Source organism: Oncorhynchus tshawytscha, linkage group LG26 (assembly GCF_018296145.1).
Source record: "Oncorhynchus tshawytscha isolate Ot180627B linkage group LG26, Otsh_v2.0, whole genome shotgun sequence".
Classification (NCBI taxonomy): Eukaryota; Metazoa; Chordata; class Actinopteri; order Salmoniformes; family Salmonidae; genus Oncorhynchus; species Oncorhynchus tshawytscha.
In genome coordinates, this window is record NC_056454.1 from 53,419,967 (window position 1) to 53,544,966 (window position 125,000).

Here is a 125,000-nt window from a genome sequence, read left to right on the forward strand (position 1 = left end):
CGGTAGCACTAAAGGTCCGGGGGTCCCTCATGAAAAAATACTACTGAATTACTACCCAAAACCTATTTGTACAGACTATGTAGAGACTTGTAGTGAATGTGTAGTTTACACACTACTCAGGTAGAGTTTTATAGTGTTCAGTCGGAAAACAGTAGTGTTTCCTGTAGTAATCTGGTAGAGTTTTATAGTGTTCAGTATGAAAACAGTAGTGTTTCCAGTAGTAATCTGGTAGAGTTTTATAGTGTTCAGTCAGAAAACAGTAGTGTTTCCTGTAGTAATCTGGTAGAGTTTTATAGTGTTCAGTCGGAAAACAGTAGTGTTTCCTGTAGTAATCTGGTAGAGTTTTATAGTGTTCAGTCGGAAAACAGTAGTGTTTCCTGTAGTAATCTGGTAGAGTTTTATAGTGTTCAGTATGAAAACAGTAGTGTTTCCAGTAGTAATCTGGTAGAGTTTTATAGTGTTCAGTCAGAAAACAGTAGTGTTTCCTGTAGTAATCTGGTAGAGTTTTATAGTGTTCAGTCGGAAAACAGTAGTGTTTCCTGTAGTAATCAAGTAGAGTTTTATAGTGTTCAGTCGGAAAACAGTAGTGTTTCCTGTAGTAATCCTGTAGAGATTTTATGACTTGATGTTGGTAGTAAATAAGTAGTCACAACACTATAGCCAGACTACACTGGCTTTTCAAGACCGCAGAAGAAGACACGACAGGAAGGAGTTGGATTTGTTAGCTAGCTACTGTGGACAATCCTGAATGTAACCATCTTCCATCCTTGGTCATCCTGGTGCTTACGCTGGCACCATTTAGAAGTTTCACTTTCCTTACGCTGGCACCATCTAGAAGTTTCACTTTCCTTACGCTGGCACCATCTAGAAGTTTCACTTTCCTTACGCTGGCACCATCTAGAAGTTTCACTTTCCTTACGCTGGCACCATCTAGAAGTTTCACTTTCCTTACGCTGGCACCATCTAGAAGTTTCACTTTCCTTACGCTGGCACCATCTAGAAGTTTCACTTGCCTTACGCTGGCACCATCTAGAAGTTTCACTTTCCTTACGCTGGCACCATCTAGAAGTTTCACTTGCCTTATGCTGGCACCATCTAGAAGTTTCACTTTCCTTACGCTGGCACCATCTACATAGCTTTCTATTACATCTAAAAGATTGCTGTTCATATTGTTTTATTGTTATACTTAGCCATTCTACTTGCGAGGAGGAGGGAGACCCTCGGCATAAGAAGACTGGAGGCCATCTGCTCATGTAAAAGGATTTTATAAATCCATTTGATTGATGATTGTTGGTAAGATTAACATTGTTTTTCAAATGTTTTTCTGTGTTGTCTTATGTGACATCTGTCAGCTGTCGTCATATGGAGGAGACCAAGGGCAAGCCTGGTAAGGAGGAGACCAAGGGCAAGCCTGGTAAGGAGGAGACCAAGGGCAAGCCTGGTAAGGAGGAGACCAAGGGCAAACGTGGTAAGGAGGAGACCAAGGGCAGGGTGGTAAGGAAGAGACCAAGGGCAGGGTGGTAAGGAAGAGACCAAGGGCAGCGTGGTAAGGAGGAGACCAAGGTTAGCGTGGTAAGGAGGAGACCAAGGTTAGCGTGGTAAGGAGGAGACCAAGGGCAGGGTGGTAAGGAGGAGACCAAGGGCAGCGTGGTAAGGAGGAGACCAAGGGCAGCGTGGTAAGGAGGAGACCAAGGGCAGCGTGGTAAGGAGGAGACCAAGGGCAGCGTGGTAAGGAGGAGACCAAGGGCAGCGTGGTAAGGAGGAGACCAAGGGCAGGGTGGTAAGGAGGAGACCAAGGGCAGGGTGGTAAGGAGGAGACCAAGGGCAACGTGGTAAGGAGGAGACCAAGGGCAGGGTGGTAAGGAGGAGACCAAGGGCAGCGTGGTAAGGAGGAGACCAAGGGCAGCGTGGTAAGGAGGAGACCAAGGGCAGCGTGGTAAGGAGGAGACCAAGGGCAGGGTGGTAAGGAGGAGACCAAGGGCAGGGTGGTAAGGAGGAGACCAAGGGCAGGGTGGTAAGGAAGAGACCAAGGGCAGGGTGGTAAGGAGGAGACCAAGGGCAGGGTGGTAAGGAAGAGACCAAGGGCAGGGTGGTAAGGAGGAGACCAAGGGCAGGGTGGTAAGGAGGAGACCAAGGGCAGGGTGGTAAGGAGGAGACCAAGGGCAAGGTGGTATGGAGGAGACCAAGGGCAGCGTACATACTTCTTTATTGAAGGACCAAACACCTATCAAAACTAACCGTGAAGCTAATATGGCTAGTGCAGACAGGCAACTAAACATAGAATAAGAACCCACAAACTACCCAAGGAATATGGCTGCCTAAATATGCTCCCCAATCAGAGACAACGATAAACAGCTGCCTCTGATTGAGAATCAATCAGATTGACTTATAACTGGTTGTCTCTTGTGCTTGACTTTATTTCCTAAAAGGTTATGCTTGAAAATATGAAGAGTGGTACTCAGTAATGTGTTGTCTTGGAGAGTGGTACTCAGTAATGTGTTGTATTGGAGAGTGGGACTCAGTAATGTATTGTCTTGGAGAGTGGTACTATGTAATGTGTTGTATTGGAGAGTGGTACTCAGTAATGTGTTGTATTGGAGAGTGGTACTCAGTAATGTGTTGTATTGGAGAGTGGGACTCAGTAATGTGTTGTCTTGGAGAGTGGTACTCAGTAATGTGTTGTATTGGAGAGTGGTACTCAGTAATGTGTTGTATTGGAGAGTGGGACTCAGTAATGTGTTGTCTTGGAGAGTGGTACTCAGTAATGTGTTGGATTGGAGAGTGGTACTCAGTAATGTGTTGTGTTGGAGAGTGGTACTCAGTAATGTGTTTTGTTGGAGAGTGGTACTCAGTAATGTGTTGTGTTGGAGAGTGGTACTCAGTAATGTGTTGTGTTGGAGAGTGGTACTCAGTAATGTGTTGTGTTGGAGAGTGGTACTCAGTAATGTGTTGTATTGGAGAGTGGTACTCAGTAATGTGTTGGATTGGAGAGTGGTACTCAGTAATGTGTTGTGTTGGAGAGTGGTACTCAGTAATGTGTTGTGTTGGAAAGTGGTACTCAGTAATGTGTTTTGTTGGAGAGTGGTACTCATTAATGTGTTGTATTGGAGAGTGGTACTCACTAATGTGTTTTGTTGGAGAGTGGTACTCAGTAATGTGTTGCGTTGGAGAGTGGTACTCAGTAATGTGTTGTATTGGAGAGTGGGACTCAGTAATGTGTTGTATTGGAGAGTGGTACTCAGTAATGTGTTGTGTTGGAGAGTGGTACTCAGTAATGTGTTGTATTGGAGAGTGGTACTCAGTAATGTGTTGTGTTGGAGAGTGGTACTCAGTAATGTGTTGTGTTGGAGAGTGGTACTCAGTAATGTGTTGTGTTGGAGAGTGGTACTCAGTAATGTGTTGTATTGGAGAGTGGTACTCAGTAATGTGTTGTGTTGGAGAGTGGGACTCAGTAATGTGTTGTGTTGGAGAGTGGTACTCAGTAATGTGTTGTGTTGGAGAGTGGTACTCAGTAATGTGTTGTGTTGGAGAGTGGTACTCAGTAATGTGTTGTGTTGGAGAGTGGTACTCAGTAATGTGTTGTGTTGGAGAGTGGTACTCAGTAATGTGTTGTGTTGGAGAGTGGTACTCAGTAATGTGTTGTGTTGGAGAGTGGTACTCAGTAATGTGTTTGTTGTGAGTGGTACTCAGTAATGTGTTGTGTTGGAGAGTGGTACTCAGTAATGTGTTGTGTTGGAGAGTGGTACACTGGATTTGCCTCAAACATACCACTTTGTATTCAGGAGAAAAAGTTAATTACTTTGCCACATTGTTTGCAGTGCCTTTGGTGCCTTGTTGCAGGAGGCATGTTTTGGAATATTATTGATTCTGTACAGGCTTCCTTCTTTTCACTCTGTCAATTAGTTTGGTATTGTGGAGTAACTACCATGTTGTTGATCCATCCTGTTTCCTCCCATCACAGCCATTAAACTCTGTAACTGTTTTAAATTCACCATTGGCCTCAAGGTGAAATCCCTGAGCGGTTTCCTTCCTCTCCGGCAACTGAGTTAGGAAGGACGCCTGTATCTTTGTAGTGACTGGGTGTAGATATACACCATCTGAAATGTAATTAAAGCTGCACCATGCTCAAAGGGATATTCAAGGTCTGCCTTTCATTTTTTACCCATCTACCAATAGGTGCCCTTCTTTGTGAGTCATTGGAAAACCTCCCTGGTCTTTGTGGTTGAATCTGTGTTTGAAATTCACTGCTGGACTGAGGGACCTTCCAGATAATTGTATGTGTGGGGTACAGAGATGAGGTAGTCATTCCGAAATCATGTTAAACACTATTATTACACACACAGTGAGTCCATGACAGTGACAGTTGGTCAATATGTTTGGAGTGACAGTTGGTCAATATGTTTGGAGTGACAGTTGGTCAATATGTTTGGAGTGACAGTTGGTCAATATGTTTGGAGTGACAGTTGGTCAATATGTTTGGAGTGACAGTTGGTCAATATGTTTGGAGTGACTGTTGGTCAATATGTTTGGAGTGACAGTTGGTCAATATGTTTGGAGTCTGTACTGGTACCCCCTGTATATAGCCTCCACATTGACTCTGTACCAGTACCCCCTGTATATAGCCTCCACATTGACTCTGTACCAGTACCCCCTGTATATAGCCTCCACATTGACTCTGTACCGGTACTCCCTGTATATAGCCTCCACATTGACTCTGTACCGGTACCCCCTGTATATAGTCTCCACATAGACTCTGTACAGGTACCCCCTGTATATAGCCTCCACATTGACTCTGTACCGATACCCCCTATATATAACCTCCACATTGACTCTGTACTGGTACCCCCTGTATATAACCTCCACATTGACTCTGTACTGGTACCCCTGTATATAACCTCCACATTGACTCTGTACCGGTACCCCCTGTATATAGCCTCCACATTGACTCTGTACCGGTACCCCCCTGTATATAGCCTCCACATTGACTCTGTACCGTAATACCCTGTATATAGCCTCCACATTGACTCTGTACCGTAATACCCTGTATATAGCCTCCACATTGACTCTGTACCGTAATACCCTGTATATAGCCTCCATATTGACTCTGTACCGTAATACCCTGTATAAAGCCTCCACATTGACACTGTACCGTAATACCCTGTATATAGCCTCCACATTGACTCTGTACCGTAATACCCTGTATATAGCCTCCATATTGACTCTGTACCGTAATACCCTGTATAAAGCCTCCACATTGACACTGTACCGTAATACCCTGTATATAGCCTCCACATTGACACTGTACCGTAATACCCTGTATATAGCCTCCACATTGACACTGTACCGTAATACCCTGTATATAGCCTCGCTATTGATATTTCAGTGGTACAACTGAATGTATTCAACTGAAATCCGCCTCTGAATCAGAGAGGTGCGGGGGGCTGCCATAATCAACATCCACAGCACCTGGGGAACACATTTTCTATTGGATTGAGGTCAGGGCTTTGTGCTGGCCACTCCAATACCTTGACTTTGCTGGCCTTAAGCCATTTTGTACCCATGTGCAGTTGCACACTGTAGTCTGGCTTTTTCATGGCGGTTTTGGACCAGTGGCTTCTTCCTTGCTGAGCAGCCTTTCAGGTTATGTCGATATAGGACTCGTTTTACTGTGGATATAGATACTTTTGTACCGGTTTCCTCCAGCATCTTCACAAAGTCCTTTGCTGTTGTTCTGGGATTGATTTGCACTTTTCGCACCAAAGTACATTCATCTCTAGGAGACAGAACGCGTCTCCTTCTTGAGAGGTATGATGGCTGCGTGGTCCCATGGTGTTTATACTTGGTCTAAAGTAGTGCACTACATAGGGAATAGGGCTCTGGTCTAAAGTAATGCACTACATAGGGAATAGGGCCCTGGTCTAAAGTAGTGCACTACATAGGGAATAGGGCTCTGGTCTAAAGTAGTGCACTACATAGGGAATAGGGCCCTGGTCTAAAGTAGTGCACTACATAGGGAATAGGGCTCTGGTCTAAAGTAATGCACTACATAGGGAATAGGGCCCTGGTCTAAAGTAGTGCACTACATAGGGAATAGGGCCCTGGTCTAAAGTAGTGCACTACATAGGAATAGGGCCCTGGTCTAAAGTAATGCACTACATAGGGAATAGGGCCCTGGTCTAAAGTAGTGCACTACATAGGGAATAGGGCTCTGGTCTAAAGTAGTGCACTACATAGGGAATAGGGCCCTGGTCTAAAGTAGTGCACTACATAGGGAATAGGGCCCTGGTCTAAAGTAGTGCACTACATAGGGAATAGGCTGCCATTTGGGACATAACCTCATATACAGCTGTGAGATGATAATGAAGTCAGGGTTTAGGGAGGGGAACAGTTGGGGAGCATGTGTGAGCGTGTGTGACTACTGGTGAGCTACAGACACAATGCCCATTACCCCTGCTTTCACTAATGAACAAACTCAGTTTGAGAGAGCCTTGAAATCAGCAACTCTCAGCAGGTGCTACCCATGCATTTAGCTGTCAGGTTAACCCTTTACTGGCTACTCCCATGAGATAACATCTCCACCAATCAGAGAATGTACATTAATGTTTATACATAATGTTTTCCTCCATAATTTCCTATGACTGAAAAGAGCTTCTGGACATTAAACAGTGATCACTAGCGGCTTAAGAGAGGTGGGCGGCCGGACGAAACTACGTTGGCGAGTACATAAACCGATTATACCCATGGTTCTACTGCCGGACGTACAATCACTGGAGAACAAACTACATGAGCTCCGTTCGAGACTATCCTATCAACGGGACCTGAAGAACTGATAAGCTGTAGACCATACTGTTACCAAGAGAGTTGTCATCTATATTTTTCGTAGCTGTCTATTTACAAACACAGATGCCGACACAAAGACCGCACTCAACGAGCTGTATAAGCAAACAAGAACATGCTCATTCAGAGGCGCCACTCTTAGTGGCCAGTGATTATAATGCAGGAAAACTGAAATCCTTCTCACCTAATTTCTACCAGCATATCGGGTGTGTAACTAGAGGCAAAAAAACTTGAGATCACCTTTACACCACTCGCTAGACATGTCCTCTTCTCGCTTGACCATCTTCTTCTCTCTCGACTCAGTGTTTGCTCGCGCAATGATGTTTAATCTTGCTCGTGGGCCATCTAGTGCTCGTTCGACTTTTGGATCAGATTTTAACACCATAATATTCTCACCTTCACTGAGGTACTGTATGGCAGAAGGATAGAGTAGTCATGGTGACAGCATGAGGGACAGGCTCAGTACTCCATCTTTACTGCATACAGTCAGTGTGTAATATATTGGGGTTGTCACGGTGACAGTATGAGGGACAGGCTGAGTACTCCATCTTTACTCCATACAGCCAGTGTGTAATATATTGGGGTTGTCACGGTGACTGTATGAGGGCCAGGCTGAGTACTCCATCTTTACTCCATACAGTCAGTGTGTAATATATTGGGTTGTCATGGTGACAGTATGAGGGACAGGTTCAGTACTCCATCTTTACTCCATACAGTCAGTGTGTAATATATTGGTTTGTCATGGTGACAGTATGAGGGACAGGCTGAGTACTCCATCTTTACTCCATACAGTCAGTGAGTAATATATTTGGTTGTCATGGTGACAGTATGAGGGACAGGCTGAGTACTCCAGCTTTACTCCATACAGTCAGTGAGTAATATATTGGGTTGTCATGGTGACAGTATGAGGGGCAGGCTGAGTACTCCATCTTTACTCCATACAGTCAGTGTGTAATATATTGGGGTTGTCACGGTGACAGTATGAGGGACAGGCTGAGTACTCCATCTTTACTCCATACAGTCAGTGTGTAATATATTGGGTTGTCATGGTGACAGTATGAGGGACAGGCTCAGTACTCCATCTTTACTCCATACAGTCAGTGTGTAATATATTTGGTTGTCATGGTGACAGTATGAGGGACAGGCTGAGTACTCCATCTTTACTCCATACAGTCAGTGAGTAATATATTGGGTTGTCATGGTGACAGTATGAGGGACAGGCTCAGTACTCCATCTTTATTCCATACAGTCAGTGTGTAATATATTGGGTTGTCATGGTGACAGTATGAGGGACAGGCTGAGTACTCCATCTTTACTCCATACAGTCAGTGTGTAATATATTGGGTTGTCATGGTGACAGTATGAGGGACAGGCTGAGTACTCCATCTTTACTCCATACAGTCAGTGTGTAATATATTGGGGTTGTCACGGTGACTGTATGAGGGCCAGGCTGAGTACTCCATCTTTACTCCATACAGTCAGTGTGTAATATATTGGGTTGTCATGGTGACAGTATGAGGGACAGGTTCAGTACTCCATCTTTACTCCATACAGTCAGTGTGTAATATATTGGTTTGTCATGGTGACAGTATGAGGGACAGGCTGAGTACTCCATCTTTACTCCATACAGTCAGTGAGTAATATATTTGGTTGTCATGGTGACAGTATGAGGGACAGGCTGAGTACTCCAGCTTTACTCCATACAGTCAGTGAGTAATATATTGGGTTGTCATGGTGACAGTATGAGGGGCAGGCTGAGTACTCCATCTTTACTCCATACAGTCAGTGTGTAATATATTGGGGTTGTCACGGTGACAGTATGAGGGACAGGCTGAGTACTCCATCTTTACTCCATACAGTCAGTGTGTAATATATTGGGTTGTCATGGTGACAGTATGAGGGACAGGCTCAGTACTCCATCTTTACTCCATACAGTCAGTGTGTAATATATTTGGTTGTCATGGTGACAGTATGAGGGACAGGCTGAGTACTCCATCTTTACTCCATACAGTCAGTGAGTAATATATTGGGTTGTCATGGTGACAGTATGAGGGACAGGCTCAGTACTCCATCTTTATTCCATACAGTCAGTGTGTAATATATTGGGTTGTCATGGTGACAGTATGAGGGACAGGCTGAGTACTCCATCTTTACTCCATACAGTCAGTGTGTAATATATTGGGTTGTCATGGTGACAGTATGAGGGACAGGCTGAGTACTCCATCTTTACTCCATACAGTCAGTGTGTAATATATTGGTTTGTCATGGTGACAGTATGAGGGACAGGCTGAGTACTCCATCTTTACTCCATACAGTCAGTGAGTAATATATTGGGTTGTCATGGTGACAGTATGAGGGACAGGCTCAGTACTCCATCTTTATTCCATACAGTCAGTGTGTAATATATTGGGTTGTCATGGTGACAGTATGAGGGACAGGCTGAGTACTCCATCTTTACTCCATACGGTCAGTGAGTAATATATTGGGTTGTCATGGTGACAGTATGAGGGACAGGCTGAGTACTCCATCTTTACTCCATACGGTCAGTGTGTAATATATTGGGTTGTCATGGTGACAGTATGAGGGACAGGCTGAGTACTCCATCTTTACTCCATACGGTCAGTGAGTAATATATTGGGTTGTCATGGTGACAGTATGAGGGACAGGCTGAGTACTCCATCTTTACTCCATACGGTCAGTGAGTAATATATTGGGAAAGCCCCACGAAGCAGCACAGACCTGCAGTAACCAAACAGTCATGAAATATATCTCCTCACAGCCAGACTGCAGGCAATCAGGCCCCAAGTCACCAACCAATTAAAACAACATTCATCATAAGTCAGAGCAGCTGGGCCAATAGTAATGAAGCAGGGAGGAACACGGAACACTCTAAATGTTTCATCAACACACTACCCTAGAACCCCTGTTGGGGAATACTCTACTCAACTTGGTCTCAGAGCATTTCGTTTTATACTGTACGTAAATCTGAGACACTCCATTTAGTATATGTTATGTTTGGTATGGTTACATAAAACAGATGGTTACTTAAAGAAAAAACCCGAAAGGTTGATGATTGCGAGTTTGAATCTCCTTAATTTAGCATTGTAGCTATTAGCAACTTTTTACTACTTTTTAGCTACATTAGCATGTTCCATCTGGAAATGTTCCATCAACACACTACTCTAGAACCCCTGTTGCATTCATCAATTCAATTTTATTTTGTTGTGTACAGACATTGTTTTAAATTAGATTAATTGAATTAGATGACGAATTACATCAAATCTGTTGATCCTTTCATTCTGTTCATCTGAAATCGGATTGTGACCATTGATATCTATAAACAAAATGACAACAAATCATAATCTGGAAGAGCTGCGATCCCACATGTGTGTTTCAACAGCCTCACTCATACACTCGCGGTCACATCTATTATGGTTGAGATTTCCTGTAAACTGCAGAGACAGAGAAAGAGAGAGAGACAGACAGAGAGAGACAGAGAGAGACAGAGAGAGACAGAGATAGACAGAGAGAGACAGAGAGACAGAGAGAGAGAGAGAGAGAAAGAGAGAGAGACAGACAGAGAGAGACAGAGAGAGACAGAGAGACAGAGAGACAGAGAAAGAGAGAGAGACAGACAGAGAGAGACAGAGAGAGACAGAGAGAGACAGAGAGACAGAGAGACAGAGATAGACAGAGAGAGACAGAGAGAGACAGAGATAGACAGAGAGAGACAGAGATAGACAGAGAGAGACAGAGAGACAGAGAGAGAGACAGAGATAGACAGAGAGACAGAGAGACAGAGAGAGAGGGAGAGAGAGAGAGAGAGAGAGAGACAGTATCAGCAGGAAACAGCCTGGTCTGAGCTGGTGGCCAAACCAACAGCAGGGTTTGGTGCCTGCAGAAGTGCAGATGTTGCTTCCCCAGAACTGTGTGGTGCAGATGCACGGGAAACTCAGGGTCATGTTCAGAGGTCAATAAGAGTAAGATTGTTGTTTTAAGCAGACATCATCTTCAGGATGTTCTGGGAGAAGTGGGGGAGGCTTGGTCAAGTTGCTGTGGGGGGTGCAGAGCTGTTGGCTGGGGTAGGGGTAGCCAGGTGGAAAGCATGGCCAGCCGTAGAAAAATGCTTATTGAAATTCTCGATTATCTTAGATTTATCAGTGGTGACAGTGTTTCCTAGCCTCAGTGCAGTGGGCAGCTGGGAGGAGGTGCTCTTATTCTCCATGGACTTTACAGTGTCCCAGAACTTTTTGGAGTTTGTGCTACAGGATGCAAATTTCTGCTTGAAAAAGCTAGCCTTTGCTTTCCTAACTGCCTGTGTATATTGATTCCTAACTTCCCTGAAAAGTTGCATATCACGGGGGCTATTCGATGCTAATGCAGAACACCATAGGATGTCTTTGTGCTGGTCAAGTGCAGTCAAGTCTGGAGTGAACCAAGGGCTATCTGTTCCTGGTTCTACATTTTGTGAATGGGGCATGCTTATTTAAGATGGTGAGGAAAGCACTTTTAAAGAATAACCAGGCATCCTCTACTGACGGAATGAGGTCAATATCCTTCCAGGATAGCCGGGCCAGGTCGATTAGAAAGGCCTGCTCGCTGAACTGTTTTAGGGAGCGTTTGACTGTGATGAGGGCTGGTCATTTGACCGCGGACCCATTACGGATGCAGGCATTGAGGCAGTGATCGCTGAGATCTTGATTGAAAACAGCAGAGGTGTATTTGGAGGGCATGTTGGTTAGGATGATATCTATGAGGGTGCCCGAGTTTACGGATTTGGGGTTGTACCTGGTGGTTTCATTGATAATTTGTGTGAGATTGAGGGCATCAAGCTTAGATTGTAGAATGGCTTAGATGGTAGGATAAGGGTACCGGCTAAAGGCTAAAAGAACTGGTCGCCTAGTATGTTCGGAACAGAGAATAAAAGGAGCAGATTTCAGGGCACGGTAGAATAGTTTCAAGGCATAATGTACAGACAAAGGTATGGTAGGATGTGAATACAGTGGGGGTAAACCTGTGCATAGAGTGACGATGAAAGAGATATCATCTCTAGGAATATCATTTAAACCAGGTGATGTCATCGTTTGTGTGGTAGGTGGAACTAAAGTGTTAAATAAGGCATATTGAGCAGGGCTAGAGGCTCTACAGTGAAATAAGGCAATAAATACTAACCAAAACAGCAATGGACAAGGCATATTGACGTTAGTGAGAGGCATGCGTAGCCGAGTGAATCAAAGGAGTCCAGTGAGTGGCTTCAGGCAACTAGCGGGCCAGGGGTAGCAAGTTAGCAGAAAGGCCTTGGAGGGACGTCGTGATGGACGAAAGTATTTTGTGGCCCCCTCGTGCTATTACGTCGGCAGACGGATCACAGGGCTCAGTGTGGTAGGAATCCGGAGATATGGAGAAAAATAAGTCTGATTTGCTCTGGTTTGAGTCGCACTGTGCAGACTGGCGAGAGTTGTCCGGGCTAGAGGTAGCTGATGACCGCTAGCAGTGGCTAGCTGACTATTAGCTAGTAGCTAGTTAGCTGGCTCGCTTCTGTTGGGGTTCCGGTTCAGAAGACGGTTCCGCAGGGCTCCGTGTGGTTAACCAGACCAATTGGCAAATTAGGTATAGTGGACAAAGAATTTGTCCGATGGGCCTCTTAAGCTAACAGTCTGATGTGCTCTAGACAGCTAGCGGGCCGTGGTTAGCTAGTAGCCAGTTAGCTGGCTAGCTTTTGATGGGAGTTCTGGTTCTTAAGTATTAAAATAGCAGAGCCGTACCACATTGGGTGAGGCGGGTTGCATGAGAGTATATTCAGTCCGTAGATGGAAAGGGATAGATAAATATATATGAAAGAAACAAACAAACAAAAAACAAGGAAAAAACGATGTTTCCACGGGACAGGAAGGGACAAGACAAAAACCCACATCCGACTGCTACGCCATCTTGGAATCCAAGCTCTGTGCAGACCAGTCTAGTTCTTCTACACTAACTAAACCATTTCTGTATGGAACTCACTTTATGCACGGGGGCATTATAATGCTGAAAAAGCAAACGACCTTCCCCAAAACGTTGCCACAAAGTTAAAAGCACAAATTAGTCCAGAATGTAATTGTATGCTGTAGTGTTACGATTTCCTTTCAATGGAACTAAGGGGCCTAGCCCGAACCATGAAAAACAGCCCAGACACCAGACATTTGATGAGCTGAGTTGTTGAGTTGTTGGAAATGTGATATCATATGATGCTGCCACGTTGAACCTCACTCACCTCTTCAGCAAGGCCATTCTACTGCTAATGTTTGTCTATGGAGATTGCATGGCTGTGTGCTTGATTTTATACACCTGTCAGCAATGGGTGTGGCTGAAATAGCCGCATCTACTCATTTGAAGGCGTGTCCACATACTTTTGTATATATAGTGTATTTATAGATAATCTATAGAAAGTGTCTATAGATAATCTATATCAAGATATCATGTTATTTTATTTAGTGTAGGGTTTATGAGAGGATCTACGGTAGTGTGATTTATGCTGCTGGATACAAAATCATAGAATAAGACTAAATGTAAAATGGGGGAAAACAGAGAAGTAATTAATGTGTAGGCTAGACAATGAAGCCTGTTAAAACATATAGTAAGAGGACCCATATAATATAATAGGATTATTAAACCTCATCATTCACAACAGTTTCTCCTAAGCATATAACAACATTTGACTCTATATGACTAAATACTGATGTTCCCTCTCAGCCTAGATGACTCTATATGACTAAATACTGACGTTCCCTCTCAGCCTAGATGACTCTATATGACTAAATACTGATGTTACCTCTCAGCCTAGATGACTCTATATGACTAAATACTGATGTTACCTCTCAGCCTAGATGACTCTATATGACTAAACACTGATGTTCCCTCTCAGCCTAGATGACTCTATATGACTAAACACTGATGTTACCTCTCAGCCTAGATGACTAAATACTAATGTTACCTCTCAGCCTAGATGACTCTATATGACTAAATACTGATGTTACCTCTCAGCCTAGATGACTCTATATGACTAAATACTGATGTTACCTCTCAGCCTAGATGACTCTATATGACTAAACACTGATGTTACCTCTCAGCCTAGATGACTCTATATGACTAAACACTGATGTTCCCTCTCAGCCTAGATGACTCTATATGACTAAATACTGATGTTCCCTCTCAGCCTAGATGACTCTATATGACTAAACACTGATGTTCCCTCTCAGCCTAGATGACTCTATATGACTAAACACTGATGTTCCCTCTCAGCCTAGATGACTCTGCCACCTTCCACCATGTGTGGATGTGGTGGATTGAGATGCAGCCCATGCAAGATAAAAAACATCTCTTTAGCTTAAACTGACAGATGTATTTTTTATGCTAATTCCCTGAGAAAACAGATGGATGGAGGGTCTGTTCCTATAGCAACACTGTGATTAATATGGTAACTACAGTTTCACATAATGAACCGTGGCTAACAGCAAGACATATTATCTCTCTGTGTTTGGGATAAGCTATGATAAACTATGATTAATATTATGGAGATGTGAGCTCTGTAGGAGAGGCAGTATATGCTGCTAGAACACGGGGCTGTTCATGCTCCTCAGCATGGGAGAGGGGATCTATTGTAAGGCTTGTTACAGTCACACTAGCGTAGTGGACAGTAACATTTGGTATGTGTACATAGAATCTATTACACATACAGTTGAAGTCAGAAGTTCACCTAGGTTGGAGTCATCAAAACTCATTTTTCAACCGCTCCACAAATTTCTTGTTAACAAACTATAGTTTTGGCAAGTCGGTTAGGACATATACTTTGTGCATGACACAAGTCATTTATCCAACACTTGTTTACAAACAGATTATTTCAATTATAATTCACTGTATCACAATTCCAGTGGGTCAGAAGTTTACATACACTAAGTTGACTGTTCCTTTAAACAGCTTGGAAAATTAAAGAAAATGATGTCATGGCTTTAGAAGCTTCTGATAGGCTAATTGACATCATTTGAGTCAATTGGAGGTGTACCTGTGGATGTATTTCAAGGCCTACCTTCCAACTCAGTGACTCTTTGCTTGACATCATGAGAAAATCAAAAGAAATCAGCCAAGATCTCAGAAAAATTGGTAGACCTCCACAAGTCTGGTTCATCCTTGGGAGCAATTTCCAAACGCCCAAAGTTAACATGTTCATCTGTACAAACAATAGTACACAAGTATAAACACCATGGGACCAAGCAGCCGTCATACTGCTCAGGAAGGAGACGTGTTCTGTCTCCTAGACATGAACGTACTTTGGTGCAAAAGTGCAAATCAATCCCAGAACAACAGCAAAGGACCTTGTGAAGATGCTGGCAGAAACAGGTACAAAAGTATATATCTCCACAGTAAAACGGCCCTATATCGACATAACCTGAAAGGCTGCTCAGCAAGGAAGAAGCCACTGCTCCAAAACCACCATAAAAAAGGCAGAATACGGTTTCTAACTGCACATGGGGACAGAGATCGTACTTTTGGAGAAATGTCCTCTGATCTGATGAAACAAAAATAGAACTGTTTGGCCATAATGACCATTGTTATGTTCCTCTGAGGAAAAGGGGAGGCTTGCAAGCCGAAGAACACCATCCCAACCTTGAAGCACGGGGTGGCAGCATCATGTTGTGGGGTGCTTTGCTGCAGGAGGGACTGGTGCCCTTCACAAAATAGATGGCTTCATGAGGATGGAAAATTATGTGGATATATTGAAGCAACATCTCAAGACATCAGTCAGGTTAGTTAAAGTTGGTCCAAATGGGCCTCCAAAGTTGGTTCTGTTACTCTGACAGTGGTCCAGTTCTCCATGGTCCTGTTACTCTGACAGTGGTCCAGTGTCCTCCATGGTTCTGTTACTCTGACAGTAGTCCAGTCCTCCATGGTTCTGTTACTCTGACAGTGGTCCAGTCCTCCATGGTTCTGTTACTCTGACAGTAGTCCAGTCCTCCATGGTTCTGTTACTCTGACAGTGGTCCAGTGTCCTCCATGGTTCTGTTACTCTGACAGTAGTCCAGTCCTCCATGGTTCTGTTACTCTGACAGTGGTCCAGTCCTCCATGGTTCTGTTACTCTGACAGTAGTCCAGTCCTCCATGGTTCTGTTACTCTGACAGTAGTCCAGTCCTCCACGGTTCTGTTACTCTGACAGTGGTCCAGTGTCCTCCATGGTTCTGTTACTCTGACAGTGGTCCAGTGTCCTCCATGGTTCTGTTACTCTGACAGTAGTCCAGTCCTCCATGGTTCTGTTACTCTGACAGTGGTCCAGTGTCCTCCATGGTTCTGTTACTCTGACAGTAGTCCAGTCCTCCATGGTTCTGTTACTCTAACAGTGGTCCAGTCCTCCATGGTTCTGTTACTCTGACAGTAGTCCAGTCCTCCATGGTTCTGTTACTCTGACAGTGGTCCAGTGTCCTCCATGGTTCTGTTACTCTGACAGTAGTCCAGTCCTCCATGGTTCTGTTACTCTGACAGTGGTCCAGTCCTCCATGGTTCTGTTACTCTGACAGTAGTCCAGTCCTCCATGGTTCTGTTACTCTGACAGTGGTCCAGTGTCCTCCATGGTTCTGTTACTCTGACAGTAGTCCAGTCCTCCATGGTTCTGTTACTAAATCAAATCAAATCAAATTTTATTTGTCACATACACATGGTTAGCAGATGTTAATGCGAGTGTAGCGAAATGCTTGTGCTTCTAGTTCCGACAATGCAGTAATAACCAACAAGTAATCTAACTAACAATTCCAAAACTATTGTCTTATACACAGTGTAAGGGGATGAAGAATATGTACATAAGGATATATGAATGACTTCGTCGATACTCTGACAGTGGTCCAGTGTCCTCCATGCTTCTGTTACTCTGACAGTAGTCCAGTCCTCCATGGTTCTGTTACTCTGACAGTGGTCCAGTCCTCCATGGTTCTGTTACTCTGACAGTGGTCCAGTCCTCCATGGTTTTGTTACTCTGACAGTGGTCCAGTCCTCCATGGTTCTGTTACACTGACAGTAGTCCAGTCCTCCATGGTTCTGTTACTCTGACAGTGGTCCAGTCCTCCATGGTTCTGTTACTCTGACAGTGGTCCAGTCCTCCATGGTTCTGTTACTCTGACAGTAGTCCAGTCCTCCATGGTTCTGTTACTCTGACAGTGGTCCAGTCCTCCATGGTTCTGTTACTCTGACAGTGGTCCAGTCCTCCATGGTTCTGTTACTCTGACAGTAGTCCAGTCCTCCATGGTTCTGTTACTCTGACAGTGGTCCAGTCCTCCATGGTTCTGTTACTCTGACAGTAGTCCAGTCCTCCATGGTTCTGTTACTCTGACAGTGGTCCAGTCCTCCATGGTTCTGTTACTCTGACAGTGGTCCAGTGTCCTCCATGGTTCTGTTACTCTGACAGTGGTCCAGTGTCCTCCATGGTTCTGTTACTCTGACAGTGGTCCAGTCCTCCATGGCTCTGTTACTCTGACAGTGGTCCAGTGTCCTCCATGGTTCTGTTACTCTGACAGTAGTCCAGTCCTCCATGGCTCTGTTACTCTGACAGTGGTCCAGTCCTCCATGGTTCTGTTACTCTGACAGTAGTCCAGTCCTCCATGGTTCTGTTACTCTGAAAGTAGTCCAGTCCTCCATGGTTCTGTTACTCTGACAGTGGTCCAGTCCTCCATGGTTCTGTTACTCTGACAGTGGTCCAGTCCTCCATGGCTCTGTTACTCTGACAGTGGTCCAGTGTCCTCCATGGTTCTGTTACTCTGACAGTGGTCCAGTCCTCCATGGTTCTGTTACTCTGACAGTGGTCCAGTCCTCCATGGCTCTGTTACTCTGACAGTAGTCCAGTCCTCCATGGTTCTGTTACTCTGACAGTGGTCCAGTCCTCCATGGTTCTGTTACTCTGACAGTGGTCCAGTCCTCCATGGCTCTGTTACTCTGACAGTGGTCCAGTGTCCTCCATGGTTCTGTTACTCTGACAGTAGTCCAGTCCTCCATGGTTCTGTTACTCTGACAGTAGTCCAGTCCTCCATGGTTCTGTTACTCTGACAGTGGTCCAGTCCTCCATGGTTCTGTTACTCTGACAGTGGTCCAGTGTCCTCCATGGCTCTGTTACTCTGACAGTAGTCCAGTCCTCCATGGTTCTGTTACTCTGACAGTGGTGATGCTGATGGGTGAATAAAATCTTCTCATTGAGTGAGTTTCCACTTCCGCGTGGTCTCCGTACTGCTGTGCTGTTTGTTGCTACTTGGCTTCCTGCCAAACATTTAATTTCTTACTTTGAATAACCATCTAATTAAAACTCTGCATTTAGCACATTTACCAACGTCTTAGTTTTTTCCCTCACTCAACTTTTTTCATTCAACTTTTTCACTCCGGACGCTTTATCTGGACATGGTTCGTCAGGACCTCCAACAGCCGAAGCTAAGTAGTAACATTAACATGATGCCTTCTAACTGCAGTCGCTGTACTCATAATATACAGGAGAACTATCGCCTTATGGTGAGGATAGCCGAGTTGCAAGCCCAGCTTTACCTCTAGGGATAGAAACCCAGCTCTCTCTCTAGGGGCCAGGAGACTGGTGTGGAATATAGTGTCAGGGTTACACTCACACTCTCTCTCTCTCTAGGGGTCAGGAGACTGGTGTGGAATATAGTGTCAGGGTTACACTCTCTCTCTCTCGCTCTCTCTCTCTCTCTAGGGGTCAGGAGACTGGTGTGGAATATAGTGTCAGGGTTACACTCACACTCTCTCTCTCTCTAGGGGTCAGGAGACTGGTGTGGAATATAGTGTCAGGGTTACACTCTCTCGCTCTCTCTCTCTCTCTAGGGGTCAGGAGACTGGTGTGGAATATAGTGTCAGGGTTACACTCTCTCGCTCTCTCTCTCTCTCTCTAGGGGCTAGGAGACTGGTGTGGAATATAGTGTCAGGGTTACACTCACACTCTCTCTCTCTCTCGATCATTCAGGGAAATAAAAGTGCTGAAAACACGTTGTCTCGCTATTTAAAAATAAGATGGAGAACAAGCTATGAAGGAAAAATACTGGAGTTTTGGTGCAGATACAGCCAACCAGTTCAGCCAACCAGTTCAGCTAACCAGTTCAGCTAACCAGTTCAGCCAACCAGTTCAGCTAACCAGTTCAGCTAACCAGTTCAGCTAACCAGTACAGCTAACCAGTACAGCTAACCAGTTCAGCTAACCAGTACAGCTAACCAGTACAGCTAACCAGTTCCAGTTCAGCTAACCAGTTCAGCTAACCAGTACAGCCAGCCAGTTCTGCTAACCAGTTCAGCTAACCAGTACAGCCAGCCAGTTCAAAACTAATATTATTCTCAAACAATACGATACCATATATTGTCAGAAATAATATCCTGATACGTAGCCAGCCAGTTCAGCTAACCAGTACAGCCAGCCAGTTCAGCTAACCAGTACAGCTAACCAGTTCAGCTAACCAGTACAGCCAGCCAGTTCAGCTAACCAGTTCAGCTAACCAGTTCAGCTAACCAGTTCAGCTAACCAGTTCAGCTAACCAGTTCAGCTAACCAGTTCAGCTAACCAGTTCAGCTAACCAGTACAGCTAACCAGTTCAGCTAACCAGTTCAGCTAACCAGTACAGCTAACCAGTTCAGCTAACCAGTTCAGCTAACCAGTTCAGCTAACCAGCGCAAAAATTATATTTCCAAAATGATGCGATAAGATATAATTTCAGAAATAATATCCTAATATGTAACGATGGCTCTTCCCTCCATCACTACTTCTGGTTTAAGTATGTTTATTTATCATTATTTCAAATGTTCCTCTCTCTCCAGCCCTTTTCTCTACCATATCTTCGACTCTGTAGTCCTCCACTCTCAGATGAGAGACATAAATGGTTGTGTGCTTCCCTGGTTTTTAGCTGAAGACTTTATAGTCCACCTGATAGAGAAAGACCCAAGGATACGCCACGTGTGACCAGGCTCTTCATTACCCATGGTACAGTGCTGCAGCACCCCCTGAAAAATCTGGATTAAAAAAATAGGAATATAAAAAATATTTTCAGAAAAGTAGTGCATTGGACCTTTACATGTCCTGTATTAGTGGACCAATATTTCCTATCTTTTTATTTAACCACAGGCAAGTCACAAATTCTTATTTACAATGACGACCTACCCCGGCCAAACCCGTTGGAGGTGGCTTACGGTAGAGTAATGAACATTAACTTCTCTGGCAACAACTCTGGTGGACATTCCTGCAGTCAGCATGCCAATTACACACTCCCTCAAAACTTGAGACATCTGTGGCGTTGTGTTGTGTGACCAAACTGCACATTTTAGAGTGGCTTTTCATTGTCGCCAGCAGAAGGAGCACCTGTGTAATGATCATGCTGTTGAATCAGCTTCTTGATATGCCACACCTGTCAGGTGGATGGATTATCTTGGCAACGAAGAAATGCTCACTGACAGGGATGTAAAAAAAAAAAATAGCACAACATTTGAGAGAAATAAGCTTTTTGTGCGTATGGGACATTTCTGAGATCTTTTATTTCAGCTCATGAAACATGGGACCAACACTTTACACGTTGCGGTTATATTTTTGTTCTGTGTACATGCAGGGCCGTAGGTCAGTTAACCCACAGAGGTCTAAGGGTAAACCTTCAGTATTACTCCTTGTGGTTTAAACCACATTCTAACCTGAAAAGGGCTAAATGATCCTGTTGATAAATACTTTATGGGGAGAGTTTCTGCCTTGCTTTGAACTGGTCAAATCTTAACACATTTAAGTTATTCAGACCATGGGAGATGTATTGAGCTCAGCCCTCTTGCTCTAGAGCAGGGAATAGATGTGTGTGTGAATACTAAAGCCAAATGTGGATATGCTTTTCACCGTGTAACATTCCTAACAACCTAACATTCCCTTCTGGATCACCAGTCCATCGGTCTGTTCTTCAGTCATATGGGGGGTTCACCAGTCCATCGGTCTTTTCTTCAGTCATATGGGGGGGTCTTTTCTTCAGTCATATGGGGGGTTCACCAGTCCATCGGTCTTTTCTTCAGTCATATGGGGGGGTTCACCAGTCCATCGGTCTTTTCTTCAGTCATATGGGGGGTCACCCGTCCATCGGTCTTTTCTTCAGCCATAGGGGGTCACCCGTCCATCGGTCTTTTCTTCAGTCATATGGGGGGTTCACCCGTCCATCGGTCTTTTCTTCAGCCATAGGGGGTTCACCAGTCCATCGGTCTTTTCTTCAGTCATATGGGGGTCACCCGTCCATCGGTCTTTTCTTCAGTCATATGGGGGGTTCACCCGTCCATCTGTCTTTTCTTCAGCCATAGGGGGGATTCACCCGTCCATCTGTCTTTTCTTCAGCCATAGGGGGGTTCACCAGTCCATCGGTCTTTTCTTCAGCCATAGGGGGTTCACCAGTCCATCGGTCTTTTCTTCAGCCATAGGGGGGTTCACCAGTCCATCGGTCTTTTCTTCAGCCATAGGGGGGTTCACCAGTCCATCGGTCTTTTCTTCAGCCATAGGGGGTTCACCAGTCCATCGGTCTTTTCTTCAGTCACATGGGGGGGTTCACCAGTCCATCGGTCTTTTCTTCAGTCACATGGGGGGGGGTTCAAGCCATTTTATGTCACGTTATATTGTTGATACTTTTCATAACTTATTGCACATTCAAAAGTGGGATTTAATGTTATTCACTCAAGAATAGTATTTAAATGTTATTCACCACCATATTTTGTTTCATTTAATTTATTTAACCTTTATTTAATGCTGCAAGTCAGTTAAGAACTAATTCTTATTCACAATGACGGCCTACCAGAAGGCCTCCTGCGGGGACGGGGGCTCGGATTTAAAAAGAACAAGTGAATTAAATAAAAATATAGGACACAAAACACATCACGACAAGAGAGACAACACTACATAAAGAGAGACCAAAGACAACAACAGCGTGGTAGCAACACCACATGTCAGTAAGAGTGTCCATGATTGAGTCTTTGAATGAAGAGATGGAGATAAAACTGTCCAGTTTGTGTGTTGGTTGCAGCTCGTTCCAGTCGCTAGCTGCAGAGAGGAGCGACCCAGGGATGTTTCTGCTTTGGGGACCTTTAACAATGTTACTGGCAGAACGGGTGTTGTATGTGGAGGATGAGGGCTGCAGTAGATATCTCCGATAGGGGGGAGTGAGGCCTAAGAGGGTTTTAAATGTCAATTTTAATGTACTGTATGTACGAGGACCAGCTGACTTGGCAAACTCTGGGGTTTAATATGTTGAGATAAGTGTAATTGAAAAGTCAACATGGAATATATACCCTAAACTGTTCGTCGTAACCCATTCGGCTGTTTTCAGCCCTCTAGCAAAATACAATGCATTCAGAAAGTATTCAGACCCCTTGACTTTTATGTTGTTGTCTTAGGTCTTTATGTAGTGTTGTGTTGTCTCTCTTGTCTTAATATGTGTATTGTCCTATATTTTTATTTTTAATCCCAGCCCCCGTCCTTGCTGGAGGCCTTCTGGTAGGCCGTCATTGTGAATAAGAATGTGTTCTTAACTGACTTGCCTTGTTAAATATACATATATAATATAATAATTACAATAAGAAAGAAGTACTTGTGTTTCCTGCTGGAATAGGCTACTGAGTCATCACTTCAATCACTGAATTAAATATGAACAATACGTATATGAACTGAATATGCTTCTCAACAACAGCCAATGTTTATTTTTTTGAATGAGTTTTACCTGCAGTCTAATCTGACTACTGTCAATCTAATGCGTTCATAATAACACAAGACTACATCAACGATACACTGAAGTTACAGGCTATATATTCAATGTGTTTTGACAGCTCCAGGTAAACTACACAAGTGGCACAAATAGATTTGCAAGGACTCCAGTTATATAGTCATTCCAACATATTTATTGTATCAAATGGTAGCCAACAAATGGTAGCCAACAAATGGTAGCCAACAAATGGTAGCCACCCCCCCCCCCAGTCAACATTAGAATTAAGCAATAAGGCACGATGCGGTGTGGTATATGGTCTGTATACCACGGCTAAGGGCTGTTCTTCGCACGGCGCAACACGGAGCACAGCCAGTAGCCGTGGGTTAGCGGTATTTTTCCAATATACCACAACCCCCCGAGGAGCCTTATTGCTATTACTGGTTACCAATGTAACTAGAGCAGTAAAAATATATATTTTTTGTCATATCCATGGTATATGGTCCGATATACCACGGCTGTCAGCCAATCAGCATTCAGTGCTCGAACCACCCAGTTTATAATGCAGTTTAAACCACCTCCAGGTGGATTAATGTAACCGCTGTCAGCCAATCAGCATTCAGTGCTCGAACCACCCAGTTTATAATGCAGTTTAAATCACCTCCAGGTGGATTAATGTAACCGCTGTCAGCCAATCAGCATTCAGTGCTCGAACCACCCAGTTTATAATGCAGTTTAAACCACCTCCAGGTGGATTAATGTAACCGCTGTCAGCCAATCAGCATTCAGTGCTCGAACCACCCAGTTTATAATGCAGTTTAAACCACCTCCAGGTGGATTAATGTAACCGCTGTCAGCCAATCAGCATTCAGTGCTCGAACCACCCAGTTTATAATGCAGTTTAAACCACCTCCAGGTGGATTAATGTAACCGCTGTCAGCCAATCAGCATTCAGTGCTCGAACCACCCAGTTTATAATGCAGTTTAAACCACCTCCAGGTGGATTAATGTAACCGTTTTCCAGTCCTTCGTCTGTATTATTTCTTGATGTGCATCAGTTCTAGTGTTTATTATGGAAAAAGGTTTGGAAATCTCCATAATGACAATCTAAATAGCCTAGCTACAACTGGTGAAAAGTTGTCACAACGTGCACAGGTGCTGCTCTAGCGACTCAGCCAATAACAATAGTGCTCTCAACACACACACACACACACACACACACACACACACACACACACACACACACACACACACACACACACACACACACACACACACACACACACACACACACACACACACACACACCACTCACACCACTCACTCAGCCACAGCCTGTTCACTGCCTGACAGTCAGCAGCAGGTCACAGTGATATATATATATATATATATTGTAAGAAACAACATTGAAAGAGCCTCAAAATTTGCAACCAGTACATTTTCCCCAGCGACATCCGTTTTCAAAGTATCCCAATTTGTATGTAAAACCTAGAACATGGCAACACTGCCCTATGTCTTGAGATGCAATGCAATTACGTTGCAGGCAATTTGTTGGTGGTGACACACGTAGCAACCCAGATGCAATATAAATTGGTCCAGATTGTTTCGTACGGCATCGGTTTAAGGCTGCCATTATACGACGCAACTTGTGTGCACGTTTAGTTGCTTCGTGAAACACACACACACACACACACACACACACACACACACACACACACACACACACACATACACACCTCCCCACGTTTAGTTGCTTCGTGAAACACACACACACACACACACACACACACACACACACACACACACACACCTCCCCACCTTTAGATGCTTCGTGAAACACCCACACACCCACACACCTCCCCATGTTTAGTTGCTTCGTGAAACACACACACACACACATACACACCTCCCCACGTTTAGATGCTTCGTGAAACACCCACACACACACCACACACACACCTCCCCATGTTTAGTTGCTTCGTGAAACACCCACACACACACACCACGTTTAGTTGCTTCGTGAAACACCCACACACCCACACACACCCCCACGTTTAGTTGCTTCGTGAAACACCCACACACACACACACACCTCCCCACGTTTAGATGCTTCGTGATACACCCACCACACACACACACACACACACCTCCCCACGTTTAGTTGCTTTGAAACACACACACACCTCCCCACGTTTAGTTGCTTCGTGAAACACACACACACCTCCCCACGTTTAGTTGCTTCGTGAAACACACACACACACACATACACACCTCCCCACGTTTAGATGCTTCGTGAAACACCCACACACACACACACACACACACCTCCCCACGTTTAGTCAAACACCCACACACACACACACACCTCCCCACGTTTAGTCACTTCATGAAACACACACTTGCAACTCGCTTGCATCCAGTTGACACGTTTCAACTTCATGTAATCAGAGCTGCAAGCAACAAAACAAACACCTGTGTTACATGATCTATTCTAAAATGTAATCTTGATATATACTCTGTCTGTTAGGTTTATGTACTCTTCTACATATTTGTATTTGTTGTGTTCATTATAAAAAGAAAAAAATATATTAAATACAATTTTAAAAATATCCAGGTTCAGAGTTCAACCCAGCTGTCAGGTCAACCCAGCTGTCAGGTCAACCCAGCTGTCAGGTCAACCCAGCTGTCAGGTCAACACAGCTGTCAGGTCAACCCAGCTGTCAGGTCAACCCAGCTGTCAGGTCAACCCAGCTGTCAGGTCAACCCAGCTGTCAGGTCAACCCAGCTGTCAGGTCAACACAGCTGTCAGGTCAACCCAGCAGTCAGGTCAACCCAGCTGTCAGGTCAACACAGCTGTCAGGTCAACCCAGCTGTCAGGTCAACCCAGCTGTCAGGTCAACCAGCTGTCAGGTCAACCCAGTTGTCAGGTCAACCCAGCTGTCAGGTCAACCCAGCTGTCAGGTCAACCCAGCTGTCAGGTCAACCCAGCTGTCAGGTCAACACAGCTGTCAGGTCAACCCAGCAGTCAGGTCAACCCAGCTGTCAGGTCAACCCAGCTGTCAGGTCAACCCAGCTGTCAGGTCAACCCAGCTGTCAGGTCAACACAGCTGTCAGGTCAACCCAGCTGTCAGGTCAACCCAGCTGTCAGGTCAACCCAGCTGTCAGGTCAACCCAGCTGTCAGGTCAACCCAGTTGTCAGGTCAACACAGCTGTCAGGTCAACCCAGTTGTCAGGTCAACCCAGCTGTCAGGTCAACCCAGCTGTCAGGTCAACCCAGCTGTCAGGTCAACCCAGCTGTCAGGTCAACCCAGCTGTCAGGTCAACACAGCTGTCAGGTCAACCCAGCTGTCAGGTCAACCCAGCTGTCAGGTCAACCCAGCTGTCAGGTCAACCCAGCTGTCAGGTCAACCCAGTTGTCAGGTCAACCCAGTTGTCAGGTTAACACAGCTGTCAGGTCAACACAGTTGTCAGGTCAACCCAGTTGTCAGGTCAACCCAGCTGTCAGGTCAACCCAGCTGTCAGGTCAACCCAGTTGTCAGGTCAACACAGCTGTCAGGTCAACCCAGCTGTCAGGTCAACCCAGTTGTCAGGTCAACCCAGCTGTCAGGTCAACCCAGCTGTCAGGTCAACCCAGTTGTCAGGTCAACCCAGCTGTCAGGTCAACACAGCTGTCAGGTCAACCCAGTTGTCAGGTCAACCCAGTTGTCAGGTTAACACAGCTGTCAGGTCAACACAGCTGTCAGGTCAACCCAGCTGTCAGGTCAACCCAGCTGTCAGGTCAATCCAGCTGTCAGGTCAACCCAGCTGTCAGGTCAACACAGCTGTCAGGTCAACCCAGCTGTCAGGTCAACCCAGTTGTCAGGTCAACACAGCTGTCAGGTCAACCCAGTTGTCAGGTCAACACAGCTGTCAGGTCAACCCAGCTGTCAGGTCAACCCAGTTGTCAGGTCAACACAGCTGTCAGGTCAAGCCAGCTGTCAGGTCAACCCAGCTGTCAGGTCAACCCAGTTGTCAGGTCAACACAGCTGTCAGGTCAACCCAGTTGTCAGGTCAACCCAGCTGTCAGTACTGAGCAGCACAACCCACGTTGACAGAACAGAGACTAGTATAACAGTAGATGTATGGGAAATGACTGCACAAGGTTTAGCAGTCAAGAAATATAATTACGAATAGAACCCAAAGCTCTCCCTGACCAGTTTCCACTGAAATTGTCCACCATGAATAATAAATAAAATTTGACTATAACTAGTGATAACTAGCTAAATTGTATTGGCTGCAGAGACACACAGAGATAATAGCAGGGTTTTTTAAAATAGATTTTTGTATTTATTTTGTATTTTATTTTAATTTTGGTATTTTATTTTTATTATGAACACAACAAATACAAAAAAACAGAAATCTACAAACAAGAGTACATAAACCTAACAGACAGGGATTTTACATATCAAGATTCATTTTCTATTTGTTAAATACTTTTATGGTGAGTATTGCTTTTTAGTTTTTACATTTACTGATCATTTCAAAATAATATTTCAATTCTATCTTAAATAATGTGAAGATGGGTTTGTTCTGCGCCCACTTCATTTTATGGACAAAGAATCTTCCATGAAAGATAAACAAATGAACAATGAAAGTTAAATCAGGGTCCATATCATTTGGTTCAAAATAAAACATAATATCAGAGTCGTTCAAATGAACATTAATAGTTGTTTCTTATAAAATAAAATCTTGTAACTCAAACCAAAATCCTGTGAAAGCAGGTTGTGGCGCCGCTCGGTGGCGAGTCCATAGATGCCTTGAAGAAGAGCGGTGCTCAGCAACGAGAAGGCAAACAAGCTGTGGCACGAGAGCTGGTAGAGTTAACTCGTTCAATAGTCTGGAAAGTTACCCCTCTCAACTCAACTTCCAAAGACTTTTTTTGTTTGTTTTTGCTTGCAAATGACGTTTGGAGATTTATTGTTTTAAAAAGAATTGTGTTCTCAGATGGTACATTAATAAGATGGCTGGCAAAAAGAAAGAAGTCAGCTTGCAGGTCAGTCGGTCAAACATACCTTTTATAGCAGAGATCCAAGTTGGGTGTGAAAGGCAGTGTGATGAGACTGTAACGTTTGCTAACACTGCTGTTCTGGTACTACTTTCTCCAGGCGTCTGTCGCAAACCAAGAGCAATGGGATGAGATGCTTGCAACGAAAGGTTTAACAGGTAAGAATGATGTGTTTTGTTGTATATTACGTTTTCTTACTTACTACGTGTAGCCGTTTCACTCTGGCTGTATGTTGTGACTTGTTTTGTTTCATTATTGCATTGAAAACGTACGTCTTACTCGGTTTATTCATAGAGGAATGTATCATTCACATCCACTGCGTGCTGCTGCCCCCATGTGTTCATGCTGCTTACTGCAGGATGTGCCGACATCGTGTTTACTTCCTGTCCTGTGTCTCTGTCCCCTTCAGTTGTAGATGTGTACCAGCAGTGGTGTGGTCCATGCCGAGCTGTTGTCAGTTTACTGAGGAAGATCAAAAATGAACTGGGAGATGACTTGTTACATTTTGCCACAGTAAATACAACAGACAAATATCCTTCAATCTAGAATTACATTTCTGAAAACATTATATTGAAAAAAAGGCTTTTGTTTAAATGGAACTGTTTTTTCTTGAAGGCAAAAGCTGACAGTATCGATGCTCTAGAAAGGTACAGGGGGAAGTGTGAGCCCACCTTCCTGTTCTATGGGGTAAGTCTTGATCTCTCTCTCTCTCTATTTCTCTCTCTATTTCTCTCTCTACTTCTTTCCCCAAAAGTGTTGATCTGGAATTGTGCAGGTCTGTAGATGTTCTGTGTGTCGGTGGATGCATCTCTGTGTTACTTTCACCATTCATTCATTATTATCAAATCAAGACCTGTTCAGCTACAATCTATACAAATATACAAGTAGTGTTCTGTCTGCAGCAGATTAAGATAAACTCAACCACAGCTTGAAATGTCTCTGGGGGCTGGCTAACGCTCCTCTCCTCTAGAGGATGGTGACCCAAACCTCTGTATCTGGCTCAGGGGGGGGAGATGGTCTCAGTGCTGCGGGGGGCTAACGCTCCTGTCCTCCAGAGGATGGTGTTGGAGGAACTGGCCAGAGAGAAGACTGTCCTGGAGGAGGGAGGGGAACGCAGAGTGGTGAGTCAAAACCGACACACACACACACAAACACACACATGCACTTACAAACAGCAAGGTACACTCAAATATTCATACATGCTGATTGCTTGAGAGTTGAAAAAGGACTGACCTGTAGGATGCACTCTTTGCTATTCTGTGTTGTTCAGGTGAAAGATGAAGGTTTGATAGATGAAGACGAGGAGGAGGAGGATCAAAGTGATGAAGATACACTTGGTACTGTAGCTACTCATTCACCTTACATGTGTCATTTGTTCATTTTCTGTCAACTTTAACCAGTGTTTTACAGCCAAGTGACTCTCTGTCTGTAGTTCCAGACAGTAAATCATACACGGTGGCCATCATCAAACCAAACGCTGTGGCTCATGGCAAAACTAGTGAGATTATCATGAAGATTCAGGATGCCGGGTTTGAGATCCTAGCCCAAGAGGAAAGAACGCTGAGTGACTCTGAAGCACGAGATTTCTACCAGAACAAAGTTGGAGAGGTCAGTAGATTTCTACCAGAACTGAACAGAGAGTATTTTGGGAGCCAAATGCCTCTTTTAGGTGAAAGGAGCTAAAAGATCTGTCTCACTGAAAATACTGGGAATGCCCATCACTATTACCTGTGTGTTCCCAGGCCTGTTTTGAAGACCTGATCCAGTTCATGTCCAGTGGCCCCTCTCACGTCCTGGTGGTCTCTCAGAGGGAGGGGTCAGGTAATGTGGTGCCAGCATGGAGGGAGTTCATTGGTCCAGCAGACATAGAGGAAGCCAGGAGGGATAAACCTGAGAGGTACAGTTAAAAATATGACTTCTAATCCAGAAACACAGTCCTAATCCAGAAACACGGTCCTAATCCAGAAACACAGCCCTAATCCAGAAACACAGTCCTAATCCAGAAACACGGTCCTAATCCAGAAACACATTCCTAATCCAGAAACACATTCCTAATCCAGAAACACATTCCTAATCCAGAAACACAGTCCTAATCCAGAAACACGGTCCTAATCCAGAAACACATTCCTAATCCAGAAACACATTCCTAATCCAGAAACACATTCCTAATCCAGAAACACAGTCCTAATCCAGAAACACAGCCCTAATCCCAGAAACACAGCCCTAATCCCAGAAACACAGTCCTAATCCAGAAACACAGCCCTAATCCCAGAAACACAGTCTTAATCCAGAAACACATTCCTAATCCAGAAACACAGTATTTATACAGGAACAGGACACGGGCACAATAGTCAATGATCATAATATTAAAGTAACATATATTCAGTACAAACATTTGAGGGTTTTTAATTTTAATAGTGGTATGTATCTGTGTACAACACATACATGCTTAGTTTGAGGGCTGTGTGGACATTCACTTCACTGAATGAAGATGGCATGTATCTACACAGATTGTTGCTCCAACAGAACAGACACACCCAAGGCACCGTTCCTCTCCTAACTATCCTCACTGGTCACCAGCAGAGTAACCATCTGTCCTCCTATTTTCCTTCCCTTCCCTTCCTCTACCCTCTCCTCCTCCCTCTTCTCTCCTCCTCCCTTTTCTCTCCCCTCTTTCAACCTCTCTCTTCTCTCCCTTCCTCCATACCTTCCTCTCACCTCCTCTGTCTCCTCTCACTCCTTCCCCTCCTCTCCTCCCTCCCTTCCGCCTCCCTCCTCCCTCCCCTAGCCTACGTGCCCAGTATGGCAGTGAAACCCTGTTCAACTCGCTCCACGGTAGTGACGACAGCCATCAGGCCAGGAGGGAGCTGGCCTTCTTCTTCCCCAGCTTCAGGACTTCTTCCCGGGCAGAGCAGCACGAGGAGGAAGGGCGAGTGGAGAGGACACTGGCTCTCATCCGACCTAACCTCTCCAGGGAGAGCAAAGGTGGGCGCATGCCAATTACTGTACACAACACACGTCTGTTTCTAAAATCAGCTTAACAGCATCACAGGGCTGTATGCAGTGAAGAAGTCATTTGCGTTCTGAGATTTTCACGGTTTCATCCTCACACCGTTAAGTCATTTATTAGCGATTCCTCAAAATGTTTTTCTGACAACTGAAAGAAATATCAGAAATAGTCATTAGTCAAGCATCATTTTGATGACCTTTTCTAAAGTATTCTGTTCTGTTCTGAGGCTGGTTCAGTATGGTTTTCTATTCTAGATCTGGTCTGGTCTCCATGAGGCTGGTTCAGTATGGTTTTCTGTTGCAGATGAGATCTGGTCTCGTATCCATGAGGCTGGCTTCACTGTGTCTCTCCAGAGAGAGGTGATATTAACAGAGGAACAGGCCAGACGGTTCTACAAACGACATGTTGACCAGGACTACTTCCCTGCCCTACTGCACAACATGACCAGGTAACCATCTGACCATTGAAACACAAGAGAACTACAATATCAAAGCAAGATCACAAATCAAAAAACAATTTGGCACTCACACAAAATCAGTGGTCTTTATAAGATCTCATCCCTATTATTCCCCCCTAGTCTATTATTCTCTAGTCTATTATTCCCCCTAGTCTATTATTCCCCCCTAGTCTAATATTCTCTAGTCTATTATTCCCCTAGTCTATTATTCCCCCTAGTCTAATATTCTCTAGTCTATTATTCTCTAGTCTATTATTCCCCCTAGTCTAATATTATCTAGTCTAATATTCTCTAGTCTATTATTCTCTAGTCTATTATTCTCTAGTCTATTATTCTCTAGTCTATTATTCCCCTCTAGTCTATTATTCTCTAGTCTATTATTCTCTAGTCTATTATTCTCTAGTCTATTATTCCCCTCTAGTCTATTATTCTCTAGTCTATTATTCTCTAGTCTATTATTCTCTAGTCTATTATTCCCCTCTAGTCTATTATTCTCTAGTCTAGTATTCTCTAGTTTATTATTCCCCTCTAGTCTATTATTCTCTAGTCTAATATTATCTAGTCTATTATTCCCCCTAGTCTATTATTCCCCTCTAGTCTATTATTCTCTAGTCTATTATTCTCTAGTCTAGTATTCTCTAGTCTATTATTCCCCTCTAGTCTATTATTCCCTCTAGTCTATTATTCCCCTCTAGTCTATTATTCCCTCTAGTCTATTATTCTCTAGTCTATTATTCTCTAGTCTATTATTCTCTAGTCTATTATTCTCTAGTCTATTATTCTCTAGTCTATTATTCTCTAGTCTAATATTCTCTAGTCTATTATTCTCTAGTCTATTATTCCCCCTAGTCTAATATTATCTAGTCTATTATTCCCCTAGTCTATTATTCCCCCTAGTCTATTATTCCCCTAGTCTAATATTATCTAGTCTATTATTCCCCTCTAGTCTATTATTCTCTAGTCTATTATTCTCTAGTCTATTATTCTCTAGTCTAGTATTCCCCTAGTCTATTATTCCCCCTAGTCTATTATTCCCCCTAGTCTAATATTATCTAGTCTATTATTCCCCCTAGTCTATTATTCTCTAGTCTATTATTCCCCCTAGTCTAATATTATCTAGTCTATTATTCCCCCTAGTCTATTATTCTCTAGTCTATTATTCCCCCTAGTCTAATATTATCTAGTCTATTATTCCCCCTAGTCTAATATTCTCTAGTCTATTATTCTCTAGTCTATTATTCCCCTCTAGTCTATTATTCCCCCTAGTCTAATATTATCTAGTCTATTATTCCCCTAGTCTATTATTCTCTAGTCTATTATTCTCTAGTCTAGTATTCTCTAGTCTATTATTCTCTAGTCTATTATTCCCCCTAGTCTAATATTATCTAGTCTATTATTCCCCCTAGTCTAATATTCTCTAGTCTATTATTCTCTAGTCTATTATTCCCCTCTAGTCTATTATTCCCCCTAGTCTAGTATTCTCTAGTCTATTATTCCCCCTAGTCTATTATTCCCCCTAGTCTAATATTATCTAGTCTATTATTCCCCCTAGTCTATTATTCTCTCGTCTATTATTCCCCTCTAGTCTATTATTCCCCCTAGTCTAGTATTCTCTAGTCTATTATTCTCTAGTCTAGTATTCTCTAGTCTAGTATTCTCTAGTCTATTATTCCCCCCATGTCTATTATTCTCTAGTCTAGTATTATCTAGTTTATTATTCCCCTCTAGTCTATTATTCCCCCTAGTCTATTATTCCCCCCTGGTCTAATATTATCTAGTCTATTATTCCCCTCTAGTCTAGTATTCTCTAGTCTATTATTCCCCCCTAGTCTATTATTCTCTAGTCTAGTATTCTCTAGTCTATTATTCCCCCCTAGTCTATTATTCTCTAGTCTAGTATTCTCTAGTCTATTATTCCCCCCATGTCTATTATTCTCTAGTCTAGTATTCTCTAGTCTATTATTCCCCCCTAGTCTATTATTCCCCCTAGTCTAATATTATCTAGTCTATTATTCCCTCTAGTCTATTATTCCCCTAGTCTATTATTCTCTAGTCTATTATTCCCCCTAGTCTAATATTATCTAGTCTATTATTCCCCCTAGTCTAATATTATCTCGTCTATTATTCCCCTCTAGTCTATTATTCTCTAGTCTATTATTCCCCCTAGTCTATTATTCCCCCTAGTCTATTATTCCCCCTAGTCTATTATTCTCTAGTCTAGTATTCTCTAGTCTATTATTCCCCCTAGTCTATTATTCTCTAGTCTAGTATTCCCCCTAGTCTATTATTCCCCCTAGTCTATTATTCTCTAGTCTAGTATTCCCCTAGTCTATTATTCTCTAGTCTAGTATTCTCTAGTCTATTATTCCCCTAGTCTATTATTCTCTAGTCTAGTATTCCCCTAGTCTATTATTCTCTAGTCTAGTATTCCCCCTAGTCTATTATTCTCTAGTCTAGTATTCTCTAGTCTATTATTCCCCCTAGTCTATTATTCTCTAGTCTAGTATTCCCCCTAGTCTATTATTCTCTAGTCTAGTATTCCCCCTAGTCTATTATTCTCTAGTCTAGTATTCCCCCTAGTCTATTATTCTCTAGTCTAGTATTCCCCTAGTCTATTATTCTCTAGTCTATTATTCTCTAGTCTATTATTCCCCCTGGTCTATTATTCTCTAGTCTAGTATTCCCCCTAGTCTATTATTATCTAGTCTAATATTATCTAGTCTAGTATTCTCTACTCTAGTATTCTCTAGTCTAGTATTCTCTAGTCTAGTATTCTCTAGTCTATTATTCTCTAGTCTAGTATTCTCTAGTCTAGTATTCTCTAGTCTATTATTCTCTAGTCTATTATTCCCCCTAGTCTATTATTCTCTAGTCTATTATTCCCCTCTAGTCTATTATTCTCTAGTCTATTATTCCCCCTAGTCTATTATTCTCTAGTCTAGTATTCTCTAGTCTATTATTCTCTAGTCTAGTATTCCCCCTAGTCTATTATTCCCCTAGTCTATTATTCTCTAGTCTATTATTCCCCCTAGTCTATTATTCTCTAGTCTAGTATTCTCTAGTCTATTATTCCCCCTAGTCTATTATTCCCCCTAGTCTAATATTATCTAGTCTATTATTCCCCCTAGTCTAATATTATCTAGTCTATTATTCTCTAGTCTAGTATTCTCTAGTCTATTATTCCCCCTAGTCTAATATTATCTAGTCTAGTATTCTCTAGTCTAGTATTCTCTAGTCTATTATTCTCTAGTCTATTATTCTCTAGTCTATTATTCTCTAGTCTATTATTCTCTAGTCTAATATTCTCTAGTCTATTATTCCCCTAGTCTAATATTATCTAGTCTAGTATTCTCTAGTCTATTATTCCCCCTAGTCTAATATTATCTAGTCTAGTATTCTCTAGTCTATTATTCCCCCTAGTCTAATATTATCTAGTCTAGTATTCTCTAGTCTATTATTCCCTCTAGTCTATTATTCTCTAGTCTATTATTCCCCCTCGTCTAATATTATCTAGTCTAGTATTCTCTAGTCTATTATTCCCCCTAGTCTAATATTCTCTAGTCTATTATTCTCTAGTCTAATATTCTCTAGTCTAATATTCTCTAGTCTATTATTCCCCTCTAGTCTATTATTCTCTAGTCTATTATTCCCCTAGTCTATTATTCCCCTAGTCTAATATTATCTAGTCTAGTATTCTCTAGTCTATTATTCCCCCTAGTCTAATATTATCTAGTCTAGTATTCCCCCTAGTCTATTATCCCCCTAGTCTAATATTATCTAGTCTATTATTCCCCCTAGTCTATTATTCCCCTCTAGTCTAGTATTCTCTAGTCTATTATTCCCCTAGTCTATTATCCCCCTAGTCTATTATTCTCTAGTCTATTATTCTCTAGTCTATTATTCCCCCTAGTCTATTATTCTCTAGTCTAGTATTCTCTAGTCTATTATTCCCCCTAGTCTAGTATTCTCTAGTCTATTATTCTCTAGTCTAATATTCTCTAGTCTATTATTCCCCTAGTCTATTATTCTCTAGTCTATTATTCCCCTAGTCTATTATTCCCCCTAGTCTATTATTCCCCCTAGTCTAATATTATCTAGTCTATTATTCCCCTAGTCTATTATTCTCTAGTCTATTATTCCCCCTAGTCTAGTATTCTCTAGTCTATTATTCCCCCCATGTCTATTATTCTCTAGTCTAGTATTATCTAGTTTATTATTCCCCTCTAGTCTATTATTCCCCCTAGTCTATTATTCCCCCCTGGTCTAATATTATCTAGTCTATTATTCCCCTAGTCTATTATTCTCTAGTCTATTATTCCCCCTAGTCTAATATTATCTAGTCTATTATTCTCTAGTCTATTATTCCCCCTAGTCTATTATTCCCCCTAGTCTATTATTCTCTAGTCTATTATTCCCCCTAGTCTAATATTATCTAGTCTATTATTCCCTAGTCTATTATTCCCCCTAGTCTATTATTCCCCTAGTCTATTATTCTCTAGTCTATTATTCCCCCTAGTCTAATATTATCTAGTCTATTATTCTCTAGTCTATTATTCTCTAGTCTATTATTCTCTAGTCTATTATTCCCCCTAGTCTATTATTCCCCTAGTCTATTATTCTCTAGTCTATTATTCCCCTAGTCTATTATTCCCCCTAGTCTAATATTATCTAGTCTATTATTCCCTAATATTATCTAGTCTATTATTCTCTAGTCTAGTATTCTCTAGTCTATTATTCCCCCTAGTCTAATATTATCTAGTCTAGTATTCTCTAGTCTAGTATTCTCTAGTCTATTATTCTCTAGTCTATTATTCTCTAGTCTATTATTCTCTAGTCTATTATTCTCTAGTCTAATATTCTCTAGTCTATTATTCCCCCTAGTCTAATATTATCTAGTCTAGTATTCTCTAGTCTATTATTCCCCCTAGTCTAATATTATCTAGTCTAGTATTCTCTAGTCTATTATTCCCCCTAGTCTAATATTATCTAGTCTAGTATTCTCTAGTCTATTATTCCCCTCTAGTCTATTATTCTCTAGTCTATTATTCCCCCTAGTCTAATATTATCTAGTCTAGTATTCTCTAGTCTATTATTCCCCTAGTCTAATATTCTCTAGTCTATTATTCTCTAGTCTAATATTCTCTAGTCTAATATTCTCTAGTCTATTATTCCCTCTAGTCTATTATTCTCTAGTCTATTATTCCCCTAGTCTATTATTCCCCCTAGTCTATTATTCCCCCCTAGTCTAATATTATCTAGTCTAGTATTCTCTAGTCTATTATTCCCCCTAGTCTAATATTATCTAGTCTAGTATTCCCCCTAGTCTATTATCCCCCTAGTCTAATATTATCTAGTCTATTATTCCCCCTAGTCTATTATTCCCTCTAGTCTAGTATTCTCTAGTCTATTATTCCCCTAGTCTATTATCCCCCATAGTCTATTATTCTCTAGTCTATTATTCTCTAGTCTATTATTCCCCCTAGTCTATTATTCTCTAGTCTAGTATTCTCTAGTCTATTATTCCCCCTAGTCTAGTATTCTCTAGTCTATTATTCTCTAGTCTAATATTCTCTAGTCTATTATTCCCCTAGTCTATTATTCTCTAGTCTATTATTCCCCTAGTCTATTATTCCCCCTAGTCTATTATTCCCCTAGTCTAATATTATCTAGTCTATTATTCCCCCTAGTCTATTATTCTCTCGTCTATTATTCCCCCTAGTCTATTATTCTCTAGTCTATTATTCTCTAGTCTATTATTCCCTCTAGTCTATTATTCTCTAGTCTATTATTCCCCCTCGTCTAATATTATCTAGTCTAGTATTCTCTAGTCTATTATTCCCCCTAGTCTAATATTCTCTAGTCTATTATTCTCTAGTCTAATATTCTCTAGTCTAATATTCTCTAGTCTATTATTCCCCTCTAGTCTATTATTCTCTAGTCTATTATTCCCCTAGTCTATTATTCCCCCTAGTCTATTATTCCCCCTAGTCTAATATTATCTAGTCTATTATTCCCCCTAGTCTATTATTCCCCTCTAGTCTAGTATTCTCTAGTCTATTATTCCCCTAGTCTATTATCCCCTAGTCTATTATTCTCTAGTCTATTATTCTCTAGTCTATTATTCCCCCTAGTCTATTATTCTCTAGTCTAGTATTCTCTAGTCTATTATTCCCCCTAGTCTAGTATTCTCTAGTCTATTATTCTCTAGTCTAATATTCTCTAGTCTATTATTCCCCCTAGTCTATTATTCTCTAGTCTATTATTCCCCTAGTCTATTATTCCCCTAGTCTATTATTCCCCCTAGTCTAATATTATCTAGTCTATTATTCCCCCTAGTCTATTATTCTCTAGTCTATTATTCCCCTAGTCTATTATTCTCTAGTCTATTATTCCCCCTAGTCTATTATTCTCTAGTCTAGTTATTCCCCCTAGTCTATTATTCTCTAGTCTATTATTCTCTAGTCTATTATTCCCCTAGTCTATTATTCTCTAGTCTATTATTCCCCTAGTCTAATATTATCTAGTCTATTATTCTCTAGTCTATTATTCCCCCTAGTCTATTATTCTCTAGTCTATTATTCTCTAGTCTATTATTCCCTAGTCTAATATTATCTAGTCTATTATTCTCTAGTCTATTATTCCCCTAGTCTATTATTCCCCCTAGTCTATTATTCTCTAGTCTATTATTCCCCCTAGTCTAATATTATCTAGTCTATTATTCTCTAGTCTATTATTCTCTAGTCTATTATTCTCTAGTCTATCTAGTCTATTCTCTAGTCTATTCTATTATTCTAGTCTATTATTCTATTATTCCCCCTAGTCTAATATTATCTAGTCTATTATTCTCTAGTCTAGTATTCTCTAGTCTATTTCCCCTAGTCTATTATTCTCTAGTCTAGTCTAGTCTATTCTCTAGTCTATTATTCCTAGTCTATTATTCTCTAGTCTATTATTCTCTAGTCTAATATTCTCTAGTCTATTATTCCCCCTAGTCTATTATTATCTAGTCTAGTATTCTCTAGTCTATTATTCCCCCTAGTCTAATATTATCTAGTCTAGTATTCTCTAGTCTATTATTCCCCCTAGTCTAATATTATCTAGTCTAGTATTCTCTAGTCTATTATTCCCCTCTAGTCTATTATTCTCTAGTCTATTATTCCCCCTAGTCTAATATTATCTAGTCTAGTATTCTCTAGTCTATTATTCCCCTAGTCTAATATTCTCTAGTCTATTATTCTCTAGTCTAATATTCTCTAGTCTAATATTCTCTAGTCTATTATTCCCTCTAGTCTATTATTCTCTAGTCTATTATTCCCCTAGTCTATTATTCCCCTAGTCTATTATTCCCCCTAGTCTAATATTATCTAGTCTAGTATTCTCTAGTCTATTATTCCCCTAGTCTAATATTATCTAGTCTAGTATTCCCCTAGTCTATTATCCCCCTAGTCTAATATTATCTAGTCTATTATTCCCCTAGTCTATTATTCCCCTCTAGTCTAGTATTCTCTAGTCTATTATTCCCCTAGTCTATTATCCCCATAGTCTATTATTCTCTAGTCTATTATTCTCTAGTCTATTATTCCCCCTAGTCTATTATTCTCTAGTCTAGTATTCTCTAGTCTATTATTCCCCCTAGTCTAGTATTCTCTAGTCTATTATTCTCTAGTCTAATATTCTCTAGTCTATTATTCCCCCTAGTCTATTATTCTCTAGTCTATTATTCCCCTAGTCTATTATTCCCCCTAGTCTATTATTCCCCTAGTCTAATATTATCTAGTCTATTATTCCCCTAGTCTATTATTCTCTTATTCCCCTAGTCTATTATTCCCCCTAGTCTATTATTCTCTAGTCTATTATTCCCCCTAGTCTATTATTCTCTAGTCTAGTATTCTCTAGTCTATTATTCCCCCTAGTCTATTATTCCCCCTAGTCTAATATTATCTAGTCTATTATTCCCCCTAGTCTATTATTCTCTAGTCTATTATTCCCCCTAGTCTAATATTATCTAGTCTATTATTCTCTAGTCTATTATTCCCCCTAGTCTATTATTCCCCCTAGTCTATTATTCTCTAGTCTATTATTCCCCTAGTCTAATATTATCTAGTCTATTATTCTCTATTCTATTATTCCCCCTAGTCTATTATTCCCCCTAGTCTATTATTCTCTAGTCTATTATTCCCCCTAGTCTAATATTATCTAGTCTATTATTCTCTAGTCTATTATTCTCTAGTCTATTATTCTCTAGTCTATTATTCCCCCTAGTCTATTATTCCCCTAGTCTATTATTCTCTAGTCTATTATTCCCCTAGTCTATTATTCCCCTAGTCTATTATTCTCTAGTCTATTATTCTCTAGTCTATTATTCCCCCTAGTCTATTATTCTCTAGTCTATTATTCCCCCTAGTCTATTATTCTCTAGTCTATTATTCTCTAGTCTATTATTCCCCTAGTCTATTATTCTCTAGTCTAATATTCTCTAGTCTATTATTCCCCCTAGTCTAATATTATCTAGTCTATTATTCTCTAGTCTATTATTCCCCTAGTCTATTATTCCCCTCTAGTCTATTATTCTCTAGTCTATTATTCCCCTAGTCTATTATTCCCCCTAGTCTAGTATTCCCCTCTAGTCTATTATTCTCTAGTCTATTATTCCCCTAGTCTATTATTCCCTCTAGTCTATTATTCTCTAGTCTATTATTCCCCCTAGTCTATTATTCCCCTAGTCTATTATTATCTAGTCTAGTATTCTCTAGTCTATTATTATCTAGTCTATTATTCCCCCTAGTCTAGTATTCTCTAGTCTATTATTCCCCCTAGTCTATTATTATCTAGTCTATTATTCCCCCTAGTCTAGTATTCTCTAGTCTATTATTCCCCTAGTCTATTATTATCTAGTCTATTATTCCCCCTAGTCTAGTATTCTCTAGTCTAGTATTCTCTAGTCTATTATTATCTAGTCTATTATTCCCCTAGTCTAGTATTCTCTAGTCTATTATTCCCCTAGTCTATTATTATCTAGTCTATTATTCCCCCTAGTCTATTATTCTCTAGTCTATTATTCCCCTAGTCTATTATTCCCCCTAGTCTAGTATTCTCTAGTCTATTATTCCCCCCTAGTCTATTATTCCCTCTAGTCTAGTATTCTCTAGTCTATTATTCCCCTCTAGTCTAGTATTCTCTAGTCTAGTATTCTCTAGTCTATTATTCCCCTAGTCTAATATTATCTAGTCTATTATTCCCCTCTAGTCTAATATTATCTAGTCTATTATTCCCCCTAGTCTAATATTATCTAGTCTAGTATTTCTAGTCTATTATTCCCCTCTAGTCTAGTATTCTCTAGTCTAGTATTCTCTAGTCTATTATTCCCTCTAGTCTAGTATTCTCTAGTCTAGTATTCTCTAGTCTATTATTCCCCTAGTCTAATATTATCTAGTCTATTATTCCCCCTAGTCTATTATTATCTAGTCTAGTATTATCTAGTCTATTATTCCCCTCTAGTCTAGTATTCTCTAGTCTAGTATTCTCTAGTCTATTATTCCCCTCTAGTCTAGTATTCTCTAGTCTAGTATTCTCTAGTCTATTATTCCCCTAGTCTAATATTATCTAGTCTATTATTCCCCTAGTCTAATATTATCTAGTCTAGTATTCTCTAGTCTATTATTCCCCTCTAGTCTAGTATTCTCTAGTCTATTATTCCCCCTAGTCTATTATTCCCCCTAGTCTAATATTATCTAGTCTATTATTCCCCTAGTCTAATATTATCTAGTCTAGTATTATCTAGTCTATTATTCCCCTCTAGTCTAGTATTCTCTAGTCTATTATTCCCCTCTAGTCTAGTATTCTCTAGTCTAGTATTCCCCTCTAGTCTATTATTCTCTAGTCTAGTATTCTCCTCTAGTCTCTTATTCTCTAGTCTATTATTCCCCTCTAGTCTATTATTCTCTAGTCTAGTATTCTCTAGTCTATTATTCCCCTCTAGTCTAGTATTCTCTAGTCTAGTATTCTCTAGTCTATTATTCCTCCCTAGTCTATTATTCCCCTAGTCTAGTATTCTCTAGTCTAGTATTCTCTAGTCTATTATTCCCCTCTAGTCTATTATTCTCTAGTCTAGTATTCTCTAGTCTAGTATTCTCTAGTCTAGTATTCTCTAGTCTAGTATTCTCTAGTCTATTATTCCCCCTAGTCTATTATTCTCTAGTCTATTATTCTCTAGTCTAGTATTCTCTAGTCTATTATTCCCCCTAGTCTATTATTCTCTAGTCTATTATTCCCCCTAGTCTATTATTATCTAGTCTATTATTCTCTAGTCTATTATTCTCTAGTCTATTATTCTCTAGTCTATTATTCTCTAGTCTATTATTCCCTCTAGTCTATTATTCCCCCTAGTCTATTATTCTCTAGTCTAGTATTCTCTAGTCTATTATTCTCTAGTCTATTATTCTCTAGTCTATTATTCCCCCTAGTCTAGTATTCTCTAGTCTATTATTCTCTAGTCTAGTATTCTCTAGTCTATTATTCCCCTCTAGTCTAGTATTCTCTAGTCTAGTATTCTCTAGTCTATTATTCCCCTAGTCTAATATTATCTAGTCTATTATTCCCCCTAGTCTATTATTATCTAGTCTAGTATTATCTAGTCTATTATTCCCCTCTAGTCTAGTATTCTCTAGTCTAGTATTCTCTAGTCTATTATTCCCCTCTAGTCTAGTATTCTCTAGTCTAGTATTCTCTAGTCTATTATTCCCCTAGTCTAATATTATCTAGTCTATTATTCCCCTAGTCTAATATTATCTAGTCTAGTATTCTCTAGTCTATTATTCCCCTCTAGTCTAGTATTCTCTAGTCTATTATTCCCCCTAGTCTATTATTCCCCTAGTCTAATATTATCTAGTCTATTATTCCCCTAGTCTAATATTATCTAGTCTAGTATTATCTAGTCTATTATTCCCCTCTAGTCTAGTATTCTCTAGTCTAGTATTCCCCTCTAGTCTAGTATTCTCTAGTCTAGTATTCCCCTCTAGTCTATTATTCTCTAGTCTATTATTCCCCTCTAGTCTATTATTCTCTAGTCTATTATTCCCCTCTAGTCTAGTATTCTCTAGTCTAGTATTCTCTAGTCTATTATTCCCCTAGTCTATTATTCCCCCTAGTCTAGTATTCTCTAGTCTATTATTCCTCCCTAGTCTATTATTCCCCCTCGTCTAGTATTCTCTAGTCTAGTATTCTCTAGTCTATTATTCCCCTCTAGTCTATTATTCTCTAGTCTAGTATTCTCTAGTCTAGTATTCTCTAGTCTAGTATTCTCTAGTCTAGTATTCTCTAGTCTATTATTCCCCTCTAGTCTATTATTCTCTAGTCTATTATTCCCCCTAGTCTATTATTCTCTAGTCTATTATTCTCTAGTCTATTATTCCCCTGGTCTATTATTCTCTAGTCTAGTATTCCCCCTAGTCTATTATTCCCCCTAGTCTATTATTCTCTAGTCTATTATTCCCCCTAGTCTATTATTCTCTAGTCTATTATTCTCTAGTCTAGTATTCTCTAGTCTATTATTCCCCCTAGTCTATTATTCTCTAGTCTATTATTCCCCCTAGTCTATTATTATCTAGTCTATTATTCTCTAGTCTATTATTCTCTAGTCTATTATTCTCTAGTCTATTATTCTCTAGTCTATTATTCTCTAGTCTATTATTCTCTAGTCTATTATTCCCTCTAGTCTATTATTCCCCCTAGTCTATTATTCTCTAGTCTAGTATTCTCTAGTCTATTATTCTCTAGTCTATTATTCTCTAGTCTATTATTCCCCCTAGTCTAGTATTCTCTAGTCTATTATTCTCTAGTCTAGTATTCTCTAGTCTATTATTCTCTAGTCTATTATTCCGTAGTCTAGTATTCTCTAGTCTATTATTCCCCCTAGTCTATTATTCTCTAGTCTATTATTCCCTAGTCTAGTATTCTCTAGTCTATTATTCCCCCTAGTCTATTATTCTCTAGTCTATTATTCTCTAGTCTATTATTCTCTAGTCTATTATTCCCTCTAGTCTATTATTCTCTAGTCTATTATTCCCCCTAGTCTATTATTCTCTAGTCTAGTATTCTCTAGTCTAGTATTCTCTAGTCTATTATTCTCTAGTCTATTATTCCCTAGTCTATTATTCTCTAGTCTATTATTCCCCCTAGTCTATTATTCTCTAGTCTAGTATTCTCTAGTCTATTATTCCCCCTAGTCTATTATTCTCTAGTCTATTATTCCCTAGTCTATTATTCTCTAGTCTATTATTCTCTAGTCTATTATTCCCCCTAGTCTAGTATTCTCTAGTCTAGTATTCTCTAGTCTATTATTCCCTAGTCTATTATTCTCTAGTCTATTATTCTCTAGTCTATTATTCCCCCTAGTCTATTATTCTCTAGTCTATTATTCTCTAGTCTATTATTCTCCCCTAGTCTATTATTCTCTAGTCTATTCTCTATTCCCCTCTAGTCTATTATTCTCTAGTCTATTATTCTCTAGTCTATTATTCTCTAGTCTATTATTCCCCTAGTCTATTATTCCCCTCTAGTCTATTATTCTCTAGTCTAGTATTCTCTAGTCTATTATTCCCCCTAGTCTAATATTATCTAGTCTAGTATTCTCTAGTCTATTATTCCCCCTAGTCTAATATTATCTAGTCTAGTATTATCTAGTCTATTATTCCCTCTAGTCTAGTATTCTCTAGTCTATTATTCCCCTCTAGTCTAGTATTCTCTAGTCTAGTATTCCCCTCTAGTCTAGTATTCTCTAGTCTAGTATTCCCCTCTAGTCTATTATTCTCTAGTCTATTATTCCCCTCTAGTCTATTATTCTCTAGTCTATTATTCCCCTAGTCTAGTATTCTCTAGTCTAGTATTCTCTAGTCTATTATTCCCCTAGTCTATTATTCCCCCTAGTCTAGTATTCTCTAGTCTATTATTCCTCCCTAGTCTATTATTCCCCCTCGTCTAGTATTCTCTAGTCTAGTATTCTCTAGTCTATTATTCCCTCTAGTCTATTATTCTCTAGTCTAGTATTCTCTAGTATAGTATTCTCTAGTCTAGTATTCTCTAGTCTAGTATTCTCTAGTCTAATATTCTCTAGTCTATTATTCTCTAGTCTATTATTCCCCCTAGTCTATTATTCTCTAGTCTATTATTCTCTAGTCTATTATTCCCCCTGGTCTATTATTCTCTAGTCTAGTATTCCCCCTAGTCTATTATTCCCCCTAGTCTATTATTCTCTAGTCTATTATTCCCCCTAGTCTATTATTCTCTAGTCTATTATTCTCTAGTCTATTATTCCCCCTAGTCTAATATTATCTAGTCTAGTATTCTCTAGTCTATTATTCCCCCTAGTCTATTATTATCTAGTCTATTATTCTCTAGTCTAGTATTCCCCCTAGTCTATTATTCCCCTAGTCTATTATTCTCTAGTCTATTATTCCCCTAGTCTAATATTATCTAGTCTAGTATTCTCTAGTCTATTATTCCCCCTAGTCTAATATTATCTAGTCTAGTATTCTCTAGTCTATTATTCCCCCTAGTCTAATATTATCTAGTCTAGTATTCTCTAGTCTATTATTCCCTCTAGTCTATTATTCTCTAGTCTATTATTCCCCCTAGTCTAATATTATCTAGTCTAGTATTCTCTAGTCTATTATTCCCCCTAGTCTAATATTCTCTAGTCTATTATTCTCTAGTCTAATATTCTCTAGTCTAATATTCTCTAGTCTATTATTCCCCTCTAGTCTATTATTCTCTAGTCTATTATTCCCCTAGTCTATTATTCCCCCTAGTCTATTATTCCCCCTAGTCTAATATTATCTAGTCTAGTATTCTCTAGTCTATTATTCCCCCTAGTCTAATATTATCTAGTCTAGTATTCCCCCTAGTCTATTATCCCCCTAGTCTAATATTATCTAGTCTATTATTCCCCTAGTCTATTATTCCCCTCTAGTCTAGTATTCTCTAGTCTATTATTCCCCTAGTCTATTATCCCCCTAGTCTATTATTCTCTAGTCTAGTATTCTCTAGTCTATTATTCCCCCCTAGTCTATTATTCTCTAGTCTAGTATTCTCTAGTCTATTATTCCCCCCATGTCTATTATTCTCTAGTCTAGTATTCTCTAGTCTAGTATTCTCTAGTCTATTATTCCCCCCATGTCTATTATTCTCTAGTCTAGTATTATCTAGTTTATTATTCCCCTCTAGTCTATTATTCCCCCTAGTCTATTATTCCCCCCTGGTCTAATATTATCTAGTCTATTATTCCCCTCTAGTCTAGTATTCTCTCGTCTATTATTCCCCCTAGTCTATTATTCTCTAGTCTATTATTCCCCCTAGTCTATTATTCTCTAGTCTAGTATTCTCTAGTCTATTATTCCCCCTAGTCTATTATTCCCCCTAGTCTAATATTATCTAGTCTATTATTCCCCCTAGTCTATTATTCTCTAGTCTATTATTCCCCCTAGTCTAATATTATCTAGTCTATTATTCTCTAGTCTATTATTCCCCCTAGTCTATTATTCCCCCTAGTCTATTATTCTCTAGTCTATTATTCCCCCTAGTCTAATATTATCTAGTCTATTATTCTCTATTCTATTATTCCCCCTAGTCTATTATTCCCCCTAGTCTATTATTCTCTAGTCTATTATTCCCCCTAGTCTAATATTATCTAGTCTATTATTCTCTAGTCTATTATTCTCTAGTCTATTATTCTCTAGTCTATTATTCCCCCTAGTCTATTATTCCCCCTAGTCTATTATTCTCTAGTCTATTATTCCCCTAGTCTATTATTCCCCCTAGTCTATTATTCTCTAGTCTATTATTCTCTAGTCTATTATTCCCCCTAGTCTATTATTCTCTAGTCTATTATTCCCCCTAGTCTATTATTCTCTAGTCTATTATTCTCTAGTCTATTATTCCCCCTAGTCTATTATTCTCTAGTCTAATATTCTCTAGTCTATTATTCCCCTAGTCTAATATTATCTAGTCTATTATTCTCTAGTCTATTATTCCCCTAGTCTATTATTCCCTCTAGTCTATTATTCTCTAGTCTATTATTCCCCTAGTCTATTATTCCCCCTAGTCTAGTATTCCCTCTAGTCTATTATTCTCTAGTCTATTATTCCCCTAGTCTATTATTCCCCCTAGTCTATTATTCCCCTCTAGTCTATTATTCTCTAGTCTATTATTCCCCTAGTCTATTATTCCCCTCTAGTCTATTATTCTCTAGTCTATTATTCCCCTAGTCTATTATTCCCCTAGTCTATTATTATCTAGTCTAGTATTCTCTAGTCTATTATTATCTAGTCTATTATTCCCCCTAGTCTAGTATTCTCTAGTCTATTATTCCCCTAGTCTATTATTATCTAGTCTATTATTCCCCCTAGTCTAGTATTCTCTAGTCTATTATTCCCCTAGTCTATTATTATCTAGTCTATTATTCCCCCTAGTCTAGTATTCTCTAGTCTAGTATTCTCTAGTCTATTATTATCTAGTCTATTATTCCCCCTAGTCTAGTATTCTCTAGTCTATTATTCCCCCTAGTCTATTATTATCTAGTCTATTATTCCCCCTAGTCTATTATTCTCTAGTCTATTATTCCCCTAGTCTATTATTCCCCCTAGTCTAGTATTCTCTAGTCTATTATTCCCCCTAGTCTATTATTCCCCTCTAGTCTAGTATTCTCTCGTCTATTATTCCCCTCTAGTCTAGTATTCTCTAGTCTAGTATTCTCTAGTCTATTATTCCCCTCTAGTCTAATATTATCTAGTCTATTATTCCCCTAGTCTAATATTATCTAGTCTAGTATTCTCTAGTCTAGTCTAGTCTATTATTCCCCTCTAGTCTAGTATTCTCTAGTCTAGTATTCTCTAGTCTATTATTCCCCTCTAGTCTAGTATTCTCTAGTCTAGTATTCTCTAGTCTATTATTCCCCTAGTCTAATATTATCTAGTCTATTATTCCCCCTAGTCTATTATTATCTAGTCTAGTATTATCTAGTCTATTATTCCCCTCTAGTCTAGTATTCTCTAGTCTAGTATTCTCTAGTCTATTATTCCCCTCTAGTCTAGTATTCTCTAGTCTAGTATTCTCTAGTCTATTATTCCCCTAGTCTAATATTATCTAGTCTATTATTCCCCTAGTCTAATATTATCTAGTCTAGTATTCTCTAGTCTATTATTCCCCTCTAGTCTAGTATTCTCTAGTCTATTATTCCCCCTAGTCTATTATTCCCCTAGTCTAATATTATCTAGTCTATTATTCCCCTAGTCTAATATTATCTAGTCTAGTATTATCTAGTCTATTATTCCCCTCTAGTCTAGTATTCTCTAGTCTATAATTCCCCTCTAGTCTAGTATTCTCTAGTCTAGTATTCCCCTCTAGTCTAGTATTCTCTAGTCTAGTATTCCCCTCTAGTCTATTATTCTCTAGTCTATTATTCCCCTCTAGTCTATTATTCTCTAGTCTAGTATTCTCTAGTCTATTATTCCCCTCTAGTCTAGTATTCTCTAGTCTAGTATTCTCTAGTCTATTATTCCCCTAGTCTATTATTCCCCCTAGTCTAGTATTCTCTAGTCTATTATTCCTCCCTAGTCTATTATTCCCCCTAGTCTAGTATTCTCTAGTCTAGTATTCTCTAGTCTATTATTCCCCTCTAGTCTATTATTCTCTAGTCTAGTATTCTCTAGTCTAGTATTCTCTAGTCTAGTATTCTCTAGTCTAGTATTCTCTAGTCTAATATTCTCTAGTCTATTATTCTCTAGTCTATTATTCCCCCTAGTCTATTATTCTCTAGTCTATTATTCTCTAGTCTATTATTCCCCTGGTCTATTATTCTCTAGTCTAGTATTCCCCCTAGTCTATTATTCCCCCTAGTCTATTATTCTCTAGTCTATTATTCCCCCTAGTCTATTATTCTCTAGTCTATTATTCTCTAGTCTATTATTCCCCCTAGTCTAATATTATCTAGTCTATTATTCTCTAGTCTATTATTCCCCCTAGTCTATTATTCTCTAGTCTATTATTCTCTAGTCTAGTATTCTCTAGTCTATTATTCCCCCTAGTCTATTATTCTCTAGTCTATTATTCCCCCTAGTCTATTATTATCTAGTCTATTATTCTCTAGTCTATTATTCTCTAGTCTATTATTCTCTAGTCTATTATTCTCTAGTCTATTATTCTCTAGTCTATTATTCCCTCTAGTCTATTATTCCCCCTAGTCTATTATTCTCTAGTCTAGTATTCTCTAGTCTATTATTCTCTAGTCTATTATTCTCTAGTCTATTATTCCCCCTAGTCTAGTATTCTCTAGTCTATTATTCTCTAGTCTAGTATTCTCTAGTCTATTATTCCCCTCTAGTCTAGTATTCTCTAGTCTAGTATTCTCTAGTCTATTATTCCCCTAGTCTAATATTATCTAGTCTATTATTCCCCCTAGTCTATTATTATCTAGTCTAGTATTATCTAGTCTATTATTCCCTCTAGTCTAGTATTCTCTAGTCTAGTATTCTCTAGTCTATTATTCCCCTCTAGTCTAGTATTCTCTAGTCTAGTATTCTCTAGTCTATTATTCCCCTAGTCTAATATTATCTAGTCTATTATTCCCCTAGTCTAATATTATCTAGTCTAGTATTCTCTAGTCTATTATTCCCCTCTAGTCTAGTATTCTCTAGTCTATTATTCCCCCTAGTCTATTATTCCCCCTAGTCTAATATTATCTAGTCTATTATTCCCCTAGTCTAATATTATCTAGTCTAGTATTATCTAGTCTATTATTCCCCTCTAGTCTAGTATTCTCTAGTCTAGTATTCCCTCTAGTCTAGTATTCTCTAGTCTAGTATTCCCCTCTAGTCTATTATTCTCTAGTCTATTATTCCCCTCTAGTCTATTATTCTCTAGTCTATTATTCCCCTCTAGTCTAGTATTCTCTAGTCTAGTATTCTCTAGTCTATTATTCCCCTAGTCTATTATTCCCCCTAGTCTAGTATTCCCCTAGTCTATTATTCCCCCTAGTCTAATATTATCCAGTCTATTATTCCCTCTAGTCTAGTATTCCCCTGGTCTATTATTCCCCTAGTCTATTATTCCCCCTAGTCTACTATTCCCCCTAGTCTAACTCGTCTCTATTATGTTATTCCTATTGACTGTATTTCTGTTACAGTGGTCCTGTGTTGGCTCTGTTGACTGTATTTCTGTTACAGTGGTCCTGTGTTGGCTCTGGCCCTGGCCAGGACGGGAGCTGTGGACCACTGGAGGAACCTTCTGGGCCCTAAAGACGTCAACAAGGCCAGGGAGGAGCAGCCCGACTGGTACGACTTGCTCTCATAAAGATCACTACTTATTACTAGGTCCCATAGGACTGTTTATTACCAGGTCCCGTAGGACTGTTTATTACCAGGTCCCATAGGACTGTTTATTACCAGGTCCCATAGGACTGTTTATTACCAGGTCCCATAGGACTGTTTATTACCAGGTCCAGTAGGACTGTTTATTACCAGGTCCAGTAGGACTGTTTATTACCAGGTCCAGTAGGACTGTTTATTACCAGGTCCAGTAGGACTGTTTATTACCAGGTCCAGTAGGACTGTTTATTACCAGGTCCAGTAGGACTGTTTATTACCAGGTCCAGTAGGACTGTTTATTACTAGGTCCCATAGGACTGTTTATTACCAGGTCCCGTAGGACTGTTTATTACCAGGTCCCATAGGACTGTTTATTACCAGGTCCAGTAGGACTGTTTATTACCAGGTCCAGTAGGACTGTTTATTACCAGGTCCAGTAGGACTGTTTATTACCAGGTCCAGTAGGACTGTTTATTACCAGGTCCAGTAGGACTGTTTATTACCAGGTCCCATAGGACTGTTTATTACCAGGTCCAGTAGGATTGTTTATTACCAGGTCCAGTAGGACTGTTTATTACCAGGTCCAGTAGGACTGTTTATTACCAGGTCCAGTAGGACTGTTTATTACCAGGTCCAGTAGGACTGTTTATTACCAGGTCTAGTAGGACTGTTTATTACCAGGTCTAGTAGGACTGTTTATTACCAGGTCCCATAGGACTGTTTATTACCAGGTCCAGTAGGACTGTTTATTACCAGGTCCAGTAGGACTGTTTATTACCAGGTCCAGTAGGACTGTTTATTACCAGGTCCCATAGGACTGTTTATTACCAGGTCCAGTAGGACTGTTTATTACCAGGTCCTGTAGGACTGTTTATTACCAGGTCCAGTAGGACTGTTTATTACCAGGTCCAGTAGGACTGTTTATTACCAGGTCCAGTAGGACTATTTATTACCAGGTCCCGTAGGACTGTTTATTACCAGGTCCAGTAGGACTGTTTATTACCAGGTCCCGTAGGACTATTTATTACCAGGTCCCGTAGGACTGTTTATTACCAGGTCCAGTAGGACTGTTTATTACCAGGTCCAGTAGGACTGTTTATTACCAGGTCCAGTAGGACTGTTTATTACCAGGTCCCGTAGGACTGTTTATTACCAGGTCCAGTAGGACTGTTTATTACCAGGTCCAGTAGGACTGTTTATTACCAGGTCCAGTAGGACTGTTTATTACCAGGTCCAGTAGGACTGTTTATTACCAGGTCCAGTAGGACTGTTTATTACCAGGTCCAGTAGGACTGTTTATTACCAGGTCCCGTAGGACTGTTTATTACCAGGTCCAGTAGGACTGTTTATTACCAGGTCCAGTAGGACTGTTTATTACCAGGTCCCATAGGACTGTTTATTACCAGGTCCCATAGGACTGTTTATTACCAGGTCCAGTAGGACTGTTTATTACCAGGTCCAGTAGGACTGTTTATTACCAGGTCCAGTAGGACTGTTTATTACCAGGTCCAGTAGGACTGTTTATTACCAGGTCCAGTAGGACTGTTTATTACCAGTTCCAGTAGGACTGTTTATTACCAGGTCCAGTAGGACTGTTTATTACCAGGTCCCATAGGACTCTGCTCAAAAGTAATGTGTATATACACTGAGTAGACAAACCATTAAGAACATTGATTGTGTATATGTGCTATTCAGAGGGTGAATGGGCAAGACGACGATTTATTTGCCTTTGAGTATACAGTGGGGTAAAAAAGTATTTAGTCAGCCACCAATTGTGCAAGTTCTCCCACTTAAAAATATGAGAGAGGCCTGTAATTTATCATAGGTAATGGAAGACATACAAGACCACTGATAATCTCCCTCGATCTGGGGCCCCACGCAAGATCTCACCCCGTGGGGTCAAAATGATCATAAGAACGGTGAGCAAAAATCCCAGAACCACACGGGGGGACCTAGTGAATGACCTGCAGAGAGCTGGGACCAAAGTAACAAAGCCTACCATCAGTAACACACTACGCCGCCAGGGACTCAAATCCTTCAGTGCCAGACGTGTCCCACTGCTTAAACCAGTACATGTCCAGGCCTGTCTGAAGTTTGCTAGAGAGAATTTGGATGACCCAGAAGAAGATTGGGAGAATGTCATATGGTCAGATGAAACCAAAATATAACTTTTTGGTAAAAACTCAACTCGTCGTGTTTGGAGGACAAAGAATGCTGAGTTGTATCCAAAGAACACCATACCTACTGTGACGCATGGGGGTGGAAACATCATGCTTTGGGGCTGTTTTTCTGCAAAGGGACCAGGACGACTGATCCGTGTAAAGGAAAGAATGAATGGGGCCATGTATCGTGAGATTTTGAGTGAAAACCTCCTTCCATCAGCAAGGGCATTGAAGATGAAACGTGGCTGGGTCTTTCAGCATGACAATGATCCCAAACACACTGCCCGGGCAACGAAGGAGTGGCTTCGTAAGAAGCATTTCAAGGTCCTGGAGTGGCCTAGCCAGTCTCCAGATCTCAACCCCATAGAAAATCTTTGGAGGGAGTTGAAAGTCCGTATTGCCCAGCAACAGCCCCAAAACATCACTGCTCTAGAGGAGACCTGCATGGAGGAATGAGCCAAAATACCAGCAACAGTGTGTGAAAACCTTGTGAAGACTTACAGAAAACGTTTGACCTCTGTCATTGCCAACAAAGGATATATAACAAAGTATTGAGATAAACTTTTGTTGACTAACTACTTATTTTCCACCATAATTTGCAAATAAATTCATAAAAAATCCTACAATGTGATTTTCTGGATTTTTCTTTCTCATTTTGTCTGTCATAGTTGAAGTGTACCTATGATGAATATTACAGGCGTCTCATCTTTTTAAGTGGGAGAACTTGCACAATTGGTGGCTGACTAAATACTTTTTTGCCCAACTGTATATGTATGTGCCAGGCGCATCCCCATTAGCTACTCTTCCTGGGGTTTATTAGGGATCCCCATTAGCTACTCTTCCTGGGGTTTATTAGGGATCCCCATTAGCTTCTCTTCCTGGGGTTTATTAGGGATCCCCATTAGCTTCTCTTCCTGGGGTTTATTAGGATCCCCATTAGCTACTCTTCCTGGGGTTTATTAGGATCCACATTAGCTTCTCTTCCTGGGGTTTATTAGGATCCCCATTAGCTACTCTTCCTGGGGTTTATTAGGGATCCCCATCAGCTTCTCTTCCTGGGGTTTATTAGGGATCCCCATTAGCTACTCTTCCTGGGGTTTATTAGGATCCCCATCAGCTTCTCTTCCTGGGGTTTATTAGGATCCACATTAGCTTCTCTTCCTGGGGTTTATTAGGATCCCCATTAGCTACTCTTCCTGGGGTTTATTAGGATCCACATTAGCTTCTCTTCCTGGGGTTTATTAGGATCCCCATTAGCTACTCTTCCTGGGGTTTATTAGGGATCCACATTAGCTTCTCTTCCTGGGGTTTATTAGGGATCCACATTAGCTTCTCTTCCTGGGGTTTATTAGGGATCCCCATTAGCTACTCTTCCTGGGGTTTATTAGGGATCCCCATTAGCTTCTCTTCCTGGGGTTTATTAGGGATCCCCATTAGCTACTCTTCCTGGGGTTTATTAGGGATCCCCATTAGCTTCTCTTCCTGGGGTTTATTAGGGATCCCCATTAGCTTCTCTTCCTGGGGTTTATTAGGGATCCTCATTAGCTACTCTTCCTGGGGTTTATTAGGGATCCCCATTAGCTACTCTTCCTGGGGTTTATTAGGGATCCCCATTAGCTATAAAACAACAGATAAAACAGTGAACTGTTTGTACTGAATGAGCTAAAGATAAAACGGTACATCATATAACATCCCTACACCCCCACATATACACAACATGTTCAATACCCCCACATAACCACAACATGTTCAATACCCCCACATATCTACAACATGTTCAATACCACAACATGTTCAATACCCCCACATATCCACTACATGTTCAATACCTCCACATATCCATAACATGTTCAATACCCCCACATATCCACTACATGTTCAATACCTCCACATATCCATAACATGTTCAATATCACCACATAACCACAACACAACATACTCAATACCACCACATATCCACAACATCTTCAATACCCCCACTTATCCACAACACAACATGTTCAATACCACCACATATCCACAACATGTTCAATACCACCACATATCCACAACATGTTCAATACCTCCACATATCTACAACATGTTCAATACCTCCACATATCCACATGTTCAATATCACCACATATCCACATGTTCAATACCACCACATATCCACAACATGTTCAATACCACCACATATCCACAACATGTTCAATACCTCCACATATCCACATGTTCAATATCACCACATATCCACAACATCTTCAATACCCCCACTTATCCACAACACAACATGTTCAATACCACCACATATCCACATGTTCAATACCTCCACATATCCACATGTTCAATACCACCACATATCCACAACATCCTCAATACCACCACATATCCACAACATGTTCAATACCACCACATGTTCAATACCACCACATATCCACAACACAACATGTTCAATACCACCACATATCCACAACACAACATGTTTAATATGTTTTATTTATTTATTTTATTCACCTTTATTTAACCAGGTAGGCTAGTTGAGAACAAGTTCTCATTTGCAACTGCGACCTGGCCAAGATAAAGCATAGCAGTGTGAGCAGACAACACAGAGTTACACATGGAATAAACAATTAACAAGTCAATAACACAGTAGAAAACAAAGGGGGGAGTCTATATACAATGTGTGCAAAAGGCATGAGGAGGTAGGCGAATAATTACAATTTTGCAGATTAACACTGGAGTGATAAATGATCAGATGGTCATGTACAGGTAGAGATATTGGTGTGCAAAAGAGCAGAAAAGTAAATAAATAAAAACAGTATGGGGATGAGGTAGGTGAAAATGGGTGGGCTATTTACCAATAGACTATGTACAGCTGCAGCGATCGGTTAGCTGCTCAGATAGCTGATGTTTGAAGTTGGTGAGGGAGATAAAAGTCTACAACTTCAGCGATTTTTGCAATTCGTTCCAGTCACAGGTAGCAGAGTACTGGAATGAAAGGCGGCCAAATGAGGTGTTGGCTTTAGGGATGATCAGTGAGATACATCTGCTGGAGCGCGTGCTACGGATGGGTGTTGCCATCGTGACCAGTGAACTGAGATAAGGCGGAGCTTTACCTAGCATGGACTTGTAGATGACCTGGAGCCAGTGGGTCTGGCGACGAATATGTAACGAGGGCCAGCCGACTAGAGCATACAAGTCGCAGTGGTGGGTGGTATAAGATGCTTTAGTGACAAAACGGATGACACTGTGATAGACTGCATCCAGTTTGCTGAGTAGAGTGTTGGAAGCCATTTTGTAGATGACATCGCCGAAGTCGAGGATCGGTAGGATAGTCAGTTTTACTAGGGTAAGCTTGGCGGCGTGAGTGAAGGAGGTTTTGTTGTGGAATAGAAAGCCGACTCTTGATTTGATTTTCGATTGGAGATGTTTGATATGAGTCTGGAAGGAGAGTTTGCAGTCTAGCCAGACACCTAGGTACTTATAGATGTCCACATATTCAAGGTCGGAACCATCCAGGGTGGTGATGCTAGTCGGGCATGCGGGTGCAGGCAGCGATCGGTTGAAAAGCATGCATTTGGTTTTACTAGCGTTTAAGAGCAGTTGGAGGCCACGGAAGGAGTGTTGTATGGCATTGAAGCTTGTTTGGAGGTTAGATAGCACAGTGTCCAATGACGGGCCGAAAGTATATAGAATGGTGTCGTCTGCATAGAGGTGGATCAGGGAATCGCCCGCAGCAAGAGCAACATCATTGATATATACAGAGAAAAGAGTCGGCCCGAGAATTGAACCCTGTGGCACCCCCATAGACTGCCAGAGGACCGGACAGCATGCCCTCCGATTTGACACACTGAACTCTGTCTGCAAAGTAATTGGTGAACCAGGCAAGGCAGTCATCCGAAAAACCGAGGCTACTGAGTCTGCCGATAAGAATATGGTGATTGACAGAGTCGAAAGCCTTGGCAAGGTCAATGAAGACGGCTGCACAGTACTGTCTTTTATCGATGGTTATGATATCGTTTAGTACCTTGCGTGTGGCTGAGGTGCACCCGTGACCGGCTCGGAAACCAGATTGCACAGCGGAGAAGGTACGGTGGGATTCGAGATGGTCAGTGACCTGTTTGTTGACTTGGCTTTCGAAGACCTTAGATAGGCAGGGCAGGATGGATATAGGTCTAACAGTTTGGGTCCAGGGTGTCTCCCCCTTTGAAGAGGGGGATGACTGCTGCAGCTTTCCAATCCTTGGGGATCTCAGACGATATGAAAGAGAGGTTGAACAGGCTGGTAATAGGGGTTGCGACAATGGCGGCGGATAGTTTCAGATAAATAAAATAAAAGAGAAATAAAATTTCTCTAAGAATAAGAAATAAAATTTGATTTGATTTGATTTGAAATAGGGGGTCCAGATTGTCAAGCCCAGCTGATTTGTACGGGTCCAGGTTTTGCAGCTCTTTCAGAACATCTGCTATCTGGATTTGGGTAAAGGAGAACCTGGAGAGGCTTGGGCGAGGAGCTGCCGGGGGCGGAGCTGTTGGCCGAGGTTGGAGTAGCCAGGCGGAAGGCATGGCCAGCCGTTGAGAAATGCTTATTGAAGTTTTCGATAATCATGGATTTATCGGTGGTGACCGTGTTACCTAGCCTCAGTGCAGTGGGCAGCTGGGAGGAGGTGCTCTTGTTCTCCATGGACTTCACAGTGTCCCAGAACTTTTTGGAGTTAGAGCTACAGGATGCAAACTTCTGCCTGAAAAAGCTGGCCTTAGCTTTCCTGACTGACTGCGTGTATTGGTTCCGGACTTCCCTGAACAGTTGCATATCACAGGGACTATTCGATGCTATTGCAGTCCGCCACAGGATGTTTTTGTGCTGGTCGAGGGCAGTCAGGTCTGGGGTGAACCAAGGACTGTATCTGTTCTTAGTTCTGCATTTTTTGAACGGAGCATGCTTATCTAAAATGGTGAGGAAGTTACTTTTAAAGAATGACCAGGCATCCTCAACTGACGGGATGAGGGCAATGTCCTTCCAGGATACCTGGGCCAGGTCGATTAGAAAGGCCTGCTCACAGAAGTGTTTTAGGGAGCGTTTGACAGTGATGAGGGGTGGTCGTTTGACTGCGGCTCCGTAGCGGATACAGGCAATGAAGCAATGATCGCTGAGATCCTGGTTGAAGACAGCGGAGGTGTATTTGGAGGGCCAGTTGGTCAGGATGACGTCTATGAGGGTGCCCTTGTTTACAGAGTTAGGGTTGTACCTGGTGGGTTTCTTGATGATTTGTGTGAGATTGAGGGCATCTAGCTTAGATTGTAGGACTGGCGGGGTCTTAAGCATATCCCAGTTTAGGTCACCTAACAGAACAAACTCTGAGGCTAGATGGGGGGCGATCAATTCACAAATGGTGTCCGGGGCACAGCTGGGAGCTGAGGGGGGTCGGTAGCAGGCAGCAACAGTGAGAGACTTATTTCTGGAGAGAGTAATTTTCAAAATTAGTAGTGCGAACTGTTTGGGTATGGACCTGGAAAGTATGACATTACTTTGCAGGCTCTCTGCAGTAGACTGCAACTCCTCCCCCTTTGGCAGTTCTATCTTGACGGAAGATGTTATAGTTGGGTATGGAAATCTCTGAATTTTTGGTGGCCTTCCTGAGCCAGGATTCAGACACAGCAAGGACATCAGGGTTTGCAGAGTGTGCTAGAGCAGTGAGTAAAACAAACTTAGGGAGGAGGCTTCTGATGTTGACATGCGTGAAACCAAGGCTTTTTCGATCACAGAAGTCAACAAATGAGGGTGCCTGGGGACATGCAGGGCCTGGGTTTACCTCCACATCACCCGCGGAACAGAGAAGGAGTAGTATGAGGGTGCGGCTAAAGGCTATCAAAACTGGTCGCCTAGAGCGTTGGGGACAGAGAATAAGAGGAGCAGGTTTCTGGGCATGGTAGAATATATTCAGGGCATAATGCGCAGACAGGGGTATGGTGGGGTGCGGGTACAGCCGAGGTAAGCCCAGGCACTGGGTGGTGATGAGAGAGGTTGTATCTCTGGACATGCTGGTTGTAATGGGTGAGGTCACCTCATGTGTGGGAGGTGGGACAAAGGAGTTATCAGGGTTTGAAGAGTAGAACTAGGGGCTCCATTGTGAACTAGAACAATGATAACTAACCTGAGCAACAGTATACAAGGCATATTGACATTTGAGAGAGACATACAGCGAGGCATACAGTAATCACAGGTGTTGAATTGGGAAAGTTAGCTAAAACAGTAGGTGAGACAACAGCTAATCAGCTAGCACAACAACAGCAGGTAAAATGGCGTTGACTAGGCAACGGGGCCGACAGATAAAACATAAACAAGCAGAATGGAGTACCGTGATTAATGGACAGTCCAAAGTGCATCAGCTATGTAGCCAAGAGATCAGTGTCCAGGGGGCAGCGGTGGATGGGGCAGGGAAGCTGGATTGGCGAGTGTTATCCAGGTTGAAAAAAAGTTAACAATGACTAAATAGCTTGTAGCTAGTTAGCTGGTTAGCTTCTGGAGGTTCTTGAGTGTGTTCTAAAAATTAAAAATAATAGCGATTCCGTATCACATTGGGTGAGGCAGGTTTCCGTAAAGGTATAAACAGATTAAAAATCAAGAAGAGATAGAAAGTAAATATGGGTCCGGTGAGTGTTTTGGACGCGGCGATTCAGACGGTTAGCAGGCCTGTGCTAACAAGCTAACAGTTCGTAGGCCCGGGCTAAACAAGGTAGCAGTTAGCAGGCCGAGTTTAGCAAGCAGGGAGATAGCAAGGGCTAGAGAGTTAGCCTTTGGGGGACGTCGCGATGGGGTGAGTCTGTTTATTCCTCTTCATGCGGTGACATCGATAGACCGGTCGTAGGCCCGGGTATTGTAGCCCAGGAGTATGCTACGGTGGTAATACAGGTGCGCTGGCCGGGCTAGCTTCACGCTAAGTGGGTGGAAATGCTAGCCAGGAGTAATCATCCGGGGTTGCGATTTAGCTAGATAGCTAGTTGTGAAGATCCAGCTGAAAAATGCTCCGTTTGCGGTGGGAATCCGGGGATGAATCCGGGGATGAAAAATAAATAGGTCCGTTATGCTCTGGTTAGAGTCGCGTTGTTCGAACTGGCAAGAGCTTTCCGAGCTAAAGGTTAGCTGATGACCGGTTAGCTGAAGACCTTGACATTGAAAGTCAATATATATAAACATATTTAAATAAATAAAAAGAGATTCCTTTATCATTAACTTTACTTGTGGGAGGAGTAGGGTCCGTCTCAGGGTTACAAAACGTGAAGATTGAATTGAAAAACACTCTGATTCCTGCGTCTTAGTTCGAATACTTAAATATTGTAACTTTTCAGCATGATTGCTGGTGGTTAGCTGGCTAGCTTCAGTTGAGGGGTTCCGGTTCCGAAGTAAATATAAATACTTTAGGAAAAATGGCTACATTGGGTGAGGCGGGTTGCAGGAGAGTATTTGGAAGCTTAGGTTTAGCAAAATGTTTTTAAAGAGATATGCGAAGAAAAATATGTAAAAAACAAAAAAGAAACGATATATACAAGGGACACGACGTGACAGGACGACTTACTGCTACGCCATCTTGGATCAATACCACCACATGTTCAATACCACCACATATCCACAACATGTTCAATACCACCACATATCCACAACATGTTCAATACCACCACATATCCACAACACTAAATAATCGTGTTCCCCTAAGTTTCATACTGTATTGAAAACCACTGTGACTGTCCCCTCTCCTTTGTAGTGCCTATCACTGTGCTCTGTGACTGTCCCCTCTCCTTTGTAGTGCCTATCACTGTGCTCTGTGACTTCCCCCTCTCCTATGTAGTGCCTCTCTCACTGTGCTCTGTGACTTCCCCTCTCCTATGTAGTGCCTCTCTCACTGTGCTCTGTGACTGTCCTCTCTCCTTTGTTGTGCCTCTCTCATTGTGCTCTGTGACTGCCCCCTCTCCTATGTAGTGCCTCTCTCACTGTGCTCTGTGACTGTCCTCTCTCCTTTGTAGTGCCTCTCTCATTGTGCTCTGTGACTGTCCTCTCTCCTTTGTAGTGCCTCTCTCATTGTGCTCTGTGACTGTCCTCTCCTTTGTCGTGCCTCTCACTGTGCTCTGTGACTGTCCCCTCAGCCTCAGGGCCCAGTTCATGGTGGCCAGTGAGGAGGACAGTGAGCCCCAGAACCAGCTGAACCAGCTCCATGGCAGTGCCAGCAGGGAGGAGGCAGAGGAGGAGATTGACTACTTCTTCCCTAAACAGCAGACTCTGGCCATCATTAAGCCTGACTCCATGGACGAACATAGAGGTACATTCACTAAATCAGTCAATACACTAAGTTTATTAACCATGTACCAGTTATCCAAACCAGTCCTTAGTCAGTTGTACAGCAGCGTATAAAGTGACCACATGCACTCTCTACTCAACCTCCTTTCCTCCCCTTCCTCCCCCTTTCAGAGGAGATCCTGGGGGAGATCCGTGCTGGAGGTTTCTCTATATCTCGGCTGAAGGAGACAGTGTTGTCTAGAGACACGGCTGAGGAGTTCTACAGGGAACACAGAGACAAACCGTTCTTCAGCCAGCTGGTTGACTTCATGTGCAGGTTAGTTCTGTGCTACAGAATCCTATATACACTGCTCAAAAAAATAAAGGGAACACTTAAACAACACAATGTAACTCCAAGTCAATCACACTTCTGTGAAATCAAACTGTCCACTTAGAAAGCAACACTGATTGACAAATTTCACATGCTGTTGTGCAAATGGAGTAGACAACAGGTGGAAATTATAGGCAATTAGCAAGACACCCCCAATAAAGGAGTGGTTCTGCAGGTGGTGACCTCAGACCACTTCTCAGTTCCTATGCTTCCTGGCTGATGTTTTGGTCACTTTTGAATGCTGGCGGTGTTTTCACTCTAGTGGTAGCATGATACGGAGTCTACAACCCACACAAGTGGCTCAGGTAGTGCAGCACATCCAGGATGGCACATCAATGCGAGCTGTGGCAAGAAGGTTTGCTGTGTCTGTCAGCGTAGCGTCCAGAGCATGGAGGCGCTACCAGGAGACAGGCCAGTACATCAGGAGACGTGGAGGAGGCCGTAGGAGGGCAACAACCCAGCAGCAGGACCGCTACCTCCGCCTTTGTGCAAGGAGGAGCAGGAGGAGCACTGCCAGAGCCCTGCAAAATTACCTCCAGCAGGCCACAAATGTGCATGTGTCTGCTCAAACGGTCAGAAACAGACTCCATGAGGGTGGTATGAGGGCCCGACGTCCACAGGTGGGGGTTGTGCTTACAGCCCAACACCGTACAGGACGTTTGGCATTTGCCAAAGAACACGAAGATTGGCAAATTCGCCACTGGCACCCTGTGCACTTCACAGATGAAAGCAGGTTCACACTGAGCACGTGACAGATGTGACAGAGTCTGGAGATGCCGTGGAGAACGTTCTGCTGCCTGCAACATCCTCCGGTTTGGCTGTGGGTCAGTCATGGTGTGGGGTGGCATTTTTTTGGGGGGGGGGCCGCACAGCCCTCCATGTGCTCACCAGAGGTAGCCTGACTGCCATTAGGTACCGAGAGGAGATCCTCAGACCGCTTGTGGGACCATATGCTAGTGCGGTTGGCCCTGGGTTCCTCCTAATGCAAGAAAATGCTAGACCTTATGTGGCTGGAGTGTGTCAGCAGTTCCTGCAAGAGGAAGGCATTGATGCTATGGACTGGCCCGCCCATTCCCCAGACCTGAATCCAATTGAGCACATCTGGGACATCATGTCTCGCTCCATCCACCAATGCCACGTTGCACCACAGACTGTCCAGGAGTTGGCGGATGCTTTAGTCCAGGTCTGGGAGGAGATCCCTCAGGAGACCATCCGCCACCTCATCAGGAGCACGCACAGGCGTTGTAGGGAGGTCATACAGGCACGTGGAGGCCACACACACTACTGAGCTTCATTTTGACTTGTTTTAAGGACATTACATCAAAGTTGGATCAGCCTGTAGTGTGGTTTTCCACTTTAATTTTGAGTGTGACTCCAAATCCAGACCTCCATGGGTTGATAAATTTGATATCCATTGATAATTTTTGTGTGATTTTGTTGTCAGCACATTCAACTATGTAAAGAAAAAAGTATTTAATAAGAATATTTCATTCATTCATTCAGATCTAGGATGTGTTATTTTAGTGTTCCCTTTATTTTTTGAGCAGTGTATCTGGCTCTGGGTTGGAGGTCAGCTCTGGGTTAGTGTTGGAGGTCAGCTCTGGGTTAGTGTTGGAGGTCAGCTCTGGGTTAGTGTTGGAGGTCAGCTCTGGGTTAGTGTTGGAGGTCAGCTCTGGGTTAGTGTTGGAGGTCAGCTCTGGGTTAGTGTTGGAGGTCAGCTCTGGGTTAGTGTTGGAGGTCAGCTCTGGGTTAGTGTTGGAGGTCAGCTCTGGGTTAGTGTTGGAGGTCAGCTCTGGGTTAGTGTTGGAGGTCAGCTCCGGGTTAGTGTTGGGAGGTCAGCTCCGGGTTAGTGTTGGGAGGTCAGCTCCGGGTTAGTGTTGGGAGGTCAGCTCCGGGTTAGTGTTGGGAGGTCAGCTCCGGGTTAGTGTTGGGAGGTCAGCTCTGGGTTAGTGTTGGAGGTCAGCTCTGGCTTAGTGTTGGAGGTCAGCTCTGGGTTAGTGTTGGAGACAGTTAATAATGCTCAGGGTAGAAGAGACAGTTAATATTGTTCAGGGTAGAAGAGACAGTTAATAATGTTCACGGTAGAAGAGACAGTTAATACTGCTCAGGGAATAAGAGACAGTTAATATTCAGGGAATAAGAGACAGTTAATAATGCTCAGGATAGAAGAGACAGTTGATAATGCTCAGGGAATAAGAGACAGTTAATAATGTTCACGGTAGAAGAGACAGTTAATACTGCTCAGGGAATAAGAGACAGTTAATATTCAGGGAATAAGAGACAGTTAATAATGCTCAGGATAGAAGAGACAGTTGATAATGCTCAGGGAATAAGAGACAGTTAATAATGCTCAGGGTGGAAGAGACAGTTGATAATGCTCAGGGAATAAGAGACAGTTAATGTTCAGGGAATAAGAGACAGTTAATAATGCTCAGGATAGAAGAGACAGTTAATAATGTTCAGGGAATAAGAGACAGTTAATAATGTTCAGGGTGGACGAGTACATCTGAAACCCTGTCTCTGTAGCGGCCCCTGTATGCTGCTGGTGCTGACCAAGGAAAATGCTGTGGAGGAGTGGCGGTCCATGATGGGCCCCACAGACCCTGGCCTGGCCCAGGTTACGGCCCCGGGGTCCCTGAGGGCCCGCTTCGCCTTAGACATCCTCCACAACTCCCTTCACGGCTCCTCCAATCAGGAGCATGCTAAGGAGAAGATACACTTCCTGTTTGGTGATATCATCACCTCAGACAGAGACCTGACCAGCAATGGGGAACTGGATCCCACATCGCGAGGTAACCAATCACACTTCAGTTACGACACTGAACAAAAAATAGAAATGCAAGGTTCCGTGTTTCATGAGCTGAAATAAAAGATCCCAGAAATGTTCCATATGCACAGAAAACGTATTCCTCTCAAATTTTGTGCACAAATTTGTTGACATTACTGTTAGTGAGCATTTCTCCTTTGCCAGAGGAGCATTTCTGTCTGTAATATAGCTCCTTCTGATTGGCTGGGCCTATGCCCTCCCAGGCCCACCAATGGCAGCGCCCATGCCCAGTCATGTGAAATCCATAGATTAGGGCCTAATTTATTTATTTCAATTGACTGATTTCCTTATGAACTGTAACTCAACTAAATCTTTGAAATTGTTGCATGTTGTGTTTATATTTGTTCAGTATATCCGACTAGACGGACCATGAAAAACAGGGTCACTAGTGGAGAGCAGTTAGGTGCCAGTGCATAGTTGAATCCCCAACAGGTCTATCTGGCTCGATGGACCAAGTCAAGACTGATAAACAAGAAACAGCCTTTTCAACAGTAAAGCTGTCCAATGTTTTCTTTCAGGAAAACAGCAGGACCGTTTTGCAGATCTCATGGCTTCCGACAAATCAGGTTGTACAACTGCAGAAATGACAGAACATGCTGAGCCAGGAAGTCCAGAGAGCCATCAAGAGCATGTTGAGCCAGGAAGTCCAGAGAGCCATCAAGAGCATGTTGAGCCAGGAAGCCCAGAGAGCCATCAAGAGCATGTTGAGCCAGGAAGCCCAGAGAGCCATCAAGAGCATGTTGAGCCAGGAAGCCCAGAGAGCCATCAAGAGCATGTTGAGCGGGCCACATCCACGTCAGACACACCTAGTGTCACAAGCAAAGAAGGGGAAGGTAAGAATGAGACTGTGCATATTGAACACGGGATATAAATCTGTGCTGAAGGTAAAGCACTGCATTCAGTTGAGTTGATCCTTCTACATATTACAGGTGATCAGACACCAGTCTGAAGAAGAAGGATCAACAGATGCCCAGTAGAGATCCCCAGGAGAGATCCCCAAGACAGGTCGCCAGTAGAGATCCCCAGGACAGGTCGCCAGTAGAGATCCCCAGGACAGGTCGCCAGTAGAGATCCCCAGGACAGATCCCCAGACCAGGTCCCCAGGACAGGTCACCAGTAGGGATCCCCAGGACAGGTCGCCAGTAGAGATCCCCAGGACAGATCCCCAGACCAGGTCCCCAGGACAGGTCACCAGTAGAGATCCCCAGGACAGGTCACCAGTAGAGATCCCCAGGACAGGTCACCAGTAGAGATCCCCAGGACAGGTCACCAGTAGAGATCCCCAGGACAGATCCCCAGGACAGATCCCCAGTAGAGGTCACCAGTAGAGATCCCCAGGACAGATCCCCAGTAGAGTTCCCCAGGACAGATCCCAAGTAGAGATCCCCAGGACAGATCCCAAGTAGAGATCCCCAGGACAGATCCCAAGTAGAGTTCCCCAGGACAGATCCCCAGTAGAGTTCCCCAGGACAGATCCCAAGTAGAGATCCCCAGGACAGATCCCAAGTAGAGATCCCCAGGACAGATCCCAAGTAGAGATCCCCAGGACAGATCCCAAGTAGAGATCCCCAGGACAGGTCACCAGTAGAGATCCCCAGGACAGATCCCCAGTAGAGATCCCCAGGACAGGTCACCAGTAGAGATCCCCAGTAGAGATCCCCAGGACAGATCCCCAGTAGAGATCCCCAGGACAGGTCACCAGTAGAGATCCATAGGACAGGTCACCAGTAGAGATCCCCAGGACAGGTCACCAGTAGAGATCACCAGTACAGATCCCCAGGACTCTGATCGTCAAAGTTAAGACTGAATGGCCTTCGTCTTTCAGATACAACAAATCAACAATACCACTTGTAGGGCTACAGTACATTATCATGTTACTTCATTTGAATGTTGCAAAAAATGAAATAAAAATCTTACTGCAGATTTTTACATTTTAGTGTATCAATGTCTACATCCTCATCAACACAATCTAACCGTATTAGTCACATGCACCGAGTACAACAGGTGAAATGCTTACTTACGAGCCCCTAACCAACAGTACAGTTTCAAAAAATATGGAAAAGAATTAGAGATAAAAGTAACAAGTAATTAAAGAGCAGCAGTAAAATAACAATTATATACAGGGGAGTGCCGGTACAGAGTCAATGTGTGGGGGTACCGGTTAGTTGAGGTAGTATGTACATGTAGGTAGTTATTAAAGTTCTGCATAGGTGACAACAGAGTAACAGTGATGTGGAGAGGGGGAGGGGGGGTGGGCAATGCAAATAGTCTGGGTAGCCATTTGATTAGATGTTCAGTAGTCTTATGGCTTGGGGGTAGAAGCTGTTTAGAAGCCTCTTGGACCTAGACTTTTGAACCTACTGGGCTGTTCGCACTACCCTCTGTGGTACCTGGCGGTCGGAGGCTGAGCAGTTGCCATACCAGGCAGTGATGCAACCAGTCAGGATGCTCTCGATGGTGCAGGGCCCCTAATGCATTTTTCAGAAAATGGCGGAAAATATGCAGCCAAAGTCCGAGGAGAGCGGATACAAATGTACAAACTAATTATGACAAATGTTAAGAAAATGTTGAGCAATGTAATAAAGTAATAACTTTTTAAATAAAAAATACACGTTATGTTGGCTGACAATTTGATAGCTATGCTGTCCTTACGAACCACATAGCATATCATTACAGCAGTATGTACCGGTATGTTAGTTAGCTATGCTGTCCTTACGAACCACATAGCATATCATTACAGCAGTATGTACCGGTATGTTAGTTAGCTATGCTGTCCTTACGAACCACATAGCATATCATTACAGCAGTATGTACCGGTATGTTAGTTAGCTATGCTGTCCTTACGAACCACATAGCATATCATTACAGCAGTATGTACCGGTATGTTAGCTACCTACATAATGTTAGTTGGCTACTAAATACATAGAACTTTCCAGTATATTAACTATACTGTATATTATATATATATATCTCACTAAACTACCCAATGTTCATTGACCTGATTTTTTTTATTGCAACAATGATACCAATATTTATTTATGATTTTTTTTTCTCCCCAATTTCATGGTATTCAATTGATAATTGCAATCTTTTCCCATCGCTACAACTCCCGTATGGACTCGGGAGAGGCAAAGGTCGAGAGTCATGCATCCTCAGAAACACGACCCAACCAGGCCGCACTGCTTCTTGACACAATGCCCACTTAACCCAGAAGCCAGCCTCACTAATGTGTCGGAGTGCACTGCGCCCAGCCCGCCACAGCATTTGCTAGTGCGCGATGGGACAAGAACACCCCTGCCGGCCAACCCTCCCCTAACCCGGATGACGCTGGGCCAATGGGTCTCCCGGTCGTGGTCGGCTGCGATAGAGCCTGGACTCAAACCCAGGATCTCCAGTGCCACAACGAACACTGCGCCACTCAGGAGGCAACATTACACAGTCCAAGTCCAGAACAGACTATGGGAGGCACACAGTACTACATAGAGCCATGACTACATGGAACTCTATTCCACAGTACTACATAGAGCCATGACTACATGGAACTCTATTCCACAGTACTACATAGAGCCATGACTACATGGAACTCTATTCCACAGTACTACATAGAGCCATGACTACATGGAACTCTATTCCACAGTACTACATAGAGCCATGACTACATGGAACTCTATTCCACAGTACTACATAGAGCCATGACTACATGGAACTCTATTCCACAGTACTACATAGAGCCATGACTACATGGAACTCTATTCCACAGTACTACATAGAGCCATGACTACATGGAACTCTATTCCACAGTACTACATAGAGCCATGACTACATGGAACTCTATTCCACAGTACTACATAGAGCCATGACTACATGGAACTCTATTCCACAGTACTACATAGAGCCATGACTACATGGAACTCTATTCCACAGTACTACATAGAGCCATGACTACATGGAACTCTATTCCACAGTACCACATAGAGCCATGACTACATGGAACTCTATTCCACAGTACTACATAGAGCCATGACTACATGGAACTCTATTCCACAGTACTACATAGAGCCATGACTACATGGAACTCTATTCCACATCAGGTAACTGATTCAGCAGTAGAATCAGATTTAAAAAGCAGGTAAAAATACACTTTATTGAACAGTGGGGACTGTGGAGAGACAAACAGGCACACTATACACACATGGATTTAGTACTGTAAATATGTGGTAGTAGTGGCCTGAGGGCACACACTTAGTGTGAATTCTGTAAAGAATGTATTGTAAATGTTTTTAAAATTGTACAAATCAAATTTATTTATATAGCCCTTCGTACATCAGCTGATATCTCAAAGTGCTGTACAGAAACCCAGCCTAAAACCCCAAACAGCAAGCAATGCAGGTGTAGAAGCACGGTGGCTAGGAAAAACTCCCTAGAAAGGCCAAAACCTAGGTAGAAACCTAGAGGAACCAGGCTATGTGCGGTTGCCAGTCCTCTTCTGGCTGTGCCGGGTGGAGATTATAACAGAACATGGCCAAGATGTTCAAATGTTCATAAATGACCAGCATGGTCAAATAATAATAGGCAGAACAGTTGAAACTGGAGCAGCAGCACGGCCAGGTGGACTGGGGACAGCAAGGAGTCATCATGTCAGGTAGTTCTGAGGCATGGACTATTCTGAAGTGTCATTCTAAGATTTGAATCCTACCGAACATCTATGGAAAGAGCATCTATACTTAAGCAAAAAATATATATATATTCTACGGCGCCATTTACTTTATGTATGTATTCTTATCTTTGAATATATCTTATCGTTGTTGCCTTGTCGAGAAGGAGCCTACAAGCATTTCGTTAGAGGCTGTACATACTACCAATAAAACTTGAAAGAGTAATTTCCAAAAATTCCATTTATTTACTTTGGTTGCAAAGAAAGTTTGTTGAGAGCAATATTTACAAAGATGAAAAATAATACCCAGAAACAGCTGATCCAACAAAGTACACTACTCATGATAATTAGTTTCATTATGATAGTAGACCATAGGTATATATGGAACATCACTTGATTTCCTCCAGGAATTATCTGCCAAAGTAGTCCTCTATGCGTCTCTTTTTGCTGGGACTCTCTTCTACATCACTTCCTGGTTGGTTGCTAGGGTCATCCCAGGCCCCCACAGCCTCCAATAGGAGGGCTTTATCCATATCATCCTCCTCCTCAGTGAACGACCTCTGGAACATCTCTGTGATCCTCCTCTGCTGGGAGTCCTGAAATACATAACACACTCACACTTCATAACACACACACACACACACTTCATAACACACACACACACACTTCATAACACACAGAAACACTTCATAACACACACTTCATAACACACACACACACTTCATAACACACAGAAACACTTCATAACACACACACACACACACACACACACTTCATAACACACACACACACACACTTCATAACACACACACACACACTTCATAACACAAGCTCACACTTCATAACACACACACACACACACTTCATAACACACACACACTTCATAACACACACACACACACACACTTCATAACACACTCACACACACTTCATAACACACTCACACTTCATAACACACTCACACTTCATAACACACTCACACTTCATAACACACACACACTTCATAACACACACACACACACACACACACACACTTCATAACACACACACACACACTTCATAACACACTTCATAACACACACTCCATAACACACACTCACACTTCATAACACACACTCACACTTCATAACACACACTCACACTTCATAACACACACTCACACTTCATAACACACACTCACACTTCATAACACACACTCACACTTCATAACACACACTCACACTTCATAACACACACTCACACTTCATAACACACACTCACACTTCATAACACACACTCACACTTCATAACACACAGAAACACTTCATAACACACACACACACTCACACTTCATAACACACACACACTTCATAACACACACACACTTCATAACACACACACACACAAACACTTTGTCTGCCTCTCAAATGGCACCCTATTCTCTATATAAGTGGTTCTCAACCAGGGCACCAGTACATCCGGGGGTTCTCAACCAGGGCACCCGTACGTCCGGGGGTTCTCAACCAGGGCACCCGTACGTCCGGGGGTTCTCAACCAGGGCACCCGTACGTCCGGGGGTTCTCAACCAGGGCACCCGTACGTCCGGGGGTTCTCAACCAGGGCACCCGTACGTCCGGGGTTCTCAACCAGGGCACCCGTACGGCCGGGGTTCTCAACCAGGGCACCCGTACGTCCGGGGTTCTCAACCAGGGCACCCGTACGTCCGGGGTTCTCAACCAGGGCACCCGTACGTCCGGGGTTCTCAACCAGGGCACCAGTACGTCCGGGGTTCTCAACCAGGGCACCCGTACGTCCGGGGTTCTCAACCAGGGCACCCGTACGTCCGGGGTTCTCAACCAGGGCACCCGTACGGCCGGGGTTCTCAACCAGGGCACCCGTACGTCCGGGGTTCTCAACCAGGGCACCCGTACGTCCGGGGTTCTCAACCAGGGCACCCGTACGGCCGGGGTTCTCAACCAGGGCACCCGTACGTCCGGGGTTCTCAACCAGGGCACCCGTACGTCCGGGGTTTCTCAACCAGGGCACCCGTACGTCCGGGGTTCTCAACCAGGGCACCAGTACGTCCGGGGTTCTCAACCAGGGCACCAGTACGTCCGGGGTTCTCAACCAGGGCACCAGTACGTCCGGGGTTCTCAACCAGGGCACCAGTACTCCTGGGGGTACTCAACCAGGGCACCAGTACTCCTGGGGGTACTCAACCAGGGCACCAGTACTCCTGGGGGTACTCAACCAGGGCACCAGTACTCCTGGGGGTACTCAACCAGGGCACCAGTACTCCTGGGGTTCTCAACCAGGGCACCAGTACTCCTGGGGGTTCTCAACCAGGGCACCAGTACGTCCGGGGTTCTCAACCAGGGCACCAGTACTCCTGGGGTACTCAACCAGGGCACCAGTACTCCTGGGGTACTCAACCAGGGCACCAGTACTCCTGGGGGTTCTCAACCAGGGCACCAGTACTCCTGGGGGTTCTCAACCAGGGCACCAGTACTCCTGGGGGTTCTCAACCAGGGCACCAGTACTCCTGGGGGTTCTCAACCAGGGCACCAGTACTCCTGGGGGTTCTCAACTAGGGCACCAGTACTCCTGGGGGTTCTCAACCAGGGCACCAGTACTCCTGGGGGTACTTGGTATAGAATTAGGAGTGAGAATAATAGAATGGACTGCAAACACTTCCTGTAGTTGTTGACCAGTCTCTCACATCACTGTGGTTTGGTTCTTCCATGCAGAACTACTTCAGCAACATGTGTGGGTTTTCCAGCATGAATTGGTCATTTCAAGTCCTGCCACAACATCTCTATTGGGATTAGGTCTGGACTTTGACTAGGCCATTCCAAAACTTCACGTGTTGCTTTTTAGCCATTTTCATGTAGACTTGATTGTGTGTTTTGGATCATTGTATTTCTGAATGACCCAGCTGAGCTTCAGCTCACAAACAGAAGGCCTGACATCCTCCTGTAGAATTCTCTGATACAGAGCAGAATTCATGGTTCCTTCTATTAACCTCTTGAGCTTATGGCTCAATACTGCCCCCGTTGGAGGAAGTGCGTGCCCATAGTAAACTGAAAATATTTTTTTCCAAAATTGCTAATATATGCATATAATAATAATTATTGAATAGAAAACACTCTAAAGTTTCTAAAACCGTTTAAATTATGTCTGTATGTAAAGCAGAACTCTCAGGGCAGCCTTTCTCCCAAACTCTCTCTTGTCAAGAGAAAAGTTGGGTCAACTTTGACGTCATCGCCCCCACCCTTCCCAGGCAGCTACCGATCTGGGAACAGTATGTATTTGTTCAGCGCGATGTCTGCTTTCAATTGGCACGTTCATTGTTTGAATTTCACGCTCCCTCATCCTTTGGCGGGCGAAAATGCCCGGTTCACTCTCACATACATGCACTCTATTGCGCGCGGCCGATTTGGGGAACGTTCTTTTCCAATAGACACCAGTTGAAGCCGGTTCGTTTGTTTGCGATTATCATTGTTTTACATGATAAAAACATCGTTTTGCTCGATTCTGCACTTAGTTTGACCAGTTTAGTCGACATATAATATGTAATTTTGAAGTTTGATTGCGCAAGAGTGCGGGACCAGAAGGAGCAGAAGTTATTTTGGGTGCATTTCAGCTGAAGCTGTTAGCATATGCTAATACAAAGACGCACAACTTGAAACCAAACGATGTATTGGGTAAGTATGACTCCTTCTACGTCTTCTGATCGAAGAACATCAAAGGTAAGGGAATATTTATGTGGTTATTTTGGGTTTCTGTGGACTCCAAACGTAGAGGAGACACTGCTAATATCTGAGCGCCGACTCATAGCATAGACTAGTGAACGAATTCTGTAACGTTAAAAATAAATGTAACACAGCGGTTGTATTAAGAAGAAGTGTATCTTTGTAACTATATGTAGAACATGTATATTTAGTCATGTTTATTGCTTGTTATCTGACGTTATCTGTCCGAGCTATCATAATTTCTCCGGACATTTTGAGTAGCATTTTTTGAAATGTCGTCATTGTAAACAGAGATTTATGGATATTAATGGCATATTATTGAAAAAAAAAAAATGTACTGTGTAACATGTAATATTACTGTCATCTGATGAAGATTTTCAAAAGGTTAGTGAATTATTTATTTTTTAATCCTACTTTTAAATTTTATATTTTCTGGGACAAAATGGCCGCCGTTTGCCTTTTGTTTCGGTGGTGGTCTAATATAAATGTGTGCTATGTTTTCGCCGTAAAACATTTTAGAAATCTGACTTGCTGGGTAGATGAACAAGGTGTTTATCTTTCATTTGAGCTATTGGACTTGTGTAGGTGTGGAGGTTAAATATGTCTAAGAATATTTTTTCACATTTTGTGTTATGCTAATGAGCTTGAGCCGTAGTCACGATCCCGGATCCGGGATGGGTAGCATCAAGAGGTTTTAAGGCAAGTCGTCCAGGTCCTGAGGCAGCAAAACATCCCCAAACCATCACACTACCACTACCGTGCTGGACTGTTGGTTTGAGGTTCTTACTGTTCAGGTTCATAATTTTCCTCAGACATAAATGGGACCCATCTCATCCAAAAGAATTGACTCAATTGACCCCTGTTGATGGGGGGGCATTGTCATCTTGGAAGAGACCAATAGAAATGATTCACCATAGGTTGAAGGTTTATTGGTGTTTACTTTGTCCTCTAAGGGGTTGAGAGGACCTAAACCATGCCAGTGATGTAGTGTAGGAGGAGCCTGATAGGTCAACAGCCAACCTGACTTCCATGACTACAGTGATGTAGTGTAGGAGGAGCCTGATAGGTCAACAGCCAACCTGACTATTCCATGACTAGAGTAGCCCATCTGTGTACCAAACACCAACAGTGCCCCTCACCTTGGAGTGGAAGCTGGCAGACTCTGCCTTCTCTGACAGGTTGGATTCTGATAGCCCCACCTGCTCCAGAACATGCATCTTCTCCTGGATCATGGGCCTACAGAGATACAATGCACATACAAAAATCAATGGTTCCTTCAGAACTATCAACCGAATAGATATTCGAGTATAGAGGTTAGTTCAGACTGATTAAAGAGGAGGAGCCGGCGTACCACAGGTAGTCATCTGCCGTTCCCTTGGCGACCAGGTAGTGAATGTCCACGTTGCTGGTCTGACCGATACGGTGCACTCTGTCCTCAGCCTGGATCATTATCTGATAGATTCCAGAGGGCATCATTAGGAGGATGGTAGACAGTATAGGAGGATATATGAACACACAGAGCAGCTGTAGCATGCTGTAGGTTTCACTAGTATTCACAACTTTTCTGTCAACCAAGACCCTGACACTCTGTTTGGAGACGCCACTGGGTAAGGAGTTAGAGGTCAGGAACCTTACCCAGAGCCGGGGTTAGAGGTTAGACAGGCCCTTACCCCAGGGTTCCAGAATAGCTCAGCAAACACCACCAAAGCAGCAGAGTGCAGGGTGATGCCCATGTTAGCTGCAGTGATAGAGAGCACCGCTACACAGCTCTTGTCAGTGAACTGGAACCGGTCACACAGTTGCTGCCGCTCTGACGACGGGGTGGAGCCGTCTATACGGATGTAGTCGATACCCTGAAATAACATGGGCAACAGAAACATACAAGACAGTCATGTTTCATCTTTTTTATTGAATATTAAAATATACATTCTACCTGCAGTGAAGCCGCTCAACATTTACATTCAGTCACCTAACAGACTCCCATCCAGAGCGACCCACAGGACAGGCCAGGGTCAAGCTCCCTGCTCAAGGGCACTTCGACAGATCTCCCACAAGGTCAAAAACGGGGACCTGAATCAGCCACCGGCCCTCCAAGACACCCCCCCCCCTTCACAGTTCTCCAAGAGCTACCTCTCAACCATCCTTGACCCCCCTCCCCAAAAAATAACCTCTCCCTCCATTCCCCACACCCAAGACACCCCCAAGTCCACATCCCACAATGCACCAACAACCAACAAAAGAGAAGAAAAAGACAAAAGAAAACAATGTAAATAACTTTCAATGATTTGTTTTCTTTCAATTGTGATGTTTAACGTACAATTTCAATCTGTCGAATCGAACAGAATCCACAGATTGGGAGTTGAAGATAAATACTTTTACTAAGAGTATTAGTATATTAGTAATTGACTGACCCGGTCTCTCCAGATCTCCTAACAGTACTATTTCTAGGGTCAATTTTAGATCAATGTTCTGCATTTTCAGCCATTCCTGAACCTGAGACCAGAAACAGGCTACCTGAGGTCAATACCAAAATAAATGGTCTATTGATTCTGTATCTTCACAACAAAATCTGCAGAGCTGCGATGACTGTATGCCCCAAATATTCAACATTTTGTTGGTGGCAAGAATTCTGTACAATAATTTTAGCTGAAAATCTTGAAGTCTTGAATCTCACGTTGTTTTACATATCAACTCATACACCCTGTGCCATAGAATCGATGCATCAAAAATCTCTTTTCAATCTGTATGTCACAGCTGTAAACATCCTAGTCCTCAACTGAAATGGGTATACTTTCCTATTTATGCTATTTTTGTTCATGTTTTAAATATTTAGAAGAAAAGCAAGTAATCTACCTAAAGATAAACTAAAACCACTCGTGCCATTAGGCACCCAGTTTCCAGGAGAGTCATGGCATAAGGCATAAATATGTACGGATTTCAATATTTACTAGAAAAGTGAGTCATCTAAACCAAAGTCTTTATCTTGTGTGGATAAACTTTAAGTCTGTTTAGCAGGCATCCTGTTCTCCTCACCTTCTCTCCCAACTCCTTGGTGATAAAGTCCAGGACCAGTTTGTGATGAGCAAACACCAGGAACTTCTCTCTTCCGCACTCTAGCATGTCCATGATGTACTCCCTGAGTAACAAAAACAAAACAGAACTGGTTTAAAACAGCATGCTCTCAGCAGTGTACTGTCAATCTGGGGTAAACACTTTCAACTCACATGATGGCTTTAATCTTGGCCTCAGCAGTGTGGTTAAAGAACACCAGAAGAGCCTCCTTCATCTTCTGGAACAGAACAAAAAACCCAACAGGAGACGAATGTGTTAAACAAGACAAGGTGAAACTAGATGAACGTTAACAATGGAATGCTCTCTAGAAACATGCCTCATCTAGCATCAAAATTAGCTGTAAGAGTATCGTTTTTAGTAATAATCTCTCTTCCTCTGGACTCACGTTGTTGTTGTGTTGTCCCTTGGCCAGATCCTTGGCTGCGGCAGACAGAGCTGCCTTGGTGCGGGTGTTGATACCGTCTGTGGTCACCGTGACAACCTTGCGTTGCTTGGCAGGAAGCTGAGAGAGGACCTCTGACTTGAGACGGCGCAGCATTAGACTCTCCTCTAACATCAGCTTCAGTTCTCCTAGGTTACTGGAGCCAGAGTAGTCCCAACCCCACGGCAGCTAGCAGGAGAACAACAAGTCCTAGGTTACTGGAGCCAGAGTAGTCCCAACCCCACACCAGCTAGCAGGAGAACAGGCGGGTCTAGGATACTGTAGAGCAACAGGCGGGTCTAGGATACTGTAGAACAACAGGCGGGTCTAGGATACTGTACTGTAGGCTAAACTTACCTGTCGGGCATTGCAGTACCTGGTCCCAAAGTCACGGAAGTGGGGGAACAGGGAGGGCTTGACAGCCAGGATCTGACTGTAGAGCTCTGAGGGTCTGGACATGGCAGGAGTCCCCGACAGCAGGATCACACGCTTAGCTACCTGAGATTGAGAACATAGTAGAAACTGAAGACAACACTAACTAATCACAGTCTTAGCTACCTGAAAACAGTGACAACACACTAATAAGAACACAGTCCAACCCAACAGTCTTAAGAGATCAAATGAAAACTTCACTATTACCTTTGTTAAATTGTTACATAGAATATATAAATTGTAGCCTAAATACCAAGGATCCTGAGAGTAAAGAGAATCATCCACACCTTGAGCAGTGGCAAGGCAGCCTTAAAGCGGGCAGTCTTCATGTTCTTCAGAAAGTGGGACTCGTCCATTATGAGGACATTGAAGGGGTTAGCGGCCTGCTGCTTGTCCATCTTGCTCAGTAGATCATAGCTGATGATGTTGACCAGACCACCCCTCAGGTTGTCTTTCCCCTTGACAATCACATTGATACTGTCAGGCTGCACAGAGGGCAGCCACTGCCTGAAGGCCTAGAGGAGGGGAGATAGTGCTGTGAACAATGACATACTGTAGAGTTGACATCAGTGGTCACTGGATGCTGAGCAAACTGTCACTGACTACAGTTACTGCTCCAGTCCTATACATTCTAGAGCACGTCTGAGAGGAACAGTCGAGTTAACAAGAGTCCTACAAGAGCCCCCTGCTCCAGTTTGACAGCATCCTCTACACTTCAAGGATATATTTTAAAACCACTAACAGACACCCTGACGGAGCAGAACACACCAGAACCACGAGGAATAACAAGAAACCAGAGAGACCCATAGGACACGGTGACACATAGGACATGCAGTCAGAGTGGATGAATAGGACAAAGGCCTGATGGAGACCAACTTTCATTGCATTGCAAACAAATAATTCACAGACAAAACTGTATTCAATACAGTAATAAACAGAACACAACCCTTTACAGTGTCTGGGTGCTCCATGTCCACATAATGTACTGTTTAATTTACTGGGTGCTCCATGTCCACATAATGTACTGTTTAATTTACTGGGTGCTCCATGTCCACATAATGTACTGTTTAATTTACTGGGTGTTCCATGTCCACATAATGTACTGTTTAATTTACTGGGTGTTCCATGTCCACATAATGTACTGTTTAATTTACTGGGTGCTCCATGTCCACATAATGTACTGTTTAATTTACTGGGTGTTCCATGTCCACATAATGTACTGTTTAATTTACTGGGTGTTCCATGTCCACATAATGTACTGTTTAATTTACTGGGTGCTCCATGTCCACATAATGTACCGTTTAATTTACTGGGTGCTCCATGTCCACATAATGTACTGTTTAATTTACTGGGTGCTCCATGTCCACATAATGTACCGTTTAATTTACTGGGTGCTCCATGTCCACATAATGTACTGTTTAATTTACTGGGTGCTCCATGTCCACATAATGTACTGTTTAATTTACTGGGTGTTCCATGTCCACATAATGTACTGTTTAATTTACTGGGTGCTCCATGTCCACATAATGTACTGTTTAATTTACTGGGTGTTCCATGTCCACATAATGTACTGTTTAATTTACTGGGTGCTCCATGTCCACATAATGTACTGTTTAATTTACTGGGTGCTCCATGTCCACATAATGTACTGTTTAATTTACTGGGTGTTGCATGTCCACATAATGTACTGTTTAATTTACTGGGTGCTCCATGTCCACATAATGTACTGTTTAATTTACTGGGTGTTCCATGTCCACATAATGTACCGTTTAATTTACTGGGTGCTCGAGAGACAAAGAAAATGGTTCTTGGTTTCTTCTTTAAAATAAATGACCTAATGGAGCTACAGGACTAGTAGGGATTACAGTGCTTAGAAACAAAACACTTTGCTAATACCAATCCACTTAGTCCTCTTTACTCGAAACACCTCCAGATTCCACCAACACTAATGTGTAAAGAACAGCATACCCCTGGACATGACTGACACGGTGTCTATCTAAACAGAAAGAACAGAACCGATTATAACCATCAGGGGAAACACAACACTAACTTTGCAGTCCTCTATAACGTACCACTCCATGACTATTATTGAACACTGAGAAAAAAAACGCAATTTATAATTTTAATAAATGTCATAGTCTAGGCCTATAGCTAATAAGAAATGCCAAGGTCTATAGCTAATAATAGATGTGATTGTACCTCAGCCCAGGTGAATCTGACAGAAGAAGGGGCCACCACTAATAAAGGCCACTCTTTCCTGTAGTAGGCAGCTATGCAAATGGCCTGAACTGTCTTCCCCAGTCCCATGTCATCAGCCAGGAGGAGGCGGCCATCTTTGGACACCGCAAAGCTGGAGGAGACAACCAGGGTTTAAGACAACTACAGTCAAAGTCGGGAAGTTTACATACACCTTAGCCTAATACATTTAAACTCAGTTTTTCACAATTCCTGACATTTAATCTTAGTTAAAATTCTCTGTTTTAGGTCAGTTAGGATCACCACTTTATTTTAAGAATGTGAAATGTCAGAATAATTGTAGAGAGAATGATTTAATTCAGCTTTAATTTCTTTCATCACATTCCCAATGAGTCAGAAATGTACATACTCTCAATTAGTATTTAGTAGCATTGCCTTTAAATTGTTTAACTTGGGTCAAACGTTTCAGATAGCCTTCCACAAGCTTCCCACAATAAGTTGGGTGAATTTTGGCCCATTCCTCCTGACAGAGCTAGTGTAACTGAGTCAGGTTTGTAGGCCTCCTTTCTCGCACACGCTTTTTCAGTTCTGCCCACACATTTTTTTTCAGTTCTGCCCACAGGGCTTTGTGATGGCCACTCCAATACCTTGACTTTGTTGTCCTTAAGCCATTTTGCCACAACTTTGGAAGTATAATTTGGGCCATTGTCCATTTGGAAGACCCATTTGCGACCAAGCTTTAACTTCCTGACTGATGTCTTGAGATATTGCTTCAATATATCCTCATAATTTTCCTCCCTCATGATGCCATTTATTTTGTGAAGTTCACCAGTCCCTCCTGCAGCAAAGCACCCCCACAACATAATGCTGCCTTGCCCGTGCTTCACGGTTGGGATGGTGTTCTTCGGCTTGCAATCCTCAACCATTTCCCTCCAAACATAATGATGGTCATTATGGCCAAACAGTTCTATTTTTGTTTCATCAGATCAGAGGACATTTCTCCAAAAAGTACGGTCTGGCTTTTATATGTCGGTTTTGGAGCAGTGATTTCTTCCTTGCTGAGCAGCCTTTCAGGTTATGTGGATATAGGACTCGTTTTACTGTGGATATAGACTTTTGTACCCGTTTCCTCCAGAATCTTCACAAGGTTGTTTGCTATTGTTCTGGGATTGATTTGCACTTTTCGCACCGAAGTACGTTCATGTCTAGAAGGCAGAACGCGTCTCCTTCCTGAGCGGTATGACGGCTACATGGTCCCATGGTGTTTATACTTGTGTTCTATTGTTTGTACAGATGAACATGTTAACTTCAGGTGTTTGGAAATTGCAACAAAGGATGAACCAGACTTGTGAGGGTCTTCACCTGTTTTTCTGAGGTCTAGTTTGATTTATTTTGATTTTCCCATGATGTCAAGCAAAGAGGCACTGAGTTGGAAGGTAGGCCTTGAAATACATCCACAGGTACACCTCCAATTGACTCAAATGATGTCGATTAGCCTATCAGAAGCTTCTAAAGCCATGACATCATTTTCTGGAATTTTCCAAGCTGTTTAAAGGCACAGTCAACTTAGTGTATGTAAACTTCTGACCCACTGGAATTGTGATTTAGTGAATTATAATTGAAATAATCTGTCTGTAAACAAGTGTCGGAAAAATGACTTGTGTCATGCACAAAGTAGATGTCCTAACAGACTTGCCAAAACTATAGTTTGTTAACAAGATATTTGTGGAGTGGTTGAAACGAGTTTTAATGACTCCAAACTAGGTGAACTTCTGACTTCAACTGTACATACAAACAGACTATTAATCAAGAACCATCAGGGGAACAAAACAAACGTTGTCTGGAGAAGGAGACAATCAAGGTGTCATACAAACAGACTGATTATCACAATATGAAACTATATAAGAACCAGATACATAAGATATGTATACATTAGGCACAAAACGAAGGGGGAAATATTGGAAATGTCCAATATGAAACACTGATTTCCCCTTTCCGTTGCTAAACATTTTTGCTATGGTGTGCCCTAATGAATACAACCCAGTACGCTGCTGCTACTGTTATTATCTATGCATTTTAATAACTCTACCTGCATGTACATATTATCTCAATACCGGTGCCCCCGCACATCGACTCTGTGCCGGTACCCCCTGTATATAGCCTCCACATTGACTCTGTACTGGTACCCCCTGTATATAGCCTCCACATAGACTCTGTACTGGTACCCCCTGTATATAGCCTCCATATTGACTCTGTACTGGTACCCCCTGTATATAGCCTCCATATTGACTCTGTACTGGTACCCCCTGTATATAGCCTCCACATAGACTCTGTACTGGTACCCCCTGTATATAGCCTCCACATAGACTCTGTTCTGGTAAGCCCTATATATAGCCTCCACATAGACTCTGTACTGGTACCCCCTGTATATAGCCTCCACATAGACTCTGTTCTGGTAAGCCCTATATATAGCCCCACTATTGTTATTTACTGTTGCTCTCTATTTATGATTTGAGTTGTATGGTCATGATAACAGTGAGACTAACACCTACTTGACACCGTCTCTCTGGAAGGGCATGAGACGACGTGTCAATGAGGGGTCAATGGAGGACAGGTCAGCTTCCGGAACCTCTGATGGCCATGTCTGGCTGCCTTCAAACAGGGCAGAGAACACCTGGATCACACCTCTAGGGAGAGGCTCAATCTCTACTGATGGAATGGCACCGAGAGCATCCACTGGGAAGTAGGACAGGGAACAGAGTCACACTGAATACAGAACACACCCCAGTCACTGAATACAGAACACACCCCAGTCACTGAATACAGAACACACCCCAGTCACTGAATACAGAACACACCCCAGTCACTGAATACAGAACACACCCCAGTCACTGAATACAGAACACACCCCAGTCACTGAATACAGAACACACCCCATTCACTGAATACAGAACACACCCTATTCACTGAATACAGAACACACCCCAGTCACTGAATACAGAACACACCCCAGTCACTGAATACAGAACACACCCCAGTCACTGAATACAGAACACACCCCAGTCACTGAATACAGAACACACCCCAGTCACTGAATACAGAACACACCCCAGTCACTGAATACAGAACACACCCCATTCACTGAATACAGAACACACCCCATTCACTGAATACAGAACACACCCCATTCACTGAATACAGAACACACCCCAGTCACTGAATACAGAACACACCCCAGTCACTGAATACAGAACACACCCCAGTCACTGAATACAGAACACACCCCATTCACTGAATACAGAACACACCCCATTCACTGAATACAGAACACACCCCATTCACTGAATACAGAACACACCCCATTCACTGAATACAGAACACACCCCAGTCACTGAATACAGAACACACCCCAGTCACTGAATACAGAACACACCCCAGTCACTGAATACAGAACACACCCCATTCACTGAATACAGAACACACCCCATTCACTGAATACAGAACACACCCCATTCACTGAATACAGAACACACCCCATTCACTGAATACAGAACACACCCCATTCACTGAATACAGAACACACCCCATTCACTGAATACAGAACACACCCCAGTCACTGAATACAGAACACACCCCAGTCACTGAATACAGAACACACCCCCAGTCACTGAATACAGAACACACCCCATTCACTGAATACAGAACACACCCCATTCACTGAATACAGAACACACCCCATTCACTGAATACAGAACACACCCCAGTCACTGAATACAGAACACACCCCAGTCACTGAATACAGAACACACCCCAGTCACTGAATACAGAACACACCCCAGTCACTGAATACAGAACACACCCCATTCACTGAATACAGAACACACCCTATTCACTGAATACAGAACACACCCCATTCACTGAATACAGAACACACCCCATTCACTGAATACAGAACACACCCCAGTCACTGAATACAGAACACACCCCAGTCACTGAATACAGAACACACCCCAGTCACTGAATACAGAACACACCCCAGTCACTGAATACAGAACACACCCCATTCACTGAATACAGAACACACCCCAGTCACTGAATACAGAACACACCCCAGTCACTGAATACAGAACACACCCCAGTCACTGAATACAGAACACACCCCATTCACTGAATACAGAACACACCCCAGTCACTGAATACAGAACACACCCCATTCACTGAATACAGAACACACCCCAGTCACTGAATACAGAACACACCCCAGTCACTGAATACAGAACACACCCCAGTCACTGAATACAGAACACACCCCAGTCACTGAATACAGAACACACCCCAGTCACTGAATACAGAACACACCCCAGTCACTGAATACAGAACACACCCCAGTCACTGAATACAGAACACACCCCAGTCACTGAATACAGAACACACCCCAGTCACTGAATACAGAACACACCCCATTCACTGAATACAGAACACACCCCTATTCACTGAATACAGAACACACCCCATTCACTGAATACAGAACACACCCCATTCACTGAATACAGAACACACCCCATTCACTGAATACAGAACACACCCCATTCACTGAATACAGAACACACCCCAGTCACTGAATACAGAACACACCCCAGTCACTGAATACAGAACACACCCCAGTCACTGAATACAGAACACACCCCATTCACTGAATACAGAACACACCCCATTCACTGAATACAGAACACACCCCATTCACTGAATACAGAACACACCCCATTCACTGAATACAGAACACACCCCAGTCACTGAATACAGAACACACCCCAGTCACTGAATACAGAACACACCCCAGTCACTGAATACAGAACACACCCCATTCACTGAATACAGAACACACCCCATTCACTGAATACAGAACACACCCCATTCACTGAATACAGCACACACCCCATTCACTGAATACAGAACACACCCCAGTCACTGAATACAGAACACACCCCATTCACTGAATACAGAACACACCCCAGTCACTGAATACAGAACACACCCCAGTCACTGAATACAGCACACACCCCAGTCACTGAATACAGCACACACCCCAGTCACTGAATACAGAACACACCCCATTCACTGAATACAGAACACACCCCATTCACTGAATACAGAACACACCCCATTCACTGAATACAGAACACACCCCAGTCACTGAATACAGAACACACCCCAGTCACTGAATACAGAACACACCCCAGTCACTGAATACAGAACACACCCCATTCACTGAATACAGAACACACCCCATTCACTGAATACAGAACACACCCCATTCACTGAATATACAGTGCCTTCGGAAAGTACTCAGACTCATTCACTTCTTCCACATTTTGTTACGTTCCAGCCTTATTCTAAAATGGATTCAATAAATACAAATCCTCATCAATCTACACACAACACCCCATAATGACAACGCAAAACAGATGTTGAAATTTACAAATGTATTAATAATAAAAAACAGAAAAACCTTAATCATATCCAATCAATTAAATTTACCACAGGTGGACACCAATCAAGTTGTAGAAACATTCAGGATGATCAATGGAAACAGGATGCACCTGAGCTCAATTTCAAGTCTCATAGCAAAGGATCTGGTGACTTATGTAAATAAGGTATCTGTTTTTTTATACATTTGCAAACATTTCTAAAAAAACGTTTTTCACGTCGTCATTATGGGGTAGTGGGTGGAGATTGATGAGGAAAACATGTATTTAATGAATTTTAGAACAAGACATTTTCGGAAAAAGTCAAGGGGTCTGAATACTTTACGAATGTATTTACCAAATGTAGAACACAGAACATTCATGAATATAGAACACAGAATGTAGAACACAGAACATTCATGAATATAGAACACAGAATGTAGAACACAGAACATTCATGAATATAGAACACAGAATGTAGAACACAGAACATTCATGAATATAGAACACAGAATGTAGAACACAGAACATTCATGAATATAGAACACAGAATGTAGAACACAGAACATTCATGAATATAGAACACAGAATGTAGAACACAGAACATTCATGAATATAGAACACAGAATGTAGAACACAGAACATTCATGAATATAGAACACAGAACACTCACTGACTATAGAATGCAGAGTTGCAGACGATTCAGCAGAGAAGGCTAGCAGATACATGACCATGAAGTGTCAAAACAATGACCACAACAGGATAATACTTACTAAGTCTTTTATAATCCTCAAGCAAGAAACTCCACTTTCTTGTCTTCATATCTTAACAAAAGAGAGAATATATAATATCACACAGCACTATCTAAAACATGATACTGATGAATATATGAAAATGAAATAATACGCTTGAAAATAGTAGGAAAATTAACAAACTGTTGCTGTCATGAAATTGTCAGCCGGTTATTGTCATGTAAATGCAAGTCTCATGGTTATTGATCGTTAATAACATAAATATGTTTAACAGCTCTTATGCGCCATGGCCTAGTTCATTTAGCAGACCAGATATGCTTATAAGTCTCGTACCATTATTTTATATTATTGTAAGAATAATATAATTGAACTTAGCAAAATAAAATAAAGGATATTTTTCCCATTCCAGAGCGAGTGTACATATGAAGTGTTGAGCGTAAAAGTAGGTAGATTTAGATGTGAATGATACAAACCTTAGAAATCAAAACATACGGGCTGCATGATGCGACTACAGGCTACCATTTGAAAACCTCTGTTCCTTTCCTCAGGCTGCTGTTCTCTCATCAAGTGATCATATTTTCTATTTAATCTCGTCTTTGCTAATATGTAAAAAATGTGTTTGGATTTAGAATGGCCCGTTATCAAATGGGAAGGAACACGGGCAGGGGGAAAGGCATGTCATCCGTATGCCGCTTTCCTGCAGTTCACATCATGCTGGCTACTCTGGTTTTATAGAGGAACAGCTGGCAAAGAGCAGCAGCTGGGATCCTCCTCTTTTTAGCAGCAACCATCAGAACTCTGCTTTGGCACGGGATTGCATAAAGAAATGTCTGGGCTTATAAGAATACTTATTTCACACCACACATCAACCACTAGTTGAGGAGCATACAGCCTCTCTCTGCATGACAGGTGATAGTCCACCCAAACTCTGTATGCCATCAGAGACAGGATTGTGTCGGGGCACAGATCTGGGGAAGGGTACCAAAAACATTTCTGCAGCATTGAAGTTCCCTAAGAACACAGTGGCCTCCATCATTCTTAAATGGAAGAAGTTTGGAACCACCAAGACTCTTCCTAGAGCTGGCCACCCGGCCAAACTGAACAATCAGGGGAGAAGGGCCTTGGTCAGCGAGGTGACCAAGAACCCGATGTTCACTCTGACAGAGCTCTAGAGATCCTCTGTGGAGATGGGAGAACCTTCCAGAAGGACAACCATCTCTGCAGCACTCCATCAATCAGGCCTTTATAGAAGAGTGGCCAGACGGAAGCCACTCCTCAGTAAAAAGCATGACAGCCTGTTTCTCCGCGGCAGGTCCTGGGAGACTAGTCAGGATCGAGGCAAAGATGAATGGAGAAAGGTACAGAGAAATCCTTGATGAAAACAAGCTCGAGCGCTCAAGACCTCAGAATGGGGCGAAGGCTCACATTCCAACAGGATAACAACCCTAAGCACTCAGCCAAGAGAATGCACGAGTGGCTTTGGGACATTACGTTTTCGTAATGTCCTTGAGTGGCCCAGCCAGAGACCGGACTTAAACCCGATCGAACATCTCTGGAGTGATCTGAAAATAGCTGTGCAGCAACGCTCCCCATCCAACCTGACAGAGCTTGAGAGGATCTGCAGAGAAGAAAGGGAAAAACTCTCCAAATACAGGTGTGCCAAGCTTGTAGCATCATACCCAAGAAGACTCGAGGCTGGAATCGCTGCCAAAGGTGCTTCAACAAGGTACTGAGGTCTGAATACTAATGTAAATGTTCATTTCTATTAGCAAAAATGGCTTAAAAAAGTTTTTGCTTTGTCATTATGGGATATTGTGTGTAGATTAATGACGGGAAAAATAACAATTTAATCCATTTTAGAATAAGGCTGTAACTAGAGGTCGACCGATTAATCGGCATGGCCGATTAATTAGGACATATTTCAAGTTTTCATAAAAATCGGTAATCGTCATTTTTGGACGCCGATTACATTGCACTCCACGAGGAGACTGCGTGGCAGGCTGACTACCTGTTATGTGAGTGCAGCAAGGAGCCAAGGTAAGTTGCTAGCTAGCATTAAACATATCTTATAAAAAAATCAATCTTAACATAATCACTAGTTAACAACACATGGTTGATGATATTACTAGGTTAACTAGCTTGTGCTGTGTTGCATATAATCAATGCGGTGCCTGTTAATTTATCATCGAATCACAGCCTACTTCGCCAAATGGGGGATGATTTTTAAAAAGTGCATTCGCAAAACAAACACAATCATTGCATGAATGAACCAATCATAAACACCAATGCCTTTCTTAAAATCAATACACAGAAGTATATATATTTTTTAATCCTGCATATATAGTTAAGAAATTCATGTTAAAAGGAAATATTAACCAGGGAAATTGTGTCACTTCTCTTGCACGCAGAGTCAGGGTATATGCAACAGTTTGGGCCGCCTGGCTCGTTGCAAACTAATTTGCCAAAATTGTACATAATTATGACATAACATTGAGGGTTGTGCAATGTAACAGGAATATTTAGACTTAGGGGTTGCCACCCGTTCGATAAAATATGGAACGGTTCCGTGAAAGAATAAACGTTTTGTTTTCGAAATGATAGTTTCCGGATTTTACCATATTAATGACCTAAGGCTCGTATTTCTGTGTTTATTATAATTAAGTCTATGATTTGATATTTGATAGAGATGTCTGACTGAGTGGTGGTAGGCAGCAGCAGCAGCAGGCTCGTAAGCATTCATACAAACTTTACTGCGTTTGCCAGCAGCTCTTCGCTGTGCTTGAGTCACAGCGCTGTTTGACTTCAAGCCAATCAACTCCTGAGATTAGACTGGTAATACTAAAGTGCCTATTAGAATATCCAATAGTCAAAATTGAGCATGTTTCATTATGACTAAATAAATAACTTCTATGTATTATAATAAGTTAAAATAAAAAAGTGCTCATACAGTATTGTTGTAATTGTCATTATTACATATACACAAATAAAAACTGCCCGATAAATCGGTATCGGCTTTTTTTTGGTTCTCCGATAAATCGTATCAGCATTGAAAAATCACAATCGGTCGACCTCTAGCTGTAACCCAACAAAATGTGGAAAAAGTCAAGGGGTCTGAATACTTTCTGAAGGCCCTGTATGTACCAAAGAAATCTTCAAAAAATAAGTTTTTCTGCCGTGCGAAATATGTGGTAGGCTATTAGACTATGTATTGTAGAATGGTACAATCATTATTTGAATTTTCAGGGTTTTCAGCCTTAGGCTCACATATAGGCCCTATGCATAAACTATGGTGTCCTACATGCAAGTTCAGAAATGCTTTTGAATTAATCATCACCTCACAAAGCACCGTCCCTTTCGTTGTGTTTGGCTTTGAAACAACATCCACAACGACCAGGTTTTCCAGTTTCAACCTATTGTTGAACTTCTTTCCTCAAACTGATCACAGTGAGGTTAAACAATGCAGCCTAAAGCTGAGTTTTAAAAGCATGAACTGTTTTGTTGATAAGTGTTTGATGTGATTTATGATTGCATTTGCATTGATGTCAGAGTGGTTAGAGGGACAATAGAGCCCTGAGTACCAGGCCATTAGGACCTGATGGAGGGACAATAGAGCCCTGAGTACCAGGCCGTTAGAACCCGATGAAGGGACAATAGGCCCTGAGTACCAGGCCATTAGGACTCGATGGAGGGACAAGAGCCCTGAATACCAGGCCATTAGGACCTGATGGAGGGACAATAGAGCCCTGAGTACCAGGCCGTTAGACCCGATGAAGGGACAATAGGCACCGAGTACCAGGCCATTAGGACTCGATGGAGGGACAATAGAGCCCTGAATACCAGGCCATTAGGACCTGATGGAGGGACAATAGAGCCCTGAGTACCAGGCCATTAGGACCCGATGGAGGGACAACAGAGCCCTGAGTACCAGGCCATTAGGACCTGATGGAAGGACAACAGAGCCCTGAGTACCAGGCCATTAGGACCTGATGGAGGGACAATAGAGCCCTGAGTACCAGGCCATTAGGACCTGAATGAGGGACAACAGAGCCCTGAGTACCAGGCCATTAGGACCCAATGGAGGGACAACAGAGCCCTGAGTACCAGGCCATTAGGATCTGATGGGGGGAAAACAGACCCCTGAGTACCAGGCCGTTGGTGACCTGATGGAGGGACAATAGATCCCTGAATACCAGGCCATTAGTGACCTCATGGTCATTAGCGACTACCAACACATGTCCAGAGTGCATTAGAGAATATTACCATGACTGAATGGTCACGTGGAATTTGACTGCGGCCATGACTGCCGGTGTGGTTTTAATAGTGTCACCGCAACAGCCCTAAACAGGTTTCACTTACCATAGTTCTTGGAAGGCATCTGTTTGAAAGCAGCGATGACGTCAACATGGTAGCCAACGTCGACCTCGAAGCGTGATCGTGACACCAGGGTGGCGTGGCCCTGTACGGTGGCCCCTGGTCTCTGCCAGCCACTACACAGCTTCAGCAGGGCCCCAAGTGCAGCAGTGTCACGGGACCGGCTAGACGCCGGCTCCACGTCAATACCCCCCACCAGAGGTTTCAGACATATACAGGAGATGGAGCCGGACTCCTCCACTACAACAGGAAATACATGGGCCTTCTTAGAAGGTCCCAAATGGCACTCTATTCCGTATACAGTGCACTACTTTGGAGCCCTATAGGGAAGAGAGTGTCTATTTGGACAAAGACAACACATCTTCACTTGACCAATACATGTGATTATCTTCTTAAAGTATATGATGTGTGTAGGTCTATCTCATACTCAGCTGACGATAGTCCTCAAGGCTGAAGTTCCACATCTTGGTAGCAGGGTCTGTTGGGAGATACAAGATAAACAACAACACATAGTAAACACGTGTACGTCATCTAAGGGTATAGAATATAAAATAAATATTAGTTATTGCTCTATATAGGGCTGTAATTCAACCGGACAAATCACCAGGATGAATTTAAATACATCCATTAAAACTCACCATAGTTCCGAGAAGGGATGTTTTTGAACACAGCAATCAGCTCAGCATGGTAACCGACTTCCACTCTGAACCGCTCCTCTGAGTGAGAGACACATTTCCCTCTGACTGTGATGGCAGGGGTCTTCCCAGGTAGAGAGTTACTAACATCAGTACCGCTGGAGGGAGCAGCACTCTGGACAGATGGTGATGTGGCTCCATGTTTGGTTCCTTGTTTATAGAAACTACCAATGGCACTTCCAGAATAGGAAGACAGCCCAGAAGAAGAGGTCTTTGGATGAGGTTCAGAAACAGAGAAACTGCCAGTTGCACTTGTAGAAGTAGGATACGGACCAGGTAACACTGCTTTATTCAGCTGTGGAGGTTTGAACACAGAGGAGACGTTCTGGCCTGATGATGATGATGATGATGATGACAACTTGGCTCCATATGAACTACCAGTACCAGTGGAACTTCCAGAAACAGAAGATGATGGTCCACCTGTTGTCTTTGGCTGAAGTGGTTTGAACACTGAGGGGCTTCCTCCTGTAGACACATCTAACCCTTTCAATGAATGTTGTCCCTTTGGGAGAGGTAGTGGGTCTATTACTTTAATCTGAGACGACAAAGACAAAAAAAAACAGTACATTAGAAACAAAAGTCATTGCCAACAGACAAACCAAATCCAAATATAACTGTACAAAACGTCAAAGTATCACTCCTCACCTGTTTAGTGGCAGTATTGGAGAATAGTGAATTCTGTCCAGACTTGTCCCTTGGGCTAGAAAACAACTGGTTAGGTCTCCTGTCTTGACCCCGTGGAACATAATTCTGAAGCACAGTATTAGGTGGATGATGAGTTAGTCCTGGTCGGGGAGTTGAGTTAGAAGGTGGACCAGAGTGAGTGTTAATGCATTGCTGAGGAGCACTGGCAGGGTTGTTGAGCCCTGATATGTGTGTCTGATTGTTTGACTGAGCAGCCTGTCTTTGTGCTCTAATCGCTAAAGCTCTCCGTCTGTTCTCCTCTATCTTCTGCTGCTGCTCTGCCGTCAAAGAGCTAGACATGGTTAATTATTAGCTCGCTATATTGCCTGCTTATTTGCTGGCAAGTTAGGTTGTAGCTAGCTAGCTATCGTTAGCTTGCTAACAAGTCGGAAAAGATCACAGCCCATATCCGTAAGCGAAATATGAATAAACAAGTAGCAGAGTTATCTAGCTATATCTAAATACGACATATTTTCGCTAACGACCTACGCTAAAACAACAAAAGCAGAAGTTCTTCGTAAGTATATTGAGCAGTTTCTGGTTTCTTGTTTGGAACTCCTGCGGAGGAAGTGACGTGGACAAATGTTCGGCGCTTTTCTTTTAAGTTAAACGTTTTTTAATTCTTTCAATACTTAAAAAAAAATGTTATTTTATTGTTTCAAAACTTTTTTTAAAATGTTTTTATTATTTAAATACCATTAGTTTTACAATAAGAAACAGGAATATGTGCAGTGATACTATATATAAATATAGTGACTGGTATAGTAGTGGTAGTGACTAGTTACAGTTATAGTAGTGGTAGTGTCTACAGTAGTAGTGGTAGTGTCTGGTTATTGTAGTGGTAGTGACTGGTTATAGTTATAGTAGTGGTAGTGTCTACAGTAGTAATGGTAGTGACTGGTTATAGTAGTGGTAGTGACTGGTTATAGTTATAGTAGTGGTAGTGACTGGTTATAGTTATAGTAGTGGTAGTGACTGGTTATAGTTATAGTAGTGGTAGTGACTGGTTATAGTAGTGGTAGTGACTGGTTATAGTTATAGTAGTACTAGTGTCTACAGTAGTAATGGTATTGACTGGTTATAGTAGTGGTAGTGACTGGTTATAGTTATAGTTGTGGTAGTGTCTACAGTAGTAATGGTAGTGACTGGTTATAGTAGTGGTAGTGACTGGTTATAGTAGTGGTAGTGACTGGTTATAGTAGTGGTAGTGTCTGGTTATAGTAGTGGTAGTGTCTACAGTAGTAATGGTAGTGACTGGTTATAGTTATAGTAGTGGTAGTGTCTGTTATAGTAGTGGTAGTGACTGGTTATTGTAGTGGTAGTGACTGGTTATAGTAGTGGTAGTGACTGGTTACAGTTATAGTAGTGGTAGTGTCTACAGTAGTAATGCTAGTGACTGGTTATAGTTATAGTAGTGGTAGTGACTGGTTATAGTAGTGGTAGTGACTGGTTATAGTTATAGTAGTGGTAGTGTCTACAGTAGTAGTGGTAGTGACTGGTTATAGTAGTGGGAGTGACTGGTTATAGTAGTGGTAGTGACTGGTTATAGTAGTGGTAGTGACTGGTTAAAGTTATAGTAGTGGTAGTGTCTACAGTAGTAGTGGTAGTGACTGGTTATAGTAGTGGTAGTGACTGGTTATAGTTATAGTAGTGGTAGTGTCTACAGTAGTAATGGTAGTGACTGGTTATAGTAGTGGTAGTGACTGGTTATAGTTATAGTAGTGGTAGTGACTGGTTATAGTAGTGGTAGTGACTGGTTATAGTAGTGGTAGTGACTGGTTATAGTAGTGGTAGTGACTGGTTATAGTTATAGTAGTGGTAGTGACTGGTTATAGTAGTGGTAGTGACTGGTTATAGTAGTGGTAGTGACTGGTTATAGTAGTGGTAGTGACTGGTTATTGTAGTGGTAGTGACTGGTTATTGTAGTGGTAGTGACTGGTTATAGTGGTGGTAGTGACTGGTTATAGTAGTGGTAGTGACTGTTTATAGTTATAGTAGTGGTAGTGTCTACAGTAGTAATGGTAGTGACTGGTTATAGTAGTGGGAGTGACTGGTTATAGTAATAGTAGTGGTAGTGACTGGTTATAGTTATAGTAGTGGTAGTGACTGGTTATAGTTATAGTAGTGGTAGTGACTGGTTATAGTTATTGTAGTGGAATTGACTGGTTATTGTAGTGGTAGTGACTGGTTATAGTTATAGTAGTGGTAGTGACTGGTTATAGTTATAGTAGTGGTAGTGTCTTGTTATAGTTATAGTAGTGGTAGTGTCTGGTTATAGTAGTGGTAGTGACTGGTTATAGTAGTGGTAGTGACTGGTTATAGTGATAGTAGTGGTAGTGACTGGTTATAGTAGTGGTAGTGACTGGTTATAGTTATAGTAGTGGTAGTGTCTGGTTATAGTAGTGGTAGTGACTGGTTATAGTAATGGTAGTGACTGGTTATAGTTATAGTAGTGGTAGTGACTGGTTATAGTAGTAGTAGTGACTGGTTATAGTTATAGTAGTGGTAGTGTCTGGTTATAGTAGTGGTAGTTACTGGTTATAGTTATAGTAGTGGTAGTGTCTACAGTAGTAATGGTAGTGACTGGTTATAGTAGTGGTAGTGACTGGTTATAGTTATAGTAGTGGTAGTGACTGGTTATAGTAATGGTAGTGACTGGTTATAGTTATAGTAGTGGTAGTGACTGGTTATAGTAGTGGTAGTGACTGGTTATAGTAGTGGTAGTGACTGGTTATAGTAGTGGTAGTGACTGGTTATAGTAGTGGTAGTGTCTACAGTAGTAATGGTCGTGACTGGTTATAGTAGTGGTAGTAACTGGTTATAGTAGTGGTAGTGACTGGTTATAGTTATAGTAGTGGTAGTGTCAACATTAGTAATGGTAGTGTCTGGTTATAGTAGTGGTAGTGACTGGTTATAGTTATAGTAGTGGTAGTGACTGGTTATAGTAGTGGTAGTGACTGGTTATAGTTATAGTAGTGGTAGTGTGTGGTTATAGTAGTGGTAGTGACTGGTTATAGTTATAGTAGTGGTAGTGTCTGGTTATAGTAGTGGTAGTGTCTGGTTATAGTAGTGGTAGTGACTGGTTATAGTAGTGGTAGTGACTGGTTATAGTTATAGTAGTGGTAGTGACTGGTTATAGTAGTGGTAGTGACTGGTTATAGTTATAGTAGTGGTAGTGACTGGTTATAGTAGTGGTAGTGACTGGTTATAGTTATATTAGTGGTAGTGTCTGGTTATAGTAGTGGTAGTGACTGGTTATAGTAGTGGTAGTGACTGGTTATAGTTATAGTAGTGGTAGTGACTGGTTATAGTAGTGGTAGTGACTGGTTATAGTTATAGTAGTGGTAGTGTCTGGTTATAGTAGTGGTAGTGACTGGTTATAGTTATAGTAGTGGTAGTGACTGGTTATAGTAGTGGTAGTGACTGGTTATAGTTATAGTAGTGGTAGTGACTGGTTATAGTAGTGGTAGTGACTGGTTATAGTTATATTAGTGGTAGTGTCTGGTTATAGTAGTGGTAGTTACTGGTTATAGTTATAGTAGTGGTAGTGTCTACAGTAGTAATGGTAGTGACTGGTTATAGTAGTGGTAGTGTCTACAGTAGTAATGGTCGTAACTGGTTATAGTAGTGGTAGTAACTGGTTATAGTTATAGTAGTGGTAGTGTCGACAGTAGTAATGGTAGTGTCTGGTTATAGTAGTGGTAGTGACTGGTTATAGTTATAGTAATGGTAGTGACTGGTTATAGTAGTGGTAGTGTCTGGTTATAGTCGTGGTAGTGACTGGTTATAGTTATAGTAGTGGTAGTGACTGGTTATTGTAGTGGTAGTGACTGGTTATAGTTATAGTAGTGGTAGTGACTGGTTATAGTTATAGCAGTGGTAGTGTCTTGTTATAGTTATAGTAGTGGTAGTGACTGGTTATTGTAGTGGTAGTGACTGGTTATAGTAGTGGTAGTGACTGGTTATAGTTATAGTAGTGGTAGTGACTGGTTATAGTAGTGGTAGGGACTGGTTATAGTTACAGTAGTGGTAGTGTCTGGTTATAGTTATAGTAATGGTAGTGTCTACAGTAGTAATGGTAGTGACTGGTTATAGTAGTGGTAGTGTCTACAGTAGTAATGGTCGTGACTGGTTATAGTAGTGGTAGTAACTGGTTATAGTAGTGGTAGTGACTGGTTATAGTTATAGTAGTGGTAGTGTCGACAGTAGTAATGGTAGTGTCTGGTTATAGTAGTGGTAGTGACTGGTTATAGTTATAGTAATGGTAGTGACTGGTTATAGTAGTGGTAGTGTCTGGTTATAGTCGTGGTAGTGACTGGTTATAGTTATAGTAGTGGTAGTGACTGGTTATAGTTATAGTAGTGGTAGTGACTGGTTATAGTTATAGTAGTGGTAGTGACTGGTTATAGTTATAGTAGTGGTAGTGACTGGTTATAGTTATAGTAGTGGTAGTGTCTGGTTATAGTTATAGTAGTGGTAGTGACTGGTTATAGTTATAGTAGTGGTAGTGACTGGTTATAGTAGTGGTAGTGACTGGTTATAGTAGTGGTAGTAACTGGTTATAGTAATGGTAGTGACTGGTTATAGTAGTGGTAGTGTCTACGGTAGTAATGGTCGTGACTGGTTATAGTAGTGGTAGTAACTGGTTATAGTAATGGTAGTGACTGGTTATAGTAGTGGTAGTGTCTACAGTAGTAATGGTCGTGACTGGTTATAGTAGTGGTAGTGACTGGTTATAGTAGTGGTAGTGACTGGTTATAGTTATAGTAGTGGTAGTGACTGGTTATAGTAGTGGTAGTGACTGGTTATAGTAGTGGTAGTGTCTACAGTAGTAATGGTAGTGACTGGTTATAGTTATAGTAGTGGTAGTGACTGGTTATAGTGGTGGTAGTGACTGGTTATAGTAATGGTAGTGACTGGTTATAGTTATAGTAGTGGTAGTGTCTACAGTAGTAATGGTAGTGACTGGTTATAGTAGTGGTAGTGACTGGTTATAGTTATAGTAGTGGTAGTGACTGGTTATAGTGGTGGTAGTGACTGGTTATAGTTATGGTAGTGGTAGTGACTGGTTATAGTTATAGTAGTGGTAGTGACTACAGTAGTAATGGTAGTGACTGGTTATAGTTATAGTAGTGGTAGTGACTGGTTGTAGTTATAGTAGTGGTAGTGACTGGTTATAGTTATAGTAGTGGTAGTGACTGGTTATAGTAGTGGTAGTGACTGGTTATAGTTATAGTAGTGGTAGTGACTGGTTATAGTTATAGTAGTGGTAGTGACTGGTTATAGTAGTGGTAGTGACTGGTTATAGTAGTGGTAGTGTCTACAGTAGTAATGGTAGTGACTGGTTATTGTAGTGGTAGTGACTGGTTATAGTAGTGGTAGTGACTGGTTATAGTAGTGGTAGTGTCTACAGTAGTAATGGTAGTGACTGGTTATTGTAGTGGTAGTGACTGGTTATAGTTATAGTAGTGGGAGTGTCTACAGTAGTAATAGTAGTGACTGGTTTTAGTAGTGGTAGTGACTGGTTATAGTTATAGTAGTGGTAGTGACTGGTTATAGTAGTGGTAGTGACTGGTTATAGTTATAGTAGTGGTAGTGTCTACAGTAGTAATGGTAGTGACTGGTTATAGTAGTGGTAGTGTCTGGTTATAGTAGTGGTAGTGACTGGTTATAGTTATAGTAGTGGTAGTGACTGGTTATAGTTATAGTAGTGGTAGTGTCTACAGTAGTAATGGTTGTGACTGGTTATAGTAGTGGTTGTGACTGGTTATAGTAGTGGTAGTGACTGGTTATAGTTATAGTAGTGGTAGTGACTGGTTATAGTTATAGTAGTGGTAGTGACTGGTTATAGTAGTGGTAGTGACTGGTTATAGTTATAGTAGTGGTAGTGTCTACAGTAGTAATGGTAGTGACTGGTTATTGTAGTGGTAGTGACTGGTTATAGTAATAGTAGTGGTAGTGTCTACAGTAGTAATAGTAGTGACTGGTTTTAGTAGTGGTAGTGACTGGTTATAGTTATAGTAGTGGTAGTGTCTACAGTAGTAATGGTAGTGACTGGTTATAATAGTGGTAGTGACTGGTTATAGTAGTGGTAGTGACTGGTTATAGTAGTGGTAGTGACTGGTTTTAGTAGTGGTAGTGACTGGTTATAGTTATAGTAGTGGTAGTGTCTACAGTAGTAATGGTAGTGACTGGTTATAATAGTGGTAGTGACTGGTTATAGTAGTGGTAGTGACTGGTTATACTTCAAATAGTGGTAGATAGATGGGAAAATTGATTGATTGATTGATTGATTGGTTGGTTGGTTGAATTGGATATCCTGAACATGTGAAAGTTGGTTTTATACCTAACTTGAATGGTTGAAGAGTTACTGTTGGTGTGTTATTTTATGCTAATAATGCAATGTTATATTTTATATTTGATTAAAGAAATCTAGTTGTGCCTTCAGCACGTTTCATTTGATAATTGTAGCGTCTGTTCTGTTATTTGTCGGCTATGCTGGACATACGGACCCTACATTGACAGGCATGACGATGTCTAGCTTCCTCCTTTTGTTATTCTGAGCAGATTGTTCTCCGGCTCTGCATCACTCCTTGCTGTGGTGACGTGCTGTGCTTGGGAGCTGTCCCAGGAATCATGGCACTGAAACTGCAGCGTGAGCACAAAATCAACAGCCAATGATCACACAGACAGACACCTAGAAGGAATGCATGCGCCTAACATTAGGACAGTTCGAAAGCTGGGATGAAATATAGTTTATGGATACACACGCCCATTGTGTTCTTTGAGCATGGAAATTCGGTGGTTACGAAAGCGACGGTGATGTATTGAACACTAACGACAGCTCCCTGGAAGCTTTGAACAGCACACCAACGACAGACAGAGTTTCGCTTTGGATAGTTATCTACGAACAGATTCTTTGATTCACCATTTGTGATGAATGGCACATCTATGAGAAACCCATACAGATATTCTCAACCAGACTTCAACAATGAACCAATGGGATGATGCCTGTCTCTTGGACCACTCTGGAAGATACTGTGGGAGTAGATTCATCTTTGGGGATGAAATTATGAAAGCCTTTTTTAACTATTTATTGATGTTCTAGCCGAAACGACCCGAATATCCAATGTGTTCAGATACTTGTTTGCGCCAATGGAATATGTTATTAATGGGAAAGGTGCCAAGGCAGTTTGGACTTTTTTTAGGGGGTAACACTTCCTGTAAGTAGACATCACATTTTATTCAATGATTTGTAGAGGAGCTTTTTAGCCTTAGTGTCATCGCATGGTGCTGCTAATTCCTCAGTGATGCTGCGTGGTCCAGACATGCTGAAGAGCCGCTGCTGCGTCCTATTTGGCGATCTGAAGGTGCTGTTACTCCGGCCCCCGTCTCCGGTAGCGGTATTGATCCCCATGACCGGACACGTACCGGACAGCCATGGGGTCCCTTCAGACGTCAGTGGACCGGACAACAACACGTTAATGGCCCATCAGGGTCCGGGGGACATAAGGACTGCCCCGCCACCGGGGGGTGCTAGCGGGCTGGAGAGAGACAGACTGGCGGGGGGCTCAGGCTGGGTTGATGCGGCAGAGCCATCGGGGGTATTACACTGCAGCAGCTCCTCTGATAGCTGGGCTAAGGACAAGCTGGAACAGAGGTTCTCCTTGTGCAGTTATAGTGAGAGTGGCAGCCTCAGGACACCTGTCTGCAGGATCTGCTTCCAGGGACCTGAAACGGTGATATTGGATAGACCCTTAACACAACACTGGCTTTGTTTTGCTGTTATGATCTGAGTCCTCAGGTGGCATCACCCAAGAGCCACGGTAGGGTTGGTGTCAGAATCGTCAGCTGTCATGTGGCTGAGGAGCTTTTCATCTCAGTAAAGGCTACTTATTCTAGAAGGTGTGACATTTGGTCTGAATTAATGGCCCTTAGACGTTCCTTTGAGTAATAATCCTACACCGCTCCAGTACCCTCAGAATGGCTCCCCTGCAACCCGCCTCCATCTGTAAGGCATGCCTGGAGAGAGCCCAAATAAGTGGGTGGTCTGTGGTCTCTGGGTAAACAGGGGTCACCATATCAGTGATCGCTGGGCAGATAAACCCCCTGTCCCTCTAGTTGATTAATTAGAGACAAACAGAACTACCAAAACAGATTATAGACTGACATTGAGTGTGAACATAAAACATAGAAACAATTACATGCAGGAGAAATCAAATAATGTTTCCCACTCATTCACACACTGCCTGAAACAGTACAGGACACTGGGAAGTCGGGAACTGTACCTAGGACTATAATTATCCCATCTTTAGTCATGCTAATGTTTGTCTTGGAGACGATATTGATTAATATGTCTCACTACACTATTCAGGAGGAACATGAGAGACAATAATTTAAGGTTGAGAGAAATCATCCAACTCATCATGTAATGCAAACTGGAACCCTTGTTTTTCACATCTTCCAACAAGTTCCAACTTCCATTCTTCACTTTAGTTATCAGGTTGTCCTCTCACCCAGTTGTTCTGTTATTAGCTGGAGTGCTGACTAGTTATCAGGTTGTCCTCTTAACTCACCCAGTTGTTCTGTTATTAGCTGGAGTGCTGACTAGTTATCAGGTTGTCCTCTTAACTCACCCAGTTGTTCTGTTATTAGCTGGAGTGCTGACTAGTTATCAGGTTGTCCTCTTAACTCACCCAGTTGTTCTGTTCTTAGCTGGAGTGCTGACTAGTTATCAGGTTGTCCTCTTAACTCACCCAGTTGTTCTGTTATTAGCTGGAGTGCTGACTAGTTATCAGGTTGTCCTCTTAACTCACCCAGTTGTTCTGTTATTAGCTGGAGTGCTGACTAGTTATCAGGTTGTCCTCTTAACTCACCCAGTTGTTCTGTTCTTAGCTGGAGTGCTGACTAGTTATCAGGTTGTCCTCTTAACTCACCCAGTTGTTCTGTTCTTAGCTGGAGTGCTGCTCATTATTGGCATTTTTCTCCTGCAGTCAAGTTACAGCACTTAACACAGCTGGGTTTGCATCCCAATGGCACCCTAATACCTTTATAGTGGACTACTTTTGACCAGGGCCGATAGGGAATAGGGTGCTGTTTGGGACCCTTGGTGTAAAGAATGAGAGTACCCAGTAGTTGAGAGGCGATGTGACATGAAGTGACCCTCTGAAATCCCTGGAGTTTAATAATAAATAATATGTTAAATTCACCCCCGACACTAGAAACCTTTTACACTGTTAAAGCTTTGAAGTTTTTTTTCTCAGCCAGGAAATTTATATTCAACACAAGCCAGAGAGGAAGCACGCATAGAGAGGAGGGATTCTTCAAGGCCACACTTCACTTAGAGTGATTCACACGGAGCTTGTTTTATTCAGTAGTGTTCTCTCAAGTGTTGTCCTAAATGGCAGCCTATTCCCTGTATAGTGCACTACTTTTGTCCAGTGTCAAAAGTACAGTGTCTCTGTATTTCTCTGTATTTCCTCTGTATTTCCTCTGTATTTCCTCTGTATTTCCTCTGTATTTCCTCTCTGCTCTGTATTTCCTCTGTATTTCCTCTGTATTTCCTCTCTGCTCTGTATTTCCTTTCTGCTCTGTATTTCCTCTGTATTTCCTCTGTATTTCCTCTCTGCTCTGTATTTCCTTTCTGCTCTGTATTTCCTCTGTATTTCCTCTGTATTTCCTCTGTATTTCCTCTGTATTTCCTCTCTGCTCTGTATTTCCTCTGTATTTCCTTTCTGCTCTGTATTTCCTCTGTATTTCCTCTGTATTTCCTTTCTGCTCTGTATTTCCTCTCTGCTCTGTATTTCCTCTGTATTTCCTCTCTGCTCTGTATTTCCTCTGTATTTCCTCTGTATTTCCTCTGTATTTCCTCTGCATTTCCTCTGTATTTCCTCTGTATTTCCTTTCTGCTCTGTATTTCCTTTCTGCTCTGTATTTCCTTTCTGCTCTGTATTTCCTCTGTATTTCCTCTGTATTTCCTCTCTGCTCTGTATTTCCTCTGTATTTTCTCTGTATTTCCTCTCTACTCTGTATTTCCTCTCTGCTCTGTATTTCCTCTGTATTTCCTCTGTATTTCCTTTCTGCTCTGTATTTCCTTTCTGCTCTGTATTTCCTCTCTGCTCTGTATTTCCTCTCTGCACTGTATTTCCTCTCTGCTCTGTATTTCCTCTCTGCTCTGTATTTCCTCTCTGCTCTGTATTTCCTCTGTATTTCCTTTCTGCTCTGTATTTCCTTTCTGCTCTGTATTTCCTCTGTATTTCCTTTCTGCTCTGTATTTCCTCTGTATTTCCTCTCTGCTCTGTATTTCCTCTCTGCTCTGTATTTCCTCTCTGCTCTGTATTTCCTCTCTGCTCTGTATTTCCTCTGTATTTCCTTTCTGCTCTGTATTTCCTCTCTGCTTTGTATTTCCTCTGTATTTCCTCTGTATTTCCTATCTGCTCTGTATTTCCTCTCTGCTCTGTATTTCCTCTGTATTTCCTATCTGCTCTGTATTTCCTTTCTGCTCTGTATTTCCTTTCTGCTCTGTATTTCCTTTCTGCTCTGTATTTCCTCTCTGCTTTGTATTTCCTCTGTATTTCCTCTGTATTTCCTTTCTGCTCTGTATTTCCTCTCTGCTCTGTATTTCCTCTGTATTTCCTCTGTATTTCCTCTCTGCTCTGTATTTCCTCTCTGCTCTGTATTTCCACTGTATTTCCTCTCTGCTCTGTATTTCCTCTCTGCTCGGTGTTTCCTCTGTATTTCCTTTCTGCTCTGTATTTCCTCTCTGCTCTGTATTTCCTCTCTGCTCTGTATTTCCACTGTATTTCCTCTCTGCTCTGTATTTCCTCTCTGCTCGGTGTTTCCTCTGTATTTCCTTTCTGCTCTGTATTTCCTCTCTGCTCTGTATTTCCTCTCTGCTCTGTATTTCCTCTGTATTTCCTCTGTATTTCCTTTCTGCTCTGTATTGCCTCTCTGCTCTGTATTTCCTCTCTGCTCTGTATTTCCTCTCTGCTCTGTATTTCCTCTGTATTTCCTCTGTATTTCCTTTCTGCTCTGTATTTCCTCTCTGCTCTGTATTTCCTCTCTGCTCTGTATTTCCTCTCTGCTCTGTATTTCCTCTGCATTTCCTCTGTATTTCCTTTCTGCTCTTTATTTCCTCTCTGCTCTGTATTTCCTCTCTGATCTGTATTTCCTCTCTGCTCTGTATTTCCTATCTGCTCTGTATTTCCTCTCTGCTCTGTATTTCCTCTGTATTTCCTCTCTACTCTGTATTTCCTCTGTATTTCCTCTGTATTTCCTCTCTGCTCTGTATTTCCTCTCTACTCTGTATTTCCTCTGTATTTCCTCTCTACTCTGTATTTCCTCTCTGCTCTGTATTTCCTCTCTGCTCTGTATTTCCTTTCTGCTCTGTATTTCCTCTGTATTTCCTCTCTACTCTGTATTTCCTCTGTATTTCCTATCTGCTCTGTATTTCCTCTCTGCTCTGTATTTCCTCTGTATTTCCTCTCTACTCTGTATTTCCTCTGTATTTCCTCTCTACTCTGTATTTCCTCTGTATTTCCTATTTCCTCTGTATTTCCTCTCTACTCTGTATTTCCTCTCTGCTCTGTATTTCCTTTCTGCTCTGTATTTCCTCTCTACTCTGTATTTCCTTTCTGCTCTGTATTTCCTCTGTATTTCCTATTTCCTCTGTATTTCCTCTCTACTCTGTATTTCCTCTCTGCTCTGTATTTCCTCTCTGCTCTGTATTTCCTCTCTGCTCTGTATTTCCTCTCTGCCCTGTATTTCCTCTGTATTTCCTTTCTGCTCTGTATTTCCTCTCTGCTTTGTATTTCCTCTGTATTTCCTCTGTATTTCCTTTCTGCTCTGTATTTCCTCTCTGCTCTGTATTTCCTCTCTACTCTGTATTTCCTCTGTATTTCCTTTCTGCTCTGTATTTCCTCTCTGCTCTGTATTTCCTCTCTGCTCTGTATTTCCTCTCTGCTCTGTATTTCCTCTGTATTTCCTCTGTATTTCCTCTGCTCTGTATTTCCTCTCTGCTCTGTATTTCCTCTCTGCTCTGTATTTCCTCTGTATTTCCTCTGTATTTCTTTTCTGCTCTGTATTTCCTCTCTGCTCTGTATTTCCTCTCTGCTCTGTATTTCCTCTGTATTTCCTCTCTGCTCTGTATTTCCTCTCTACTCTGTATTTCCTCTCTGCTCTGTATTTCCTTTCTGCTCTGTATTTCCTCTCTGCTTTGTATTTCCTCTGTATTTCCTCTGTATTTCCTTTCTGCTCTGTATTTCCTCTCTGCTCTGTATTTCCTCTGTATTTCCTTTCTGCTCTGTATTTCCTCTCTGCTCTGTATTTCCTCTCTACTCTGTATTTCCTCTCTGCTCTGTATTTCCTCTGTATTTCCTATCTGCTCTGTATTTCCTCTCTGCTCTGTATTTCCTCTCTGCTCTGTATTTCCTCTGTATTTCCTTTCTGCTCTGTATTTCCTATCTGCTCTGTATTTCCTCTCTGCTCTGTATTTCCACTCTGCTCTGTATTTCCTCTGTATTTCCTCTGTATTTCCTTTCTGCTCTGTATTTCCTCTCTGCTCTGTATTTCCTCTCTACTCTGTATTTCCTCTGTATTTCCTCTCTACTCTGTATTTCCTCTGTATTTCCTCTCTGCTCTGTATTTCCTCTGTATTTCCTCTGTATTTCCTCTGCATTTCCTCTGTATTTCCTCTGTATTTCCTTTCTGCTCTGTATTTCCTCTGTATTTCCTTTCTGCTCTGTATTTCCTCTGTATTTCCTCTCTGCTCTGTATTTCCTCTGTATTTCCTCTCTGCTCTGTATTTCCTCTGTATTTCCTTTCTGCTCTGTATTTCCTCTGTATTTCCTTTCTGCTCTGTATTTCCTCTGTATTTCCTCTCTGCTCTGTATTTCCTCTGTATTTCCTCTGTATTTCCTCTACTCTGTATTTCCTCTCTGCTCTGTATTTCCTCTCTGCTCTGTATTTCCTCTGTATTTCCTCTCTGCTCTGTATTTCCTCTCTGCTCTGTATTTCCTCTCTGCTCTGTATTTCCTCTGTATTTCCTCTCTGCTCTGTATTTCCTCTGTATTTCCTCTCTGCTCGGTATTTCCTCTGTATTTCCTTTCTGCTTTGTATTTCCTCTGTATTTCCTTTCTGCTCTGTATTTCCTCTCTGCTCTTTATTTCCTCTCTGCTCTGTATTTCCTCTGTATTTCCTCTGTATTTCCTCTCTGCTCTGTATTTCCTCTGTATTTCCTCTCTGCTCTGTATTTCCTCTCTACTCTGTATTTCCTCTCTGCTCTGTATTTCCTATCTGCTCTGTATTTCCTCTCTGCTCTGTATTTCCTCTCTACTCTGTATTTCCTCTCTACTCTGTATTTCCTATCTGCTCTGTATTTCCTCTCTGCTCTGTATTTCCTCTCTGCCCTGTATTTCCTCTCTACTCTGTATTTCCTCTGTATTTCCTCTCTGCTCTATATTCCCTCTGTATTTCCTCTGTATTTCCTCTGTATTTCCTCTCTACTCTGTATTTCCTCTCTGCTCTATATTTCCTCTGTATTTCCTCTGTATTTCCTTTCTGCTCTGTATTTCCTCTCTGCTCTGTATTTCCTCTCTGCTCTGTATTTCCTCTGTATTTCCTCTGTATTTCCTCTGTATTTCCTCTCTGCTCTGTATTTCCTCTCTGCTCTGTATTTCCTCTGCATTTCCTCTCTGCTCTGTATTTCCTCTGTATTTTCTCTTTTTTTCCTTTGTATTTCCTTTCTGCTCTGTATTTCCTCTGTATTTCCTCTCTGCTCTGTATTTCCTCTGTATTTCCTCTGTATTTCCTCTGCATTTCCTCTGTATTTCCTCTGTATTTCCTCTGTATTTCCTCTCTGCTCTGTATTTCCTCTCTGCTCTGTATTTCCTCTGTATTTCCTCTGAATTTCCTCTGTATTTCCTCTGTATTTCCTCTGTATTTCCTCTCTGCTCTGTATTTCCTCTATATTACCTTTCTGCTCTTTATTTCCTCTGTATTTCCTCTCTGCTCTGTATTTCCTCTGTATTTCCTCTCTGCTCTGTATTTCCTCTGTATTTCCTCTCTGCTCTGTATTTCCTCTGTATTTCCTCTCTGCTCTGTATTTCCTCTGTATTTCCTCTCTGCTCTGTATTTCCTCTGTATTTCCTCTCTGCTCTGTATTTCCTCTGTATTGCCTCTGTATTTCCTCTCTGCTCTGTATTTCCTCTGCATTTCCTCTGTATTTCCTCTGTATTTCCTCTCTGCTCTGTATTTCCTCTGTATTTCCTCTGCATTTCCTCTGTATTTCCTCTGTATTTCCTCTGTATTTCCTCTCTGCTCTGTATTTCCTCTGTATTTCCTTTCTGCTCTGTATTTCCTCTGTATTTCCTCTCTGCTCTGTATTTCCTCTGTATTTCCTCTCTGCTCTGTATTTCCTCTGTATTTCCTCTGTATTTCCTCTGTATTTCCTCTGTATTTCCTCTCTGCTCTGTATTTCCTCTGTATTTCCTTTCTGCTCTGTATTTCCTCTGTATTTCCTCTCTGCTCTGTATTTCCTCTGTATTTCCTCTCTGCTCTGTATTTCCTTTCTGCTCGGTATTTCCTCTGTATTTCCTCTCTGCTCTGTATTTCCTCTGTATTTCCTCTCTACTCTGTATTTCCTCTGCATTTCCTCTGTATTTCCTCTCTGCTCTGTATTTCCTCTGCATTTCCTCTGTATTTCCTCTGTATTTCCTCTGTATTTCCTCTCTGCTCTGTATTTCCTCTGTATTTCCTTTCTGCTCTGTATTTCCTCTGTATTTCCTCTCTGCTCTGTATTTCCTCTGTATTTCCTCTCTGCTCTGTATTTCCTCTGTATTTCCTCTGTATTTCCTCTCTGCTCTATATTTCCTCTGCATTTCCTCTGTATTTCCTCTGTATTTCCTCTGTATTTCCTCTCTGCTCTGTATTTCCTCTCTGCTCTGTATTTCCTCTGTATTTCCTCTGTATTTCCTCTCTACTCTGTATTTCCTCTGCATTTCCTCTGTATTTCCTCTCTGCTCTGTATTTCCTCTGCATTTCCTCTGTATTTCCTCTGTATTTCCTCTGTATTTCCTCTGTATTTCCTCTCTGCTCTGTATTTCCTCTGTATTTCCTTTCTGCTCTGTATTTCCTCTGTATTTCCTCTCTGCTCTGTATTTCCTCTGTATTTCCTCTCTGCTCTGTATTTCCTCTGTATTTCCTCTGTATTTCCTCTCTGCTCTGTATTTCCTCTCTGCTCTGTATTTCCTCTGTATTTCCTCTTTATTTCCTTTCTGCTCTGTATTTCCTCTCTGCTCTGTATTTCCTCTCTGCTCTGTATTTCCTCTGTATTTCCTCTGTATTTCCTCTGTATTTCCTCTGCATTTCCTCTGTATTTCCTCTGTATTTCCTTTCTGCTCTGTATTTCCTCTGTATTTCCTTTCTGCTCTGTATTTCCTCTCTGATCTGTATTTCCTCTCTGCTCTGTATTTCCTCTGTATTTCCTCTGCATTTCCTCTCTGCTCTGTATTTCCTCTGTATTTCCTCTGTATTTCCTCTGTATTTCCTTTCTGCTCTGTATTTCCTCTGTATTTCCTCTCTGCTCTGTATTTCCTCTGCATTTCCTCTGTATTTCCTCTGCATTTCCTCTGTATTTCCTCTGTATTTCCTCTGTATTTCCTCTCTGCTCTGTATTTCCTCTCTGCTCTGTATTTCCTCTGTATTTCCTCTGAATTTCCTCTGTATTTCCTCTGTATTTCCTCTGTATTTCCTCTCTGCTCTGTATTTCCTCTATATTACCTTTCTGCTCTTTATTTCCTCTGTATTTCCTCTCTGCTCTGTATTTCCTCTGTATTTCCTCTCTGCTCTGTATTTCCTCTGTATTTCCTCTCTGCTCTGTATTTCCTCTGTATTTCCTCTCTGCTCTGTATTTCCTCTGTATTTCCTCTCTGCTCTGTATTTCCTCTGTATTTCCTCTCTGCTCTGTATTTCCTCTGTATTGCCTCTGTATTTCCTCTCTGCTCTGTATTTCCTCTGCATTTCCTCTGTATTTCCTCTGTATTTCCTCTGTATTTCCTCTCTGCTCTGTATTTCCTCTGTATTTCCTCTGCATTTCCTCTGTATTTCCTCTGTATTTCCTCTGTATTTCCTCTCTGCTCTGTATTTCCTCTGTATTTCCTTTCTGCTCTGTATTTCCTCTGTATTTCCTCTCTGCTCTGTATTTCCTCTGTATTTCCTCTCTGCTCTGTATTTCCTCTGTATTTCCTCTGTATTTCCTCTGTATTTCCTCTGTATTTCCTCTCTGCTCTGTATTTCCTCTGTATTTCCTTTCTGCTCTGTATTTCCTCTGTATTTCCTCTCTGCTCTGTATTTCCTCTGTATTTCCTCTCTGCTCTGTATTTCCTTTCTGCTCGGTATTTCCTCTGTATTTCCTCTCTGCTCTGTATTTCCTCTGTATTTCCTCTCTACTCTGTATTTCCTCTGCATTTCCTCTGTATTTCCTCTCTGCTCTGTATTTCCTCTGCATTTCCTCTGTATTTCCTCTGTATTTCCTCTGTATTTCCTCTCTGCTCTGTATTTCCTCTGTATTTCCTTTCTGCTCTGTATTTCCTCTGTATTTCCTCTCTGCTCTGTATTTCCTCTGTATTTCCTCTCTGCTCTGTATTTCCTCTGTATTTCCTCTGTATTTCCTCTCTGCTCTATATTTCCTCTGCATTTCCTCTGTATTTCCTCTGTATTTCCTCTGTATTTCCTCTCTGCTCTGTATTTCCTCTCTGCTCTGTATTTCCTCTGTATTTCCTCTGTATTTCCTCTCTACTCTGTATTTCCTCTGCATTTCCTCTGTATTTCCTCTCTGCTCTGTATTTCCTCTGCATTTCCTCTGTATTTCCTCTGTATTTCCTCTGTATTTCCTCTGTATTTCCTCTCTGCTCTGTATTTCCTCTGTATTTCCTTTCTGCTCTGTATTTCCTCTGTATTTCCTCTCTGCTCTGTATTTCCTCTGTATTTCCTCTCTGTTTCCTCTGTATTTCCTCTGTATTTCCTCTGTATTTCCTCTCTGCTCTGTATTTCCTCTGTATTTCCTCTGTATTTCCTCTGTATTTCCTCTGTATTTCCTCTCTGCTCTGTATTTCCTCTCTGCTCTGTATTTCCTCTGTATTTCCTCTGTATTTCCTCTGTATTTCCTTTCTGCTCTGTATTTCCTCTGTATTTCCTCTCTGCTCTGTATTTCCTCTGTATTTCCTTTCTGCTCTGTATTTCCTCTGTATTTCCTCTCTGCTCTGTATTTCCTCTGTATTTCCTCTCTGCTCTGTATTTCCTCTGTATTTCCTTTCTGCTCTGTATTTCCTCTGTATTTCCTCTCTGCTCTGTATTTCCTCTGTATTTCCTCTCTGCTCTGTATTTCCTCTGTATTTCCTCTCTGCTCTGTATTTCCTCTGTATTTCCTTTCTGCTCTGTATTTCCTCTGTATTTCCTCTGTATTTCCTTTCTGCTCTGTATTTCCTCTGTATTTCCTCTGTATTTCCTCTGTATTTCCTCTCTGCTCTGTATTTCCTCTGTATTTCCTCTCTGCTCTGTATTTCCTCTGTATTTCCTCTCTGCTCTGTATTTCCTCTGTATTTCCTCTCTGCTCTGTATTTCCTCTGTATTTCCTCTGTATTTCCTCTGTATTTCCTTTCTGCTCTGTATTTCCTCTGTATTTCCTCTCTGCTCTGTATTTCCTCTGTATTTCCTTTCTGCTCTGTATTTCCTCTGTATCTCCTCTGTATTTCCTCTGTATTTCCTCTGTATTTCCTCTCTGCTCTGTATTTCCTCTGTATTTCCTCTGTATTTCCTCTCTGCTCTGTATTTCCTCTGTATTTCCTTTCTGCTCTGTATTTCCTCTGTATTTCCTCTCTGCTCTGTATTTCCTCTGTATTTCCTCTCTGCTCTGTATTTCCTCTGTATTTCCTCTCTACTCTGTATTTCCTCTGCATTTCCTCTGTATTTCCTCTCTGCTCTGTATTTCCTCTGTATTTCCTCTGTATTTCCTCTCTGCTCTGTATTTCCTCTGTATTTCCTCTGTATTTCCTCTGTATTTCCTCTGTATTTCCTCTCTGCTCTGTATTTCCTCTCTACTCTGTATTTCCTCTGCATTTCCTCTGTATTTCCTCTCTGCTCTGTATTTCCTCTGTATTTCCTCTGTATTTCCTCTCTGCTCTGTATTTCCTCTGTATTTCCTCTGTATTTCCTCTGTATTTCCTCTGTATTTCCTCTGTATTTCCTCTCTGCTCTGTATTTCCTCTGTATTTCCTCTGTATTTCCTCTCTGCTCTGTATTTCCTCTGTATTTCCTCTGTATTTCCTCTCTGCTCTGTATTTCCTCTGTATTTCCTCTGTATTTCCTCTCTGCTCTGTATTTCCTCTGTATTTCCTCTGTATTTCCTCTGTATTTCCTCTGTATTTCCTCTCTGCTCTGTGACTGAGATGCTGCTCCTGCTGTCATAGACACCGACATCCTGTTTCTATTTATCCAGTCCCTCTAAACAAAAAGGCTATGTAATCCTGTTCAACATACAACAACAGTCAAAAGTTTGGACACACCTACTCATTCAAGTTCTTTTTTCTTTTTTCCCTACAAAATGTTTTACAACACACATACACACAGTCCCAGTCAAAAGTTTAGACACACCTACTCACTGTAGAATAATAGTGAACACGTCAAACATATGCAATAACACATATGGAATCATGTAGTAACCAAAAAGTGTTAAACAAATCAAAATATATTTTATATTTAGCCACCCTTTGCCTTGATGGCAGCTTTGCACACTCTTGGCATTCTCTCAACCAGCTTCATGAAGTAGTCACCTGGAATGCATTTCAATTAACAGGTGTGCCTTGTTAATTTGTGGAATTTCTTTCCTTATTTTCCTTTCCTTGAGTGAATCAGTTGTATTGTGACAAGGTAGGGGTGGTATACAGGAGACAGACCTATTTGGTTAAAGACAAAGTCCATATTGTGGCAAGAACAGCTCAAATAGGCAAACAGAAATGACAGTTACTTTAAGACATCCCTCAACTCAAGGCCCATTTAACCAGCATGGCTACCACAGCATTTTGCAGCGATACACCATCCCATCTGGTTTGCGCTTAGTGGGACTATCATTTGTTTTTCAACAGGACAATGACCCAACACACCTCCAGGCTGTGTAAGGGCTATTTGACCAATAAGGAGAGTGATGGAGTGCTGCATCAGATGACCTGGCCTCCACAATCACCCGACCTCAACCCAATTGAGATGGTTTGGGATGAGTCGTACCGTAGAGTGATAGAAAAGCATCCAAGTGCTCAGCATATGTGGGAACTCCTTCCAGACTGTTGCAAATGCAGGTGAAATTGGTTAAGAGAATGCCAAGAGTGTACAAAGCTGTCATCAAGGCAAAGGGTGGCTACTTTGAAGAATATAAAATATAAAATATATTTTGATTTGTTTAACAGTTTTTTTGGTAACTACATGATTCCATATGTGTTATTTCATAGTTTTGATGTCTTCAATATTATTCTACAATGTAGAAAATAGTAAAAAATAAAGTTTTACTTTTGACTGGTACTGTATTATGCCAGTGAGGAATTATGGGCCTTTGGTTTCAACTGCTGTGTAATGTAATGTGTCCCACAGGGGGAGCTGCTGAGCCCATGTCGCTGCAGTGGGTCGGTCCGCTGTATCCACCAGCCCTGCCTCATCAAGTGGATCAGTCAGAGAGGATCCTGGGCCTGTGAGCTCTGCTACTACAAGTACCAGGTCATCAGCATCAGCACCAGGAACCCGCTACAGGTGAGCTACCACGCCAGCAGTAAAACAAAATACACCCTATTGAACAGCGGGAATGTGACGAGACAGACACACGCACACACACACACAGGCACAGACACACGCATACACACACACAGGTACAGACACACGCATACACACACACAGGTACAGACACACGCATACACACACACAGGTACAGACACACGCATACACACACACAGGTACAGACACACGCATACACACACACAGGTACAGACACGCGCATACACACACACAGGTACAGACATGCGCATACACACACACAGGTACAGACACGCGCATACACACACACAGGTACAGTACAGACACGCGCATACACACACACAGGTACAGTACAGACACGCGCATACACACACACAGGTACAGACACGCGCATACACACACACAGGTACAGACACACGCATACACACACACAGGTACAGACACGCGCATACACACACACAGGTACAGACATGCGCATACACACACACAGGTACAGACACGCGCATACACACACACAGGTACAGTACAGACACACGCATACACACACACAGGTACAGACATGCGCATACACACACACAGGTACAGACACGCGCATACACACACACAGGTACAGTACAGACACGCGCATACACACACACAGGTACAGACACACGCATACACACACACAGGTACAGACATGCGCATACACACACACAGGTACAGTACAGACACACGCATACACACACACACACACAGGTACAGTACAGACACACGCATACACACACACACAGGTACAGTACAGACACACGCATACACACACACACACAGGTACAGTACAGACACACACATATATATACACACACACAGGTACAGACACACGCATATATATACACACACACAGGTACAGACACACGCATATATATACACCCACACAGGTACAGACACACGCATATATATACACCCACACAGGTACAGACACGTGCATACACACACAGGTACAGTACAGACACACGCATACACACACACAGGTACAGTACAGACACACGCATATATACACACACACACAGGCACAGACACGCGCATACACACACACAGGTACAGTACAGACACACGCATATATACACACACACACAGGCACAGACACGCGCATACACACACACAGGTACAGTACAGACACACGCATATATACACACACACACAGGCACAGACACGCGCATACACACACACAGGTACAGTACAGACACACGCATATATACACACACACACAGGCACAGTACAGACACACGCATATATACACACACACAGGTACAGACACACGCATACACACACACATTGATCCTGTAGATAAGGGGTAGTAGAGTGGTTCCCTGAAGGCACACACTGAATCAAATTTCATCAAATGTATTTATAAAGGCCTTCTTACATCAGCTGATGTCACAAAGTGCTGTACAGAAACCCAGCCTAAAACCCCAAACAGCAAGCAATGCAGATGTAGAAGCACGGTGGCTAGGAAAAACTCCCTAGATGTGTTGTGAATGTATTGTAATGTTTTTAAAATTGTTTAAACTGCCTTAATTTTTTGGGACCCCAGGAAGAGTAGCTGCTGCCTTGGCAGGAACTAATGGGGATCCATAATAAACCCCAGGAAGAGTAGCTGCTGCTTGGCAGGAAGTAATGGGGATCCATAATAAACCCCAGGAAGAGTAGCTGCTGCCTTGGCAGGAACTAATGGGGATCCATAATAAACCCCAGGAAGAGTAGCTGCTGCCTTGCAGGAACAAATGGGGATCCATAATAAACCCCAGGAAGAGTAGCTGCTGCCTTGGCAGGAACTAATGGGGATCCATAATAAACCCCAGGAAGAGTAGCTGCTGCCTTGGCAGGAACTAATGGGGATCCATAATAAACCCATTACAGCAGTAGATCTCATTTTCAAACAGACAATGGTGCATTTGTGTTTACAGTATCTCTGTCCCTCCCTCCCTCAGTGGCAGTCCATCTCCCTGGCGGTGATAGAGAAGGTTCAGATAGCTGCAGCGGTTCTGGGGTCTATGTTCCTGGTGGCCAGTCTGTCCTGGCTGGTCTGGTCCTCCTTCAGCCCCTCGGCACGCTGGCAGAGACATGACCTGCTATTCCAGATCTGCTACGGCATGTACGGATTCATGGATATCGTCTGCTTCGGTGAGGCTGAGCCCTATTCTAGTTTACAACCGTGGCTCACTGACAGTCAATGTAATGGATGGCAGTTGCTTGTTCTTCAGACGATCTCACTCTGAAATCCCCTTACTGTATGTGAGTGGAATGCTATAGACACTGAGAGAATGAATGGCAGAAATTATGAATGATCAATTTGATAGATCTGTATAGTTTTGCCTACGGGTCTAACGTGAGAATACTTTGTCATTATATATTGATTTAGCTCATCTGGGCTTCAATCCTTTACTCCAGAGGTAGGCAACTCAGTTCCTTTCTTCATCTGTTTTAGAGAGTTTCTAGCCTTTAATCCTTTACTCCAGAGGTAGGCAACTAAGTTCCTGGAAGTGCCTCAGGAACTGTAGGATTTTGTCCCCACTAGGCATCACACCAGAACAGCTAATTGATCAGATCAGTGAATGACTAAATTCAACACACCTGGTCTTCCAGGTCAGTTCAATCAAAAACATGAAGTGGCTCCAGTGCCTGTGATCCTCCAGGACCAGGGTTGTCTACGCCTGATGTAGGACCAGGGTTGCCTATCCCTGATGTAGGACCAGGGTTGTCTACCCCTGATGTAGGACCAGGGTTGTCTACCCCTGATGTAGGACCAGGGTTGTCTACCCCTGATATAGGACCAGGGTTGTCTACCCCTGATGTAGGACCAGGGTTGTCTACCCCTGATGTAGGACCAGGGTTGTCTACCCCTGATGTAGGACCAGGGTTGTCTAACCCTGATGTAGGACCAGGGTTGTCTATACCTGATGTAGGACCAGGGTTGTCTAACCCTGATGTAGGACCAGGGTTGTCTATACCTGATGTAGGACCAGGGTTGTCTAACCCTGATGTAGGACCAGGGTTGTCTACGCCTGATGTAGGACCAGGGTTGTCTATCCCTGATGTAGGACCAGGGTTGTCTACCCCTGATGTAGGACCAGGGTTGTCTACCCCTGATGTAGGACCAGGGTTGTCTACCCCTGATGTAGGACCAGGTTTGTCTACCCCTGATGTAGGACCAGGTTTGTCTACCCCTGATTTAGGATCAGGTTTGTCTACCCCTGATTTAGGATCAGGTTTGTCTACCCCTGATCAGGTTTGTCTACCCCTGATTTAGGATCAGGTTTGTCTACCCCTGATTTAGGATCAGGTTTGTCTACCCCTGATTTAGGATCAGGTTTGTCTACCCCTGATTTAGGATCAGGTTTGTCTACCCCTGATTTAGGACCAGGTTTGTCTACCCCTGATGAAGATAGTGACTGTGGCCCTCCAGGACCAGGGTTGTCTACCCCTGATGTAGGACCAGGGTTGTCTAACCCTGATGTAGGACCAGGGTTGTCTATACCTGATGTAGGACCAGGGTTGTCTAACCCTGATGTAGGACCAGGGTTGTCTACGCCTGATGTAGGACCAGGGTTGTCTAACCCTGATGTAGGACCAGGGTTGTCTACGCCTGATGTAGGACCAGGGTTGTCTATCCCTGATGTAGGACCAGGGTTGTCTACCCCTGATGTAGGACCAGGTTTGTCTACCCCTGATTTAGGACCAGGTTTGTCTACCCCTGATTTAGGATCAGGTTTGTCTACCCCTGATTTAGGATCAGGTTTGTCTACCCCTGATTTAGGATCAGGTTTGTCTACCCCTGATTTAGGATCAGGTTTGTCTACCCCTGATTTAGGACCAGGTTTGTCTACCCCTGATTTAGGATCAGGTTTGTCTACCCCTGATGAAGATAGTGACTGTGGCCCTCCAGGACCAGGGTTGTCTACCCCTGATGTAGGACCAGGGTTGTCTATCCCTGATGTGGGACCAGGGTTGTCTACCCCTGATGTGGGACCAGGGATGTCTACCCCTGATGTAGGACCAGGGTTGTCTACCCCTGATGTAGGACCAGGGTTGTCTACGCCTGATGTAGGACCAGGGTTGTCTATCCCTGATGTAGGACCAGGGTTGTCTACCCCTGATATAGGACCAGGGTTGTCTACCCCTGATGTAGGACCAGGGTTGTCTACCCCTGATGTAGGACCAGGTTTGTCTACCCCTGATGAAGATAGTGACTGTGGCCCTCCAGGACCAGGGTTGTCTACCCCTGATGTAGGACCAGGGTTGTCTATCCCTGATGTGGGACCAGGGTTGTCTACCCCTGATGTGGGACCAGGGATGTCTACCCCTGATGTAGGACCAGGATTGTCTACCCCTGATGTAGGACCAGGGTTGTCTACGCCTGATGTAGGACCAGGGTTGTCTACCCCTGATGTAGGACCAGGGTTGTCTACCCCTGATGTAGGACCAGGTTTGTCTACCCCTGATTTAGGACCAGGTTTGTCTACCCCTGATTTAGGATCAGGTTTGTCTACCCCTGATTTAGGATCAGGTTTGTCTACCCCTGATTTAGGATCAGGTTTGTCTACCCCTGATGAAGATAGTGACTGTGGCCCTCCAGGACCAGGGTTGTCTACCCCTGATGTAGGACCAGGGTTGTCTATCCCTGATGTGGGACCAGGGTTGTCTACCCCTGATGTGGGACCAGGGATGTCTACCCCTGATGTAGGACCAGGGTTGTCTACCCCTGATGTAGGACCAGGGTTGTCTACGCCTGATGTAGGACCAGGGTTGTCTATCCCTGATGGAGGACCAGGGTTGTCTACCCCTGATGTAGGACCAGGGTTGTCTATCCCTGATGTAGGACCAGGTTTGTCTACCCCTGATGAAGATAGTGACTGTGGCCCTCCAGGACCAGGGTTGTCTAACCCTGATGTAGGACCAGGGTTGTCTATCCCTGATGTAGGACCAGGGTTGTCTACACCTGATGTAGGACCAGGGTTGTCTACCCCTGATGTAGGACCAGGGTTGTCTACCCCTGATGTAGGACCAGGGTTGTCTATCCCTGATGTAGGACCAGGGTTGTCTACACCTGATGTAGGACCAGGGTTGTCTACCCCTGATGTAGGACCAGGGTTGTCTAACCTTGATGTAGGACCAGGGTTGTCTAACCCTGATGTACTCTGTTGAGTCTTTAGTTTTAAACATACTGTAACTTATTCCATAACTTATTCCATTCTGCAGATAAACTAATCCTCTGCAGTGTTTTATATACACTGACTAGAGTCCTTGTTAGGGCTGGAGAGTGAGAGTCTGTCTGATAGATGACTGACTAGAGTCCTTGTTAGGGCTGGAGAGTGTGAGGCTGTCTGGTAGATGGCTGGAGTGTAAAACCCCAAACAGAAAACAATGCAGATGTAGAAGCACCTCTGCTGTTTCTACAGTAGATGGAAGCATAGTCTCCAACTCAGCACGTCTTTCAATCCTCAATTTATCCTTTTTGATATGCAACTCTAGCAAGAACCACATCTTCTGACAATCTCTTTAAATGTTTGCGAATCTTCTGCTTTTTTTGAGCCATCATGGAGTTGGCGTACATTCCATGTGATAAGTAGTATTTTGTTGGTCTTTACTTAGCATCAAAGTTAGCCTAGTTCGTTCCATCTATCATAGAATAACCCGATAAAACATTTTAGCAGACATACCATATGAAGGCGGTGGACATGCCGTGGATATGGGAGAACCATAGTATGAATACATAGTTATTGTATACATTTCATAAATAAAATGTGTGAACGTGTAGGCTGAGCAGACATTTAACAGAGATCATACAAAAAAAACATTAAGTTTCTCTCCTAATGTACCAAAAGCCTGTGGATTATGTCATTGTAAATACATTGGAGAAGGACTGCCACTTAAGTCAGTCTGTAAAACCTTGTGAATTAAATGGATCCAGAGTGGATCCACCGAAAGACCGAAGTGAGATGAGTGGAAACACCACACATACTTCAGAGAAGTGTCTGATGCCCTCCCAGCCCCCCTCCCAGCCCCCTCCCAGCCCCCTCCCAGCCCCCTCCCAGCCCCCTCCCAGCCCCCTCCCAGCCCCCTCCCAGCCCCCTCCCAGCCCCCTCCCAGCCCCCTCCCAGCCCCCTCCCAGCCCCCTCCCAGCCCCCTCACCCAGCCCCCTCACCCAGCCCCCTCACCCAGCCACCCCTCCCAGCCCCCTCACCCAGCCACCCCTCCCAGCCCCCTCACCCAGCCCCTCACCCAGCCACCCCTCCCAGCCCCCTCACCCAGCCCCCCCTCACCCAGCCCCCTCCCAGCCCCCTCACCCAGCCCCCTCCCAGCCCCCTCCCAGCCCCCTCACCCAGCCCCCTCCCAGCCCCCTCCCAGCCCCCTCCCAGCCCCCTCCCAGCCCCCTCCCAGCCCCCTCCCAGCCACCCCTCACCCAGCCACCCCTCCCAGCTACCCTCCCAGCCACTCCTCCCAGCCCCCCCCAGCCCCCTCCCAGCCCCCTCCCAGCCCCCTCACCCAGCCCCCTCCCAGCCCCCTCCCAGCCCCTCACCCAGCCACCCCTCCCAGCCCCCTCACCCAGCCCCCTCCCAGCCCCCTCCCAGCCCCCTCACCCAGCCCCCTCCCAGCCCCCCAGCCACCCCTCACCCAGCCACCCCTCCCAGCTACCCTCCCAGCCACTCCTCCCAGCCCACTCACCCAGCCAACCCTCCCAGCCACCCCTCCCAGCCCCCCTCCCAGCCCCCCTCCCAGCCCCCCCAGCCCCCTCCCAGCCCCCCTCCCAGCCCCCTCCCAGCCCCCTCACCCAGCCCCCTCCCAGCCCCCTCCCAGCCCCCTCCCAGCCCCCATCCCAGCCCCCTCCCAGCCCCCTCCCAGCCCCCTCACCCAGCCCCCTCACCCAGCCCCCTCACCCAGCCACCCCTCCCAGCCCCTCACCCAGCCACCCCTCCCAGCCCACTCACCCACCCAGCCACCCCTCCCAGCCACCCCTCCCAGCCCCCTCACCCAGCCACCCTCCCAGCCACCCCTCCCAGCCACCCCTCCCAGCCCACTCACCCACCCAGCCACCCCTCCCAGCCACCCCTCCCAGCCCCCTCACCCAGCCACCCCTCCCAGCCACCCCTCCCAGCCCCCTCACCCAACCACCCCTCCCAGCCCCCTCACCCAGCCACCCCTCCCAGCCCCCTCACCCAGCCACCCCTCCCAGCTACCCTCCCAGCCACCCCTCCCAGCCCACTCACCCAGCCAACCCTCCCAGCCACCCCTCCCAGCCCCCTCACCCACCCCTCCCAGCCCCCTCACCCACCCAGCCATCCCTCCCAGCCCCCTCACCCAGCCATCCCTCCCAGCTCCCTCACCCAGCCACCCCTGCCAGCCACCCTCCCAGCCACCCCTTCCAGCTACCCTCCCAGCCACCCCTCCCAGCCACCCCTCCCAGCCACCCCTCCCAGCCACCCTCCCAACCCACTCACCCAGCCACCCCTCCCAGCCACCCCTCCCAGCCCACTCACCCCTCCCAGCCACCCCTCCCAGCTACCCTCCCAGCCAACCCTCCCAGCCCCCTCACCCAGCCACCCCTCCCAGCCACCCCTCCCAGCCACCCCTCCCAGCCCCCTCACCCAGCCACCCCTCCCAGCCACCCCTCCCAGCCCGCCCTCCCAGCCACCCCTCCCAGCCACTCCGTCCTCATCCCTCAGAGAGAGCCCATCTCCATTCTCACCAATAACCACAATTGGATCTTAGGTATAATGGCAAACAAGGAATATTAATTACTCAACATTCTCTACTAATCTGTCCAGAACTCTTTTTCATTTTACAGCAGATTTACAAGCCAAGCCTGTCCCTACCTCCCATCCTCGCCCACCTTTGCCCCCCCAAGCCAAGACAAGCCTGTCCCTACCTCCCATCCTCGCCACCCAAGCCAAGACAAGCCTGTCCCTACCTCCCATCCTTGCACACCCAAGCCAAGACAAGCCTGTCCCTACCTCCCATACTTGCCAACCCTTGCACACCCAAGCCAATCCAATCTTGGCCTATCAGCTAAGCTGAGAGCCCATGTGCTATTTAAGAGTGTCTGGCCCACTGCTCCAGTTGTCTTGATAGATGTGGAGGGTTAACTCCTTTAGTTGTATTGAGAAATGTGGAGGGTCAACTCCTCTAGTTGTCTTGATAGATGTGGAGGGTCAACTCCTTTAGTTGTCTTGATAGATGTGTAGGGTCAACTCCTTTAATTGTCTTGATAGATGTGGAGGGTTAATTAACACCTTGAATTATCTTGATAGATGTGGAGGGTCGACACCTTTAGTTGTCTTGATAGATGTGGAGGGTCAACACCTTTAGTTGATTTCTAGACAAACCATCCTTTATCTGATTTCCCTGGTTTCATTTTGCTCCACCTTTTATGTTTGCTTCCTGTCTTTAAGTTTGGTGTGGGTTTTCTTTTGTTTGCCTCTTCTTGAGCAAATTTAGTGGGCGCTCATGGTGGGTGTCTTTTAGGTCCTGTTGTTGTTGCTAGTCAACTTTCAGGGGACACCCCCATGAGTATCTTTCAGAAACCCTCCTAAAACCACACCTGTTTTGTTTTGGTTGTTGTCAGTGACTCTTTGTTAGTTGCCCTTTCTGTTTAGTGACAATTTTTGGTTTTCTTGCTGGGTACCGTAACAACCCTCAAAAAATTCTCACCCCCCCTGTTATTGTAATGGTGAGAGGTTAGCATTGGGGGGAGGGGAATATAGTATTGTCTCAATTTACGATAAACTGGTCTTAAGTATCACTATGTAGCCTACGTTGTGTTTATAACTTTTTCCCACTGTCCTCTTCTCGGTGCAGGGGACTCTCCTCTGTCCACGTAGGTCTCCCTTCCTCGTAGTTTGTAGGCATTCACTTGGCTTTCCCTTCCATATCCATAGCACTGCCGGGAGGCGGAGCTGAGATTGTGACTGTCTGATTGGAAGGTATTCTTTGCCTCTTTTTCTCAGCTTAGCAGATAGGTCCTGGATGACTCGAATGGTCTGGCCTTGGATTTTGATCTCCTTCCCCCTTGTGCTTTCAGAATGTTGACTTTGGTTTGATAGTTCCATAGTTTGAAGGTTACAAGGCGTGGGTATTTAGCGTTCTTCTGTTCCACGTCGATCCTGTGGCTTGGCTCTAGATCTTCTGGTGATAAACCAACGTCAAGTTCCTCTATCACTTCGACAAAGTAAAAGGTCTCATTTTCCTTGTCTTCCAGACTGGCCTCATAGACTAGATGAAACAAAGTAAACGTATATCTGGGACACTCAAACTAGTATGATATGTTACGTTTGTTATGGTTACATAAGACCGACGTTTACTTAAGGCAAAAGCGCAAGTAGGGTGGTTAGTTGAGGTGGATGGAAGCACGTATAAAGCGAAAGTCTAGCGACCTAAATGTTGCATGTTGGAATCTCCTCACGGACAACTTTAGCATTTTAGATCATTAGCAACTTTACTTTCTACTTTTGAGCTACTTTGCAAATACTTAGCATGTTAGCTAACCCTTCCCCATAACCCCAACCTAACCTTTTTATCAAAACCTTCTTAACCTTAACCCTTTAACCTAACCTTAACCTCTAAACCCTAGAGCTAGCTAATGTTAGTGTTAGCCACCTAGTCATCTAGCTAACGTTAGCAACAACAAATTTAAATTCTTAACAATAGTTTAGCAAATTTGTATCATATTGTTCATTTTTGCTGATTTGTAACATATTGTACAAATTGTAATTCGTAACATCCACAAATGAATACATACCATACGAAACGTAACATGTCATACTAAATTAACTGTCTGCAATTTATATACAGAATAATACGAAATCCTCTGAGACCACGTTGCGTCAATATTCTCAAGGACAATGTTCTCATGTTTCGTCTTATTCTGTTTTCTTGTTGGTCCCATTCATCAAGTAATGTCATACATTCCAGGTCCATACCCAAACAGTTCGAACTACTAATTTTGAAAATTACTCTCTCCAGAAATAAGACTCTCACTGTTGCCACCTGCTACCGACCCCCCTCAGCTCCCAGCTGTGCCCTGGACACCATTTGTGAATTGATCGCCCCCCATCTAGCTTCAGAGTTTGTTCTGTTAGGTGACCTAAACTGGGATATGCTTAACACCCTGGCAGTCCTACAATCTAAGCTAGATGCCCTCAATCTGACACAAATCATCAAGGAACCCACCAGGTACAACCCTAAATCTGTAAACAAGGGCACCCTCATAGACGTCATCCTGACCAACTGGCCCTCCAAATACACCTTCGCTGTCTTCAACCAGGATCTCAGTGATCACTGCCTCATTGCCTGTATCCGCTACGGAGCCGCAGTCAAACGGCCACCCCTCATCACTGTCAAACGCTCCCTAAAACACTTCTGTGAGCAGGCCTTTCTAATCAACCTGGCCCGGGTATCCTGGAAGGACATTGACCTCATCCCGTCAGTTGAGGATGCCTGGTCATTCTTTAAAAGTAACTTCCTCACCATTTTAGATAAGCATGCTCTGTTCAAAAAATGCAGAACTAAGAACAGATATAGCCCCTGGTTCACTCCAGACCTGACTGCCCTCGACCAGCACAAAAACATCCTGTGGCGGACTGCAATAGCATCGAATAGTCCCCGCGATATGCAACTGTTCAGGGAAGTCAGGAACCAATACACGCAGTCAGTCAGGAAAGCTAAAGCCAGCTTCTTCAGGCAGAAGTTTGCATCCTGTAGCTCCAACTCCAAAAAGTTCTGGGACACTGTGAAGTCCATGGAGAACAAGAGCACATCCTCCCAGCTGCCCACTGCACTGAGGCTAGGTAACACGGTCACCACCGATAAATCCATGATTATCGAAAACTTCAACAAGCATTTCTCAACGGCTGGCCATGCCTTCCGCCTGGCTACTCCAACCTCGGCCAACAGCTCCGCCCCCCCCGCAGCTACTCACCCAAGCCTCTCCAGGTTCTCCTTTACCCAAATCCAGATAGCAGATGTTCTGAAAGAGCTGCAAAACCTGGACCCGTACAAATCAGCTGGGCTTAACAATCTGGACCATCTATTTCTGAAACTATCCGCCGCCATTGTCGCAACCCCTATTACCAGCCTGTTCAACCTCTCTTTCATATCGTCTGAGATCCCCAAGGATTGGAAAGCTGCCACATTCATCCCCCTCTTCAAAGGGGGAGACACCCTGGACCCAAACTGTTACAGACCTATATCCATCCTGCCCTGCCTATCTAAGGTCTTCGAAAGCCAAGTCAACAAACAGGTCACTGACCATCTCGAATCCCACCGTACCTTCTCCGCTGTGCAATCTGGTTTCCGAGCCGGACACGGGTGCACCTCATCCTCAGCCACGCTCAAGGTACTAAACGATATCATAACCGCCATCGATAAAAGACAGTACTGTGCAGCCGTCTTCATCGACCTTGCCAAGGCTTTCGACTCTGTCAATCACCATATTCTTATCGGCAGACTCAGTAGCCTCGGTTTTTCGGATGACTGTCTTGCCTGGTTCACCAATTACTTTGCAGACAGAGTTCAGTGTGTCAAATCGGAGGGCATGCTGTCCGGTCCTCTGGCAGTCTCTATGGGGGTGCCACAGGGTTCAATCCTCGGGCCGACTCTTTTCTCTGTATATATCAAAGATGTTGCTCTTGCTGCGGGCGATTCCCTGATCCACCTCTACGCAGACGACACCATTCTATATACTTCCGGCCCGTGCTTGGACCCTGTGCTATCTAACCTCCAAACGAGCTTCAATGCCATACAACACTCCTTCCGTGGCCTCCAACTGCTCTTAAACGCTAGTAAAACCAAATGCATGCTTTTCAACCGTTCGCTGCCTGCACCCGCACGCCTGACCAGCATCACCACCCTGGATGGTTCCGACCTTGAATATGTGGACATCTATAAGTACCTAGGTGTCTGGCTAGACTGTAAACTCTCCTTCCAGACTCATATCAAACATCTCCAATCAATCAACATCTCGAAAATCAAATCAAGAGTCTGCTTTCTATTCCGCAACAAAGCCTCCTTCACTCACACCGCCAAACTTGCCCTAGTAAAACTGACTATCCTACCGATCCTCGACTTCGGCGATGTCATCTACAAAATTGCTTCCAACACTCTACTCAGCAAACTGGATGCAGTTTATCACAGTACCATCCGTTTTGTCACTAAAGCACCTTATACCACCCACCACTGCGACTTGTATGCTCTAGTCGGCTGGCCCTCGCTACATATTCGTCGCCAGACCCACTGGCTCCAGGTCATCTACAAGTCCATGCTGGGTAAAGCTCCGCCTTATCTCAGTTCACTGGTCACGATGGCAACACCCATCCGTAGCATGCACTCCAGCAGGTGTATCTCACTGATCATCCCTAAAGCCAACACCACCTTTCGTTCCAGTTCTCTGCTGCCTGTGACTGGAACGAATTGCAAAAATCGCTGAAGTTGTAGACTTTTATCTCACTCACCAACTTCAAACATCTGCTATCTGAGCAGCTAACCGATTGCTGCAGCTGTACATAGTCTATCGGTAAATAGCCCACCCATTTTTACCTACCTCATCCCCATACTGTTTTTATTTATTTACTTTTCTGCTCTTTTGCACACCAATATCTCTACCTGTACATGACCATCTGATCATTTATCACTCCAGTGTTAATCTGCAAAATTGTAATTATTCGCCTACCTCCTCATGCCTTTTGCACACAATGTATATAGACTCCCCTTTTTTTTCTACTGTGTTATTGACTTATTAATTGTTTACTCCATGTGTAACTGTGTTGTCTGTTCACACTGCTATGCTTTATTTGGCCAGGTCGCAGTTGCAAATGAGAACTTGTTCTCAACCAGCCTACCTGGTTAAATAAAGGTGAAATAAAAAAATCAAATAAATAAATCTTCTAAAGTTTGCAAATTTGTTTCCTAAATGCTATTTTTTTTGTCTTGTTCATTCATGTGCACACCTTGTTTTGTGCATTTATGATACGATAGCCTCTACTGTCTTTTAGAGCTAATCAATTTCTTTAAACAGATTGTAGCAAGTTGTTGTGAGCGTTGAACGTATTAGCTGTGTTTTACCAGATAGCATTTAGTTGTTCATTACTCTCGTCTCCAAGTGGCTCTTTGTCTTTTCCTGTTAGGGAAGCCATGACTTGTTGGATTATTGCAGTGTTTTAGAAACTGATTGGGTCGCTGTTGGACAAAATGAATCACTCACACTCTCCCAGTTATGTGAGGATATGTTGATTTCAACTCTGTCTGGTTTCTGCATATAACCACAGTTGTGTTGGTACACACAGAGCTACTCCCTCCCCATGCATCAACAACCAATCAGACAGAGCTACTCACTCCCCATGCATCAACAACCAATCAGACAGAGCTACTCACTCCCCATGCATCAACAACCAATCAGACAGAGCTACTCACTCCCCATGCATCAACAACCAATCAGACAGAGCTACTCACTCACCATGCATCAACAACCAATCAGACAAAGCTACTCCCTCCCCATGCGTAAACAACCAATCAGACAGAGCTACTCACTCCCCATGCATCAACAACCAATAAGACAGAGCTACTCACTCACCATGCATCAACAACCAATCAGACAGAGCTACTCCCTCCCCAATGCGCCAACATTCTGAGGACGCATCAATAATCACTTCTGACACCTGAGATGAGATATTATCGGGAACCCCTCTGTACGAATGTTTCACCTGTGGAAATCCCAGAACACAGATGTTGGCATGTCTCACTCACTGTCACAAACAGCGTATAGTATCATATTTATTATGTCTTATGGGAAGGTTTATGGATCATATCAGAGCCATTTACTTCAAATGTGTCTAGATGTATCTATGCAGTAGGACTGTATGCAGTAGGACTCTATGCAGTAGGACTCTATGCAGTAAGACTATGCAGTAGGACTCTATGCAGTAGGACTTTATGCAGTAGTACTCTATGCAGTAAGACTATGCAGTAGGACTCTATGCAGTAGGACTCTATGCAGTAGGACTCTATGCAGTAGGACTCTATGCAGTAAGACTCTATGCAGTAGGACTCTATGCAGTAGGACTCTATGCAGTAAGACTCTATGCAGTAGGACTCTATGCAGTAAGACTCTTTGCAGTAAGACTCTATGCAGTAAGATCCTGACTGTGCTTCTGATTGTTTATTGCAGGATCATCTGACTAATATTCATATCTCTTATCTTCCCGCTGCAGCTCTAATCATCCATGAAGGACCTTCAGTGTTCCGTATCTTTAACCGGTGGCAGGCTGTCAACCAGCAGTGGAAGGTTCTCAACTACGACAAGACCGCTGACAGTGAGAACCTGAAGACAGCAGCCACAGTGCGGACTCTCTCTCAGCCTCAGTCTAGCCAGAGAAACCAGGCTGGGACAGGATTAGGACCCTCCTCTGCCACCTCCCCTCTGGCTGCTGCCACCACAGCACCGGACTTAGCTACAGCATCACCAACCACAGGGATTGGGCTGGTCACACAGGGTTCCACTGAGCAGGCCAGGGGGACAGCTGGACCAGACCAACACTGTGCTGCCTACAATATCCTCCACCTTCTCAACCACCTGAGGCAGCCAGAGGCCCACGGCTACCCAAGCCACAGCACCCGGGAGCTGGTCATGAGAGTCACTACAGTCTGAGGCTCTGACTGAGGCCTTGTCAAGGAGAGATTTGACATTGAAATGAAGGCCTTGGTCTAAAAGGACCAACAATGTTTAAAATGCTTAAAGACAGTGTGTGTGTGTGGGGGGGCATTCAAAAAATGAAACATAAAAAACATGATTCCCTTGTGGAAACATCAGTGGGGGGGGTGTCTCTGTCTATAGTAAAGCCCTTTTGTGTGGTAAAACTCATTCTGATTGGCTGAGCTCCCCGGTGGGTGGGCCTATGCCGTCCCTGACCCACCCATTGCTGAGCCCCTGCCCAGTCATGTGGAATCCATAGATTAGGGACTAAAACATTTATTTCAATTGACTGATTTCCTGATATGAAGTGTAACTCGGTAAACTCTTTGAAATTGTTGCATGTTAGCTTTCCTATTTTTGTTCAGTTTATTAGACTGGAGTGGATGAACACGTGTAGGTAGTCTACAATAGACTACAGGAGACTCTACAGGAGACTCAATGAGACTCTACAGGAGCCTCTACAGGAGACTACATGAGACTCTACAGGAGACTACAGGAGCCTCTACAGGAGCCTCTACAGGAGACTACATGAGACTCTACAGGAGACTACATGAGACTCTACAGGAGACTACAGGAGACTCTACAGGAGACTCTACAGGAGACTACATGAGACTCTACAGGAGACTACATGAGACTCTACAGGAGACTACAGGAGACTCTACAGGAGACTCTACAGGAGACTACATGAGACTACAGGAGACTCCACAGGAGCTACAAGGGGAATGTCCTTCATGTTAGTCTGGAGTTACAAGGCGAATGTCCTCCATGTTAGTCTGGAGCTACAAGGGGAATGTCCTCTTAGTCTGGAGTTACAAGGGGAATGTCCTCTTAGTCTGGAGTTACAAGGGGAATGTCCTCTTAGTCTGGAGTTACAAGGGGAATGTCCTCTTAGTCTGGAGTTACAAGGGGAATGTCCTCCATGTTAGTCTGGAGTTACAAGGGGAATGTCCTCCGTGTTAG

The 125,000-nt window shown here is 43.0% G+C and overlaps 3 protein-coding genes and 1 long non-coding RNA gene across 7 annotated transcripts; 2 read left to right on the forward strand and 2 right to left on the reverse strand.

The window, feature by feature from the left end:
* Window positions 1–21,352: 21,352 nt before the first annotated feature.
* Window positions 21,353–27,927, reverse strand: LOC112225690. Its single transcript, XR_002949636.2, has 3 exons — window positions 27,801–27,927; window positions 27,606–27,702; window positions 21,353–21,428 (listed from the first exon to the last, which is right to left on the reverse strand). It is a non-coding gene; the product is annotated as an uncharacterized LOC112225690 (long non-coding RNA).
* nme9 (NME/NM23 family member 9) lies at window positions 27,349–64,977 on the forward strand. 2 transcript variants are annotated; one of them, XR_006080070.1, is made up of 17 exons: window positions 27,349–27,586; window positions 27,699–27,756; window positions 28,008–28,111; window positions 28,214–28,285; window positions 28,603–28,719; window positions 28,869–28,935; window positions 29,031–29,206; window positions 29,341–29,495; window positions 30,387–30,583; window positions 30,912–31,056; window positions 49,281–49,388; window positions 59,707–59,879; window positions 60,029–60,173; window positions 62,754–63,019; window positions 63,573–63,887; window positions 63,984–64,163; window positions 64,268–64,977. XR_006080070.1 is itself a non-coding variant. In XM_042306890.1 (16 exons), the coding sequence occupies exons 1-16, from the start codon at window positions 27,554–27,556 to the stop codon at window positions 64,001–64,003; spliced, it is 2,151 nt and encodes a 716-aa protein (XP_042162824.1). In that variant the 5' UTR covers window positions 27,349–27,553; the 3' UTR covers window positions 64,004–64,977. The 2 variants fall into 2 exon arrangements, 1 of the variants encoding a protein (XP_042162824.1); XM_042306890.1 differs by having other exon boundaries at window positions 63,984–64,977.
* A 2,954-nt stretch (window positions 64,978–67,931) lies between these two features.
* On the reverse strand, window positions 67,932–90,104 carry smarcal1 (SWI/SNF related, matrix associated, actin dependent regulator of chromatin, subfamily a-like 1). Of its 3 annotated transcripts, none has more exons than XM_042306835.1 (16): window positions 89,489–90,104; window positions 88,787–89,378; window positions 88,576–88,626; window positions 88,134–88,388; window positions 83,799–83,849; window positions 80,113–80,296; window positions 77,564–77,714; window positions 75,652–75,879; window positions 75,290–75,430; window positions 74,897–75,121; window positions 74,664–74,725; window positions 74,473–74,575; window positions 73,110–73,292; window positions 72,791–72,891; window positions 72,579–72,675; window positions 67,932–68,304 (listed from the first exon to the last, which is right to left on the reverse strand). In XM_042306835.1, exons 1-16 carry the CDS (start codon window positions 89,825–89,827, stop codon window positions 68,119–68,121), a joined length of 2,949 nt encoding a protein of 982 aa, XP_042162769.1. In that variant the 5' UTR covers window positions 89,828–90,104; the 3' UTR covers window positions 67,932–68,118. The 3 variants fall into 3 exon arrangements, with proteins under 3 accessions (XP_042162769.1, XP_042162768.1, XP_042162771.1); XM_042306834.1 differs by having other exon boundaries at window positions 74,664–74,728; XM_042306837.1 differs by having other exon boundaries at window positions 67,932–68,327; window positions 74,664–74,728.
* Window positions 90,105–96,228: 6,124 nt separating this feature from the next.
* marchf4 (membrane associated ring-CH-type finger 4) lies at window positions 96,229–124,091 on the forward strand. The gene is made up of 4 exons (XM_042306838.1): window positions 96,229–97,266; window positions 109,166–109,321; window positions 111,289–111,481; window positions 123,559–124,091. Exons 1-4 carry the CDS (start codon window positions 96,838–96,840, stop codon window positions 123,993–123,995), a joined length of 1,215 nt encoding a protein of 404 aa, XP_042162772.1. The 5' UTR covers window positions 96,229–96,837; the 3' UTR covers window positions 123,996–124,091.
* The last annotated feature ends 909 nt before the right edge of the window (window positions 124,092–125,000 follow it).

Bases quoted from the DNA above. Each gene is read 5' to 3' on its own strand.
- nme9 (XM_042306890.1), top strand. From the start codon at position 27,554: ATGGCTGGCAAAAAGAAAGAAGTCAGCTTGCAG. The intron at 28,720-28,868 runs GTGAGTCAAAAC...TGTGTTGTTCAG, and splicing joins AGGGAGGGGAACGCAGAGTG to GTGAAAGATGAAGGTTTGAT. The intron at 63,888-63,983 runs GTAAGAATGAGA...TACATATTACAG, and splicing joins CACAAGCAAAGAAGGGGAAG to GTGATCAGACACCAGTCTGA.
- smarcal1 (XM_042306834.1), bottom strand. From the start codon at position 89,827: ATGTCTAGCTCTTTGACGGCAGAGCAGCAGCAGAAGATAGAGGAGAAC. The intron at 89,379-89,488 runs GTGAGGAGTGAT...TTGTCGTCTCAG, and splicing joins CCAATACTGCCACTAAACAG to ATTAAAGTAATAGACCCACT. The intron at 68,305-72,578 runs GTGAGGGGCACT...TATGTATTTCAG, and splicing joins CTGCCAGCTTCCACTCCAAG to GACTCCCAGCAGAGGAGGAT.
- marchf4 (XM_042306838.1), top strand. From the start codon at position 96,838: ATGCTGCGTGGTCCAGACATGCTGAAGAGCCGCTGCTGCGTCCTATTT. The intron at 109,322-111,288 runs GTGAGCTACCAC...TCCCTCCCTCAG, and splicing joins GCACCAGGAACCCGCTACAG to TGGCAGTCCATCTCCCTGGC. The intron at 111,482-123,558 runs GTGAGGCTGAGC...TTCCCGCTGCAG, and splicing joins CATGGATATCGTCTGCTTCG to CTCTAATCATCCATGAAGGA.